Genomic DNA, 144179 nt, shown 5'->3' on the forward strand with positions numbered 1-144179 from the left:
TCATTCTATCATCAATGGAGAGTACACAGAAAACAATTGATGTTTGGTGTATGAATTCTTGAATTAAAAGAAATGTTATTGCCAGTCTTTATTTAACATTCAATAATAAAGGAGGCATAATGGGGTAATAGAGCCTGGGAGTTAAGAGTTAGGGTCCCTCACATACTAACCTCAACTTTTTGTAAATGTGCATTTTGGGCAGACTTTTAGCATCTTTGGATCTGAGGCTTAGATCAGTGCTTTTTAACCTTGGCTTCACATTAGAATCACCTAGAGAGTTTGAGAAAACTACTGATATGTGAGATTTACCCTCACCAATTCTGATAAATCTGGTCTGGGGTGGGATCTAGGCATCAGTATAATTTTAAAAGGTCCCAAGTGATTTTGTTTTTTCTTTTTTGGTCCCAAGTAATTTAAAGGGGAAGCCCGTGGATGAGAACCACTAATTCAGAGGTTTTCCGTAGTCCCTTCCAGGTCGAAAATACTAAGAACTGATGAAACCCACTATTTAGAAATGAAATAACTGTCTTAACAGACTAATAAAGGTAGTTGCAACTATAAGTGTGGTTTTTAAAAATCATCTAAAAAAGAGTAAAAATCCTGGGACTTTTATTACTAAATGATAACTCATGGAAGGTCACATGTTGTAATATGTTCACATATAATTTATCCATAAAACAATATGCTTAGGGGACAATCTTAACTCAATTTTGTTATGTGGGACATGGATGACAGAAGATAACTTGCATATGGTAAGGAATGTAATAGGATTAGGAATTGTCCATTAAAGCAGGACCTCAGAAGGTCTTCATGTGAGGGGAATTAGATATAAACTCTCAGCAGTTTACTGAGACTCTAAACTCTCAGAGGAAGGAAACAAGTCTCAAAGAAGGTATAATCATAATCTGACTCCTGTATGATTTAGTAACCCAAATTCAGCTCATTTGGTGGATCTAAAATACCCTCACAGTAGAAATTAACACAATGTTATAAGTCAACTATACTTTAACACAACAAATTAAAAAAATAAAGACCCTTCAACTATGAACTTAAAGTTGTTTTACTGTTGTTGTTATTCAATTGCTAAGTTGTGTCTGACTCTTTGAGACCCCACGCACTGCAGCATGTCAGGCTTCCCTGTCCTTCACTATCTCCCAGAGTTTGCTCAAACTCATGTCTTTTGAGTAAGTGATGTTATCTAACCATCTCATCCTCTGCTGCCCTCTTCTCCTCTTGCCATTAGTCTTTCCTAGCATCAGGTGGTCCAAGCATTGGAGCTTTAGCTTCAGTACCAGTCCTTACGATGAATATTCAGGGTTGATTTCCTTTCGGATTGATTGATTTGATCTCCTTGCTGTCCAAGTTGTTTTATACTGGTAATGATTCCAGGCATTGTCAGAACAAATGGAAAACCTTTCCCAGAAAATACTTTTTTAGGCCTCAGAAGTCACATAAATAATTTCCCAAAGAAAACAGGTAACTCCAGCTAAACTAGGCCTCAAGGAAACATGGCATTATGAGTGAGAATCAGCAGAAAACAAGTATGACAGTGGGGATCTGCTGCTGCTGCTGCTGCTAAGTCGCTTCAGTCGTGTCCGACTCTGTGCGACCCCACAGACGGAAGTCCACCAGGCTCCCCCATCCCTGAGATTCTCCAGGCAAGAACACTGGAGTGGGTTGCCATTTCCTTCTCCAGTGCATGAAAGTGAAGTTGCTCAGTCGTGTTCAACTCTTCGTGACCCCATGGACTGCAGCCCAGCAGGCTCCTCCATCCATGGGATTTTCCAGACAAGAGTACTGGAGTGGGTTGCCATTGCCTTCTCCAAGTGGGGATCTATCAAGACTTTATTCAGACCATCAAAAACAAAATATAAATCAACTATGCTTACTGTGTTTAAAGCAGTAGAAGGCAAAGTTAAAAATGTCTAGAGAAAAAGTAAGATGTGATACAGTAAATTTGAAAATCCAGCTTTTAGAAAATACATAATTTTTGAAAGAAAAACTCAACAGATAGGTAGAAAAGTAGATTAGACACAGATAAAGAAGTCAGTTGGAAATAAACACTATTTGTAAAAACAAAACAAAACAAAACACGCCATGGGTCAATGAACTCACGGAAATTATAAAACATTTTGAATTGAATGACAAAAAAACTAACATACAAGTTTGGCCTCAGGAGAAAGTCTAGATAAAAGGTAAGACTTTGAATTCAACAGCTTGTGAGTGGTAACTGTACATGAGTGGAAAAAGTCAACCAAAGAGTAGAAGGGCCAATAACAGAATACTAAGAGCCATCATCTCTTAAAAGGTAGGAAGATACGGAAGGAGTCAAGCATGATAAAAGGGGATGATCAGACAGTACCTCTAAGACCTGAGTAAGAAGGGACCCTACCCTAGTCCCTTGGGTCTGGAGTGGAACATTTCTACTGGCTGAAGCAATATTTCTTTCACACAATAGTATGAGACTGAGCTGCCAGAATAGTGCTTTTAGGTGACTCTCATATTGGACACAGGGTGAATTCAGGGCTTTGGGCTACCAAACCATCGAAAAAGAAAGGAAATATTCCAGGTGGAGGACAAAGATTGTCAAACTGGACAATAAAAGAAAACCCAACTCATTCGAAAACATAAAGATACAGGAAGATTTAAAACAAAACAAAAAAATCACCTCTCACAAATATGAACAAAGACAAAACTAATGTAGTACATTAATAATTAGATTTCAGGGAAAAAAGCATTAATAGCAATGAAACAGGAATTTAGCCTTGAAATTGAGTTATGTGGCCTGTGCTCTGGCTCCCATTGGTCTGTGTTTTCCAACTCCTGTACTGTCTCTGGTCTACAGAGCCCAGATTTGTGAGGTTGGGGACACTGTTCTTAACTCTGTCCACCTCCCTTCACTAGCACCAGGGAGATCACTCTACCCTCTCTGCAGGTTCTGTGCTGTGTGTCAGCACAGGCCATCTTACCTGAAGCCTTTCAAGATTGTTGCTCTGCTATGCCAACTGGCTCTTCCAGTCAGTGTCCTCTCATTTCTAACTGACGGTGACATTTTGCTCTCTAGGCTTGGGCTTAAGCCTTGCTGGTGGAGAAATGGACATTCCTTGCACAAATGAAACTACTCTTCTTGCTTCACCGTGTACCTCTGTATTCTTCTTCCTGGGTGTGGCTAAGAGATCACAGTTTAGGAATGTAATAACTGTAGCCTAAAAAGTTCAAGAGAAGACATGGTTAGAATACATATTCTATGTTTATGTTAGAAAAGTCCAACGGCTAAATATAACTAGGAAATGACTTATTATTCACATTTTCCTGTATTCTGTGGGTGAGACTTGCATTTTTGGTAATTATCAATGAAACAGAGTAATAATCTTTGTTACTGGAAGCTAGTATTCATAATCGGAGAAGGCAATGGCACCCCACTCTAGTACTCTTGCCTGGAAAATCCATGGACAGAGGAGCCTGGTAGGCTGCAGTCCATGGGGTCGCTAAGAGTCAGGAACGACTGAGCTACTTCACTTTCACTTTTCACTTTCATGCATTGGAGAACGAAATGGCAACCCACTCCAGTGTTCTTGCCTGGAGAATCCCAGGGACGGGGGAGCCTGGTGGGCTGCCGTCTCTGGGGTCGCACAGAGTCGGACACGACTGAAAGCGACTTAGCAGCAGCAGCAGTACTCATAATGGCACAATGGATACACCATCATGAGTAAAGATGTAACCAGCATTAAATAAATGATACTAGGGAACTGTAGAGTTAAGCTCTACATAGTTCAGTACAATAGTAACTGCATTACTACTCTAATCACAGTGGGAGATATGAAATTAGCCAGGAACGGCACACTTGATATTAAAGAACATAAAGAGACTATATCCTTGGCCTATATACTAGAAAGACCCTTCACATCACTGATTGGGCAATAAACATACTCCTTTTCCTTATCCATTATTCTAAATATGCACCAACAAACCACTCTACCTTATATGGGACCATGGATTTTATAGTACATTTAAAAATCGTTTATAAAAGCCCTGTAAAACAAAACAAAAATCCCTGCAGGCATGCCTGATTAGAGTCTAGGAGAAACCAGAAACCACAAAAATGTTATCTTGGAAATAGAGTGCAAAGAGATCAAATAGAATATGGAATGACAAATCCGTTGGATTTGAGGGTTAGAAAACTACCAACACCATAGCCACTGGGGGTGGGGAGAGAGAACAAATTTCAGTAGGTTGAATAGTGAGTGACGTGAAATTTGACAGTGACTATTTTTTTTGGTCAAGACTAGCTATAAACAATAGTAGACAGAAATGCGGGAGCAACTATTACATGGAGCATCAAAAATAATAATGAGTGAAATTGACTGCATTTGAGAAAATAAAAATTCTTGAGTAAATACTGGAGAGTGGGAAAAACAGATTCACTTAACACCACTAGTAGACAACTATAACTTTTTTTGGCCATGCTGAGGGACTTGTGGGATCTTAGTTCCCCAACCAGGGACTGAACAGCAGGTCCTCAAAGTGAAAGTGCAGAATCCTAACCACTGGACTTCCAGGGAATTCTCTAATACCGACTCTACTCTTTTTCTTTTGGCTGTGCTGAGTCTTCACAGCATGCCTGGGCTTAGTTGCCCCATGGCATGTAGGAGTTTAGTTCCCTGACCAGGGGTCAAACTTGTGTTTCCCCCACTGGAAGGCAGATTCTTAACCACTGGACCACCAGGGAAATCCCCTCTTTACTCTTAAAAAAAAAGTACCTGAACAATAGAGATCTGGTAGGCAACATCGTAAGCAAGCAATCTTATTATCTGCATTACTAATAGTGGGGCCACTTGACATTGTGTCTCCTAATGTAATACAATATGAAAGGCACAACATAAACCTATGAAATATCTCCGTTAAAACCTTCAATCTAATTATGTTCTAGAAAATGAGACGAGACATAACCGAAAACCATGGGGTCACTTTAATGAAATCCTGGTTAAACATCAACAATTACAAGACGATGTAGGGACAAGTAAAAAAACTTAAATATGGGCTAAACATTAGATTGGAGAAGGCAATGGCACCCCACTCCAGTACTCTTGCCTGGAAAATCCCATGGATGGAGGAGCTTGGTAGGCTGCAGTCCATGGGGTCGCTAAGAGTCGGACACAACTGAGCGACTTCTTTCACTTTTCACTTTCATGCATTGGAGAAGGAAATGGCAACCCACTCCAGTGTTCTTGCCTGGAGAACCCCAGGGACGGCAGAGCCTGGTGGGCTGCCGTCTATGGGGTCGCACGGAGTCGGACACGACTGAACGACTTAGCAGCAGCAAACATTAGATAATATTGAAGATGGGTATAATGGCAACAGCCCAAACAGAAAGACAGGAGGCGGTGTTCATTATTTTCGGAGATTACAGGATAGAAGTTGTGGGTGACAAGATACAGACAAGTTGCAAAGCATGGGTGTGAGAAGGCAAGGGAATACCAGGTGATCTCCATGAAGTACGAGGCAAGAAGAGTAGGTTGGTCGGTGGCATGAAGAGTGAAGATTTGGAGTAGCTACTGTGGGCAATGGCAAAGGCAGCTGACTGGAGACACATAAAATTTTTTTTATGGGGTGCATGGACTTCCCTGGTGGTACAGGGGATAAGAATTTGCCTGCCAGTGCAGAGGACGAAGTTTTGATCCCTGGTCTGGGAAGATTTCAAATACCACGGAGCAACTAAGCTCACACACCACAACTACTGAACTTGAGTGCTGCAACTACTGTGGCCTGTGCTCTGCAATGAGGAGCAGCCCCTGCTCAGCCAGTAGGGGAAACGTGCACAGAACAGATCTTTACGGGGCACAGGTGACGTGATGCTAAGGACTTGAATGTAGATTTTCCCATTTTTGCTCATTGTTAGCCCTTTGAGATTATCTTCCTTTCATAGAACTCATTGATACTAACGGCTTGTTTATTCGTCTAGACCATGAGTTTCTTGAGGTAAAGGGCCTTGACTTTCATTTTTGAGTTCCCAGCACCTGGCACAGTGCCTAGCATGTAGTAAAGTGAAGTTGCTCAGTTGAGTGTGACTTTGTAATCCCATGGGCAGTATAGCCTAGCAGGCTCCTCCGAAGGATTAAAAAAATACAGACTAAATAAAATAGTGACAGTTTCACATTTAATTCAGTCTTTATTGACCCTTCTTCTGAGTCAAAGCCCACAGATGCTGCTGGGTTAACTGATTATCTACCATGCTCCCAGAGCAACGTAAATGTAATATCCATTAAAAAAGTTCCATCATTGTGTTAACTGTATTGTATTGAAATTGTCTATTATATTTCTGTCTTACCTAGTAGACTAAAATCTTTTGAGATCAGTGATCTTGTAGCTTTGTATCATAAACCCAACAGTAGCTGGCAGGCATTTTCTGATCTAAGTTGAACAACTAAGAAAGACTACATTTTGGTCTGCAAAAGCTTTATTTCTTCATGTATGTGTGATTTAACAAATACTTTTAACAAGCAAAATTAACAATATTACTTAAGTACAATCAACAATACAAGATAAAGTGCCAAATTATCTGAAATCAGAGCATTCTGGATAAAACACTGGGAAAAACAATGGCTTCCCCTTGTTTATAGGCATTAATAGCACCTCTTTTCTATTTGCTTCAAGTCTTCAAAATGGTAAGTCTGCTTTCCATGACCCTGGAGGCAGAGTTTCCAGAGACACACCTTTAAAAGCTCAGAAATTGGGTTTAGGTGATATTTTGTGAGAAGAGTTCAGGAGACCACGCACTTTTACTTTCAGGTGCTGACGGTGACCAGTTTTCTGAAAATGGAAGGCAACATTTGACTTCCGCACAAGAACCACATCCCAAAACTGACTCTTTAGAAATCCAGCCTGACCTTATATTGTTACAGTCAGGAGTTTTCTGTTTTATAACTGCTGCTGTAAGCATAGTCTTTAAATTTAACTCCTTCTTAATTAAGCATTTACCAGTTCTTTGCTTGCCATATTTCAGTTTTTTTCTTGGTAACTCATTTTGATCAGGAGAATTATAAGCAGCGTGGCATTTCCTTAGACCCGTGGCCCGGAATCCAAGCATATCTGAAGGAAACACTTTTTGTGTGGTAGGAGGGACCCACTCATCAGCGTCAGTTTCAAGGCACTCAGTGACAGGATGGTTGTTGGAGACCTCTGGTGGTGTACCAGATACAGTAGGGCTTCTGGATTTCTGGCCAGGTGTCTTTATATTTTTTGGACAGACAGGGGTGGCCTGCAGTGCGTCATTTGCAGAAGAAATCCTTGTTTTTTTATAGTTAGCATCAAGGTCCAAATAAAAGGCAGGTAATTTTTGGAAAGCTCCTTTCATTCCATGAATCCTACTTTGGTGGAATCCAGTAACTGGAGTTGACTGTGAACACGGAACAAAGTCTTGGCTATATTCAATATCATATTCTGAATCTGACTGAAAATGAGGTGGAGAGGGACAGGTTCTTGGATAGAGAGAGGCAGATGTGTTTTGCAAGGATAATTTTTGTGATGACTGGCTGGAGTTTTCAGAAAGTGATCTCAGTGAAAAATCAGATTCTGTATGATGACTTTCTGCCAAAGACTTTCCCCACTGTAAGAAAATATTCTGTGACCTTTTGGTCATTTCTGTTACAATGTCCATCTCTTTAGGACTATCATCAAAGAGATCCACAGAAGCATTGTAACTGCCTTCATGACCAGGAGAACAGTTCTGTGTTGGGTTATTACCAGTGTGTTCATAAAGCATTTCTCTCAATATATTCATACTTCTATTTGGAGTACTGTGAAGAGCTTCTAAAGGATATGTGAGTTTCCTGCAAATTGTCAAACTGTTGCCCTGATTCTTTGGCCGCCTACAGTATTGTTTATTTTCTAAGCTGGGAAACTTGGAAACAACATTATACCTCCTAGAATGCAAAGCTGTCAACTTTTCACTCATTTCTGAAAGTGATTTTTCTCCACATCCATTATTATATTTGCTGCTGAGACAAGAATGGTCAGCCTCTGAAGTATTGTGCTTACATGAAATTTCAGTCTCACATGGTAGAATTCTCGTAGACTTAAGAGCAACTGTTGTGCCTGAGCCTTTTGAAGATGGAAACAGAGCTGACAGATGAACATTTGGTAGAGAATGTTCAGAAATATCTCTTTTATTACCACTAAAAGAGACAGCCTCTGCTCTGTTCTCTGGCTGTGATTCCTTATGAATGCTAGGACTTGGATTTGCTTCATGGTTGGAAAGGAAGTTCTCTCTGCTGGAGTTTGCTTTGACTGTTGCTGGTGGTGACCTTAAGGCTATACGTGGTATATGCAAGGCTCCAGGGGTTCTTTGTGGAGTCAATGATAACCTGCTGTGGTCCACATGCAGTTTACTGATGGCATTATCTAGACGACATTTCCTGCTGCTGGCATCTGTCTGGTTTACAGCGATTTCACTTTCGATAGCTGCCAGAAATTTGTTTAGGCTTTCAGAGAGTGGCAGGTCATCCCAGATCTCAAGGTCACAGTCCTGGGAACCACTGACTATTTCCTCAAGTCTGAGTGATGAAGATGGATAACACATACATCTCTGCTGAAAGCTAGGGAGGGTATCTACCTCCTGATTCTGGTGACATGTTATCTCATGCTGAGAATATGTAACTTCCACTGCACTGTGGAAGGATTTTGTATTCCTTGGTTCAAATCGCTCCTGTACTTTTATAGGGAATAAATTAGAGTCAGGAACTCCAATTTCATGATGATTGCTATGAACTGCACTTGGCTGATTAGCCTGTAGGCCAGGTTCTTCATCTAACTTTAGTGCTGAACTCTTTTTGTCCATATGTGAAACCAGGCTCCATGAACCCTGAATGGTATCAAGGCAGCTATTGGAACCAGTGGCCTCTGCAGAGGAGATGCACTTTCTGTTCTGGTGAAGAGTACCAATGGCCTTGCTTTGTTCCAAAGCTGAAAAACCATCATCTGTTAGTTGTGAAACAACAGAAGTGAGTTCTAGTGATAGCTGCCAGAATCCTGGAAAATAATCTTTGTCATGGGGCTCAAAACAAGAACTGCTGTCAGGGCCACATAAGCTGCTGAGATCGCTATTCGAACTTTCTAAAGCAAGAAGGTGGCTATTAGGTGTCTGGGAGCCACAGCGAAGTTTCCTGACAGCAGAAAGCTTCAAAAGCCGACGGAAATAGTCAATGACAGTGAAGCCTACAACACTTGGGTCTGGTGGAATGATCTGGCAAGCTACGAGTGCTTTAACTACTCTCTTGCGGTCTGAGCACTGCTCTGAGAAGTTACTGGAACCTGAACCTTTTCCATGCTGGTTTTCAAAATTCTGTGGAAGAAGTAAATGAATTTAAATGAGAATAAATTTTTCTTCCTTTGACTTAAACATGAAACAGGGATTTAAAAGGTTAAAACAGATGTAGCTATAACTCCCACCCCCATAATTCAATTGCTCTAGCATGATAGGGTTATATGGAATTATAATTATGGGGAAATAAACCTTGGAGTAAAGAGACTTGTCTTCAAATTCTGTTCCAAACATTTCCTAATGTGGGGACTTTGGATAAGTTATTAGGAGCCTCAGTTTTTTCATTTATAAAGTAAGGATACAAAGGCAGGATTATTATATTAGCAATAACACACAAAAAATTGTGGTGCTTAGCAAATAGTTGTTGTTCAATAAATGGTAGTTACTATTACATTTCTCACTAGCTTCCATAAACTTTGAATGTTTAAAGGAATGTTCTTATATCGCTAAAAACAAAAAAGGAAAAAAAGAGGCATCTAAGATTTTAACACAGAAAACCTCTGTAGCTCCTAGTTTCAACTTCCCTTTGGGTTTTCTCACTGTTCAGTTGTGAAGTGCTGTGTTCCCTTTTTAAAGCCCTGATCGCAATACAGGCAAAATATTCATTTGTTCCCGTTAGCATACAAGAGACAGAAAAAGATTATTCCTTAAGAGTCAGCACGTTCTTCAGACTTTTTCTACAGTCACTTTTATATAAGACCATCCTTCCTAACCTATTCTAAGAGTTATCAGTACTCAGTTACTTTGCTTTCAATGTTACTTCCCTCCTTTTTGTAGATAAGAGTTGATCAAAGTTTTACTATAGAATCTAAACCGAATTTAGAGAGCACAGTAAATACCAAATATCAAAACAAAATACCTAACGCTTATGAATTTATAATAAATTTAGATTTCTAAAACTCTGAAAGCCTTTCAACAGGGCTCTTCTAGCTTTTGAAAGAGGAACTTGTCATATACATGATGTTTTAAAGGATCACCTATAGCCTATTTTTATGTAGTTTAAAGGGTTTCTACAGGCCCTCACATTTATGACTCCTAAAAACTACTTAGAAAATTAAAAGTTTCACTACAATGGAAATATTAGCATAATACTAAGAACAAACTAGTCTCAATTACCGTCACTCCAAAAACAAAGTTTTGTCCGACAAAGCAAGTTTCCACTGCTTTAGTTAATAGGTTTTGGGTTGTATCACTGCCCAGAGTTTCTGGTATTTCACTGGGATCCTGAATGTACCTTAATTGAAAAGAAAATAAAAAATGGGAGAGCATGAAACTTTTAAGTTACATATAGAAAAAAGAAATGTGACTTTAACAGCTAGGTGTTTTGTTCCCTCTGAATTCCTATAGCCTAGAAAGACAAAAGCAGTTGATCAAGTGTGAATAAAGTAGATGCCTGTCTAGTAACCAGGCCTAGCAATTATTCTAAAAGTGGCAGTGGGAGAAGTGGTGGGATCTTTAGCCCTTCTCCTCAGTGTAGAGGGAAGTCTTTCCCCATCGCTGGCAATCCTGGCTGTGGTCTTTGGCTTTTCCTTTCTTCAAATCAGTTTGCTCACAGCTACAAGGAGATGGACAGAGATTTTCTCTCTCTATATATACATACTTACATTGTCAGGACAACATCTTAAAAGGTCCAACTATGCAGATGAAGTTGCAATGCAAATGAAATAAATGACAAAATTTCAACTTCTGATATGTAAATATTCCTTCAAATAGCTTCTTCTACCTCAAGAGACCTTAGCCACTTGATTTGAATAATCCTTCAGTTTGAAATGATTTTACTTTCTTCATCTATATTTCTCTAACTTGGATTAAAGTTTTGTAATTTAATACTCTAATTACAGTTTAGTTGGTCTGAATAAAAGGAGCATGGTTTAACATTATCACAATATGTATTCATAAAATAAACATCTTTCTCTTTCTTTCTTATCTTTTTAAATGAACTGATGATTTGAGGTCAAGGGATCATCTTTTTACTAAATGCATATTATTTTAAAAACATATATCTTCAAACTTGATGTACATGGCTAGGAAAAGAATGCTTTAAATATTCTTACCTGTGCAAACCAGTGGCTGTGAGACCAAAAAATGCATCTAAGCAGCTTCCAAATACAGTAACGCCAAATAATTTGTTTGATTCTGCAACTTTTAAGGAAAGCTTGTATCTGTAAATGGCATTTTCAGCTTCACCAGTAGAGCCACATTTTGGACAATTAGATCTGGAAAAGTGCAGGGAAAAAAGAGATGTTCACTAACTTTTTTTGTGATGTAAAATAAATCTGGCAAAGTGAAGATTAAAAATATTTTCTGTACAAAATGTACAACTTACATTGTAAAATGATTTCAGATCAACCTCTTTTAAATTTTCTCTATTTATAAGTTACTTTTACTTGTGGGGGCAAACTAAATATAGCGAAGTAAATGCCACACCAAGGGAAGACCTAAAATTTAATGTCTACCTTCTGTTCAAAGAACAATGAGTAATCTTTAAATATTTATGAAGTTCCTAGTCATACTTTTCTCACTATGATAAGGATAACTTAACTTTTTAAAAATTCATTGAAATATGTTGAGAATTTATTAGATTACAGAAACTAGGTACAAAACATCTTGTTTAACTTGTGTTGCAATTATGGTCAAAGTCTTTCTTATAAAAAAATACTGTGTGTCAAGTATAACACTACTGTAATGCACTAGCTCTCTGGTCTCGGAATATATATTAAGATCTTTAAACTTAAACTTACTCATCTGTGAAATCCAGGATTGAAGAAGGATAAAATGAGGCAAAGTATAAGAAATAAAGTTAAAGAGTCTAGTATAGATCTTGTCAAATTAATGTGTTTAGTCTGCTGCTCTCTTATGATTAAATATTGGTTTACTGCCACTTCTGCTTATGTTTCCCTCTTTTCTAGTTGTTTGTACTATTTTGGAATTCTGCTACCCATCTTTAACATTCTTAGTTTAGCAAACTGACCCCTTAAAACATCTTTGGTAATGGTTAATCCTAGAATGTTTTTTCTTCATGTTGCTAATGATTTGGCTTAAAAAAAGTGGAAAAGTGCAAACAGAAAATAATGTTAAAACATAGCGGTATAAATTTGATTGCTTCCAGATAGCCACTGCTGCTGCTGCTGCTGCTGAGTCACTTCAGTCGAGTTCGACTCTGTGCAACCCCATAGACGGCAGCCCACCAGACTTCCCCGCCCTTGGGATTCACCAGGCAAGAACACTGCAGTGGGTTGCCACTTCCTTCTCCAATGCATGAAAGTGAAAAGTGAAAGTGAAGTCGCTCAGTCGTGCCCGACTCTTAGCGACCCCATGGACTGCAGCCTACCAGGCTCCTCTGTCCGTGGATTTTCCAGGCAAGAGTACTGGACTGGGGTGCCATTGCCTTCTCCGAGATAGCCACTAGGGGGAGCCTTAATTCCATGACTCACAAGGTGACTATTTTGAACAAAGGTTAATCCTTCATGTAAATTACTGATTCGCCCACATTACATTTGTGCTAATTATTTTCTTATCCACAATGATAATGGAACTGTGACAATCCATTCATATAATCTTAACCAAATTGGCTGGAGTTTGTGTTGTATTCTGGGCATAGAATAAGTGAAGGTAATCCACTTACCAGGGTGATAAAACCTCACTAGTACCAAGCTCTAGTGAAATGAATTAGTGTTTTAAATGTTTTAAACATATATTAGAACTTGTTCAAAAATTATGTATTAATAATGCATTCAAGTCTAATGCAAAATTCTTAGCAAACCTTAGAATTAATATGCATCAGTGTTTTACAATTTATAAACGTTTTCACAACCAAGGTAAGAGAAACCCAAGTAAGACGGTAGGCGCTGAAAGAGGGCATCAGAGGGCAGACAGACTGAAACCACAATCACAGACAACTAGCCAGTCTGATCACACGGACCACAGTCTTGTCTAACTCAGTGAAACTAAGCCATGCTGGGTGGGGCCACCCAAGATGGACGGGTCATGGTAGAGAGGTCCACTGGAGAAGAGAATGGCAAACCACTTCAGTATTCTTGCCTTGAGAACCCCATGAACAGTATGAAAAGGCAGAAAGATAGGATACTGAAAGATGAACTCCCCAGATCAGTAGGTGCTCAGTATGCTACTGGAGATCAGTGGACAAATAACTCCAGAAAGAATGAAGGGATGGAGCCAAAGCAAAAACAACACCCAGTTGTGGATGAGACTGGTGATAGAACCAAGGTCCGATGCTGTAAAGAGCAAGATTGCATAGGAACCTGGAATGTTAGGTCCATGAATCAAGGCAAATTGGAAGTGGTCAGACAGGAGATGGCAAGAGTGAACATTGACATTCTAGGAATCAGTGAAGTAAGGTGGACTGGAATAGGTGAATTTAACTTAGATGACCATTATATCTACTACTGTGGGCAGGAATCCCTTAGAAGAAATGGAGTAGCCATTATAGTTAACAGGAGTCCAAAATACAGTACTTGGATGCAGTCTCAAAAATGACAGGATGATCTCTGTTCATTTCCAAGGCAAACCATTCAACATCACGGTAATCCAAGTCTATGCCCCAACCAGTAATGCTGAAGAAGCTGAAGTTGAACGGTTCTATGAAGACCTACAAGACCTTTTAGAACTAACACCCAAAAAAGATGTCCTTTTCGTCATAGGGGACTGGAATGCAAAAGTAGGAAGTCAAGAAACACCTGGAGTAACAGGCAAATTTGGCCTTGGAATACAGAATGAAGCAGGGCAAAGGCTAATAGAGTTCTGCTAAGAGAACTCACTGGTCATAGCAAACACCCTTTTCAGACAACACAAGAGAAGACTCTACACATAGACATCACCAGATGGCCAACAATGAAATCAGACTGATTATATTCTTTGCAGGCAAAGATGGAGAAGCTCTATACAGTCAGCAAAAACAAGACTGGGAGCTGACTGTGGCTCAGATCATGACTCCTTATTGCCAAATTCAGATTTAAATTGAAGGGAGTGGAGAAAACCACTAGACCATTCAGGTATGACCTAAATCAAGTCCCTTATGATTATACAGTGGAAGTGAGAAATAGATTTAAGGGATTAGATCTGATAGACAGAGTGCCTGATGAACTATGGATGGAGGTTCATGACACTGTACAGGAGACAGAGATCAAGACCATTCCCATGGAAAAGAAATGCAAAAAAGCAAAATGGCTGTCTGGGGAGGCCTTACAAATAGCTATGAAAAGAAGAGAAGCAAAAAGGAAAGATATAAGCATCTGAATGCAGAGTTCCAAAGAATAGCAAGGAGAGATAAGAAAGCCTTCCTCAGCGATCAATGCAAACAAATAGAAGAAAGCAATAGAATGGAAAAAACTAGAGATCTCTTCAAGAAAATTACAGATACCAAGGGAACATTTCACACAAAGATGGGTTCAATAAAGGAAAGAAATGGTATGGACTTAACAGAAGCAGAAGATATTAAGAAGAGATGGCAAGAATACACAGAAGACCTGTACAAAAAAGATCTTCATGACCCAGATAATCACGATGGTGTGATCACTGACCTAGAGCTAGACATCCTGGAATGTGAAGTCAAGTGGGCCTTAGAAAGCATCACTATGAACAAAGCTAGTGGAGGTGATGGAATTCCAGTTAGGCTATTTCAAATCCTGAAAGATGATGCTGTGAAAGTGCTGCACTCAATATGCCAGCAAATTTGGAAAACTCAGCAGTGGCCACAGGACTGGAAGTCAGTTTTCATTCCAATCCCAAAGAAAGGCAATGCCAAAGAATGCTCAAACTACCGCACAATTGCACTCATCTCACACGCTAGTAAAGTAATGCTCAAAATTCTCCAAGCCAGGCTTCAGTAATACATGAACCATGAACTTCCAGATGTTCAAGCTGGTTTTAGAAAAGGCAGAGGAACCAGAGATCAAATTGCCAACATCCGCTGGATCATGGAAAAAGCAAGAGAGTTCCAGAAAAACATCTATTTCTGCTTTATCGACTATGCCAAAGCCTTTGACTGTGTGGATCACAATAAACTGTGGACAATTCTTCAAGAGATGGGCATACCAGACCACCTGACCTGCCTCTTGAGAAACCTGTATGCAGGTCAGGAAGCAACAGTTAGAACTGGACATGGAACAGACTGGTTCGAAATAGGAAAAGGAGGATGTCAAGGCTGTATGTTGTTACCCTGCTTATTTAACTTATATGCAGAGTACATCGTGAGAAACACTGGGCTGGAGGAAGCACAAGCTGGAATCAAGATTGCCGGAAGAAGTACCAATAACCTCAGATATGTAGATGATACCACCCTTATGGCAGAAAGAGAAGAATTAAAGGGCTTCTTGATGAGGGTGAAAGAAGAGAGTGAAAAAATTGACTTAAAGCTCAACATATAGAAAACTAAGGTCATAGCATCTGGTCCCATCACTTCAAGGGAAATAGATGGGGAAACAGTGGCTAACTTTATTTTCGGGGGCTCCAAAATCACTGCAGATGGTGACTGCAGCCATGAAATTAAAAGACGCTTACTCCTTCGAAGGAAAGTTATGACCAACGTAGACAGCACATTGAAAAGCAGAGACATTACTTTGTCAACAAAGGTCTGTCTAGTCAAGGTTATGGTTTTTCCAGTGGTCATGTATGGATGTGAGAGTTGGACTGTGAAGAAAGCTGAGTGCCAAAGAACTGATGCTTTTGAACTGTGATGTTGGAGAAGACTCTTGAGCGTCCTTTGGACTGCAAGGAGATCCAACCAGTCCATCCCAAAGAAGATCAGTCCTGGGTGTTTATTGGAAGGACTGATGCTAAAGCTGAAACTCCAAAACTTTGGCTACCTGATGTGAAGAGTTGACTCATTTGAAAAGACCCTGCTGCTGAGAAAGATTGAGGGCAGGAGAAGCGGACAACAGAGGATGAGATGGTTGGATGGCCTCACCGACTAAATGGACATGGGTTTGGGTAAACTCCGGGAGTTGGTGATGCACAGGGAGGCCTGGCGTGCTGCGGTTCATGGGGTCGCAGAGTTGGACACGACTGAGTGACTGAACTGAACTCATATTTTATTTGTTTTGATAGGTAAACAAGGCATTTACCCCATTCACAAAACTGGGAAATTGGGGTGAATTGTTGCCCAAGGTGACAAAGTTAGTGATTTTTATGACCAAATCCAAGGCTTTGGATTCTTTGCCGGGAGTTCCATCTTGGATGATAACTATAGGAATGGTATGGTTAAGAATGAACTATCTTATAAATAGAGAATATCAATGATAGCCTAAGACTAGGATTAACACATTACTAAGTTATGACCAACCTAGATAGCATATTGAAAAGCAGAGACATTACTTTGCCAACAAAAGTCCATCTAGTCAAGGCTATGGTTTTTCCAGTGGTCATGTATGGATGTGAGAGTTGGACTGTGAAGAAAGCTGAATGCCGAAGAATTGATGCTTTTGAACTGTGGTATTGGAGAAGACTCTTGAGTCCCTTGGACTGCAAGGAGATCCAACCAGTCCATTCTAAAGGAGATCAGCCCTGGGATTTCTTTGGAAGGAATGATGCTAAAGCTGAAACTCCAGTACTTTGGCCACCTCATGTGAAGAGTTGACTCACTGGAAAAGACTGATGCTGGGAGGGATTGGGGGCAGGAGGAAAAGGGGACAACAAAGGATGAGATGGCTGGATGGCGTCACCGACTCAACGGATATGAGTTTGAGTGAACTCTGGGAGTTGGTGATGGACAGGGAGGCCTGGCATGCTGCGATTCATGGGGTCACAGAGTCGGACACGACTGAGCGACTGAACTGAACTGAAGTGAGAGTTAATGCATTATTAGCAATTATGAATATATACACTAAATGATATATTTTTATATTATATGTAAAATGAAGGTATTTATTTATTTATGCAGTTTCCTTTAATCCTTTTAGGAATAAGCTAAGCCTTAACTGAAATAAATGTTAGTGTGGAGTAGATCAGAGCTTTACAAACTTCAATATGCAAATCAATCACCTAGGGATCTTGTTAAAAACGAAGATCCTGATTCACTATGTCTGGGACAAGGCCCAAGTTTCTGCATTTCTAACAAGCTCTCAGGTGATGCCGATGCAGCTGTTCCTCAGACCACATTTTGAGAAGCAAGGGTAGAGACAACACATTCAAATCACAGTCCCTAATTTAATTTCTAAAGGCACTCCTATATCCCAAATGTCACTTTTTATGGAATAGCAGTGCACTGAATATGCCAGGAAATTTGGAAAACTCAGCAATGGCCACCAGACTGGAAAAGGTCAGTTTTCATTCCAATCCCAAAGAAGAGCAATGCCAAAGAATGCTCAAATTACTGTACAATTGCACTTATTTCACATTACCAAGATTATGCTCAAAATCCTTCAAGTTAGGCTTCACTGGTACATGAACTGAGAACCTCTAGATGTGCAAGCTGGATTTAGAAAAGGTAGAGAAACCAGAGATGAAACTGCCTACATCTGTTGGATCATAGAAAAGGCAAGACAATTCCAAAAGCACATCTACTTTAGTTTCAATGATTATGCTAAAGCCTTTGACTATGTGGATCACTACAAACTAGAAAATTCTCAAAGAGATGGGAATACCAGATCACCTTACCCGTCTCCTAAGAAACCTGTATGCAGGTCAAGCAGCAACAGTTAGAACTGGACTTTGAACAACTGACTGGTTCAAAGTTGGGAAAAGAGTACATCAATGCTATGTATTGTCACCCTGCTTATTTAACTTATATGCAGAGTATATCATGCGAAATGCCAGGCTGGATGACTCACAAGCTGGAATCAAGACTGCCAGGAAAAATATCAACCTCAGATATGCAGATGATGGTACTTTAATGACAGAAATAGAAGAGGAACTAAAGGGCTTCTTGATGAGGGTGAAAGAGGAGAGTGAAAAGGCTGGTTTAAAACTCAACATTCAAAAAACTAAGATCATGGCACCCGGTCCCATCACTTCATGGCAAATAGATGGGGAAACAATGGAAACAGTTGCAGATTTTATTTTCTTGGGCTCCAAAATCGTGGACGGTGACTGCAGCCATCAAATTAAAAGACACTTGCTCCTTGGAAGGAAAGCTATGATAAACATAGACAGCATATGAAAAAGCAAAGACCTCACTTTGCGACAAAGGTCTATATAGTAAAAGCTATGGTCTTTTCAGTAGTCATGTACAGATGTTGAGAGTTGGACCATAATGAAGGCTGAGAGCTAAAGAACTGATGCTTTCAAACTGTGGTGCTGGAGAAGATTCTTTAGAGTCCCTAGGACTGAAGAAGATCAAATCAGTCAATCCTAAGGGAAATCAATCCTGAATATTCATTGGAAGGACTGATGCTGAAGCTGAAGCTCCAAAACTTTGGCCCCCTAATGCAAAGAGATGACTTGTTGGAAAAGATTTTGATGATGAGAAAGATTGAAGGCAAAAGGAGAAAAAGGCGGCAGAGGGTGAGGTAATTAGATAGAGCGTCACCAACTCAGTGGACATGAATTTGAGTAAACTTCAGGAGATAATGAAGGACAGGGAAGCCTGGTGTGATGTAATCCAGGGTTGCCAAGAATCAGACATGACTTGGCAAGTAAACAACAATTACTAGTTTGAGCTGGGTGGATGGTTTGTATGGACAAATGAGTTGCCGTCTTTGCTCGTAATTTATGTATATGTAAGTTTGTTCCTTCATATGAAATTATCATATTCACATACACGCCCACACATATATGCATATGATAATCTTCTCAAATGAAGACCAAACTTGAAAAAAATTCTGCAGGTTCGTTTAAGTATTGATTTATTTGGCTGTGTTAGTTCTTAGCTGCAGCAAGCAGGCTTCTTTGTAGTAGTGGTGTGCGGCCTCTAGGGCATGCAGGCTCAGTAGTCATAGTGTACAGGCTTAGTTGCCCCACTGCATGTGGGATCTTACTTCCCTGACCAGGGATCAAACCCGCATCCCCTGCATTGGAGGGCAGATTCTAAACCACTGGACCATCAGGGAAGTTCCCCCCAAACTAACTTCATACAGCTGACCCTTGAACAACACAGGTTTGAACTGCAGAGGTATACTTATCCATGGATCCCCCCTCCCACCCCGCAACAGTGAATACTATGTGGTACTGTATATTCTGTGGTTGGTCGAATTCTTATATTTTCCTTCTCACACTTTCAGGGTTTATTTTTACCTTTTGGAGACCAGGATTATCCGAGAGAAGCACTTTTGACATGAAGGATATATAAAACTAGAATTCTGGAGAGCAAGAACTGAGGCAAGAAGAAATTTTCTTCTTCTATTCATGTGTTCCCACTGTGGCCTGCAAAACAAAGTAGCCGTGGGATGAATGGCAAATCTTTAACAGCATGTGAATAACTCATTTCTTAGGAAAATCACCTAACCTTCACTACAAAGTCAATAGATGGTTTTGTAGTAAGTGTCAGGATATTGGAAAACTAGTTTTCTTTTTCTACATAGTTAAGAAAGTAAGACTTAAAACAGAGTAGCTCAAGCAAATATTGGGTTTTTGAGTAAATGTTCTACCCTGGTAATTCAAGAAAGGTATCATTTAACTTCTTTCAACATCTTTAAAGAAGAGCTATACAGAACTTGTTTCTACCATTATCAGGAAAGAACGTAAATGAACTTACATGAATGTTTAAACCTGACCTGGTGGGAAACAGTTCTTGTTAGCGGGAAAATATCACTTCAGTAGATTTCGGTATTTGGGCTGGGTACATTTTTATACAACCTGAAGAGGGGAAAAAAAGACATTTTAGAGTGTACAAATAGAAAAATAAAAATCAAAGGAGAGTTCAAAGTGCTTTATGAGCCTTGTATAAAACACATCAGAGAAATAAAACAATAAAATAGCAATTCACCTCTTTTATATTTTCTTTTTAAAAATTCAAATGTTGGTTTATCAAAAATTTTTAAACTGATTAGTTTGTATATAGCATAATGTAAATGCTCTGAAATAAACATCTCCATGGATGTTCAAGGTAAAGCTATGTCAATAAATTTTCAGTTGTAAACACATGGCAAAAGCTTTCAATTTCTGAAAATTGGTGAAATGTTCTGAGACTGGCATCAGTAAATTTTGATAAAGTGAAAGTCATTAGTTTAAAAATCATAAAAATATCTTTTACATATAGCTCATCCTGAGGATGATCACAAATTTATAAGTGTGATTTTAGAATGGATATCTTAAAAGTGACACTAATCCTGTCATCAACCAGAATATTTCTGTGAAAATAAAATCTTGCCACTGAAGGCAGTAAGATGGAAACTTACAAAGATTTAGATAAATGGATTTACATAAATCACTGATTTACGTTATTAAACGGGGCATAGGAAACAAAAAAAAAGAAAAAGCAAAGACATTTCACCCTGCTTAATTCTTGTTGAAGTCCTTGCTTTTGTACCCTTAGGTATACATGACTAATAAGGTTCTACCAAAAGCAGATATATATTCCTAGATTCAGCTGTCACCTTAGGCCACATGGCAATCTCTAAGGATAAGGTAGAGGAGGTGACATAGTAGAAAGGCAGGCCAGAGAACACTGCTGTTATTAGTGCTACTGACTTCAAGTTCCTTCTTGCCAAGTGGCAAATGATGGAATGTATGTCAGTAAAGGTATCTTTTCCGAATATCTCTAAAATCCAGTTTGGGTACAGTGTTAATATGGTGGTACAGCTACCTATGTGCTTAAAAGTGAAGTGTTAATTGTTCAGTCATATCTGACTCTTTGCAAACCCATGGACTGTAGACCGCCAGGCTCCTCTGTCCATGGGATTCTTCAGTCAGGAACACTGGAGTGGGATGCCATTTTCTCCTCCAGGGAATCTTCCTGACCCAGGGATTGAACCCGTGTCTCCTGCACTGCAAGCAGATTCTTTACCATGAGCCACAACAGAAGCCCATATATGAGCTAGGGGAGATAAAACAGGGCAAAACTCCCTCCTGAAAATGTGGTCTTTTATCTGCTTAAAATCTTGTAGTTTGAAATGAAGCTTCAATTCCCCACAATGCCTGTAAGGCCTTAGCTCATCTAGTACCACCTCTTTGACCTCACTTTGTCCCACTTGCCGTCTTTAATCACAACATTTCAAGCCATGCCAGCCTTCTTTCTGCTCCTTAAATGCACAAAATAACTTCTCTTTTCAGGCTTCTGTTCTTACTTTTCTCTTTGTCTATAAAGCTTTTCCCTTAGTTCTTCAAATAGTTGGCTCTCATTCTCGTCATTAAATCTTTAATATTACCCTGTAGAGAGCCCCTTTCCATTTCAATAAATACTCTCTTCTGCTTGGTTTCCATGATATCATCCATTTTACTCCTTTATTGTACTAATCACACTTTTGATATATGCCATCATGAAAATGTATATATCAGATGATACACGCTCCCTTGTTTCTGTTAGTTCTACCCTCATTAGTCTGAAAGTTTCATGAAGATAGAGGCCTGGTCTATCAAGTCACCAGTAAATGAAAAACATATATAAGCAGAAATATTTGGAAATTAATTTCTAAATTAGTTGTGCAAGCACTAATTGCTATATTTTTAAAGGCAAGAAATTGGTTAAATTGTTATTATTTAAGGGTTTATTGCCCTCTAGTGGAGAAATTAGTATGTTCAGAAAACTATAATAATGGTAAATTTGAAAACTGAAATGAAAAAGGTCATTAAGGTATTTTTATTATTTGCGTTTCACTTGGTAAACTCAGCAAATGGCAAAAAGACTTTCCATCCATTGGCAGTGGACAAATATGAAATCAGATCCTTTAAGGCAGTCACTATTAGTCATTCCAAGTACTGCATTTTGGACTCTTTTGTTGACCATCATGGCTACTCCATTTCTTCTAAGGGATTCCTGCCCGCAATAGTAGATATAATGGTCATCGGGGTTAAATTCACCATTCCAGTCCATTTTAGTTCGCTGATTCCTAGAAGGTCAACGTTCACTCTTGCCATCTCCTGTTTGACCACTTTCAATTTGCCTTGATTCATGGACCTAACATTCCAGGTTCCTATGCAATATTGCTCTTTACAGCATGGGACCTTGCTTCCATCACCAGTCCCATCCACAACTGGGTATTGTTTTTGCTTTGGCTCCATCCCTTCATTCTTTCTGGAGTTATTTCTCTACTGATCTCCAGTAGCACATTTGGCACCTACTGACCTGGGGAGTTCCTCTTTCAGTATCCTATCTTTTTGCCTTTTCATACTGTTCATGGGGTTCTCAAGGCAAGAATACTGAAGTGGTTTGCCATTCCCTTCTCCAGTGGACCACATTCTGTGGCCCAACCACTAACGCTGAAGAAGCTGAAGCTGAATGTTTCTATGAAGACATACAAGACCTATTAAAAGTAACACCCAAAAAAGATGTCCTTTTCATTATAAGGGACTGGAATGCAAAAGTAGGAAGTTAAGAAACACCTGGAGTAAGCAAATTTGGCCTTGGACTACGGAATGAAGCAGGGCAAAGGCTAATAAGAGTTTTGCCAAGAGAACGCACTGGTCATAGCAAACACCCTTTTCAGACAACACAAGAGAAGACTCTACACATGGACATCACCAGATGGTCAACACCAAAATCAGATTGATTATATTCTTTGCAGCCACAGATGGAGAAGCTCCATACAGTCAGCAAAAACAAGACCGGGAGCTGACTGTGGCTCAGATCATGAGCTCCTTATTGCCAAATTCAGACTTAAATTGAAGAAAGTAGGGAAAACCACTAGACCATTCAGGTATAACCTAAATCAAGTCCTTTATGATTACACAGTGGAAGTGAGAAATAGATTTAAGGGCCTAGATCTGATAGACAGAGTGCGTGATGAACTATGGATGGAGGTTTCTGACACAGTACAGGAGACAGGGATCAAGACCATCCCCATGGAAAAGAAATGCAAAAAAGCAAAATGGCTGTCTGGGGGAGGCCTTACAAATAGCTGCGAAAAGCAAAGGAGAAAAGGAAAGATATAAGCATCTGAATGCAGAGTTCCAAAGAATAGCAAGGAGAGATAAGAAAGCCTTCCTCAGTGATCAATGGAAAGAAATAGAGGAAAACAACAGAATGGGAAAGACTAGAGATCTCTTCAAGAAAGTTAGAGATACCAAGGGAACATTTCATGCAAATATGGGCTCGATAAAGGAAAGAAATGGTATGGACCTAACAGAAGCAGAAGATATTAAGAGATGGCAATACACAGAAGAACTGTACAAAAAAGATCTTCACGACCCAGATAATCACGATGGTGTGATCACTGACCTAGAGCCAGACATCCTGGAATGTGAAGTCAAGTGGGCCTTAGGAAGCATCACTATGAACAAAGCTAGTGGACGTTATGGAATTCCAGTTGAGCTATTTCAAATCCTGAAAGATGATGCTGTGAAAGTGCTGCACTCAATATACCAGTGAATTTGGAAAACTCAGCAGTGGCCACAGGACTGGAAAAGGTCAGTTTTCATTCCAATCCCAAAGAAAGGCAATGCCAAAGAATGCTCAAACTACCGCACAATTGCACTCATCTCACACGCTAGTAAAGTAATGCTCAAAATTCTCCAAGCCAGGCTTCAGCAATACGTGAACCGTGAACTTCAGATGTTCAAGCTGGTTTTAGAAAAGGCAGAGGAACCAGAGATCAAATTGCCAACATCCGCTGGATCATGGAAAAAGCAAGAGAGTTCCAGAAAAACATCTATTTCTGCTTTATCGACTATGCCAAAGCCTTTGACTGTGTGGATCACAATAAACTGTGGACAATTCTTCAAGAGATGGTAATCCCAGACCACCTGACCTGCCTCTTGAGAAACCTGTATGCAGGTCAGGAAGCAACAGTTAGAACTGGACATGGAACAACAGACTGGTTCCAAATAGGAAATGGAGTACGTCAAGGCTGTTTATTGTCACCCTGCTTATTTAACTTATATGCAGAGTATATCATGAGAAACGCTGGACTGGAAGAAGCATAAGCTGGAATCAAGACTGCCGGGAGACATATCAATAACCTCAGATATGCAGATGATACCACCCTTATGGCAGAAAGTGAAGAGGAACTCAAAAGCCTCTTGATGAAAGTGGAGAGGAGAGTGAAAAAGTTGGCTTAAAGCTCAACATTCAGAAAACAAAGATCATGGCATCTGGTCCCATCACTTCATGGGAAATAGATGGGGAAACAGTGGAAACAGTGTCAGACTTTATTTTTTGGGGCTCCAAAATCACTACAGATGGTGACTGCAGACATGAAATTAAAAGACGCTTACTCCTTGGAAGAAAAGTTATGACCAACCTAGACAGCATATTGAAAAGCAGAGACATTACTTTGCCAACAAAGGTCCGTCTACTCAAGGTTATGGTTTTTCCTGTGGTCATGTATGGATGTGAGAGTTGGACTGTGAAGAAAGCTGAGCACCGAAGAATTTATGCTTTTGAACTGTGGTATTGGAGAAGACTCTTGAGAGTCCCTTGGACTGCAAGGAGATCTAACCAGTCCATTCTAAAGGAGATCAGCTTTGGGTGTTCTTTGGAAGGAATGATGCTAAAGCTGAAACTCCAGTACTTTGGCCACCTCATGCAAAGAGTTGACTCATTGGAAAAGACTCTGATGCTGGGAGGGATTGGGGGCAGGAGGAGAAGTGGACGACAGAGGATGAGATGGCTGGATGGTGTCACCGCCTCGATGGACCTGAGTTTGAGTGAACTCCGGGAGATGATGATAGACAGGGAGGCCTGGTGTGCTGCAATTCATGGGGTCGCAGAGAGTCGGACACGACTGAGCGACTAAACTGAACTGAACTGTCATTCCCTTTGTTGTTTTCATAGTATTTCGTTATGATTCTGGTCATCTAGTTTGTTTTGTTTCTCTCTGTCTCTAGTGCCTGACTTAAAGTATTGAATTCATGTTTGATGGACAACTGAATGAAGCATGAGGAATGAGTAAATACTAAAGTTAGGAAAACATGATCACAGACTTGGGAACAATTCCATATGTGGTATCTACCTGTGGTTTATCTTTCTTCTTGATTTTATTGGTGAGGATGGTGATACAGCATTACACTGCTTTCAGTTCCACCACAGTCAACAAACCATATTCCAATTTAATAAGTTCAATATGTGCTCAGTCACATCTGACTGTTTGTGGCCCCATTGACGTAGCCCAGAAGGCTCTTCTGTCCATGGAATTTTCCAGGCAAGAATACCATAGCAGGTTGTCATTTCCTATTCCAAGAGATCTACCAGACCCAGGGATTGAACCCATGACTCTTGCGTTTCCTGCACTGGCAGGCAGATTCTTTACTACTAGTATCACCTGAAAAGTCCAAGTTCAATATACTTATTTATCAATTATTTATTATGCAGCTGATAAATACCAGGTGATGGGAATAATATAAGTGATGAACAAAATAGTCAAGGTCCCTACCTGGTCACTAGATCTATAGCCTAGTAAGAGATAGGTGGAAAATTCTATACAGGAAAAGTACATTATACCATGAGAAAATATAACAGGGTGACTCATTTAGTCTAAGACTGTGGCCAAAGGATGAAATCACTCATTTAAAAAACTGGCCCACACTTCTAATGGCATATAGAAAAGGGGATGTGACTACCTCCTCTCCCTTTCTTCATTCGTCCTGAAACTGCTCTTGCTTTGCAAGAAAATCTTTCTCATTCTGTTGCTCTCAGATTTCCCATTTCATATATTATAGGACAGACTCCTCAGCTATGGAAAGGATAGTTACTTTGAGTTGCTTTATTAAAGCTGTCTAATGGTCTCCCTCCAAGGGTGCATACTTTGTCTAATCTTTCTAAAGGCAGTCATAACAAGTCCCTGAGAAATGATCTTCTGACATTAAAATGAAAATTCTGGAAAAGGGAGAGGGAGGCAGGAGATTAAAAAAAAAATCAAATAAGCAAAAAACAGACAAAACCTGTTTTGTTTGGAGAAATACTAATGAAAAGTATTTTAAAAACATTACTCAGGAAACTCATAGTGTCAAGCACAGTTTGTTCATTGTACTTATGACAGGTAAAGTTCCAGAGATGGGAAAGGGGACAGGGTTACAGATAGAAAAAAATCACCTCATGCAGCTGTCCTTTCTGCATACATTCCAGCAACACTGGCCTTTTCTTAGTTTCTTGAACATTAAGATGCTAAGTTCTTTCCTGCTTTAAGGCCTTTACATAACCTGTTCACTCTGGAATTTTCTTCCTTTCTTCTATTGCATGGCTGGATCATTCTCATCTTCTAGGCCTCAATTTAAGTGTCAACTCCTCAGAGGCGTTCCCAGACAAACCTAACTCAAATAGATTCCACTTCATTCTTTTTAAGCCCACACATAAAAAGTTTAAGTTCCATTAGGCAGGAATCTCACATCTTGTTCAGCATTGTGATCCTAGTACCTAGAAGTTCTTGGCACAGAGGGAGACACTTAAAAACTATCTGTAGAATGAGTAAGTAACTACTGGGTGCTTTGTGACCCAATTTTGCAGGATGATGAAAGCCTTCCTGATTTAGAAAGCTTCATAAATTGAGACCTAAAGAATGAGTAAGAACTAGGTGGGATGGGATTCAGACCGGGTCTGAAGGTGAGGGAGAATTGTGCATTTGAGGGACTCAAAAGGACATTCCATGTGGCTTGAGCATAGGGCTGGAGAGGTGGAAAAACAAAGCTGGAGTACTAGGCAAAGGCCAGACAAGAAAGGCCCCGTTAACCACGTTAAGGAGTTTAGACTTAAACCTGAGGGCAAACAGGAGCGACCAACGGCAAGGTTTTTAACGGGGAGTGCCCTGATCAGATTTGTACTTTATCAGCCTAGCAACGTGGAGACTGGACTGGAACGTAAGGAAATTGAAAGAACCAGCTGGGAGGCTACAGTCATACTTATGAAGCAGTTGTGCTGAACCAAAGTAAAACCGGCGAGAAGTGTATGGATTGAGATATTCTAGAGGTTGGTATGGTTTGATGTAGGAGACAAGGAAGGTACCTAGAAAACTTGTTTCTGGTTTGGACACCCTGCTCAGTGAGCACTCGTCCCTCTGAGTCATCAAAGCAGTTTGGAAAAGATCCCTTTCCAGCAGATACTACTGGGCATAGCAGACAGCGGTGTACGAGCCTCCGAGCACCTCAAAAATTGCAGTAGCACCTTTTTCCTCCCTGTATTTCGGGTTCCAGACACCCGTTTCCAGGTCGATGGCACACACAAACGCTCTCTGACTGACTGCAACAGCACCGTCTAAAATGAAAAGAAATGACCTTCTCACTCTTCTCTCTCATAACCGCCCTTTTATAGAAAAGACTGACTCCTGAAAAAACAACATAGAATGTTCTGAATGCTCACTCAGAACGACGTGCAGGGGTCTTCTTAGGAGTCTCCGGCCCTTGCTCCCCGAAAATCTCCTCCCACACCTCCTCACCTGAGGCAGAGGACCAGAAACCTGCCCGGGCGAAGCTCCTTGACGCGGACACCCAGGACTCAAGCGGCTAGAGAATGTCTTCCAATCGAATCTCCCGCTCCTCCTTCCGCCGGAAGTGACGCCATGACCGTCTGGTCTCAGAGCCAATCAGAAGAAGACGCCGCCGAGGGTGGAGATGTAGCGCGACAACCTGTGAGGTTTTGGGAACGACCATTTTTGTCGGAGAGGTTTAGGCAAGTGTCCTTTGTCAACTGATTGAGCAGTAGTACAGTCTGTACAGTTGGTTTTGAGGCAGCGTTGAGCCAGCTAGGCGTAGGGACCCCGGGAAGGGTGGTAGTGGGTGGGAGCGCCCCTCAGACCGAGGTTCACCTGGCTTACTGGAAGGAGAAGCGGAAGTTGGTGGTGGGAGAGTCGGAAGACCGAAGGGGACTCCGCCTGCTGGGGCTGGGACTGCGCCCAAGGAGAGGGGAAGGCGGGGTCCGAAGCTGGGTGCCGGAAGCTTAGAAGCAGGGACCGGGACCTAGTGGGATTCCGGGGCGACTTCCGTTGAGAAGTGGACTGTGTGGGTTTCACGCATGTGTAGGGGTGACCGACAGAGTGCCCTAGGAGGTTATCAGGCTGACATGGAGGTGGCGGTGCAAAGGAGCCAGACCTAGTGGGGATAGGTTAGTAGTATACATGGTTTTAGTGAAAAGGACAGGATATGCACACATTAACGCGGATTGGCAGATGCCGCTGCCAGTCAGGGGGAGCAGATCTGTACCCTGAGCTCCTCCTTTCAGAGTGTTTTGACTGTCAGGGCTGAGTGACTAGTGAATGATTTAGTCCTTGTAGAGCTGGTGGCGAGTACCAGTTTTTAGTTGGCAGTAGCCCTTCCCGGGGCTTCCCTGGTGGCTCAGACGCTAAAGAATCCGCCTGCAATGGGGGGAACTTGGGTTATATCCTTGGGTTGGGAAGATTCCCCTGGAGGAGGGCATGGCAACTCACTCTAGTATTCTTGCCTGGAGAATCCCATGGACAGAGGAGCCTGGCAGGCTACTGTCTATAGGGTCGCAAAGATTTGGACACGACCCAAGCGGCCTGGCACGTTTGCACGCATGCACACACTATTATTATGTAGGATTTGTGGAGGACAAAGATGTGGCGATGAAATAGAGGTGGACAGGGCAGGGTTTGGCAGTGACGATAAAGGGGAGGATATAGGATGGGAAGAAAGTGTTTGTGGGGGGTGATATAGTTAAGAATGGGGTTCAGAGGTCAGATAGGAGGGGCCCTGGGATGATAAAGGCAGGCTTTGAGTCGGAAGGTAAGGGGACGGTACAAGAGGGAAATGAAACCTGGCGGCGCCCTGTGGGACTGGGACGGGGGTCGGAATGGCTTGGGCAATTCGAATTTGAGAGGCTTTACGGAGAAGGCAATGGCACCCCACTCCAGTACTCTTGCCTGGAAGATCCCATGGACAGAAGAGCTTGGAAGGCTGCAGTCCATGGGGTCGCTGAGGGTCGGACACGACTGAGGGACTTCACTTTCACTTTTCACTTTCATGCATTGGAGAAGAAAATGGCAACCCACTCCAGTGTTCTTGCCTGGAGAATCCCAGGGACGGGGGAGCCTGGTGGGCTGCCGTCTATGGGGTCGCACAGAGTCGGACACGTCTGAAGCGACTTAGCAGCAGTAGCAACTGAGGGGCGGGGTGGCATTGGGTTTCCCCCGGGAAGGAGGGGCCTGTCTCGGGGGCAGAGCTGCGGGCTGGGCGGGGCTGCGTGCATCTGCCTGTCTCCCTCCTACCAGCTCTGCAGCCACGGTCCTGAGCCATGGGGCGCTGCTCCCTCCTGCTCCTGCTCCTGCTCCTAGCTTTCCTGACTCCTGGGGCCGCCAGCCTCGTATCGCCGTCACTGAGGGCCCCTAGCAGCCTACGCTGGTCAACCAGCTTCAGATCCCGCCCCACTATTACCCTGAAGTATTCGATTCGCTACATCCAACAGAAGGTAAGGCCAAAAAGGTTGGGGTGTCCGAGTGGGTGGCGAGGACTGGGGTTTTGTGGTTTTCGGGCACCAGAGCTCATCCGAAATTGTAGAACCCTAATGCTGAGGACTTGTCCGGGGGCCCCAAGTCCCAGTCTGTTTAAACTCACCTTCGGTCACCAGTAATTTATTGTCATTTCTGGCTCTACACTCCCTTCTGTGATTGACCATCACAGTCACTTCAACTCCTGCTTGCAGAGGATGCCTTAAAATTCCTTTGACCTCCTGCCAAATTCAAGTTATTTAATGCCAGCTCTGGAGCCTACTTCGCGGTGACAGTCGTCTTTTGTCCCAAAGCAGCACCTAAGTTCACATTTCTAATATCTTACCAGATAATATATAATATTTTTTCAATCTAAAATGCCAGTCTGTTGTCTAATGCTCAGCTCAGAGTTGTTGCTTTTGTAGCCCTTTCATTAAGAGTTTTCAACTTTCCCTGGAAGTTGTAGGAGTCTGTCAAAATTTGGAGGGGGGAGTGAAGGTGAGCATCTTTATAGTTCTGAATTTTGAGTTCAGAGGTTTAAGGTAGGCATGATGTCTTTGTGCTTGGCTGAAGCATGAGGTAGGTATTTCCTGAGAAGCCTGGATGAGGAAGTACATCTTTTGTGAAATGACAATATCACTTAAAGTTCTGGGAGCCTGTGAAAAGATAGATGACCTTCCCAGGTAGCACAGTGGTAGAGAATCTGCCTGCTAAAGCAGGAGATAAAAGAGACGGGGGTTTGATTCTTGGGTGGGGGAAGATCCCCTGGAGTAGGAAATGGCAACCCACCCCAAAATTCTTGCCTGAGAAATCCCATGGACACAGGAGCTTGATGGGCTACGTTCAGTGGGGTCTCAAAGAGTTGAACATGACTGAGCAACTGAGCACGTGTATGTGCATGCATGTGAAAAGATAGGCAAAAATTTGGGAAACATTGGGATTAGAAGTGCAAGAGTCTGAGGTTTGGCTTTAGGAGTTAGATAGATCAGAATTCCAATCTATTAATACTAGCTCTGTGACCTTGGGAAGTTTCATATATCTCTCTGAGCCCAATTTCTTGACCTCTGGGGGATTTGGTGGTGGTTAAATGAGAAGAGATGACATATCCCTAACAAAGTATTTGGTCTCGAGTAGACACTTAGTAAATTGATGGTTACTAACTTATGTGAATTTTGAGTAGGAATTTGATATAGAGGGATGACGTGAACTTCTAGTATAAGAAATCATTTTTAACCCAGAAATGTAGAGATTATGAAGAGAAAGCATTCTAGTTTTAGCAGGAGTACTAGGAAACATCTTTTTTTTAGGCAATTCTCTAGGCTTCAATTTCCTCATTTGTAAATTGAGAGGTTTGGAAAAGGACCAATGTGTTTCACATTTTACTGAAAAATTAAGGCTTTGGGGGAGCTGTCTCAGAGGGATGGTGAAGGCCCATGTGGAAACCAAGTTAGGGTACCCCAGAACCCCCACTCTCTGACTTCTTTCAGCCTGAGATTTATATTTTTATTTGTTTTATATGCTGGGATTTTGCAGAGTTCCATAACTAAAGTTAAGTTGAAGGGAATCTACTGAAATGGATATCTATAATCCTTTTAGGAATGGTGAGAGAACTATCAGCAGAAAAGAGGGGGAATGAAAAGGTAGAAGAGACTGAATGATCTCTTAGGTCCTAATTTATATTCCTTCATTGTAAATTTCTTTCTTGACCACTTCACTCTTTAGATATAAAAGGCCAGTTCTTTTTCCATTTGTGGTGATTTACAAGATCTGTTTGGCCTTATTCAGCCATGTTTTGCCCTCTGGCTTATATTTAGTTCACATTTTAGGACTCAGATTCCACAAATAGATTTATTACCATAATAATAATTTTATTTACATCAACTCCAATTGAGTTTTATTTCACTGTTTAGAGAAAGACTTTCACATATATACAAATGTTTGTATAATAATTGTTGCACAATAATGGTTTTATAGTAATTGCCAGTTTTTCTGGACCATAAATTTTTAGTTGGGATTGAAAAGTATGTGTAAACTCAACTTTAATTTTTTTAGTTGGAGCAGATGAAGTACTTTCATGCCTTTTAATGATAAACATTATTATTGTACCTAAGACTTTATTCAAGGTTTAATTTTCATTCAACTTTGTAATGATTTCTTTATCTGTTGTTATATCTGTCTAAGCTATTCCCAGTTGTCCTTATATTCATGCAAACTCCATGAATGGTCTCAGTAAAAAGGCTTAGCCCTCCTTCATAACTCTGATTACTTGCAGAATAAAGGTCAAAGTCCTTCATATTGTTTCTCATTGCATGCTGGTCTTTCAGCTTCATATCCTGCCATAGGTCCCCACCTCCTTCCACCTTCTCCACACATACACTTTTAGCAACATAGAACATAGACTCAGTTGAAGTTTACTGTGTCAGAAATTCTGTCCGGAATACCCCCCTTTTCTCCGCTAGTTAAATGCATACCTCTGTCCCAGCTGAAATATCACCTTTTCTGTGAAACTTACTTGATTCTAGTTGGACTTTTTTCACATTTACTATTTTGTGTCAGCTAGATAGCATTATCTATTACCCAGAAAATCCCATAAAAATATAAAGTACAAAATAAATATTTGTTGAGGGAGTGAATGGATGACTACCCAAAGAAAGCCCAAGCAAGGTCTACCGTCATTTAATTAATGACACAAATCATCTATTTATTTTCCTTTTTAATCTTTTCCTTCTATTTTTTTTTACCATTTATATTTCCTTTTCTTTCACAGTCTTCAAATGTTGATTTAGTAGGAATGTTTGATTTTGTTTTTAATCAAAAATAACTGAGTCAGGAGACCAGAGAAAGGATAACACATCACTTGGGCACATCAAGGGCTCTGCATGTATGTGTGATAGGGCTTCCCTGATAGCTCAGCTGGTAAAGAATCCACCTGCAATGCAGGAGACCCCAGTACAGTTCCTGGGTCAGGAAGATCTTCTGGAGAAGGGATAGGCTACCCACTCCAGTATCCTTGGACTTCCCTGGTAGCTCAGCTGGTAAAGAGTCCACATCTGGGTTCGATCCCTGGGTTGGGAAGATCCCCTGGAGAAGGGAAGGGCTACCCACTCAAGTATTCTGGCCTGGAGAATTCCATGGACTGTATTGTTCATAGGGTCGCAAAGAGTCGGACCTGATGAGTGACTTTCACTCACTCATTCACTCATATGTGTGATGCGAATGTTGTAAAGGGCTCCTTGGGATGCGTAACTTGTGTTTATTCAATTTCCATGGTTCTTATTACCCTCTTACTCCCACCCTAGTCCCTCAGATCTGAATGTGAATCCTGAAGGCATTTTGCTGTGTGATGTAATGGGGAAAGAGAATGGGTCCTTTCAGGCTGTTACTTTCCTCACTGTTGAAAATAGAAATCAGTATCTACTGTATTAGTCAGGGATTTCTAGAGAAACAGTTAGTAGGGTGTGTGTGTGTATGTGTGTGTGTATATGTATCTCTTTCTTCACAGAGAGGGATTGATTTATTTTAAGAAATTGACTCATGTTGTTGAGGAGCCTTGTAATCTGCAGGGTAGGCTGGTGGACTGGAGACCCAGGGAAGAGCTGCAGTTTGAGTCCCAAGGCAGTCAACTTGCCTAATTCCTTGCTCAAGAGTAGTCAGTCTTTTGTGCTTTTCAGGCCTCACCTAATTGGATGAGACCCACCCACATTATGGAGGGTAAAGCTGCTATACTCTAACTCTACTGTTTTAAATATTAATCTCATCTAAAAAAACTACCTTCACAGAAATATCTAGAATGTTTGAGCATTCTGGGCACCATGGCTCAGCTGAGTTAACATGTAAAATTAACTGTTACATCTCCCTAAGGCTGTTGTGAGTGTTAAACATGGTAATTCAGGAAAGCACATGCACAGTGCCTGGAACATTAGGAAATTGAGGATCTTAATGAAGTAAACGGTGGTTCCTCCCCTACTCTGTCTTTAAACCACACTCTCTGTAGTGCCATGCATTTCAGGTTGATCTATATGCTGACGCTTATGGTAATGCCTCTTCTAGAAACCTAGTGGTCAGTCATCTATACTCTACTATTCTTATTTAACTACTGACCAGTGTTTATGTGAGAACTGTGCATCCTGGCCCAGCACTGAGCTCATGGCTGCTGACTCCTGCAGGGCCTTCCTACAGCTCCTTCCTCGTCTATGGTGAGACCATCATGGTAGATGAAGCAATTTTGATTTATAGCTTACAGTTCTACTTTCTACCCTTACAGTTCTACTTTCAATTCCTATTCTGGGTTTCCCTTTCTTGTCATGGTGGTCCTAGTGAATGTCTAATAAAATGGAGCTGTGTCAGGTGCCTTGGAAGGGCCTATCGCTTTTTCTCCTCCTGTTCTTCTTTTCATTTTTCCTTTCTCCTCTTCTTACTGGTTCATCTATTGATGACCTTCCCCTTATGCCTGGAGCATACTGCCACAAATATTATATGAATTCTGAACTGATTTCTGTTTTTACTTACAGAATCATTGTCAGAAGGGGTCATGTAGTTCACCCGTAAGCTATGATGAATTGATCTTGATCAAAACTGTTGAGGATTAGGAACTTGATAGAGCTTGACAACCATACAGGTTTGAGAATGCATTCTGTTTCTAACACTACCTGAGTAATTTCAGACAAGTTACTGTGAGCTTCTGTTTTTATAATCAGCAAAATAGGGCTAATTATACTATTCATCTCACAGATTTGTTGTGAAATAAGCTGATTTGTGTAAAGTGTTTATTTAGCACAGTTTAGTGGAGAAGGAAATGGCATCCCACTCCAGTGCTCTTGCCTGAAGAATCCCATGGACGGGGGAGCCTGGTGGGCTGCAGTCCATGGGGTCGCAAAGAGTCAGACACAAATGAGCGACTTCACTTTCACTTTTCACTTTCATGCATTGGAGAAGGAAATGGCAACCCACTCCAGTATTCTTGCCTGGAGAATCCCAGGGACAGAGGAGCCTGGTGGGCTGCCATCTATGGGGCCGCACAGAGTCGGATACGATTGAAGCGACTTAGCAGCAGCAGCAGCAGCAGCTGCACAGTTTAGATCCCTTGGTAAACACTTAGTAAATGGTAAATGTTATTTTTATTTTACCTTGCAGTTTTTTCATATGGCTTTAACTTCTTCTCTGGGGGCTTCCCAGGTGGCTCAGTGGTAAAGAATCTGCCTGCCAATGCAGGAGCTGCAGAAGATGGAGGTTCGATCCCTCGGTGGGGAAGATCCTCTGGAGGAGAAAATAGCAACCCACTCTAGTATTCTTGCCGGGATCATCCCATGGACAGAGGAGCTGGGTGGGTTACAGTCCAGGGGGTCACAAAGAGTCGGACACGACCGAGCAACTGAGCATGTACCTCCTGTCCACTCAGAGTAAAATATTTAAGTCATTCCGTATCATATCTAAAATAGTTATTCTGGTAAATATGAAAGTCTTTGTGAATTCTTTTCTGTTACTTAACTAGTGCAAATGTTTCTTTTTCTTCAGTGGGATGTAGTATAGTACACTTGTAAGTAGAACATAGAAATTAACTTTTTTCCTCATTTGAAATTATTTTCTTTCACATAAGACTGATACATAAAAAAAGGCGTGTGAAGCTAATTCCACTTTTTTCCTATACTATTTTTAGTTTTGGTAAATTGTGGAGAGAAAAATGTATGATAATAATTGTATCCTTTCAGGTTTTTTCAAGTACCTCCTTGATAATACTAAATCTAACACTGTCTTTCTAATAGCTGAGTTTTAAATATTTTACCAATTAATGCTAAAATGTAGTTTCAGCAAAAGTTAATTTTAGAGGTTATACTGTCGGGTGGTACAATGGTGAAGAATTTGCCTGCAATGCAGGAGACACAAGAGACTCAGGTTTGATCCCTTGGTCAGGAATATCACTTGGAGTAGGAAATGGCAATCCGCTCAAGTATTCTTGCCTGGGAAATTCTATGGAGAAAAGAGCCTGGTGGGCTACAGTCCATGGGGTCACAAAGCATCGGACACAACTGAGTGACTAAGCATGCATGTTTATATCCATCTGCATATTACAGGGGTTTTATGCTTTAGTACATAAAACACAACACTTTCAAAATTTGGTTGCTAGTATCAGCCCTGCTACTAACTTGTACTACTATGTTGGGCAAGTTGCTTCACTCTAGATCTCAGTGTACTAATATGTAAGATGAGAAGATTAGATCTGCTGATCTCTGATGCACCTGTAATTCTGTTCATGAGTGCCTCCTATCTATAGGGAATTATATCAAGAGTGGATATATATTAATATATCAGGTAGGGATGTGGGCAGAAGTTCTGTTTTTTGCCCTACCATTAATTGCCTTTGGTAAATGCTGCGGCTGCTGCTGCTAAGTTGCTTCAATTGTGTCCGACTCTGTGTGACCCCATGGACAGCAGCCCACCAGGCTCCTCTGTCCTCTCCAGGCAAGAACACTGGAGTGGGTTGCCATTTCCTTCTCCAGTGCATGCATACATGCTAAGTCGCTTCAGTTGTGTCCGATTCTGTGCGACCCTATGGACAGATGAGACCTCAACGATTTTTCTATCTCAACTTTGAGTAAGATACAGACTGAGATCATGTAAAATGTTTTTTAAATTAAAAATTAGCTCTCCCACTGATACAATATTTATAACATAGAGCATTATATTTATGTTTATATAAACACTTCACACATATTAGCTCATTAATTCTCCCATTGACCTCATGTGATTTTGGTACTGCTATTCCCAATTTATAGATGGAGGAACTGAGGTACCAAGTGTATTCTAATCACTACCTCACTCTGCCTCCTAATATTTCTACTTAAATCTGTAGTTTTGTTTTTTTTTTTTAGGATTTTTTTGGTCACTTAATTTTTTTAATTGAAGGATAGTTGCTTTACAGAATTTTGTGGTTTCTGTCATATATCAACAAGAATCAGCCATAAGTACACCCATGTTCCTTCCCTCCTGAACCTCCCTCCCATCTCCTTCCCCATCTCACCCTTCTGAATTGTCAAAGTGCCCCTGTTTGAGTTCTCTGAGTCATATAGCAAATTATTGGTTATCTAGCTTACATATGGTATTGTAAGTTTCTATGTTACCATCTCCATAAATCTCACCCTCTCTCTCCTTCCCTTCCCCCATGTCCATAGGTCTGTTCTCTATGTCTGTTTCTCCATTGCTGCCCTGAAAATTAATTCATCAGTACCATCTTTCTAGATTCCATTTATATGCATCTGTATATGATATTTATATTCCTTTTTCTGACTTCCTTAACTCTGTATAATAGGCTCTAGGTTCATCCATCTCATTAGAACTGACTCAAATGCATTCCTTTTTATGGCTGAGTAGTATTCCATCGTATGTATGTACCAGAGCTACTTTATCCATTCATCTGTTGATGGACATCTAGGTTGCTTCAATGTCCCAGCTATTATAAATAGTGCTGCAGTGAACATTGGGGTACATGTGTCTTTTTCAGTTTTGGCACTCATGCCTAGGAGTAGGATTACTGGATCACATGATGGTTTTATTCCTAGCTTATTAAGGAATCTCCATACTTCTTCCAAAGAGGCTGTATCAACTTACATTCCCACCAGAAGTGTAGGAGAATTCCCTTTTCTCCTGGATCTATAGTTCTGACTCAGAACCAGACTCATCTGGTTAAATGATGACTTTCTCCTTGTGGCACTGTTACCATTAAAAAAAAAAAAATTACTGACAGTCTGTATATATGGCAGGCACGGTTCTTGAGACAATAGTTGGACTGCTCATGTGGAACTTATTTTCTGGTTAGGAAGTAGATAATAAGCAAATAAACATAAGATAATTATAGACTGTAATGATTGCCTTGAAGGAAATAAGCAAGGTGATGTGTGCTCAGTTTTGTCTGACTCTTTGTGACCCCATGAACTATAGCCCACCAGGTTCATTTGTTCATAGAATTTTCCAGGCAAGAATATTTGAGTGGGTTGCCATTTCTTACTCCAGAGCATCTTCATGACCCACAGATTGAATCTTTGTCTCCTGCAGCTCCTGATTGGCAGGAGGATTCTTTACCACTGTGACACCTGGAAAGCAAGGTGATCAGTTCAGTTGCTCAGTTGTGTCCTGACTCTTTGCGACCCCATGGACTGCAGCACACCAGGCTTCCCTGTCCATCACCAACTCCTGGAGCTTGTTCAAACTCCTGTCCATCAAGTCAGTGATGCCATCCAACCATCTTATCCTCTTTTGTCCCTTTCTCCTCCCGCCTTCAATCTTTCCCAGCATCAGAGCCTTTTCCAATGAGTCACTTCTTCCCATCAGGTGGCCAAAGTATTGGAGCTTCAGCTTCAGCATCAGTCATTCCAATGAATATTCAGGAAAAGAAAAAGAAAGTGAAGTTGCTCAGTCATGTCCGACTCTGCAGCCCCATAGACTGTAGCCCACCAGGCTCCTCCATCTATGGAATTTTCCAGGCAAGAGTACTGGAGTGGGTTGCAATTTCCTTCTCCAGGATAATAATCCTGAATATTCAGGATTGATTTCCTTTAGGTTGGACTGGTTCAATCCATCCCAAACTGGTTGCAGTCCACGGGACTCTCAAGAGTCTTCTCCAACACCACAGTTCAGAAGCAAAGTTCAAATTCTTTGGCACTCAGCCTTCTTTATGGTCCAACTCATATCCATACATGACTACTGGAAAAACCATAGTTTTGACTAGATGGACTTTGGTTGGCAAAGTAATGTCTCTGTTTTTTAATATGCTGTGTAGGTTGGTCATAGCTTTTCTTCCAAGGAGCAAGCGTCTTTTAATTTCATGGCTGCAGTCACCATCTGCAGTGATTTTGGAACCAAAAAAAATAGTCTTTCACTGTTTCCATTGTTTCCCCATCTATTTGCCATGAAGTGATGGGACAGGATGCCATGATCTTCCTTGAGTTTTAAGCTGACTTTTTCAGTTTCTTCCTTCACTTTCATCAAGAGGCTCTAAAGTTCCTCTTCACTTTCTGTCATAAGAGTGGTGTCATCTGCATATTTGAGGTTATTGATATTTCTTCTGGCAATCTTGATCCCAGCTTGTGCTTTGTCCAGCCTGGCATTTCGCATGATGTACTCTGCATATACGTTAAATAAGTAAGGTGGTTTGTATGTATACATATGGGTGTACAGTGGAATGGAAAGGCTTATCTCAGGAAGGTTTCCCTGAGTCTTTTTTTTTTTTTTTAAACTATTTGTTTAATAATTGTATCAGGTCTTAGTTGTGACATGCAGGTTTAATTGTTCTGTGGTATTTGGGATCCTAGTTCCCCAATCAGGGATCAAACCCATGTCCTCTGTACTGCAAGGTGAATTCTTATCTACTAGACCACCAAGGAAGTCCCTGAAAGAGTCTTAACTGGTCCTCCTTGCAACCTGTAGTTCCTCCTCCACTGCAGTCCCCATGGGCCACATTAATCACCTCCCTTCAGTCAAACCACTCTTCTTCTCAGGACCTGCAATGTTTCCTGATTTTTTGCTTTCTCAAGAAAAAAATCCTGTAGTGTTTGAGGCCTTCCACCCTTTGGCTCCAACCCACCTTTCCAGTTTGCTAATCTGTTCTCCACACATGCCCATTGCTTTCCTGTTTCTGTGTTTTAACCCACATTGTTCCCTTTGCTTGGAATGCCTCTCCCTTGCCTCTTTCCTCCTTTATCAACCCCTTCCATTTTTTAAGCCCCATCTCAGACACTCCTCCTCCAGGGGCCAGAAAGTGTGTGATTGGTCAGATCTTTCTTTGTACTTGTCTCATGGCATTTGTCTTAACTCTAGCCTTGTGTTAAAACCTTTTGTTCCCCTTTCAAAGCAGGAAGCCTGTCTTGTAAGTATCCGTACCCCTTCACAGCCCTTTGCACATTGTTTTACTTAGAATATCGTCTGCACAAATGTTTTTTGAATCAGTATCTCTCCCCTTCCCTTTTCCTGCTTCCCTGCACATTGAGGTAAGGAAGGGGTGTGTATGCATAGGGAAGGGAAGAGTATGGAAACTTGATTCCCAGCTGTTTAAGATGCTTTGAGGGAACAAGGTAGGAAGCCAGGCAAATAAGAACAGGCCTACTTGTTTTCATCCTCTTATTTTGATGATCTGGAGATGAACTGTACTGACCTTTTTCTCAGCATATCTACAGAGAAGGGTCATGGTAGGGAGTGCAGCAGTCCCTGTATGTGTATGGATGTGGGTTGAGGGAAGGGTGAAGAATGAACATTTCAGGAACAATATCTCCTTCAAAGCTACTTCTCTGGTGATTGTGAAGTGCCTTTGTTTATTAGGGAGCTAAAGTAAAGGCAGTATTTTTATGGTTTTTTTTTTTTTTTTTTTTTTTGGCTTTTCATTTGCAAACAGAGGCTAATTAACCATGTGTGTTTGTAAATCCTTGCTATCTGTTGTATATGAGTCAGTTAGTTCCAAGTTGCCTGTGGTGCTGTGAATGGAGAGAAACAGCTGCTATGTCTCTGTCAGGCTCATGATGTTCTCTTTCTTGCTATTTATATTGTGAGAACTGTCCACACGGTGTAAGGAAAAGACAGTTTTATTAAAGTCAGATTTCTTTAGGAACTTTGCCACAGCATCCCTTCAGTTTGGTTGTGTGATAGAATTTACATGTATGAAAGTATAACTATTATAGAAGTTATGATATCTAACATTTATAGAGGAAAACAACACAGTTATATATTCACTTGACACATATTTATTGAACTCTTCCTATGTGCCATATACTGTCAGTTGCTAGGGATAAGGGGAAAGCAAAGACATACCTCATGAAACTTCATTTTAATGGGAAAGAAGATAGTGATAAGTAATTACAACTATGATGTGTGTTTTAAGGAAATAATATGTTGTGGGAGCCACAGTAGGGTCCTAAGTCTTGGATATCAGGAAATCCTCCGGTCAGCAGTGGTGTTAAAGCAGAGGCAGGAAGCTGAGGAGGAATTATTGGCCAGGAGAAGGGAGGTGATTGAGATTTTTGTCCAAATAGAGGATATACTGTGTATAAGATACTAATTTAGAAACAAGTAGGAGGAATTGAAAGGAGGTCAGTAAGACTGAGACAGGGCAGAGGTGATGAGGCGAGAGGTGGGCAGTCATCATTGTGAAGTCAGTGTTACTATTTCCATTTACACACTCTTGGTGTGGATATTCCTTCTTTGAAGTTTTCATTGATTTTAAGAACATGACTTGGTGTTGAGTTGCTGTGAGACATAGCACTGCTCTGTTCACCAGGATATGACACATTCACCTTGTGACAGGTACTGCTCTTCATATGCTTATCTTTAACCCTGCACAGAGCTACTGCATCTATTTTACAGAGGAATAAAGGGCTCAGAGATGAAGTAATTTATCCATGATCACACAGCTCATAAATGATAGCATCAGGATTTAAACTGAGGTTTGGTGTCATCAAAGCCTGTATTCCACTTTGCCTCTTTACCAGCTGTATTTCTGGAATAGATAGAAGATTTTGTAATTTATGATTCAGAGATAGTTGTAAAAGTCACATCTGTAAGGAAATCCAGATTCATTTCAGTTCAGTCACTCAGTCGTGTCTGACTCTTTGCGACCCCATGAATCGCAGCATGCCAGGCCTCCCTGTCCATCACCGGGAGTTGTGAGTAAACTCCCGGAGTTCACTCAGACTAATGTCCATCGAGTCAGTGATGCCATCCAGCCATCTCATCCTCTGTCGTCCCCTTCTCCTCCTGCCCCCAATCCCTCCCAGCATCAGAGTCTTTTCCAATGAGTCAACTCTTCGCATGAGGTGGCCAAAGTACTGGAGTTTCAGCTTTAGCATCATTCCTTCCAAAGAAATCCCAGGGCTGATCTCCTTCAGAATGGACTGGTTGGATCTCCTTGCAGTCCAAGGGACTCTCAAGAGTCTTCTCCAACACCACAGTTCAAAAGCATCCATTCTTCGGCGCTCAGCCTTCTTCACAGTCCAACTCTCACATCCATACATGACCACTGGAAAAACCATAGCCTTGACTAGACGGACCTTTGTTGGCAAAGTAATGTCTCTGCTTTTGAATATGCTATCTAGGTTGGTCATAACTTTCCTTCCAAGGAGTAAGCGTCTTTTAATTTCATGGCTGCAGTCACCATCTGCAGTGATTTTGGAGCCCCCAAAAATAAAGTCTGACACTGTTTCCACTGTTTCCCCATCTATTTCCCATAAAGTGATGGGACCAGATGCCATGATCTTTGTTTTCTGAATGTTGAGCTTTAAGCCAACTTTTTCACTCTCCTCTTTCACTTTCATCAAGAAACTTTTTAGTTCCTCTTCACTTTCTGCCATAAGGGTGGTGTCATCTGCATATCTGAGGTTATGGGTATTTCTCCCGGCAGTCTTGATTACAGCTTGTGTTTTTTCCAGCCCAGCGTTTCTCATGATGTACTCTGCGTATAAGTTAAATAAGCAGGATGACAATATACAGCCTAGTTGAGGAATAAGGAGTTTCAGTTATCTTTTTTAATAGCAAGTTGGGTAATTTTGGAGAGTAAAAAAAATCATAACAGAGGTTTTAATAATACAGAACTTTCTTCTGGCCTTGGTTTTGTGTTATGGAAAGAAGAATTTAAATGAATGAGTTTGAAGGGTCATATGATAGTTATATTTTAAATGGAATTACCATATGATCCTACAATCCCATGCCTTGGCATATACCTGAAGAAAACCATAGTTCAAAAATATACATGTACTCTAAGTCACCTAAATGTCCATCAACAAAGGAACAGATAAAGATACACACACACACACACACACACACACACACACATATGTATATACAGACACACACACAGTGGAATATTATTCAGCCATAAAAAACTATGAAATAATATCATTTGCAGCAACATAAATAGACCTAGAGACTGTCATACTGAGTGATGTTAAGTCAGAGAAAAACAGATATCATATGATATCATTTTTATGTGGAATCTAAATATTGCAAGTGAACCTATTTACAAAACAGAAATAGTCACAGATGTAGAAAACAAACGTATGGTTACCAGGGGAGAAAGCGAGGTAGGGATAAATTGGGAGATAAGGGATTGACATATTCACTGTACTATATATAAAGTGGATAACTAATAAGAACCTTCTGTATAACACAGGGAATTCTCAGTATTCTATAATGACCTACATGGGAAAAGAACTGTAAAAAAGAGTGGATATATGTATATGTATAAATGATTCACTCTGCTATACAACCGAAACTAACACAACATTGTAAATCAACTATACTCCAATAAAAATTAATTTAAAAAATGAATGGGGACTATTTTAGTAGCAGAAGGGGACTATGCTACCTAGGGTAAAAATACTAGGAGATATATTTGGGTGACTGTATACATTCTAGAGCAAAATATATTAATAGACCTCCATTGATGATCACTAAAAGGCACTCTGTGGGAATAAGAGGATATCCCTGGTGTCTCAGATAGTAGAGAGTCTGCCTGCAGTGCAGGAGACTGGGTTCGATACCAGGGTTGGGAAGATTCCATGGAGAAGGAAATGGCAACCCACTCCACTATTCTTGCCTGGAAAATCCCATGGATGGAGGAGCCTGGCAGGCTAAAGTTCATGGGGTCGAAAAGAATTGGACACAACTGAGTGACTCACTCTCTCTCTCTCCATGGGAATAAAGGAATAAGGTCACTACTGTAGAATTTTGTCCCCTTAAACTTGGCACTTAATGTAGTTTACCATAAATCTATTAGCAGATCCTCCATTTTAAGCTTTTTAAGCAGTCGATGTACAAAATTTGGCTCGAAATAAGTTAATTAGAGTTCCTATAAAGGTCCCTACTCTATGCTACCTGGACTAGTCCCTAGCATATCTTTTCCACTCCACTTGCAGAGGTCCTTGAATGTCCCCCCTCATATCTAATAACTCCAAAGGATACAGGTCACTGTTTGGCACTCTGCTTTTGAAAGTCTCCCAGTCCATGGATTAGGGAGTCAAGTCCAGTTAATTCCACCTAAGTATTTTATTTTCTTTAAAAGTCTGGATATTGGTCTCATCTTTAAACATAGTATTTACAATAATAGTACTATTCTCCCATTTATTTAATAAAGTGTTATTGTTTTAAAGGATATTAGACTGAAAATTTAAGCTAATCTCTTTAATCACTTTTATGAGAAGTCCAGCTGTTTGAGCCATTGTTTTCCCACCTGGGAGGAAATAAGTAGTTCCTTGAGATATGGATTTATAATGTTTAGCATATGAAGTGATGAAAGGGATATCACAGATTATTTAATTTCATTATAAGTCAGTTCAAAAATCTAAAATTGCCATGTTTTATTGCTGCAGTATGTACCTTTCCTCAGAGCTGCATGATTTGTACAGCAATGAACGTGTACTCCTGGGTTCGACCCCTAGGTTGGGAAGATCCCCTGGAGAAGGGAATGGCTACCCACTCCAGTATTCTGGCCTGGAGAATTCCATGGACTGGATAGTCCATGGGGTCTCAAAGAGTTGGGCACGACTGAGTGACTTTCACTTTGAATGTGTACTAAAATATATTGTGCTGTAGCACTGGTTACTGGTGATTGGACAGAAAGTCAAAAGCAAAAGCATATCCCATACTAGACCACAACATATTTGGTGTTTAAGAGGCTCTTAATGTTACCAAGTCAGTACCCAAGAGAGCTGAAAAGGTTTTTTTTGTTAAATTTTACTTTGTTAGGTCATTGAAAAAAAAAATTTTTTTTAATTAGTTTTGGCTGTGCTGGAGTCTTTGTTACTTTGCATGTGGGCTTTCTCTAGTTGCTGAAAGCTTGGACTACTCTTCATTGTGATATGTGGGCTTCTCATTGCAGTGACTTTGCTTGTGGTAGAGCTCTGGGTGCTTGGGCACTTGGATTTAAGTAGTTAAACACGGGCTTAGTAGTTGTGGTGCACAGGCTTAGTTGCCCTAAGGCATGGGGGATCTTCCCAGAGCAGGGATCATAACCCCTGAATTAGCAGGCGAGTTCTTATCCACTGTACCACCAGGGCAGTTCAAGGTCATGGTTTTTTAAATGAACACTAAGAATAAATTGCTAAGGTTTCATACTACTAATTTCTTCCTCCTAAGTGGCAATATTAAACACATGACACAAATCATTGTGTATGTTTGTGTGTGTGTTTGAAAGTGGTTTCAGACTTGGGAGGTGAATGCTAATAATATACTACAAAATACATAAATATACCAAGTTCTCACTTCCTGTAGGCCCTTGGTAGGCACTTGCATGAATTTATTATCCAAGTTAATCATCACAAGACACATCTGGGTCAGGAACAAGACAAGGGTGCCCACTCTCACCACTACTAGTCAACATAATTTTGGAAGTTTTAGCCACAGCGATCAGAGAAGAAAAAGAAATAAAAGGAATCCAGATTGGAAAAGAAGAAGTAAAACTCTCACTGTTTGCAAATGACATAATCCTCTACATAGAAAACCCTAAAGATACCACCAGAAAACTAGTAGAGCTAATCAATGAATATATTGCAGAATATAAAATTAACACACAGAAATCCCTTGCATTCCTACACACTAACTATGAGATAACAGAAAGAGAAATTAAGGAAACAATTCCATTCACCATTACAACAAAAAGAATAAAATACTTAGGAATAAATCGTCAAAAGAAACAAAAGACCTATATATAGAAAACTATAAAACACTGATGAAAGAAGTCAAAGATGACACAAATAGATGGAGAAATATACCATGTTCATGGATCTGAAGAATCAATATAGTGAAAATAAGTATACTACCCAAAGCAATCTATAGATTCAATATAATCCCTATCAAGCTACCAACAGTATTTTTCACAGAGCTAAGACAAATAATTTCATAATTTGTGTGGAAATACAAAAACACCTTGAATAGCCAAAGCAATCTTGAGAAAGAAGAATGGAATTGGAGGAATCAACCTACCTGACTTCAGACTGTACTACAAAGCTACAGTCATTAAGATAGTATGGTTCTGGCACAAAGACAGAAATATAAATCAGTAGAACAAAATAGAAAGCCCAGAGATAAATCCATGCACCTATGGACACCTTATCTTTGACAAAGGAGGCAAAAATATACAATGGAGAAAAGACAATCTCTTTAATAAGTGGTGCTGGAAAAACTGATCAACCACCTGTAAAAGGATGAAATTAGAACACTTTCTAACACCATATACAAAAATAAACTCAAAATGGGTTAAAGATCTAAATGTAAGACCAGAAACTATAAAACTCCTAGAGGAAAATATAGGCAAAACACTCTCTGACATAAATCACAGCAAGATCCTCTATGACCCACCTCCCAGGGTAATGGAAATAAAAGCAAAAATAAACAAATGGGACCTAATTAAACTTAAAAGCTTTTGCACAATGAAGGAAACTATAAGCAAGGTGAAAAGGCAGCCTTCAGAATGGGAGAAAATAATAGCAAACAAAGCAACTGACAAATAATTAATCTCAAAAATATACAAACAGCTCATACAGCTCAATATCAGAAAAATAAACAATCCAATCAAAAAATGGGTCAAAGAACTAAACAGACATTTCTCCAAAGACTACATACAGATGGCTAACAAATACATGACAAAATGCTCAACATCACTCATTATCAGAGAAATGCAAATGTCAGAATGGCTGCTGTCAAAAAGTCTACAAACAATAAATGTTGGAGCGGGTGCAGAGAAAAGGGAACCCTCACAGTGTTGGTGGGCATGCAAACTAGTACAGCCACTATGGAGAACAGTGTGGAGATTCCTTAAAAAACTGGAAATAAAACTGCCATACAACCCAGAAATCCCACTGCTGGACATACACACTGAGGAAACCAGAATTGAAAGAGACATGTGTACCCCAATGTTCATTGCAGCACTGTTTACAATAGCTAGAACATGGAAGCAACCTAGATGTCCATTGGCAGACAAATGGATAAGAAAGCTGTGCTACATATACACAATGGAATATTACTCAACTATTAAAAAGAATGCATTTCTTTTTAATACTTTAATGCATTTTAAAAAATAATGCATTTCATCAGTTCTAATGAGATGGATGAAACTGGAACCTATTATACAGAGTGAAATAAGTTAGAAAGAAAAACACCAATTCAGTATATTAATGCATATATATGGAATTTAGGAAGATGGTAACGATGACCCTATATGTGAGACAGCAAAAGAGACACATAAAGAACAGACTTTTGGACTCTGTGGTATAAGGCGAGGGTGGGATGATTTGAGAGAATAGCACTGAAACATGTGTATTACCATATGTGAAATAGATGACCAATCCGGGTTCGATGCATGAAACAGGACACACAAAGATGGTGCACTGGGACAATCCAGAGGGATGGGACGGGGAGGAAGTGGGAGGGGGGTTCAGGATGGGGCACTCATGTACACCCATGGCTGATTCAGGTCAATGTATGGCAAAAACCACCACAATATTTGTAAAGTAATTAGCCTCCAATTAAAATAAATTGATTAAAAAAGGATTGAAAGGGAGGGGATGTATGTATACTTATAGCTAATTCATGTTGTATAGCAGGAACTAACAAAATATCATAAAGCAGTTATACTCTAATTTAAAAATAAATTTAAAAATTAAAAAAAAGAACATCTGGGATAGTCATTATTATTTTAAATTTTACATGTAAGAAAACAAGCCGAAAGATATGAAGTACCTTGTTGAAGTTCAGGTACTCCAATCGATGGCAGAACTGGCATTCAACTCAAATCTCTTCAAATTCCCTTCCCTTTCCACTTCCATCACAGAACATTTGTGGTTTTTAGGAGGTAAAAAAAAAAAACAAACAACCCAGATATTTGAAAGATGTCCTTGGTACTGGCTAGGTTTTATTAGTGCAAAAGCACTTATGTGCATGTTTAGGCCTTGACACACTTTGGCATTTTTTTTTTTTTCCCCACAGGTATACATGTGTTCCCCACACTTTGGCATTTTTAATAAGTTTTCCTGTTGTTATATGACTAGCATGTTTGGTCAGCATCATTGTGATATAATAACCTAATTTAAACAAGGAGCTGCAACCCAAACAATGGCTGTGATTCAACAGATAGGAAAGTGAGGAAGTACTTGTTATCATTTGTCAGTTAATTTTTATTTTTATGCAGTTTGAACCAAGGGTCACACTGCAGACACCGTGCTTTAAAACTGTCGGAAACCTCTGTCACTTCCTGAGCACTGATGGCCTCTTCCTTTGAGGGCGCCGCTCATACAACAACTTTGGAAAGCAGTGGTGATGACTCCCTTCTCCTTGGCATCGGATGCTTCCTTTCTCTCGACAATGACCGGCACAGCCAGTGAAGACCAAAGCAGGATTTTTTTTCCTTCTTATATAGTCTAGATTATCTAAATGTCCAGAAGATGACCACACTTTAGAAGAGAAGGGAATTCATATTTACTGAGCATCTCTCCATGATCTCCTCAAAGGCAACAACCTTGAATTTCGCTAATCTGTGGATCTGGGAGGCCACAGCACCAAGCTCTGTACATGTGGGACTGAGCTGACGCAATGAAACTGCATGTTATGTCCTGTTTTATTGCAAACATTAAATGCAAATATCTGACCTTAGGCAAGGTGTGGAAGGGACTATTGCTGTTACTTATATACCCCCAGTGCTTTGGTCTATCTCTGGAGAATGTGAATGTTACTGTAGTGAAATAGATGTTGGCTGAGATTCCAGGGGAATTACTTTCCAAAAAATATGGATCATGGTCTTTAAAGATTTCCAGAAAGGCTTTTTGCAGTCAAATGCTGTAACATTGCTAAACCCTTTTAGTAATTTGCATCGTTAGTCATTTATCTGTAGTCTCTCTTCTTCATGGGACCTTTCTCCACTCCATATCCAAGACATACTTACTCTTTCCTCCTGGTCTTCTTGCAAAGCTTTATTCTAGAAATACTTCTTCAATTTTGAATGTATCTGGTCTGTTTAACATTCACTTGTTCCCTTCTGTTAAAAAAATGTTCCTCTTTCAGGAAACGAATGGAAAAGTAGTGATGTCTTCTGTTGTTAATTTGCTCCTAATGCGTACAAAAAAAAAAGATCTTCACGACCCAGATAATCACGATGGTGTGATCACTGACCTAGAGCCAGACATCCTGGAATGTGAAGTCAAGTGGGCCTTAGAAAACATCACTATGAACAAAACTAGTGGAGCTGATGGAATTCCAGTTGAGCTATTTCAAATCCTGAAAGATGATGCTGTGAAAGTGCTGCACTCAGTATGCCAGCAAATTTGGAAAACTCAGCAGTGGCCACAGGACTGGAAAAGGTCAGTTTTCATTCCAATCCCAAAGAAAGGCAATGCCAAAGAATGCTCAAACTACCGCACAATTGCACTCATCTCACACGCTAGTAAAGTAATGCTCAAAATTCTCCAAGCCAGGCTTCAGCAATACGTGAACCGTGAACTTCCTGATGTTCAAGCTGGTTTTAAAAAAGGCAGAGGAACCAGAGATCAAATTGCCAACATCCTCTGGATCATAGAAAAAGCAAGAGAGTTCCAGAAAAACATCTATTTCTGCTTTATTGACTATGCCAAAGCCTTTGACTGTGTGGATCACAATAAACTGTGGACAATTCTGAAAGAGATGGGAATACCAGACCACCTGACCTGCCTCTTGAGAAACCTATATGCAGGTTAGGAAGCAACAGTTAGAACTGGACATGAAACGACAGACTGGTTCCAAATAGGAAAAGGAGTATGTCAAGGCTGTATATTGTCTCCCTGCTTATTTAACTTATATGCAGAGTACATCATGAGAAGCGCTGGGCTGGAAGAAACACAAGCTGGAATCAAGATTGCCGGGAGAAATATCAATAACCTCAGATATGCAGATGATACCACCCTTATGGCAGAAAGTGAAGAGGAACTCAAAAGCCTCTTGATGAAAGTGAAAGTGGAGAGTGAAAAAGTTGGCTTAAAGCTCAACATTCAGAAAACGAAGATCATGGCATCTGGTCCCATCACTTCATGGGAAATAGATGGGGAAACAATGGAAACAGTGTCAGACTTTATTTTTGGGGGCTCCAAAATCACTGCAGATGGTGACTGCAGCCATGAAATTAAAAGACGCTTACTCCTTGGAAGGAAAGTTATGACCAACCTAGATAACATATTGAAAAGCAGAGACATTACTTTGCCAACAAAGGTCCGTCTAGTAAGGCTGTGGTTTTTCCTGTGGTCATGTATGGATGTGAGAGTTGGACTGTGCAGAAGGCTGAGTGCCGAAGAATTGATGCTTTTGAACCGTGGTATTGGAGAAGACTCTTGAGAGTCCCTTGGACTGCAAGGAGATCCAACCAGTCCATTCTGAAGGAGATCAGCCCTGGGATTTCTTTGGAAGGAATGATGCTAAAGCTGAAACTCCAGTACTTTGGCCATCTGATGCGAAGAGTTGACTCATTGGAAAAGACTCAGATGCTGGGAGGGATTGGGGGCAGGAGGAGAAGCAGACACAGAAGATGAGATGGCTGAATGGCATCACTGACTCGATGGACGTGAGTCTGAGTGAACTCCGGGAGTTGGTGATGGACAGGGCGGCCTGGCGTGCTGCAGTCCATGGGGTCACAAAGAGTCGGACACGACTGAGAGACTGAACTGAACTGAATGCATACTCCAGTTCATTTACTGTCCTAGTCTTATCTTTGATTACACATATCTAACAAGTGCAGGTGACTCTAGTTGATGTGTGGATTCCATATTACTTCATTTTAAAATAATAAACTAACTGACCCCATGCCTCTCAGAATATCTTGACTGTCTCATTCCTTGCTTAGCTCGTGTAAGGTTAGAAAATGGAAATGTTTTTAGGATCAACCTTTAAAAACATACCAGTTCAGTTCAGTCACTCAGTCGTGTCCGACTCTTTGTGACCCCATGGACTGCAGCACGCCAGGCTTACCTGTTCATCACCAAATCCCAGAGCTTGTTCAAACTCATGTCCATTGAGTTGGTGATGCCATCCAACCATCTCATCCTCTGTCATCCCCTTCTCCTCCTGCCTTCTATCTTTCCCAGCATCAGGGTCTTTTCCAGTGAGTCAGTTCTTCACATCAGGTAGCCAAAGTATTGGAACTTCAGCTTCAGCATCAGTCCTTCCAGTGAATATTCAGGACTGGCACTTGTTATTATATTTTACCTAGTGCTACCAACATGGCATAGATACTGCCCAGTCAAAGCAGAAATGTGTCATAGAACTGGGACCTCTTGCAGTGCTGAAGGTTAATTCTTTAGGTCTGCAGATGTGAAGAAACTGGCAGCTGGGACAGAAGGCATAGAGAGGGGGACGGCGTCACTCGAGGTGCTACGGTAATTATTTTGCCAACAGGTATGGTGTTTCAGTATCTTAAGAACTGGCTGAGTGTCAAGCCTTGGTTCTTCCAGATAGTGAATGCCTAAGAATAGTATGCTGCTTATATTGCTTAGTATCCCTCATATGGCTATGGAGGTACAACTCAGGGGTATAAACATTCAGAACAAGATAAACTTTTATAACAAACATTAATGTTTTATTACAGATTGCATGACTCCCTTTTAAAATTTCTTTGACTTTTTGTTTTTTTTCACATTACTGTTAATGGCACCACTCTCTTCCTGGTCACACAGGATAGAAAACTTCTGAATTATTTGATTGCCTCAGTTTTGCCTTCATGCCCCAAATCCAGTCAATCATCAAGACTGTCCATGATTCCTTTCTAGTTTTTGCCCCTTCCTTGACACCCCCAGGGTTCTTACCTTGTATGGGTCGAAAGTAAACTACTATATTAGCCTCTTGAGTTTCTCTGTTCTTTCCGCTTCAGTCCAGGCTAGCTGGCATTGTTTTTTTCTTTTTTCCCCTCTTCTCCTCTTTTCTAATCCAGGTCTTACTGGGAGCTCTTTAAGCCTCACTTCCTCAGGAAAACCTTCCCTAATTGACTCAGCTTAACATGAGCTATCCTTCTCTGGGCTTCCCTGGTACTTAATGTCTGTAGCATTCATTTGGCTGTTAGCTATGCTCTACGTTGTGAAATGGCTCTTGTTGCCTGAATTACAGTTACATCTTGAAATATGATTTAATAGGTAATTCTCCCTCAAGTAGAAAGTCCGAGAGTTAATACACCCACAAGAGCATGACTCAGGCTATAGATTTTCAAAAATTTCTTAATAGACATAAATTCTGTAGCTGGCTTTCTGAATAATGTGCAATTTTGTTAAAGAGAAATGCTGACTGTGACCCACTAAATTGAGTTTATAATCCAGTGTTGGATCACAACCTCCATTTTATAAAACACTAAACTATATGAACCTTAAAAAGATGAATCTTTCTTCTGTAATGGAGAGATTAAGTCCTGGAAGCAAAAATCTTTACTACTGGGTGAGTTTAAAGTATTGCAGGAATGGTAGGTAGCAGGGGAGTTCAGAGGAGAGAGAACTTCAGGGTAAAAGCTGCTTCCTACTGTAGGAAGATGAGTCTCTTTGGGTTTGGTATAGGGACTTTGGTATCCCTTATAGATTTTTCCTTTGGTAGTTAAATAGTCCCTTTCAGGGTTTTTTTTTGTTTGTTTTCACAAGGGCATGCGAGAATAATACATATTCATTTACTCTTTACTTACTCATTGTCTTATTTTCCTCTTCGGCATTTATGTGCTTGTATAATAACAGGGCTTGTAATTTAAGTTTCCTGATGTGAATTGTATTTCTATTTTTTTTTTGACTTCTCATATTGTTTATTGTTTTTATCACAAGACGCAGGATATTTTGCGTTCACATCAATTGCAAAACTGTCAGAGGATATTGATGTTTCACATTTTTTTTAATATAAATTTATTTATTTTAATTGGAGGCTAATTACCCCACAATATTGTATTGGTTTTGCCATACATTGACATGAATCTGCCACGGGTGTACATGTGTTCCCCATTCTGAACCCCCCTCCCAACTCCCTCCCCGTACCATCCCTCTGGGTCATCCCAGTGCACCAGTAAGCAAAAGCAGAATACTGTAAGGGGGAAGATTTATTTCTTATTTTATACTCATCCATTTTGTGGATGAACAAAAAAAAACTTTTTAAAATGGGAAACTCTTAAGAGGTACTAGGCTCTGAGATGAAAACACCATCACTTGCAAAGAGTGTTAATTACCTTTTCACTGTAAGCTTCTTGAACTGTACTTTTAAAGGGAGGGAATGTTGTATAGTAAGTAATATTGACTTGAATTCCTACTCCTGAGTAATTTCCTTCAGAAGATGTTGTTTATTTTCCATTGATTTGTTTCCTTTTTTTTTCAGTTAATTAATTTATTTTTGCCTTTGCTGGGTGTTCATTGCTGCCAGCTTTAGTAGTTGCAGTTCAGAGGCTCAGTAGTTGTGGCTCCCAGGCTCTAGAGCCCAGGCTCAATAGTTGGGACACACTGTCATAGTTACCCCTTGGCATGTGGGATCTTCCAGAATCAAGGGTCGAACCCATGTCCCCTATATTGGCAGGCATATTCTTTATCACTGAGCCACTAGGGAAGCCCTCCCTTTTTGTTCGTTCTTTTTTTAAATCAAATGAGACTTTGAAGTGAAGCTTTTCTTGGTTATATACTTTGTGGCAGACTAGACCGTGGCCTCTTTGAGAGCAAAGATTGTACCTTTTATTCTTCTATCCAGTGTAGCCATGTACTTGCTGCTCTTCTACCCTTTCAAGGTTGAGCAGGATTTTAACTTGATAATTTTAGGATCTGTTCACAGTTCTTGAGGTTATGTGTTATGTGTGTTAGTTGCTCAGTCGTGTTCAACTCTTTGTGACCCAATGGACTGTAGCCTGCCAGACTCTTCTGTCCATGGAATTCTCCAGGCATGCATACTGGAGTGGGTTTCCATTTCCCACTCCAGGGGATTTTCCCAATCCAGGGCTTGAACCTGGGTCTCCCACATTGCAGGCAGATTCTTTACCATCTGAGCCATCAGGGTAGATCCTCTTAAGGCTAACAACAGAAAGCTAACAGAGCCTTACTGGTGGCTCCAGGGCCCAGAGCAGTGTTAACTGGTGTGGCCCACACCCAGCCTGGGTTACTTGGTCTTTTGATGTCGCATCACACTTCTCCCTTTTTCTCCTCAATTCAACTCAACAGTCATTGATGAAGCAAGTTCTGTGCCCATTGTACTTTTTGCTGTGGGGTTCAGGCATGAACAAGGAAGGGGAGGCAGTATGGCATGGTGGGAAAAATGCAGCCTCTTCATTTCCACTGATGAGCAAATGAAAGAATGTACATTTAGCCCTTAGTGCAGTCCTTACCGGAGAAGGCAATGGCACCCCACTCCAGTACTGTTGCCTGGAAAATCCCATGGATGGAGGAGCCTGGTAGGCTGCAGTCCATGGGGTCACTAGAGTCGAACACGACTGAGCAACTTCCCTTTGACTTTCCACTTTCATGCCTTGGAGAAGGAAATGGCAACTCCAGTGTTCTTGCCTGGAGAATCCCATGGACAGAGAAGCCTGGTAGGCTGCAGTCCATGGGGTCGCACAGAGTCGGACACGACTGAAGCGACTTAGCAGCAGTAGCAGCAGCAGCAGTCCTTACCCTATTCACAGGGCAGGTGGGAATAACACACATGGTTTTAATCAATAGATTCTAGCATCTTATTGGATTACTTTAGAGTTTTTAGTAGTATAGCAGGTGTACAACATGTGTAAATAAGTAACTACAGAGCAAAAGCTACACTTGAAAAGCACTATAATAGAGCTAAAAGTGCCATGGACACAAAGCAGGAAGGCAAAGGAGTGCTTCGTGTAGGAAGTGGCATTGAATAGAATCCCCTTTTTACACAGTTGACATACCTGACTGAAAGGCTGTGGAGATTAAAGGCTTCATTGACTATTGCCTGCTCTGAGACCTCTTTTCTGACCACCCTATTAAAATTAAGCTCTCTGTTATATTCTCTGCAAAACTACAGTTTCTAAGTATTTCTTTATTGTATATTTGCTCCTTTATTACTTGCCTCTTTGATTAGATTATAAGCTAGGTGAAGGCAGTAATCATATCTAGCTTGTTCACTGTTTTATCTCTAGCACTAACCACTGGTAGGCACTAGAGAAATACTTATTAAATGAATGACTGTCTTTAACCACTGACTGTCATTTATCTGTATATCCTATTAGCTCCAGGGCAGTTGCTATACAGGATGGTGGCGCAGTGACAAAAGCACCTGAAAGTAATCAAAGGAGCTACTTGGTTGTGTTTGAACTTGCTGTCATTGTTCTGAGCTTTTTGGTTTCAGCTGAGGATATCCTTTTCCTTTCCTTTATCTTTCTTACAGTGCCCTTATCATTCAGACCGGATGAATGCTGAAAACAATGAGTAGTTTATAGAGTATATTTTTAAGGTGATGATTAAGAGTCTCTAGAGCCCATTTTATAGTGACACCGGGACTGAAAATTGGATGTTGGAGTTTCCCGGAGGAAAACTGCTGCTATTTTCTTCAGTTGCTTGCTTTTGTGGAGGATCTTCATGTGGACATATTGTAAAGTTTAATTTGGAATGCTAAAAGCCTTTAAAGCCATGTATTAGTCAATATAAGAAAAACTTATTTTAAGCAATCTCTGAAGAGAGAATGCTGTAAGTTGTCTGTTTCAGCAGTTCTTACAGTGTTATTCACAGAAGATCCTTTGTGGGGCAGGAGGAGTTGTATTTTAGCATTGTGTAGTAGTATCTTCTTTGTATGTATTACTTAAAACAGTAGTTTATTGTTTTGACAGAGGTAACTAGGTAGAGATTGTGGTCCCTGATGTCTTTTGTCTCACCAGAGAGAAACAGAGACTGTCAAGTTTGAGAACAATTAGATTCTCACTTTGTATAATTTCTTGAAATAGGTTTTGGATAAAAAGGGTAGAAGTAAAATCTGCTTTGTTAATTTCCATTAAGTGCTACTGGGAGCCTGATGGCCTTGGAACTCTTTCACCATTTACTGGAGTTCTTATATTTATCATGGACAGAGTCAGTGCAGAATCAGTTATTAAAGGATAATAGTGGTGGTTACAGCTGTTCAGAAGACTTCCTTTTGTTTATTGCTGTTTTGCAAATACTGCTGATGTCATACACTGGCCTCCAAAACTATTAGAAAATAAATGTGCGTTATTTTAAACCTCCCAGTTTGTTGTACTTTGTTACAACAGCCCTAAAATACTAACAGAGATGGTCCTCCATAGAGGTGGCGTTGAGAGTAAAGCCTGAAGGAGCCAGCCAGTGGAAGAACTCCGGAAAGAAGTAACAGAAAATTGAAAGGCTCAGAGACTTGGAATGTTGACTGAAGTGACTTAGCAGCAGCAGCAGTATGCTGCTGAATGAGCCAGTATGATAGACATTTTATAGGAAGCTATCATTCAGGTTAAATAGCTGTGCACTGGCCAAGAACCACAGCTTTAAGTGCTTTACAGCCCTAGAAAATGTGACTATAACCCTGTCACACCTATTGCACAATTGCACTCATTTCCCAAGATGGCAAAGTAATGCTCAAAATTCTCCAAGCTAGGCTTCAATAGTACATAAACTGAGAACTTCCAGATGTTCAAGCTGGATTTAGAAAAGGCAGAGGAACCAGAGAACAAATTGCCAACATCTATCTGTTGAATCATAGTAAAAGCAAGAGAGTTCCAGAAAAACATCTACTTCTGCTTCATTGACTATACTGAAGCCTTTGACTGTGTGAATCACAACACATTGTGGAAAACTCTTAAGAGATGGAAATACCAGACCACCTTACCTGCCTCCTGAGAAATCTGTATGCAGGTCAGGAAGCAGCAGTTAGAACCAGACATGGAACAACGGACTGGTTCTAACCTGGGAAAGGAGTATGTCAAGTCTGTGTCTTGTCACTGTACTAATTTAACTTATATGCAGAGTACCTCATGCGAAATGCTGGATGAAGTACAAGCCAGAATCAAGTTGCCAGGAAAAACATCAATAACCTCAGATATGCAGATGACACCACCCTTATGGCAAAAAGTGAAGAGGAACTAAAGAGCCTCTTGATTAATATGAAAGAGGAAAGTGAAAAAGTTGGCTTAAAACTGAAGATTAAAAAAATGAAGATCATGACATCCAGTTCCATCCATATCTCTTGATGGCAAGTAGATGGGGAAAGAGTGGAAACATTGAGAGACTTTATTTTCTTGGCCTCCAAAATCACTGCAGATGGTGCCTGCAGCCCTGAAATTAAAAGACACTTGCTCCTTGGAAGAAGTGAACGTGAAAGTCTTTCAGTCGTGTCTGACTCTTTACAACTCCATGGACTATACAGTCCATGGAATTCTCCAGGCCAGAATACTGAAGTATGGGTAGCCTTTCCCTTCAGGGGATCTTCCCAACCCGGGGATCTTCCCAACCCAGAGATCAAACCCAGGTCTCCTGCATTGCAGGTGGATTCCTTACCAGCTGAGCCACAAGGGAAGCTCAAGAATACACGACAAACCTAGATAGCTCATTAAAAAGCAGAGACATTACTTTGCCAACAAAAGTCCATATAGTTAAAGCTATGATTTTTCCAGTGGTCATGTATGGATGTGAGAGTTGGACCATAAAGAAGGCTGAGCACCGAAGAATTGATGCTTTTGAACTGTGGTGTTGGAGAAGACTCTTGAGAGAGTCCCTTGGGCTGCAATGAGATCAAACCAGTCAATCCTAAAGGAAATCAACCCTGAACATTCACTGGAAGCTGAAGCTCCAATGCTTTGGTCACCTGATGCGAAGAGCCAACTCATTGGAAAAGAGTCTGATGCTGGGAAAGATTGAAGGCAGGAGGAGAAGGGGACAACAGAGGATGAGATTGTTGGATGGCATCACTGACTCAATAGACATGAGTTTGAGAAAGCTCCAGGAGACAGTGAAGGACAGGGAAGCCTGGTGTGCTGCAGTCCATGGGGTTGCAAAGAGTCGGACACCATGAGCGACTGAACAACAAAAACCCTGTCTCAAAGTCATCCCTGACCTTTTAGCTTATACACTTCAGCAAGATGCTGATTAGTCCTTCACCTGCCCATCTAATCAGATTTGCCTGAGTTAATTTGGACTTATTTATCTTCCTGTTTCTCCTCCCAGCAGAGGGCATACAGTTCTGGTTCCTCAGCTGCCTGGGTAAAGCTAAACTATTATGCGTCAGGTTTAGATTTTATGTTTGGGTTCTCCCTCAGACATGTGATTTGTCTGGGCAAAAGGTACATATGACTACAGCATTCTGTAACTCTTCCAAAGGCAGTAACGGACCCTTGCAATCAATCAACCTGCACAGACTTGACTCTGGGAACTTTGATTTCCATTCTCATTGCTTTGAGTCATGCTTTTCTCTGAAGCTGTGTTGGATTTGTTTTAATACCAATTGCAGAGCTAGGATGTATACATTCATTCTATGTATATTCATTGATTCCCCTCTCCCCGCCTTGGTGGCATTGTGTGGCAAGCAGGATCTTAGTTCCCTGACAATGGATTGAACTCAGGACTCCTGCAGTGGTAGCGCAGATTCTTAACCCCTGAATCACCAGGGGAATCCCTATTCATTGATCTTCTACCATGTGCCAGACCTTATTCTACTCACTGGGGACTTAGCAGTGGACAAAACAGACAAAAATCTCTGCCTCATTAAGGCTCTATTGCTCGTGTACCTATTTCACTTACTGTTGGTTTAGAGAGGCAATCTCAGATTTCAGGTTTCTCTTTACAGGGAGATTTTAGGTGTTAGCCTGATGAATCTAATATCATCATCTCTTAAATTATGTATCTTCTACAAACAACAGCAGTTCCTGAATACGCTTGTTCTGCAGAGTTCATCATGCTCTTTGCTTGACACGCTTTTCTGTACTTGAAAAAATTCTTGTTACTCTTCAGAGTTCAACTCAGGTATCACTTCCTCAGTGAAGCCTTCCATGATTCCCTTGGGTCAGACTGTAACCTCTCAGCTCCCACAATACTTTGTATGTAGAACTTACCATCTTGTGACTGTTTGTTAGTTATGCTCATCACTTTTTTAGATTAAAAACTTGAGAAATGGAATTGTATTTTAGTTCTCTTTCCTAATGCCTGTTACTTAATGAGTATTCAATACACATTTTTAAGTGAAAGAGAAATTAAATATAGATGTGATTTAGTATAATTTACGTATGACTATAGTGAAATAGGAGCTTCCCTGGTGGCTCAGACAGTAAAGAATCTGCCTGCAATGCAAGAGACCTGGGCTTAATCCCTGGATTGGGAAGATTCCCTGGAGAAGGAAATGGCAACCCATTCTTGCCAGGGAAATCCCATGGACAGAGGAGCCTGGTGGGCTGCAGTACATGTGGGTTGCAAAAGAGTGGAACACGACTTAGCGACTAAAGAACAACATAGTGAAGTAGAAATACAGGCATGTACATTATAAAATAAAAAATGTATCTTAAATGTAGTCTCAAGTGTTTACAAATCTATTTGCTAATTATCTTGCTAAGTCACTTCAGTCATGTCCAACTCTTTGTAACCCCATGGACTGTAGCCTGCCAGGCTCCTCTGTCCATGGAATTCTCCAGGCAAGAATACTGAAGTGGGTTGCCATGCCCTCCTCCAGGGTATCTTCCTGACCCAGGAATTGAACCCACGTCTCTTTTGTCTCCTGCATTGTCAGGTGGGTTCTATACCACTGAGCTACCAGGGAAGGCCTAATTATCTTACAAGTATAGAAAAAATGCACCAGCCTAACTCTAGAATCCTCTAATTCTCTTTTAGAGTCACCTTCCCCCTGCAAGAGTAATCACTATTCTGACTTCTAACAACATGCATTTTGAACCCTGATATTAAACTATGTGAATATATCTTTGTTTGAAAAGAAAGATTTAAAATAATTGACATCTCTATAACTCAGGTTTTTTTCATTTCAGACTTAGGACTTGAGATTTAAGTTCCCTTCCTGTCCTAAAATTGTTATGACTCTAATATTTAAAACTTAACAGTTCTCCCACTTTATTGCTTATACAATACTGCCCTCTGACGATGTAATATTTCCTAAAATTTAAATAGATAATTTCCAACTTGAGAGCTTAGGCTGTGGTCAGGTAATTCTAGTGGTACATAGCTCCCTGAAGCCACACTAAGTTATTGACTGTGAGGTGCTGTGATAGAGTTGTTTAGCCAATAGATGATACCGGAATCTTCCTCTGCTGGAGCACTTGACTATTCTTTGACAAAACATGTATTGATTTACTGGAATGTTTTGGGCCTTCTGAAGGGCAGGACATAAAGACAGCATATTAAAAGCACAGACATTACTTTGCCAAAAAAGGTCTGTCTAGTCAAGGCTATGATTTTTCCAGTAGTCATGTATGGATGTGAGAGTTGGACTATAAAGAAAGCTGAATATAGAAGAATTGATGCTTTTGAATTGTGTTGTTGGAGAAGACTCTTGAGAGTCCCTTGGACTGCAAGGAGATCAAACCAGTCCATCCTAAAGGAGATTAGTCCTGGGTGTTCATTGGAGGGACTGATGTTGAAGCTGAAACTCCAGTACTTTGGCCACCTAATGTGGAGAGCTGACTCATTTGAAAAGACCTTGATGCTGGGAAAGATTGAGGGCAGGAGGAGAAGGGGACGACAGACGATGAGATGGTTGGATGGCATCACTGACACATTGGACATGGGTTTGGGTGGACTCCGGGAGTTCGAGATGGACAGGGAGGCCTGGCGTGCTGTGGTTCATGGGGTCACAAAGAGTCGGACATGACTGAGCGACTGAACTGACTAAACTGAAAGGGCAGGATATCTTCACCTTTGTTTTAATATTAGAGTACAGGATATTATGATGTCATAGGATTTTGGTAATTTAGAATATGATTTTCCTTTTGGAGTCTAAAGTCCTTGGTTAGGGGAAAGGAGGCTTCCTGAGCACTGTAAAATTTTGCTGTACCCATTTTCCGACCAAGTATGTACTGTTAAAAATATAATTAGATGCCGTTGTGATATTTATTTATACCATTATTGAGTTCATAATAGCTTCTCTTATATTTTCTCAAGCACTAGCTTGATATATATATATGTCTATGAGAATTTAACATTAACAAGAGGTCCTTATACACAGAAATATGGGAAACCACATTTAGAAGATTTGAACTGCATTTGTTTAATAATTATAAAGTATCTGTCTTGTAGAGGGGCACTATGGTAGCTATTGTGTTCTTGCCTTTCTAACAATCTGTTAGTAGGTGTAGGAAGTTGGATAGCCGAACTTTTTTCCACAGTGGATTCTCGTATATCCTTTTATTCCCTTCCCAGTTTGTTATTTTACCTTTAAGTAAATAATTTATATCTAAGAGTTTCTTTTTTGAGACTAAGAGCAGGTTACAAATAATATGTAGAAGGAAAGAATACATTTCTCTTGTGTATATTAATATGCACAGAAAGATGTTTGAAAATATGCCACATCTTGTTACATAGACGGATGGTTTGATTTGAAGGGAATCTCTGAGCAAACATCTACCTTCCTTGTTAAAATAAACTAGACCTTCTATGATTGGCAATGAAAGGAGCATCCCTGTGGGGAGGGAAGGACATTCCTGTTTCTTAGACTCACCTTCCTCTTGGAGGGACTTGTGATCCTTTTCCTTGTCACCGTCTCCACTCTGTCATCAAGGGACACTGTTTCCTTTTTAATTCTTTAAGTCAGATTTACCCTCCAGTCTTTCCTGGTATCTTCAGACTAAGCAACAGTTAGAACCGGACATGGAACAATAGACTGGTTCCAAATTGGGAAAGGAGTATGTCAAGGCTATCTTGTCACCTTGCTTATTTAACTTACATGCAGAGTACATCATGAGAAGTGCCAGGCTGGATGAAACACAAGCTGGAATCAAGATTTCTGGGAGAAATATCAATAACCTCAGATACACAGATGACACCACCTTTATAGCACAAAGCAAAGAGAAACTAAAGAGCCTCTTAATGAAGGTGAAAGTGGAGAGTGAAAAAGCTGGCTTAAAACTTAACATTCAGAAAACTAAGATCATGATATCCTGTCCCATCTCTTCGTGGCAAATAGATGGGGAAACAGTGAGAGACTTTATTTTCTTGGGCTCCAAAATCACTGCAGATGGTGACTACAGCCATGAAATTAAAAGATGCTTGCTCCTTGGAAGAAAAGCTATAACCAACCTAGACAGCATATTAAGAAGCAGAGATAATACTTTGCTGACAAAGGCCCATCTAGTCAAAGCTATGGTTTTTCCAGTAATCATGTATGAGAGTTGGACCATAAGGAAGGCTGAGTGCCAAAGAATTGATGCTTTTGAACTGTGGTGTTGGAGAAGACTCTTGAGAGTCCCTTGGACTGCAAGGAGATCAAGCCAGTCCATCCTAATGGAAATCAGTCCTAAATATTCATTGGAAGGACTGATGCTGAAGCTGAAGCTCCAATACTTAGGCCACCTGATGTGAAGAGCTGACTCATTAGAAAAGACACTGATGCTGGGAAAGATTGAAGGCAGGAGGAGAAGGGGATGACAGAGGATGAGATGGTTGGATGGCATCACCAACTCAATTGACATGAGTCTGAGTAAGCTCCGGGAGTTGGTAATGGACAGGGAAGCCTGGCGTGCTGCAGTCCATGGGGTCACAAAGAGGCAGACACAACTGAGCAACTGAACAGCAAGAACTTTCCTGGTATTTTCAGAATACAGATGAATAAAGTAGTGTTGCCAAAATCTTGACTGTGCACCAATGCTGAAGAGAAATACAGAGACAGAGTTTTGGAAGGGTAAGAAAAATGGCTTTATCTTGGCCCAGCAGAGGGGAATACATAGCAGGCTAGCACCTCAAGAATTGTGCCCCTTTTTGCTTGGGAATGGGGAGTTTTATATCATTCTGAAGGTCTTGTATTTTTTTTTTTTTTTTCCTTTCTGCAAATTTTCAAAATGGCCACAGCTGGCTTTAGGTAACTCAGCAACCAGGACTGGTGTCACTGAAGTTATCTAGCCCATGGCCTTTTTGAAAATGCAGAATGCTACAAGACAGTGTAGGGGAAGAAGAATGTCAGGTGCCAAGTACAATACGTATGGAATCAGAGTAATTAGTTTTGTTTAGCTTTGTAAAGGGCAAGTCTAGCTATAAAAGTGTTTATTAGTAGTAACAGCTAAAGAATAACCAAGGTTGTTTAAATCTTGCAGGCCTGTTTGACTGGTATGTACCAAGGGCTGTTCACTCATTTCTGTTTTTGCAGCAACAGTAGAACATTCGAAGGATTCTTGAAATGTTCTGACGTAATCAAGTGAAAACAAGTCAAGAGTCACCCATGATCTGATTCATAAGCTATAGCTTGCTCTCCCGTCTAGTCCCAGCTCAGGGGCTCCTCCTGCATGAGGGACAGTTTAGGCAGGCTCTACTTTTCTCCACCCAGAGACCTGGAAGCTGGCAAAACCCCACCATCCTTTCAGATTTTGGTTCCTTCTGGAAGTTGTGTCCTTCTACCATGAAGGTGTCTACCCCTTCAGGGGAGGTCCAGCTTGCCCAGAAACAATGTTAGTCTCCATTTAGGAACTCTAACAGAATGTCATGCCATAAATCTAAGATTAATACAGGGCACACACCATCAAATGGAGGAAAGGAAGTCTTATCTCATTTCAATGTCTCTGGTCTAGAACTGGACACCAGAGAGCCCTCTTTCAAGGTACCTTAATTTGAAGTGTGAGTCTGTTTTTTGCCCTGTGTATTTTAGTAAAATTCTGTTGTTATTGTATATCTGGATATGTAAATGAAACCCAACTGTAAACCAATTTTCCTAAAACTAAAGCCTACTGAGTAAGAGTCAACATTGTTTTCTTTTTATGAGTCAGATAAGACCGAGTGACTTCACTTTCACTTTTCACTTCCATGCATTGGAGAAGGAAATGGCAACCCACTTCAGTGTTCTTGCCTGGAGAATCCCAGGGACGGGGGAGCCTGGTGGGCTGCCGTCTATGGGATCGCACAGAGTTGGACATGACTTAGCAGCAGCAGCCTAATTAAATGAGTTAAAAACAATATAGTAACAATTACTGAGTTAAGTCAGTGAAAAGACCATATTCTTCAGTAAAACTGTTCGTATATGGGTGGGAATGTGTACTTCATTTTGCAAATCTAGGAGAAAGATACCCTAGTGCCCCCTGCTAAAAGTTGAAGTTTGTATCCAGCCCTATCTGCAATAGTGTGTTACAATGAAAAAAGCAGACTGGATTTTGTGAGAGGTAGGATTGGGTAGTGAAAAACACACATGAAGAAGAATTGTATTTTATTTATTAGTTATATTACCTTAAGCAAGTTATCTGACCTCTCTGAGCTTTCGTATCCTTATTTATAGGATTGGTGTAATGAACATGCTCCCAGAGGCTGATGGGGAGGATGGTAAGGTGATCTGTGTAAAGCACCAACACAGTACCACACCCGGAATAAGTGTTCTGTGTTACCCCCCGCCCCCTTTCTCCAAGTTGCCACCAAAACTGCTTCTAATAGGTGTGATGTTCTTACAGGCTTTTCTGGATGTGGATTTTATTTTTGAGTAGTTTTAAAGTCCATGTAGTTATTGTTGCCACAATAAACTATTTAAAGGATGTTCCCTTTGTTTCTTCCTGTCTACCCATTCTCATGGATCTCTTCTATCCTCTACAAGGTGAAGGAGGGAAATATCTCTTGAAACAGGACCATATTGTAGAGAGAACTGCTGTGTGTGACTAGAGGTGTTCTCCGTTTTTGAGATCATGTTTGCATGGCTTTTATGGTGCTATTATTTTAGTTATCTCAATATACCAAATTGAAAAAATAATTAAAAATTCGAGGTTTGCCTCTGACTTGTAACCTTGACCAAGCCACTTGACCTCTTTGAGCCTGGTTTTTTTCAGTTGAACAGTGCAGATCAACTGGCTTCTAAGTCCCTTGTCTCTGTTTCTGTTGTGGTTTATAAAATTTCTATTCAGGATCCCATAGCTGAAAGTGGTATGCAGCCCTCAGCTCTCCACAGCAGAGGGCACACTGCACCTAGTGTGCCGGGCCATTAGGTATTGGGAACTGTCTACAGTTGTATAGTCTGAAGTGGGTATCCCTGATGATTAGGAAGAGTCAAGAAAATTCTGTAAATCAATGTTTTACAAAGGATATTTCACTACTTGTTTCTAGCTCTTTACTATTTAGCTGAAGCACCCAAGAAATAGGAGATTTTGACGTTCTAGTGGGATGTCCTATAATTCTGTGAAGAGCTTTGTCACTCTCCACCTCACTTACCTCATCTTGGTATCCCATTCTTGGGACCGGTGTGCAGATGGGGTGGAGTGGAGAGCTAGCATTCCTTGAGCATGCATTATACATTAGGGACTCTTCCTGGTACTTTAGTTATGTTTAATCTTTACAGTAATCCTTTGAGTTGTATGTTATTATCTTTATTTTATATAGGATGAAAATGGGGCTCAAACAGGTTAAGTGGCTTGCCTGAGGCCTCCCAGTAACAATTCAAGTTCACATCTGTTAACTCCTGAATCTGCTTTCTTTCTATCATACCAGAGTTCCACCCCCTTTCTCCCAAATTAAACAATTAGGGATTGCTAGGAGCAGGAGTGCCCTGAGAGTGGCCATATAAGGAAGTTTGGCTTTCTCTAAAGTTCTTGTGGCTCTTGTAATTCTACATATAAGCCTTTTCTCAATGCTTGGCTCTAAAGTCAGTGGGTAAATTGAAAATCACTATGGCAGAATTATCTTTGAGAATACCAGGGGGAAGTCATCTTATTAGAGAGCCATGTACTCCCTTTCTTTAACTACAGGACAGCTAGTCTTTCTTCCTTTGTTGAAACAGATCATGGTTTTTCCTGTTGAGCTTCAAATGATGCAGTTGGCGTGTATTTAGGGGCTGTGGTGGGTGGTAATTCATATCTTTGAGCATCAGAGTCTCATTCAGCATTGTGTGTGTGTGTGTGTGTGTTAGTCACTCAGTCATGTCTAACTTTTTGCAACCCCATGGACTGTAGCCTACCAGGTTCCTCTGTCCGTGGTGATTCTCTAGGCGAGAATACTGGAGTGGGCTGCCATTCCCTTCTCCAAGGGATCTTCCCTACCCAAGGATTGAACCCAGGTCTCAGCATAGTGAGAGGCTTACATATTAGAAGTATTCTGAAACTTCGATCAAGAGAAGGAAGAGCTAGGAGCTTAACTCATTTGTTCTCAGAACATTAGCTGTACTAATGAATGCACAGAATTGCTTGGTGTGCATGTGTGCTAAGTTGCTTCAGTCATGTCTGACTCTGTGTGACCCTAAGGACTGCAACCTGCCAGGCTCCTGTCCAGGGGATTCTCCAAGCAAGAATACGGGAGTGGGTTGTCCTGCGCTCCTACAGGGGATCTTCCTGACCCAGAGATCGAACCTGTGTCTCTTAAGTCTACCTGCATTGGCAGGCGGGTTCTTTACCACTAGCGCCACCTGGGAAGCCCCAGAATTACTCGGAGGCCTTGTTAAAACACAAGTTACTGGGTTCTACTCCCCGCAGTTTCTAATTCAGTAGGCCTGGGAATTTGCATTTTTAACAAGTAGGCCAGAGAATTTGTATTTTTAACAAGTTCCTAGATGAAGCTGATGTTGGTATCTAGGGACCTTACATGGAGAAACAGTATATTAATTTGAACGGAAGCAAGTGGAATCACTTGTCTATCTTTCCTTCACTGTCTGTTTCTCTTGCTCTTTTTTACTTTGAGTCTTAGTGAGCGTAGTTGAATTAGTTTGAGTTAAATTAAGGAGCTGTGGCTCAGTCACTTCTTTATCCGGTTGCTCAGTTTACTTCTTGGCCTAGAACAAGTACTTGGCCCATTCAGTTGAGGCTTGTTGGATAAGTGATTGAGTGAGTTAATGTATGTCATATGTGCTTGCTAAGTCGCTTCAGTCACGTCTGACTCTTTGCGAACCTATAGAGCCCATCAGCTGAGAAGGCAATGGCACCCCACTCCAGTACTCTTGCCTGGAAAATCCCATGGACAGAGGAGCCTGGTGGGCTGCAATCCATGGGGTTGCTAAGAGTCAGACACAACTTCACTTTTACTTTTCACTTCCATGCATTGGAGAAGGAAATGGCAACCCACTCCAGTGTTCTTGCCTGGAGAATCCCAGGGATGGGGGAGCCTGGTGGCTGCTGTCTGTGGGGTCGCACAGAGTCAGACACGACTGAAGCGATTTAGCAGCAGCAGCAGCAGCAGAGCTCATCAAGCTCCTCTGTCCAGGGGATCTCCAGGCAAGAGTACTGGAGTGGATTGCTGTGCTCTCTTCAAGATATGTCATAGGAGGGTGTTGTTTTTTTTTTAGCACATGGATATCATTATTATATACCTGCCCCATACAAACTGCTTATTTTACTTAATGGTAAATAGTCTTTATATTAGAATAGCCTGTATTTTAAGACCATATATGGTAAAGATTGTGGACATTGGGAAGTGTGTATAAGGTGTAGAGTTGAGAAACTTGCATTTTGGAACCTGTGGTACGAATGTGAAGCGTGTGTGTGTGTGTGTGTGTGTGTGTGTGTAGATGGAGTGGTTACAGGGAGTTCCATTTCTTCTGGAATGGTCTAGAGAAATCTTGCAAGGTCTGGGTTAGGTCAGAACCAACTCCTGCCCCAGGGAGGTTGGAGTAACACTGGATCAGCCTATGTGTGCCCCAGACCAGACCCTGCATTCTCACTCCTGTCCCTCCGGAGCACTGAGGAATTCAGACCTTGTGATCCTAAAGGCTTGGTGGGCTCTGTCTGTTGTAACTCTTTAAATTCAGATAGTTGAATGTGAACTTTACCATATTATAGTATTTAACAATTGCATTTTTTAAGTGGTTAGTTCATTTAGTGAAGTTCGATTTAAGCTCAAAATTGTGTCATTTTGACATGATTTGTATTGTATCTGGCAAGTCTCAGTATCCAATATCTTTTGTCTCTTTTAGTATAGATTAAATTTTTTTTTCCTTTAAATTCACTTTACTTTAACAAAAATTAAAAAAAAATTTTTTTAAGTATTTTTTGGCTGCATCTTACAGCATGCAGGATCTTAGTTCCCCAACCAGGGATTGAACCTGTGCTCCCTGCAGTGGAAGTGCGAGTCTTAACTGCTGGCTCAGTCTAGGAAGTTCCCATTTTACCTTTTCACTTTTTTTATGCTGAAGTATTTTTTTCTTCTTTTCTTAAATACTTTTATTCATTTATTTGGCTGTGCTGGGTGTTTGTTGGTGCACAGGCATTTCTGTTGTTGTGGCGAGTGGGGGCCATTCTTTAGTTGTGGTGTGTGGGCTTCTCATTGCTGAGCATAGGTTTCAGTAGTTGGAGGCATGTGGGCTCAGTATTTGTCCTGAGGCATGTGGGTTCTTCCTGAACCAGGGATCAAACCCGTGTCCCCTGCATTGGCAGATGGATTCTTCACCACTGAGCCACCAGAGAAGTCCTAAGCTGAAGTGTTTTCAAGTAAATTACAAACAGCATGATATTTTCTCTCTAAATCCTTTATATACAGCTGTAAAATAGAAAAACTTTTTCTTATGTAGCCAAAACAATATGATCACTCCTAACAAAATTAATGTTAATAAATCCTAGTTTGAACAAACAAGATGTAAATCACAATTTAGGGACAACTGGGTTAATTTAAATATTACCTAGTCCATATTTAAATTAACCCAGTTGTCCCTAAATTGTGATTTACATCTTGTTTGTTCAAACTAGGATACAGTCTGGAATCATGCATTGCATCTGACTATTATGTTCCTTAAAATTTATTGTAATCTAAAACAAACAGTCCTTTAATCAGATATTACCTTGCCTTTTTGTTATAAAATACCTTATCTTTGAACTTGTCTGATCGCTTCTTTGGAGTATGTTCAGCTTGGTTTTCTACCTTTGTATTTCCCAGAAACTGGAAATTAGATACAGAGACTGGACTGAGATACAAACTGAACATTTTTGGCAAGAATTTATCATGGATGATATGTGTTTTGTGTTGTGCAATGTGAGGAAATACATAATTCCTGTTCACACCACTGTTAGTGATGCTAACTTTGATCACTAGGTTAATAGGCTGATCTTGTGACAGGTAGTAATATGAATATTCATTTTCTTATCATCCATCCTCCTAATGCTTTTAACACTATTTAGTAATTCTTGCCTGAATCAGTAACTTCACTAGGGTTTGTCAAATACCATTTTTCTAATCCTGTCATTGCTTCTGCATTAGCTGACATTTGATAAAACAGAGCTATTTTTCATCAATTGGGACTATTTAGTACCCTGAAATACGATTCTGTTGGAAAGGCAAGTTAAATGTTGAGTTCTTTACTTTTTTATTTACAACTTCTAAATGAGGAGTTGGCTTAATAAATAAATGGTGAGGAATAAATATTTTTCTTGCTTTCTCTTTTTTGATATCCTTATGGAGTAATGGATTTTCATGAATCAATTAAAATATGGAATCAAATGTTTTAATTAGCTACAATCATTATTCTTTTTATGTTCCATTTGTTTTATGTTCAATTAATTAAAACTTCAGCCAATGATAGTCCTTTGAATAGCATGAAATACCAAGATCCTGGCCCTTGGAATGTCAATTGTTATTGGGATGATAGACCTTTTCAATGGTCTTTCTAGTCCTTGAATTTCAATATTGAAAGTTTCAATAATGAAAATTTAAGTAGTAAGGAATGTCTGTATTTTAAAAATTGCTAAGTTCATATACTATTTCCAATTCAATTTTAACATTATTGTGTTTTTAAGTGGCCACTTGATTTTACAATTGTATATTTTACACTGAAAATCTCAACCAATAACATTGCTTTATCTTAAAATATGAAGAAAATGATTTCAAAATAACATCAATATTACTACTACTAATGAAACCAAATGAGGTTTGACATTTTTTTATTTTTGTAGCATAGCTTGATTTGAATGGAAGAATAATATATGTACTTTTTAGTTTTTAATTACTTTCCTTTGAAATATGTCGTCTGTTTCTTTTTTGTCATAGGTTGATCACTTTGGATTTAATATCGATAGAACTTTTAAACAGCGGTACCTAATAGCTGATAACTACTGGAAGGAAGATGGTGGATCCATACTTTTCTACACTGGTAATGAAGGGGACATTATTTGGTTTTGCAATAACACGGTATGTGCAGATGTGCTCAATTTCTTTTTTATTATGATCAACTAGAAAAAAATCTTTTGTAGTATATATGACCAAATAATTCTGAAGTTTAAAAAAAAAAGATAAACTCACAAATAATAGAGAAACAGCAAAAGTATGTGAATAGGCAGTTTACAAAAGAATAAATACAGACATCCAATGAACCTGTTCAGCCTTAAAGAATTACATGTGAAAAGAATGAAATATGATACTATTTTTGGACAACTGAATTTTAAAAGATGAAAAAATATCCCAGCTTATTTCACAATTGAACTAGGATATGGCAGAAATGGGAGTAGGGATGTCATAACTATGTAATAAATATAGTTTATTGTTATTATTACAGTCTAGAATGAGAACACAAAGGCAGGAATTTTTGTTTGCTGTTCAGTGGTGTATCCTCAATCCAGGACTGTTTTGGCATATAGCAGCTACTCAATAAATATTTGTTAAATGAATTAATTAATAAAATCTAAACAAAGCCAGTGCAAATAAGAAAAAAAAATGCAAGTTTGATTTTCAAATAGGAATGGACGAAGGTAGATATATTTTAGCTTTCCTGTTGTACTATTTTTCTTATATTTGTGAGGAAAAAAAATACTGTAGCTGTTAGCTTGCTTCTCTTGACTATTTATTCTATCTTCTTTTATAATAATGCTTAAATTTGTTAACAAAACTTAATTAAGACACATGAAAGGAAGAAATTTTCCTTTTTAATCAGCCAGAGCTAAGACTGCTGCTGCTGCTGCTGCTGCTGCTGCTGCTGCTGCTGCTAAGTTGCTTCAGTCGTGTCTGACTCTGTGCGACCCCAGAGATGGCAGCCCACCAGGCTCCCCCATCCCTGGGATTCTCCAGGCAAGAACACTGGAGTGGGTTGCCATTTCCTTCTCAATGGATGAAAGTGAAAAGTGAAAGGGAAGTCGCTCAGTCGTGTCCAACTCCTAGCGACCCCATGGACTGCAGCCTACCAGGCTCCTCTCTCCATGGGATTTGCCAGGCAAGAGTACTGGAGTGGGTTGCCATTGCCTTCTCTGAGAACTAAGACTAGAAAATGTCAACTTTATACCAGAAAGCTAGTCTGTGAACTACCTTAGGGTGGGGACTGAATCATATTTTCTCCACTGCCAATGTCTGACATGGTGCTTGGTATTCAGAAGGTCTTAGTAAATGTTGAACTGAACTACATTAAAAGCAAAGATATGAACCCAATTATGTTGTATTATTGTATTCCATATTTCTAATTATTTCCTTGGGAATAACAATCCTTAGGATGTTATTAGTCTAAATATGTTAGTTGAAAATAAAATAATTCCCTAAGAACTGATTTCCTAGATATCTATTTCTCTTAGATGAGTGACAGATAAAATCAGAATTTATTTTCCATCAGATTCCTGCTCTGTAATTCTGTGAAACAACTGAGGCTGCCTTGTCTCCCTTTCACTTCCTTGTGCAATTGCTCTTTTATGCCAAGGCAACGGGTCTTCTCCAACATGACAATTCAAAAGCATCAATTCTTCAGCACTCAGCTTTCTTTATGGTCCAACTCTAACATCCATGCATGACTACTGGAAAAACCATAGCCTTGACTAGACAGACCTTTGTTGCAAAGTAATGTCTCTGCTTTTTAATATGCTGTCTAGGTTGGTGATAACTTTCCTTCCAAGGAGTAAGTGTCTTTTAATTTCATGGCTGCAATCACCATCTGCAGTGATTTTGGAGCCCCAAAAAATAAATTTGCCATCTATTTGCCATGAAGTGATGGGACCAGATACCATGATCTTAGTTTTCTGAGTGTTGAGCCTTAAGCCAACTTTTTCATTCTCATCTTTCACCTTCATTAAGAGGCTCTTTAGTTCCTCTTCACTTTCTGCCATAAGGGTAGTGTCATCTGCATATCTGAGGTTATTGATGTTTCTCCTGGTGATCTTGATTCCAGCTTGTGCTTCTTCCAGCCCAGTGTTTCTCATGATGTACTCTGCATATAAGTTAAATAAGCAGGGTGACAATATACAGCCCTATACGTCAGTACTCCTTTTCCTATTTCGAACCAGTCTGTTCCATGTCCAGTTCTAACTGTTGCTTCCTGACCTGCATACAGGTTTCTCAAGAGGCAGGTCAGGTGGTCTGGTATGCCCATCTCTTGAAGAATTTTCCAGAGTTTATTGTGATCCACACAGTCAAAGGCTTTGGCATAGTCAATAAAGCAGAAATAGATGTTTTTTCTGGAACTCTCTTGCTTTTTCCATGATCCAGCGGATGTTGGCAATTTGATCTCTCGTTTCTCTGCCTTTTCTAAAACCAGCTTGAACATCTGGAAGCTCATGGTTCACGTATTGCTGAAGCCTGGCTTGGAGAATTTTGAGCATTACTTTACTAGCATGTGAGATGAGTGCAATCGTGCGGTAGTTTGAGCATTCTTTGGTATTGCCTTTCTTTGGGATTGGAATGAAAACTGACCTTTTCCAGTCCTGTGGCCACTGCTGAGTTTTCCAAATTCGCTGGCATATTGAGTGCAGCACTTTCACAGCATCATCTTTCAGGATTTGAAATAGCTCAACTGGAATTCCATCACCTCCACTAGCTTTGTTCATAGTAATGCTTTCTAAGGCCCACTTGACTTCACATTCCAGGATGTCTGGCTCTAGGTCAGTGATCACACCATTGTGATTATCTGGGTCGTGAAGATCTTTTTTGTACAGTTCTTCTGTGTATTCTTGCCACCTCTTCTTAATATCTTCTGCTTCTGTTAGGTCCATACCATTTCTTTCCTTTATTGAGCCCATATTTGCACGAAATGTTCCCTTGGTATCTCTAATTTTCTTGAAGAGATCTCTAGTTTTTCCCATTCTATTGCTTTCCTCTATTTCTTTGCATTGATCGCTGAGGAAGGCTTTCTTATCTCTTCTTGCTATTCTTTGGAACTCTGCATTCAGATGCTTATATCTTTCCTTTTCTCTTTTACTTTTTTCTTCTCTTCTTTTCACAGCTATTTGTAAGGCCTCCCCAGACAGCCATTTTGCTTTTTTGCGTTTCTTTTCCATGGGAATGGTCTTGATCTCTGTCTCCTGAACAGTGTCATGAACTCCATCCATAGTTCATCAGGCACTCTGTCTATCAGATCTAGTCCCTTAAATCTATTTCTCACTTCCACTGTATAATCATAAGGGATTTGATTTAGGTCATACCTGAATGGTCTAGTGGTTTTCCCCACTTTCTTCAATTTAAGTCTGAATTTGGCAATAAGGAGTTCATGATCTGAGCCACAGTCAGCTCCTGGTCTTGTTTTTGTTGACTCTATAGAGTTCTCCATCTGTGGCTGCAAAGAATATAATCAATCTGATTTTGGTGTTGGCCATCTGGTGATGTCCATGTGTAGATTCTTCTCTTGTGTTGTTGGAAGAGGGTATTTGCTATGACCAGTGCATTCTCTTGGCAAAACTCTTATTAGTCTTTGCCCTGCTTCATTCTGTACTCCAAGGCCAAATTTGCCTGTTACTCCAAGTGTTTCTTTACTTCCTACGTTGTATTCCAGTCCTCTGTAATGAAAAGGACATCTTTTGGGGGTGTTAGTTCTAAAAGGTCTTGTAGGTCTTCATAGAACCGTTCAATTTCAGCTTTTTCAGCGTTACTGGTTGGGGCATAGGCTTGGATCACCGTGATATTGAATGGTTTGCCTTGGAAATGAACAGAGATCATTCTGTAGTTTTGGAGATTGCATCCAAATACTGGATTTCGGACTCTTTTGTTGACCATGATGGCTACTGCATTTCTTCTAAGGGATTCCTGCCCACAGTAGAAGATATAATGGTCATCTGAGTTAAATTAATCCATTCCAGTCAATTTTAGTTCACTGATTCCTAGAATGTCAACATTCACTCTTGCCATCTCCTGTTTGACCACTTCCAATTTGCCTTGATTCATGGACCCAGCATTCCAGGTTTCTATGCAGTATTGCTCTTTACAACATCAGACCTTGCTTCCATCACCAGTCACATCCACAACTGGGTGTTGTTTTTGCTTTGTCTCTGTCTCTTCATTCTTTCTGGAGTTATTTCTCCACTGATCTCCAGTAGCATATTGGGCACCTACCGACCTGAGGAGTTCATCTTTTAGTGTCCTATCTTTTTGCCTTTTCATACTGTTCATGGGGTTCTCAAGGCAAGAATACTGAAGTGGTTTGCCATTCCCTTCTCCAGTGGACCACATTCTGTCAGACCTCTCCACCATGACCCGTCCATCTTGGGTGGCCCCACATGGCATGGCTTAGTTTCATTGAGTTAGACAAGGCTGTGGCCATGTGATCAGACTGGCTAGTTGTCTGTGATTGTGGTTTCAGTCTGTCTGCCCTCTGATGCCCTCTCTGAGTGCCTACCGTCTTACTTGGGTTTCTCTTACCTTGGACGTGGGGTATCTCTTCACAGCTGCTCCAGCAAAGTGCAGCCACTGCTCCTTACCTTGGACATGGGGTAGCTCCTCATGGCTGCCGCTCCTGACCTTGGACGTGGGGTAGCTCGCATCCAGATGAATACATTTCCTTCCTCTCAAAACCTGAGGTCAACTCTTCTGATTACTTTGATGGATGATCCTTACTTTAAGAAACTCATACTCTGGTAGGGTCAGACATAGATAAGCAAATGTTGCAACAAAGTAATAGAGATCCATACCTGTTGAGAGTGGTATTATAGGAGGGTGTGATAAGCAAGTCATCAAGAGGGCAGGCAGAGGAGAGTATCTTGAGCTGGGGTACAGTGTCTGTAGATACATGGCAGGGGTAGGGAATGAGCAAGGTGTTAAGAGAGAAAATGGTCTTATTGAAACCATCACAAATAACAGGTTAAAGTCTCCGTCCTCACGTGCATACAGCTCTCTTCATTGTTCATTTATTGGTCAAGGTAAAGAAAAAATTTGTCTTAGTCTTTGTTAGGATCTTCACAGGGGGCTCAGTGGTGCAGAATCTATCTGCAATGCAGAAGACCCAGGTTTGATCCCTTGGTTGGGTAGATCGCCTGGAGAAGGGAATGGCAGCCCACTCCAGGATTCTTGCCTGGAGAATTCCATGAACAGAGGAGCCTGGTAGGCTACAGTCCATGGGATCATAAAGAGTTGGACCCAACTGGGTGACTTAACACTTTCACTCAGTCTTTGTAAAGGAATAAGAGCTCATTAAAAAGGAATAATGTGCACTAGGAATGACAAGCAGTTGTAATCTATGCTAAATCTAAATCTGGGACTTCCATGGTGGCTTAGTAGTGAAGAATCTGCCTGCCAATGCAGGAAATGTGGGTTCAATCCCTCAGTCTGGAAGATCCCCTGGAGAAGGAAATGGCAAACCTCTCCTGTGTTCTTGCCTGGGAAATCCCATGGGTAGAGGAGCTTGGTGGGCTACAGTCCATGGGGTTGGAAAAGACTAAATAACAGCAGCAAATCTAAATCTAGTTAATTGATGTTGCCCACCTAGAATGCTTTGTTAAGAAGGATTCTGAGGTCATAACTTTAGGTAAGTGAAAAAATTGCAGCCGTTGATTAGTGACCAGCATTATGTGTCGAAATAAGGAGGTTTGCACTTGATGATTGTATTCTGGAGCTAGGTGGCGTGTGCTTGAATGTTGGCTCTGCCACTTTCTTGCTCTGTGACTGTCACAGGTTTTTTAAACTGTGTCCTTGCCTGTAAAGTAGAGGTAATCAAAGTGCCTATCTTTTAGATTGTTATGATAACTAAGTGAATTAATATATGTTATGTGTTTAGAATGGTTTTTAATGAGTTGTAAGCACTCAATTAAAACAACAGAATGGGAAAGATTAGAGATCTCTTCAAGAAAATCAGAGATACCAAGGGAACATTTCATGCAAAGATGGGCTTGATAAAGGACAGAAATGATATGGACCTAACAGAAGCAGAAGATACTAAGAAGAGATGGCAAGAATATACAAAAGAACTGTACAAAAAAGATCTTCACGACCCAGATAATCACAATGGTGTGATCACTGACCTAGAGCCAGACATCCTGGAATGTGAAGTCAAGTGGGCCTTAGAAAGCATTACTATGAACAAAGCTAGTGGAGGTGATGGAATTCCAGTTGAGCTATTTCAAATCCTGAAAGATGATGCTGTGAAAGTGCTGCACTCAATATGCCAGCGAATTTGGAAAACTCAGCAGTGGCCACAGGACTGGAAAAGGTCAGTTTTCATTCCAATCCCAAAGAAAGGCAATGCCAAAGAATGCTCAAACTACCACACAATTGCACTCATCTCACACACTAGTAAAGTAATGCTCAAAATTCTCCAAGCCAGGCTTCAGCAATATGTGAACCGTGAACTTCCAGATGTTCAAGCTGGCTTTAGAAAAGGCAGAGGAACCAGAGATCAAATTGCCAACATCCACTGGATCATGGAAAAAGCAAGAGAGTTCCAGAAAAACATCTATTTCTGCTTTATTGACTATGCCAAAGCCTTTGACTGTGTGGATCACAATAAACTGTGGACAATTCTGAAAGAGATGGGAATACCAGACCACCTGATCTGCCTCTTGAAAAATTTGTATGCAGGTCAGGAAGCAACAGTTAGAACTGGACATGGAACAACAGACTGGTTCCAAATAGGAAAAGGAGTACGTCAGGGCTGTATATTGTTACCCTGCTTATTTAACTTATATGCAGAGTACATCATGAGAAACGCTGGATTGGAAAAAGCACAAGCTGGAATCAAGATTGCCAGGAGAAATATCAATAACCTCAGATATGCAGATGACACCACCCTTATGGCACAAAGTGAAGAGGAACTAAAAAGCCTCTTGATAAAAGTGAAAGTGGAGAGTGAAAAAGTTGGCTTAAAGCTCGACATTCAGAAAACGAAGATCATGGCATCCGGTTCCATCACTTCATGGGAAATAGATGGGGAAACAGTGGAAACAGTGTCAGACTTTATTTTTTTGGGCTCCAAAATCACTGCAGATGGTGACTACAGCCATGAAATTAAAAGACGCTTACTCCTTGGAAGGAAAGTTATGACCAACCTAGATAGCATATTCAAAAGCAGAGACATTACTTTGCCAACAAAGGTCCGTCTAGTCAAGGCTATGGTTTTTCCTGTGGTCATGTATGGATGTGAGAGTTGGACTGTGCAGAAGGCTGAGCGCCGAAGAATTGATGCTTTTGAACTGTGGTGTTGGAGAAGACTCTTGAGAGTCCCTTGGACTGCAAGGAGATCCAACCAGTCCATTCTGAAGGAGATCAGCCCTGGGATTTGTTTGGAAGGAATGATGCTAAAGCTGAAACTCCAGTACTTTGGCCACCTCATCACCTCTTCTGATGAGGGAGGATGGGAAGACTCTGATGCTGGGAGGGGTTGGGGGCAGGAGGAGAAGGGGATGACAGAGGATGAGATGGCTGGATGGCATCACTGACTCACTGGACATTAGTCTGAGTGAACTCCGGGAGTTGGTGATGGACAGGGAGGCCTGGCGTGCTGTGATTCATGGGGTCGCAAAGAGTCGGACATGACTGAGCGACTGAACTGAACTGAAGCACTCAATTAATACTAGCTGTTGTTAGCTACTATTTATCTTCATGTAAATAAGATTAATAATCAAAGTACCTATCTCTTAGATTGTCATGATAATTAAGTGAATTGATACATATAAAGTGCTTAGAATGGTATTTAATGAATTGTAAGCACTCAGTTAATACTAAACCCAGGGGAATCCAGTATGTTTATTTGTACTGTTGTCTTTTCTGTTATAAATAAAAGTTATTTGTGAGTAGGCAGATAGCTTAGTTATCCTGCTCTTCCCTAGATTCTTTGGGACACAGTGCAATTTGAAGGCTATTTTATACATAATGTTGATTCCCAGACTAGGGTGTCAGAATAAGGAGAGTTGGAATGATTGGTAGTTGTGCAATGTGGTCTTATTTTGAATTGTTTCATTCTGATACAGTGTGAGATAGATGTGCAACAATGAAACAGTTACATCATTTATCTGTAGCACAAATATAAATTGTCCAGATTCTCAGAGAACTCTTTTTGGTATGGTTTAACATCCATTTCTTATGAGTCGCAAAAAAAATTAAGACTTTTTCCACATCCTAATTTTACCCTGTGAATTTGTAAATGCCTTCTAGGGGTTCATGTGGGACATAGCTGAGGAAATGAAAGCCATGTTGGTGTTTGCTGAACATCGGTACTATGGAGAGTCCCTACCCTTTGGTGCTGACTCCTTCTCGGTAAGTGTGTCTTTTAAATTTAGAACATTTTCTAATTACATGTTCCACTGTAAGAAAAATGATATCTTTAACTTGAACTGCCTGAAATTTCAGTTACTTTTAAAAGGTTAACATATTAACCTTTTCATATATAATTTGAAACCTTTTCATATATAATTTCATACGTAATTTTAAAGCCTCAATTTAAAAAATCATATTATATTTAAATAATCATTATTTTAAAAAATTATTTAAAAAATCATATTATTACCATTTTTATAGTATTGATCAGTCTTTAACTCAATGTGATGAGGCTAGCCTTTGCCAGGTAAACCATAATCTAAGAATGTGGAGATTGGAGGGAACTTTTCATTGTTTAAAAATATCAGTAAATAATCCTCTTTATAAATTATATATGTAAATTATTGGGTCTATCACTGGAAAAAAATGTTAGGAGTGCACAAATACTTGTTTAGTAAGGTGTTTTTCAATAAAATAAGTTCAGATCATCTCTATGATTCAGAGAGGTCAGCTAGTCACTAGATTCCCTCCTGGCCTTTCTTTTCTCTCAAGGAACTTTGGCCTTGGCCGCAGATCTGCACTTTAATAAACCAAGGTGCTGTTTCCTCAGCTGAGTCACTTGTGTACTACCCTTGTGTTTCTGACTATATGGGTTTGCCATCTGTATTATTCACTATTTTTCTTCTAGTAACTCACTTTTCAAACTTAGTACTTTCTTAATAAAGGCTTTAAGTACTATTTTTTCTAAGTTATATCGAAATAAAACAAGTATTAAATTAAAAATGTTTGTGCACTACCTAGGATCATGATGTATACCACCTTTATACACATACCAGGCGTTTTTTAAAAAAGATTTCTTTCTTTTTTTTTTTTTTAATGTGGATCACTTTTTTTTTTTTGTCTTCAATTGAATTTCTTACAACACTACTTCTGTTTTATGTTTTGACATTTTTGGCCCTAATTCATGTGGGATCTTAGTTCCCTGACCAGGGATCGAACCTGTACACCCTACTTTGAAAGGTGAATGGACAACCAGGGAAATTCCCATACCATGATTTTGGAGAAATCTGAGTTAGAGGAACTTGGGTCAGTCATTTTCTAGGCTTCCTGTTTTGAAAGAACTTTTTATTTTCAGAAATTTTATTATCTTATATTATAAATAAATAAAAAGTTCTTGTGTTGTAAATGAAAACCAGAGTGACTTGCTGATATTTGTTAGGTTGCATAGGAAACTATTCTTTAGTTTATTATTTTGCATAATTATCTGATTAGGGAAGTTGACAGGTTTTGAAACCATTGGAAAGTAGTTTGTTGCAGATAAAAACACAACCTTCTTTCCTAGTTCCCTGTGGTCCATACTCTGCTAGGAAAAAGGAGGTGAGGGCTCTCTATGCTATGCTTCCTTCCCTTCATGTGCTCTCAGAATTTGTCAGTAGCATGGGGGAATATTGCAAATGCATAAGATTGGGAAAAAACCACACTCAACTATACGTCGTGCCATGAAAACTGAAAGTAAAGAATAGTGACAGACCATGAGAGAGAAGTTAAGAAGTCAGAGAGCATACATCTAGGATAAGAGGAAAGGTTAAAGGAGTAAGTGACATGTACAGGAGAGAGAAAAGATGGGCCTCTGTGGTTTCAAAATATACCAGGTGATGGGAGTGGTCAGAGTGGTGAGACCAAAATATGAAGGTTAAATAGGATGGTCTGATATGGATATGTGGGTGTGTTAGTTATCTGTTGGTACATGACAATTTACCTCAAATTTTAGTGGCGTAAAACAACAATAAACGTTTATTATTTTCCAGTTCCTGTGGGTAAGGAATTTGGAGTGACTCAACTAGCTGGTTCTGTTTCAGGGGATCTCATGAGGTTAAGACGTCATTTAGTGCTTCAGTCACCTGAAGGCTTGACTGAGGCTAGAGGACCCTCTCTACTTATGTGGAGGATCCACATGAGTGACAAATTGGTGCTGGGTGTTAGCAAGATGCTTTAGTTTGTCCTCTCTTGGGTTTTTCCAAAGGCCTACTTTAGTGGCTTCATGACATGACAGCTAGCTTCCCTCAAAGTTGGCCATCCAAGAGAGCAAGGTGGAAACTGCAGTGCTTTTTTTTTTTGTCTTTATTGAATTTATTATAATATTGCTTCTCTATTATGTTCTGGTGTTTCGGCCACAAGTCATGTGGGCTGCAGTTCACAGGGTCACAAAAAGTCAGACACAGCTGAAGCAACTTAGCATGCATGCACACGTGGGCTCTTAGCTCCCCAAGCAGAGATCAAACCCACACCTCCTGCTTTGGAAGGTGAAGTCTTACCCAGTGGACCACCAGGGTAGTCCACCTGCAATGCTTTTTATGACCAGACTTTGGAAGTCATATATCATTTCTGCCACATTCTATTTGTGTTAGAACCAAGTCACTAAGTCCAGACCAAGTTCAAAGGGGGAAGAATTAGGCTTCACTTTTTTTTTTTTTTTAATTTTATTTTATTTTTAAACTTTACAATATTGTATTAGTTTTGCCAAATATCGAAATGAATCTGCCACAGGTATACCTGTGTTCCCCATCCAGAACCCTCCTCCCTCCTCCCTCCCCATACCCTCCCTCTGGGTCGTCCCAGTGCACCAGCCCCAAGCATCCAGTATCGTGCATCAAACCTGGACTGGCGACTTGTTTCATACATGATATTATACATGTTTCAATGCCATTCTCCCAAATCTCCCCGCCCTCTCCCTCTCCCACAGAGTCCATAAGACTGATCTATACATCAGTGTCTCTTTTGCTGTCTCGTACACAGGGTTATTAATACCATCTTCCTAAATTCCATATATATGCGTTAGTATACTGTATTGGTGTTTTTCTTTCTGGCTTACTTCACTCTGTATAATAGGCTCCAGTTTCATCCACCTCATTAGAACTGATTCAAATGTATTCTTTTTAATGGCTGAGTAATACACCATTGTGTATATGTACCACAGCTTTCTTATCCATTCATCTGCTAATGGGCATCTAGGTTGCTTCCATGTCCTGGCTATTATAAACAGTGCTGTGATGAACATTGGGGTACATGTGTCTCTTTCCCTTCTGGTTTCCTCCGTGTGTATGCCCAGCAGTGGGATTGCTGGATCATAAGGCAGTTCTATTTTCAGTTTTTTAAGGAATCTCCACACTGTTCTCCATAGTGGCTGTACTAGTTTGCATTCCCACCAACAGTGTAAGAGGGTTCCCTTTTCTCCACACCCTCTCCAGCATTTATTGCTTGTAGACTTTTGGATCGCAGCCATTCTGACTGGCATGAAATCGTACCTCATAGTGGTTTTGATTTGCATTTCTCTGATAATGAGTGATATCTACCTAAAGAAACTAAAGACCTATATATAGAAAACTATAAAACACTGGTGAAAGAAATCAAAGAGGACACTAATAGATGGAGAAATATACCATGTTCATGGATTGGAAGAATCAATATAGTGAAAATGAGTATACTACCCAAAGCAATTTATAGATTCAATGCAATCCCTATCAAGCTACCAACGGTATTCTTCACAGAGCTAGAACAAATAATTTCATACTTTGTATGGAAATACAAAAAACCTCGAATAGCCAAAGCTATCTTGAGAAAGAAGAATGGAACTGGAGGAATCAACCTACCTGACTTCAGGCTCTATTACAAAGCCACAGTTATCAAGACAGTATGGTACTGGCACAAAGACAGAAATATAGATCAATGGAACAAAATAGAAAGCCCAGAGATAAATCCACGCACATATGGACACCTTATCTTTGACAAAGGAGGCAAGAATATACAATGGATTAAAGACAATCTCTTTAACAAGTGGTGCTGGGAAAACTGGTCAACCACTTGTAAAAGAATGAAACTAGAACACTTTCTAACACCATACACAAAAATAAACTCAAAATGGATTAAAGATCTAAATGTAAGACCAGAAACTATAAAACTCCTAGAGGAGAACATAGGCAAAACACTCTCTGACATATATCACAGCAGGATCCTCTATGACCCACCTCCCAGAATATTGGAAATAAAAGCAAAAATAAACAAATGGGACCTAATTAAACTTAAAAGCTTCTGCACAACAAAGGAAACTATTAGCAAGGTGAAAAGGCAGCCTTCAGAATGGGAGAAAATAATAGCAAATGAAGCAACTGACAAACAACTAATCTCAAAAATATACAAGCAACTCCTACAGCTCAACTCCAGAAAAATAAATGACCCAGTCAAAAAATGGGCCAAAGAACTAAACAGACATTTCTCCAAAGAAGACATACAGATGGCTAACAAACACATGAAAAGGCTTCACCTTTTAAAAGGAGACTCTTCTTTAATCTTCTCAGCTTAGCAGGACTCCATTTGAGTTCCACCTTCCTACACTGCAGTGAGGAAATTCTCCCTAGGCAGATAACTAGATGATCATGGAACTTACTTACTAAGTCAGTCACGGCTATGATGTTTCCAGTAGTCACGTACAGATGTGAGAGCTAGACTTTAAAAAAGCCAGACAATTGATGCTTTTGAACTGTGTGCTGGAGAAGACTCTTGAGAGTCCCTTGTAAAGGAAGGAGATCAAACCAATCAATCTTAAAGGATGTGAACCCTGAATACTCTTTGGAAAGACTGATGTTAAAGCTGAAACTCCAGTCCTTTGGCTACCTGATGCAAACAGCTGACTCATTGGAAAAGACCCTGATGCTGGGAAAGATTGAAGGCATAAGGAAAAGAGGGTGACAGAGGATCAGATAGTTGGATGACATCACTGATTCAATGGACATGAATTTGGGCAAACTCGGGGAGATGGTGAGGGATAGGGAGGCCTCGTGTGCTGCAGTGCATGGGGTTGTGAAGAGTCGGACACAACTTGGCGACTGAACAACATTCTTTTCTCAGGAATCAAAGTCTTGTGTTGCTTTTCCAGTGTCTGAAAAAGGCTGTTCCATATGTTGGGTTTTTTTCCTTAACTCCAATTTTATAGTTGTACAACAGACAGGCTGACTTGTTCCAGTTGCTGGTATATCAGACATAATAATCTTTCTGATGAGGAAGGATGTTTTATTTTTACTGATGATTCTTACTTCCATTTTTCACAGGATTTAGTTTACCTTTGCTTTATATGGTAGCCTTTGTAAATGTTTCAAGATTTGAAATCAAAACTATAATAGTTGTCTGTTAATATTAGTATTGTATGCTATCACATCTGTTGTTAAATGTTACTTATGGTTTGTCTCTGTTGTTTCTACTACCTCAGCAAAGTCTTTGGTAAATAGCATTTAATAGAAATTACATTTGAATGCAAAAATACATTATTTTCTTCCCACAAACTTAAAATCAGTTTTCCATGAGTTTAAATTAGCAGTGCTAATGCTTTAACTGGGTGTTTTAACTCCGTTGCCTAGAAATTCTATTTGGAGAAAAGCTTATCTGGCTTTTTTCTGGATCTATGTTATGCCTAAGCTGCTATTATGTGCACATTTATACCGATGTTCTTTGTTATTTTTCTTTAGGATTCCAGACACTTGAATTTTCTGACAACAGAACAAGCTCTGGCTGATTTTGCAAAGTTAATCAGATACTTGCAAAGAACAATCCCAGGAGCTAGAAATCAACCTGTCATTGCCCTAGGGGGCTCTTATGGTGGCATGCTTGCAGCCTGGTTCAGGATGAAGTATCCTCATTTGGTGGTTGGGTAAATGCATTTATGTTGGATGTGAGCACTTTCTTAATGATTGGCAAAGCGAACATAGAGTGTTTTTTGGTGGGGGGGTGGCAGGGGGAAGGTAAAACATATTCTGTTGTACTGAGATTTCTGATTTCTATTTCACTAAGAGTTGTAGATATTTCTCACCACTCTTGTTCAGTATCAGTTTCAATTTTAAAACTTGAATTCTGTGAGTTACATTTTTTTCTTTTCTCTTTCTTTTGGTCTTCTTACCATTTAGAGCTCTTGCATCCTCTGCCCCCATCTGGCAGTTTAATGATCTGGTGCCTTGTGACATATTTATGAAGATTGTAACTACAGATTTTAGCCAAAGTGGCCCAAATTGTTCAGAGAGTATCCGCAGGTCCTGGGATGCCATTAATCGACTTGCAAAAAAGGGTAAGCTTTAATTAAGAGAGTGGAATCATGTTTTGGTTTTTTTTATACCTTTTAAGTGCTAAATCTAACACTTTCCACTTTTTCAGTAAACTTTTTATTTAAATATAACATACATGACTGAACGACTAATACTTTCTTTTATTTCACTTTACATATTTAAGTATAACATAGAAAAGTACACAAATCAAAATATACAGCTTGGTGAATTTTTGCAAAGTGAATACATAGTATATTCAGCATGCAGATCAGGAAATCCCTCTCCACCCCCACCCCCAAATCCCCTCTGGCACTTAGCAGATACTACCTCTGTGCTTATCAAACCAGTTGCTATCCTGAATTCTAGAACCATAAATTAACTTTGCTTACTCTTGAATTTTTTAATAATCGGAATTGCATAGTATGTATTTTTTGTCTCTGCTGTCTTTTACTCAACACTGTGAGATAAATCCATTTGTTTTATTTAGGTGTAGTTTATGCATTCTCCTTGCTCTATAGTATTTCATTTGTTTATTTAGAAATGACAGTGATTGAGAATACTAACTCTGGTAAGCCCCACGAAGATAGGCAACTTATCTATCATGAGATTAACCAGTTGTTCTAAAGATATTTTGTTGCATGTTGAAAAAGCCTTTTTGGAGAAACTGCATAGGAGACTGAGTTTTCTAAAACACAGGTGAAGGATAAATGATCTGTAAAACCCTTCTGTTGAGCAGTGCTTTTTAGATTCCAACAATGTGACTCTATTCTCAGGCCCTGGCTTGCGTTGGCTTTCTGAAGCCCTTCACTTGTGCACTCCGTTAACAAAATCGCAGGATGTTCAGCGTTTGAAAGACTGGATCTCTGAAACCTGGGTGAATGTGGCGATGGTGGACTACCCTTACGAGTCCAACTTTTTACAGCCTTTGCCTGCTTGGCCTGTCAAGGTAACAGGAAGATATCCTTCATCACTTTTAATAGCATACTTCTCTCTCTTCACCGGGCCTACCCCCTCCAACCCCTCCCCCAACGCCCCTCCCCCTGCCCCCGCACCCCCTCGCCCTGCCTCTCTCTCTTTTTTTTTTTGGTGCATTCTCTGACTTTCAGCATCAGAGGAAGTCCCAGTGACAAGGGGACTCTGAAATTAGTCGAATCTCAAACCTGGGTAGGAATCCTGGCTTTACTCAAACTTGGACGTGTTACCTAGCTCTTCTGAACTTGTTTCCTCATTTTAATAATGGAGATAAAATGCAGAGATTACAGAGTTGTATGAATTACAACTCTTAGAACTAAAAACTAACTCTTAGAAATAAACCAATAGTTGCTGTTAATAGAATAGTTACTGTGTGCCCAATTCTGTGCTGTATACTTCATACATAGAATTCGTATGTGTGAGTCACATAGAGCTATATGTAATACATGGTCAGCGTTTGATGAATGGCAGCTGCTATCGTGGTGCTGTGATTCAGTCAACTGCTAAATGTATTCTAAGTACTAGAGACCTCATAAAGGCTGCATACATATAGCAAGGTGGAGCACAAAGAGTGCTGACTCTGGATCCTTATCCAGAGCTACCCTCTACCAGCTGTGTGGTCTTTGGCAAGTCTCTCCTCTTCTTAGGCTTCCGTGTCTTCCTCTGTAGAATAGGATAATGATACTTACATTCTCAGTAGGGTTGTGCTGAGGATCAAATAAAATACTGGATGTGAAAACGCTCTGGAAAATTTAAAGAAACATTACACAATAAAATTTAAAGTTCTTTTCGTGCCAGAATTCTTTATTTTATGTATTCTTGTTAAGCATTCCTTTGTAAAGAGCATTCCTCATAGTTTTAGAAACAAAGGCTGGCCAACTTGATGGTTATTAAATTCAGAGAATATAACAGATTCTACAGCTAGAACAAGTGCTGTAAATGTGTAGAGAATTGGTAATGTAAGAACCAGATTTCAAAAGCAATTTTAATTTAGCTGTTCTTTTGAATTATTAAATGCCCACCTTGCTTAAAACTTTGTAACCCAAATGAACCAAGATCATTTGCTACTAGAGATATTTTTCTTCATCTAAAAAGTAGAATGGCCCATGGGTATCTTGCACACAGTGAGCCAGAGGTAAATGTGTATTTGAATTAAATTGAATTTTGACACTACAAAATTATTTTAAAGAGTAGATCTCTCTCACATGGTAAGAAAACCTAAATCAAAATAATGAGAAAAAACTAAATCTGAAACCATTAGTCTCCATAAATGTATAGGTGCTAATAACGTCTTATCTTTCTATATTATTTTATATTTATAAAGCACTTTCATATATACTATCTCATTTAATCCCCACAGTCAAGAGTTATAATTCCAGTTTTATGGAGAGGAAATTTAAGCTCTACAAAGAGGCAGTGGAAGTGGTTTTGAATGCGAGTCTACCGTTGTTCAGAGCCCAGATCTTCTCACGTATTGCATTGAACTATTAATGGAAAACTTGAGGGAAGAGTTGGGTAGATTGCTGCCCGCAGTGTGACAACTATCAGACTTAACTTTATACTCTGTGTACAGAGTGAGAATTATACTTAGATCTTTATGCCCATTTGGAGAATGAGTTGTCAGATGATAAAAACATATGGGGACTTCCTTTGTTATTTAGAATAGGGGTTGGCAAACTTTATCTGTAAAGGACTAGATAGTAAATATTTTAGGCTTTGTGAGCTGTATAGTTTCTGTGACAGCTACTCAGCTTTGTAGCTTTGGCAAGAAAGTGACTGTAGACAATATTTAAATGAATGAGGACGGCTATGTTCCAGCAGTATTTATAAAACAGGCAGTGGCTGGCTTTGGCCTGGGGCCTGTAGTTTGCTGACCCAGCTTAGGAAAAGTTCCAGAGGAATACATCTTTTTAATGTTCATTAATGATTTGGAACAGTAAACAGCCTAACTGGTTTTGTCTGTGCATCTTTAATATTCCTTTTGAGATATTTTGCTGTTGAATCTTAACTGTAAATATATAGTCTTGTCTTTTGTCTCTCCTAAGTAATCACTCAAAAGTGGTGGAGTATATCTCAAATATTTTGTCATGTGTTTTTGATTTAGCACAGTCTTTTTTATCTTTTGTGTACATATATATATTTTAAAAGTTTATTTTTAAGGCAAAGTAACTTTGTGCCTTTGCCTCATAATCACCTTTTACTTCATTTATCTAGGACTTGTTCTTGTCATTTCCTTAAGTTTTTTTTGTTTTTGTTTTGTTACCAACTTTATCCTTTCTTTTGACTTATTAAGGAACTCTTGATTGTTTATAAATCTATTTCCTGCTTGCATCCCACCAAAAGTAACCTCTCTTTGCCTCTTGCTTGAGAAACTTCCTTTGCCTCCATCTATCTCTAATTTTATCCTATCTGATTTCAGAATTTTTCCACTACATGTCTCCCTCCCAAGCTTTTAGTTTCAGATCACTTTCTTTCACTGTTCATTCTGTTTCTCCTTTCTTGACCCCCTCTCTGTTCTCCCAACCCCCTAATCCCTGGAACACTACCCAGTTGGAGACTGTTCTTTCACTTGGATAGTTCCATTTAGCCAGAACTCCTCCTCCCTCTGATACACTTCCTCCTTTTTAAAGGACTAACAAACAGCAGTCCTTTTCTGAGTCTGTAACTCAAGCTTAGGATGGTGAGATGATATGTAATAGTTATGAAAAAATGTAGGTGATTTCCAGTGCTACCTGGACTTGCACAGTTCTGAAGTATCCATATGGAGTGTCTGAATGCCATTTTCCACGTCAACTCAAGTATCATTGTTTCTAATTTATCTTTGAGCCATGCACACTCAGACTCCATTTGCTTTTGTTTACTGTTAACAGAAGCTGCAACATTCATGCAGAAATAATCACGGCCTTGGCCGATAGAACACAAGGAAGAGGAGAAAAGGGGAATAGAAAACCCCTCTGTCATTTGACTGCTCTGTCAGCATAAAAACTGCTAGCTCTCAGTTCTCAGTTTCAAGAGCAGTGGTAAAGGATATTATAGTTTGTTTATTTTGGAATCATTTTTCAGCTGATAACTCACCAAATCTTTTGGCTTAGCCTCCTGAGCATGCAGATAGATACAGTGAAATAATAAGATGGAAAATCTCTTCTGTTTGTCTTGGTGTTTGATAATGTATTCGACCTCTCTGGGTGGTTTAAGCGGTTTAGGTGCATTCTATGAAAAGGGAGCTTTTAATGACAAAACTAATGTGATTATCTGAGTGAGTGTGAGAGGGGTATTGAAGTCTTAGAGAAAGAAAATCTGTTAGAAAAGCTGAATGTATCTGCTTAATCCTTTCTCTAATGTGGATGGGCCGTACTCTCTGAGAAGAGATAGTTTTGTGTTTTTTTTTGACCTATCTTCTTTAAAAGCATTTCTTTGCCTTCTTTTTCTTTCTGTTATTCAAATGCTTATCTTCATAGGTAGAGGGACACTTAAAGCTTTTAAACAACTCATTATCTTTACTTTCTCTGGTGTACGTGGCGTTATATTTGGGTTAAGAGCTGATCAGTTTGGAACTGACATTACAGTGTTCTACTTCTCAATGATTTCTACACTATTTAAAACAGAATTATTAAAATGGACCTCTTATGCTCTTGTCATGTTTTCTTCCTGAATGTTCACATTTGTTCTAGGAAATAGAAAGTGAATTAAATCTGTCCATTTCTTAAACCTCGTTTTACTCTACTGCTTTACAGTTTTCTTTTTACTATTTCTTAATAAAAAGTTTTTTATAATTTTATATTGCCACAGAATCCCTTCTCTAAGTTTTTACCTAAAACAAATGAACTTAGAAAACTGTAACGTAAGAATTAAAAAAATATTAAAAAAAAAAAAAGCATGAGGCTGCAGGTATGTTTAGATACCGTTTTTGTTGTTACTTGACTCTTAAACTGTGACTTCAGAGTCAAGTGTGTGTAGTGTAGTGGTTACACATGGTATCTTCAGAGTGTTCTGCATTTGAATCCCAGTTCTGTTACTTTCTGGTTGTATGACTTCGCAGAAGTTTCTTAACCTCTCTCTGCTTTGGTTTCCTCATCAGCAAAACGGGGATAAAGAACTATAATGTTTATTAGAGTCGGTATGAGGATTTAATAGGACCTGCTGTATGGTATGGAGAAGGCAATGGCACCCCACTCCAGTACTCTTGCCTGGAAAATCCCATGGATGGAGGAGCCTGGTAGGTTGCAGTCCATGGGGTCGCTAGGAGTTGGACATGACTGAGCGACTTCACTTTCACTTTTCACTTTCATGCATTGGAGAAGGAAATGGCAACCCACTCCAGTGTTCTTGCCTGGGACAAGAATCCCAGGGACAGTGGAACCTGATGGACTGCCGTCTTTGGGGTCACACAGAGTCGGACATGACTGAAGCGACTTAGCAGCAGTAGCAGCAGCAGCTGTATGGTAAGCACTACATTGATGCTAGTTATATGCATATGATTGTTACTATATAATATATATATACATATCAAGAAGACATTGATGTACCAAGGGTTTGTAGCCAGATTCTGGGTTCAGAACCCGTATTCACTGTTTTTAATTTGTGTATCTGTAGTCAGACCTCTCTGAGCTTAATTCCTTTTCTGTGAAATGGGGATGGTTATTATGTTTTTCCCTGGGTCACTGTAGGGAAAACACCTGAATTCAAGGAATAGTTAATAGTTTTACTAGCAGATTCAGCCCCAGCTTTTCCCATTTCAGTGGATTTATGGTCTAAGTAGGAATGCTATGCCATATGTAGAAATTGTTTAGAAAGCATTGTTTGTGTCTACAAAATAAATAAAGAGTATAATTAATTAATTAAGTTGTTCAGTCATGTCCAACTCTTTGCGGCCCCATGAACCACAGCATGCCAGGTCTCCCTGTCCATCACCAACTCCTGGAGTCCATCCAAACCCATGTCCATTGAGTCGGTGATGGCATCCAACCATCTCATCCTCTGTCGTCTCCTTCTCTTCCTGCCCTCAATCTTTCCAAGCATCAGGGTCTTTTCAAATGAGTCAGCTCTTCTCATCAGGTGGCCAAAATACTAGAGTTTAAGCTTCAACATCAGTTTTTCCAATGAACCCTCGGGACTGATCTCCTTTAGGATGGACTGGTTGGATCTCCTTGCAGTCCAAGGGACTCTCTCAAGAGTCTTCTCCAACACCAGAGTTTAAAAGCATCAATTTTTCTGCTTCATAATGCAGGGGCTATCTCAATGCTGAGTATTTTGAATAGAAGTGGTTGGCAGAGAATTTTTCTTTGATTAGATCACAGTCCCTAAGTAAATAATTAATAGACCAAGTCATATGGGTAATAATTGCAAATTTCAGGCTTAAGCTGAAATATTATATGAGATTGAACCAAATATGCCAATATTTGTGTTTGACTTATAAGCATGACAATTTCATATGATTCAGCTTAACATTTACATAGGTATTTTATGCATCTTATAGGAGTTTAACAAAAGTTTATGAATACTTCTTTTGAATTACTAGTTTTTGAATAAACATGGGAATGGTGCTGAGGTTTTGCTAATATACGTGTTTTGGGGAAAATTTTATTCACTTGGCTACCCCAAAATTCTTAATGGAATACAGTCTTCCCTTAGTATTCATGGTATCTTCAGGGGATTGGTACCAGGAGCCCATGTTGCTACAAAAATCCATGGATGCTCAAGTCCCTTATATAAAATGGCATAGCACAGTCAGTGGGCTTCCCTGGTAAAGAATCCACCTGCTGATGCAGGAGCCATGGGTTCAATCCCTGGGTTAGGAAGATCCTCTGGAGAAGGAAACCCACCCCAGTATTCTTGCTTGGGAAATCCCACGGACAGAGGATCCTGGTGGGCTACAGTCCATGGGGTCGCAGAAGAGTTGAACACAACTTAGCAACTAAACAACAGGAAGTAGGGTTAGTGGGCCTCTTTATCCATGGGTTTCCCATCAGTGGATTCGGCCAGCCTTAGATGGAAATTTCCATCCATGGATACCAAACTTGTGGATATGGAGGGCTGACTGTATATTTATTCAGAAAAATCTTTATAAATGGATTTAAACTGTGTTAAAAAATCCACTGTGTTAAATCCACTCAGTTTAAACCTGTGTTTTTCAAGGGTCAGCTGTACATAGAGATATGTTAGGAAGTGTGTCTTTTAAGCTAGGATGATGCTTAGACTCATAGAATCTTTGTGTTAGAAAGGAAATTTAGAAACACCCAAAATAATCAAATTATCTTATTTCAATTATTTTTTGTTTGGCCACACTGTGTGGCTTATGGGATTTTAGTTCCCTGATCCGGGATGGAACTCAGGGCCCCAGTAGTGAGAGTGCTGAGTCCTAACCCCTGGACCACCAGGGAATTTGTGGCAAACATATTTTAAGTGATATTTTTCAGGCCTTCTATCTAGCCTTGCTAAGTGCTAAGTACTTCAGTCATGTACTGTTCTTTGTGACCCTGTGGATGTAGCCCACCAGGATCCTCTGTCCATGGGATTTTCCAGGCAAGAATACTGGAGTGGGTTGCCATTTCCTTATCCAGGGTATCTTCCCTAACCAGGGATTAAACCCGTGTCAATTATGTCTCCTGCTTTGGCAGACAGATTCTTTACCACTAGCGCCATCAATCTATGGCAAACAAATTTTAAGTGGTATTTTCCAGGCCTTCTATCTAGCATACTGGTAGCATTATAAATTGATACTTCCTTTCTATAGGGTACTTTGACATGTAGCAAAAGACTTAAAAATGTTTATTTCTTTCAAGCCAGTAATTCCTCTAAGAATTTATCTCAAGAAAACAAGGGTAGATAGATAGATAGATGGATTTAGCCCCAAGAATATTTATTATAGCCTTACTTGTAATAATAAAAGATTGGGATGATACAAATTACCAATTTGTCCTCAACTCCCCATGCTGATTTCTGCCTTCTGAATTTTCTCATGTTGGTCATTGTCCTTATTAGAGTGTGGTGCTCAGAACTGGACACAGTACTCCAAGGGTGCTCTGACCTCACCGAGGACAGTGGGCCCAGGATTGCCCTTAGTCTGGACATGGAATTTCTATCAGCAGAGGCCAAGTTTCTGATCATGATGTTCTCTCTGTGTAAGTGGGGCTGCCAAAACCCAAGTATTGTCAGCTGGTGCCGGTCTCCAGCCATGCTTGTGTCTTTTAGGGAGTGACAGTAACTGCTGTTTGCAGAGATGGCTATTCATGGAGACGCCTTTTCTTTGCCTGACAGAGGCCCAGTGTTCTTGCTCTGAGAGGGGATCTGATGCCAGCATGTGAGTCACACTCACTTGTTACTGTTCTCTTCAAGAGTTTTAGGCCACTTGTTCCTGCACATCAGCACCCCCTTCTCCTTCTGCGCAGCTTGCATTGTCATCCTGCCTCATCTGCTGTGCCATGCTTGAACATAATTCTCTTCTCTGCATTCCATGGGTCTGCTCTGGAGTCTTGTGCTGCATTTTGAAAGAGCTAAGTCCACTGGGGGAATCCACATGCAGGAAAGAATGATGATCTTTGCTATGCATGATCTATAGCATGGCAGTAGATAGTTTAATAATTCTATGATTAGTTCTTAATTTTCATATATTTTTGAGAATTTCTGATTGGCTTATGTCTCAGGAACATTGAGAAAAGGGCTATACAATTAGGTATTTTTGACTTACCTTGAATGATTGAGAGTTGTCAGAATAGTAAAACACTCTTTTGCTTGTTTTTTCAGCTTTCATTTCCTTATTGCTTTAGGCTTGATAAGTTTGTGAATCTTAATTTCTGACTTTCTCACATTCAGCATTTCCAAAAACTTATTGAGAATAATCACATTCTATCTCGCTTTTGGAAGTCACGTTGCAGTTGAGCATGTTAAAGGCTCTGAGAAATCCTGTAGTTAAGAATACTGTTCACATTTGCTGCTACAACATTTCCTAAAATTATTTGACTATAAAATCTTTTTTCACAAAGTATCATTTAACATTCCATAGACATATTGTTGTGCCAAATAAATTTGGGGAGAGTATTAAAATTTCCCTGTAATTCATTTTTTCTGTCTTTTCAAGTTTCCCTTTTTCTCAGGAAGGCATTGCTGGAAGCTGGTCCTAGGCAGAACTGTGATGAGAGATCAGCTTTGCTTGCGACTCTCATCTCCTTTTCCAGTGATCACCTTTCCTGTCTGTGGGAGCATGTCCCTAGATGAGGCCTTTTTGCTCCTGCTGCCCAGAATTTCTCTCTGAAGTGGGGTAACTGGGTTCTTTTTTGCCTGGCTCCAACTTCTCTGGACCAGTCTCTTTTTTGTCAGAACTTGCCTCTTTGTATGTATCTTTTCTATATGAAATGAGAGGGGATCAGATCACTGAATACATGTCAAGATGTTAATAGAGGATACAAGCTTAATGTATTTTTTTTGCCATTGGGGTATTTGCAGTTTTACAAAGGGATGCCTTCTAAGCTGCATAATAGATAAGATGTATGTTTTACAACCAGAGAGACCTGGGGTTGAAGGAATCTAAGTTCTACCATTTACTAACTAGATGACCTTGAATAAAGTGATTTAACCTAAGAATCAGTTTGTTCATGTGAACTAGTAGACAAATATATATATCTAGTGAGGTTGTTGGAGGATTAAATGATGTAATATTTGTAAACCCAGTAATCAATAATTAGTAGCTATTGCTGTTGTTGCTATTGTCTCTATTTCAGCTGATTCTGTTGCCTATGATTTTTCCCCAACATTTTATTGTGAAAATGTAACTAACATTTTGTCCATTTTGTAATGGACATGAACTTGAGCAAACTTCAGGAGATGGTGAGGGACAGGGAGGCCTGGCGTGCTGCAGACCATGGGGTCGTGAAGAGTTGGACATGACTGGGCTACTGTACAACAACAACAACAACAATATTGTTTTTGCTATATTGTATTTGCTTATAATATATATATTCACTTATCCACCCCTCTATCTATCCTTCCTTCTATCTTATTTTTTAAATTCATTCAGAGTATGTTGTAGACATCAGTACACTTCTTCCTAAATACTGTGATGTGATTTTTCTTTAAATTTTATTTTATTTTAAACTTTACAATATTGTATTAGTTTTGCCAAATATAGAAATGAATCCACCACAGGTATACCCGCGTTCCCCATCCTGAATCCTCCTCCCTCCTCCCTCCCCTCCCCTCCCTCTGGGTCGTCCCAGTGCACCAGCCCCAAGCATCCAGTACCGTGCATTGAACCTGGACTGGCGACTCGTTTCATACATGATATTATACGTGTTTCAATGCTATTCTCCCAAATCTCCCCACCCTCTCCCTCTCCCACAGAGTCCATAAGACTGATCTATACATCAGTGTCTCTCTTGCTGTCTCGTACACAGGGTTATTGTTACCATCTTTCTAAATTCCATATATATGTGTTAGTATACTGTATTGGTGTTTTTCTTTTTTTAAATTTAATTTATTAAAACTAAACAAACAAACAAAAAACCAGTTCATTAATTTCTCTCTGCTGCTGCCCTCCTCCTGTCTCTGGCAGCCATTAATCTGTTCTCTTTATTTATTAGCATAGATTTTTAAATTAAAAGGATTTTTTTTAGATTCTACAAATGAGAGAGCTTACAATATTTGTCTTTGTTTGACTGATTGCACTTCACGTAATGCCCTTAAAGTTTATCCATGTTGTCACAAATGACAAGATTTCATTCTTTTTTAATGGCATAATAATGTTCCATTGTATATATGTACCGTATCTCCTTTATTTATTCATGCACTGATGAACTCTTAGATTGTTTCCATATCTTGGAAAATCATTGCCAAGACCTATGTCACTGTAAATAATGCTACAATGAACATGGAGATGCATATATCTTTTTAGATTAGTGTTTTTCTTTTCTTTGGGTAAATACCCGGAAGTGGGATTGCTGGATTATATGGCAATTCTAAATTTTTGAGGAACCTCCATACTGTTTTCCATAGTGATGTATCAGTTTACATTCCTACCAACAGTGCCCAAGGATTCCCTTTTCTCCACATCCTTGCCAACACTTGTTACTATTTTTCCTTTTGATAATAGCCATTCTTAAAGATGTGAGGTGATATCTCATTGTACTCTTGATTTGCATTTTCCTTTCAATTAAAGATGTGGAGCATCTTTTTATATACTTGTTGGCCATCTGTATGTCTTCTTTGGAAAAGTGTCTGTTCAGATCTTCTGCCCATTTTTTAATCGGATTTTTTTTGTTTTTTGGCTGTTGAGCTGAGTTCTTACATATTTTGGATGTTAGCCCCTTATCAGATGTATGATTTGCAGATATTTTCTCCCATTCAGTAGGTTGACTTTTCATTTGTTGATGGTTCCCTTTGCTATGCAGGAGCCTTTCAGTTTGATGTAATCCCACTTGTTTAGTTTTGCTTTTGCTGCTATTGCTTTTGGTGTCAGATTTTAAAAATCATTGCTAAGATCTATGTCAAGGAGCTTACTACCTATGGTTTTTTCCTGTGAATTTTATGGTTTCAGGTCTTACATTCAAGTCATTCAACTTGAGTTAATTTTTGTGTCTGGTATAAAATAAACATCCAGTTTCATTGTTTTGCATGTGGCTGTGCAGTGTTCCCAATACCATTTATTAAGAGACTGTTTTTCCCCCATTGTATATCTTGACTTCTTTGTCATAAGTTAATTGATCATATATGCATTGGTTTATTTCTGGTTTCTCTATGCTGTGTCTTTGTTTTTATGCCAATACCATATTGTTTTAATTAAAATAGCTTTGTAATATAGTTTGAAATCAGAGAGTGTGATGCCTCTGACATTTCTCTTTCTCAAGATTGCTTTATCCACTTGGGGTCTTTTATGGTTCCACACAAATTTTTAAATTTTATTTCTGTGAAAAAGCCATTGGAATTTTGGTAGGGATAGCATTGAATCTGTATATTGCTTTGTGTATGGATATTTTAACAATATTAATTCTTCCAGTCCATGAGCATGAAATATATTTTCATTTATCTTCATTTTTTTCATTAATGTCTTGTATATAAAAAAAATTTTGGTTGCACTCTGTGGCATGTGAGACCTTAGTTCTCTGACCGGGGATCAAACCTTTGTCCCCGCATTGGAAGGTGGAGTCTTAATCACTGGACTACCAGGGAAGTCCCTTGTATTTTTGTAATATACAGGTCTTCCATATCTAAAATACTTCCTCTCAGGTATTTTATTCTTATTAATGTAATTGTAAATGGGACTGTTTTATTAACTTCTCCTTCTAATAGTTCATTATTAGGATATAGAAATGCAACAGATTTTTGTATGTTGATTTTGTATCTTGAAACTTGATTTTGTATCTTGAAAATTCATAGATTTTTCTTAATGGATTCATTGATTTTTCTAACAGCTTTTATTTTTTTGCCACACCACAGAGCTTGCTTTATCTTAGTTCCTTGACCGGAGATTGAACCAGTGCCTGCTGCAGTGAAAGTAGAGAGTAATAACCTCTGAACCATATAATTTCATGTCACCTATAAATAGAGACAGTTTTACTTATTCCTTTCAGATTTAGATGCCTTTTATTTCTTTTTCTTGCTTATATTCTCTGGCTAGGACTTCCAGTGCTATGTTGAATAAAAGTGATGAGTGTGGACATCCTTGTCTTTTTCCTGATCTTAGAGGAAAAGCTTTCAGCCTTTCACTGTTGGGTATGGTATTTGCCCTGGGCTTGCCATGTATAACCTTTATATGTTGAAATATGTTTACTCTATGCCCACCTTGTTGAGATTTTTTATTATAAATGGCTGTTGATTTTTGTCAAATACTTCTTTGGCATCTAGTAAGATGATCATATGATTTTTATCCTTTATTTTGTTAATATGGTGGTTCACATTGACTTATTTGTGGATGTTGAACCATCCTTGAATCCCTGGATACATCCTACTCAATCATGGTGTATGATCCTTTTAATGTACCATTGAATTCAGCTTGCTAATATTTTGTTGAGGATTTTTGCATCTGTGGTCATCAGAGATATTGGCCTGTAATTTTCTTTTCTTGTGGCAGGCTTACTAGTTTTGGTATCAGGGTAATGCTGGCCTTGTAAAATGAACTTGGAAGTGTTCCCTCCTCTTCTATTTTTTGGGAAGAATTTAGGAAGGATGATATTAATTCTTTCTTGAATGTTTGGTAGAATACACCAGGGAAACCATCTGGTCCTAGACTTTTGTTTTTTTGGAGAGTTTTTGATTACCGATTCAGTCTCTTTAGTAGTATTCAACCTGTTCAGATTTTCTGTTTCATCATGATTCAGTCTTGATAGGTTGCATGTTTCTAGGAATTTATCCATTTCTTCTAGGTTGTTGAATTTGATGACATAATTATCATCAAGTTATATCAATATAAAATAACATCAATAACAAACTATAATAGTTGTTTGTTATGTTCCTTTGTATTCTTGTGGTATCAATTGTAGTATCTTCTCTTTCATTTCTTATTTTATTTATTTGAGTTCTCTCTTTTTTTCTTGGTCACTCGGGCTAAAGACTTGTTAATTTTCTTTGTCTTTTCAAGGATCCAATTTTTTTTTTTTTCCTATTGCCATGTTCCAGACTGCAAGTGTTTCCTGGAAGGGAGCTTTACATATGTCTGGTGTCCTGATTTTTATATATGATGTTCCAGTTTTTATGGCTGCCACCCTTGGGACACCCCTTGATCACCTGGCCCTGATGGCTGGGGATGGATTAGGGCTCGCATTCTTGGGTCCCGTGAGACTGTGTAATTGGAGGTATGATTCTTGACAGGTTGCCACCCTCAGGGCACTGCACAGATAGCAGGTTGGGGCACATTGCCCAGTATTTTTGTGAAGGAGACGTCTTTGCTAGTTTGGAGCTTCTGCCTGCAGGGCAGGCTTCAGGTTTGACACATATTTAGTGGCCTTCAAGGCTGCTCTTAAAGAATGTAGGTTGTGGATACCGTCTTGGTGCTTTCATTCTGCCTTGCTGTTATCACCTAGAAAAGAGCTTATACACTTACCTGGAGCCCATTTTTTGTGACTGCCCAGTGGACACTTCCAGATCATCCACCTCTGGTGGCCAACAGGGCTCATGCTTGCAGTCCCACAGGACTGTATATATTTGCATATTTTTAAAAAGTGATGCTTGAGAGTCTGGCTTCTAGTCAGCCTGAATCAAAGAGCTAAGGTTCTCCCTTTTGGGATGTTGACAGGTTGTGGCATGTCTTCAACTACTTAGAGTTATTAAGACTATAGTAGGCTGCTTGGATAAGCACAGAGATTTGAAAGACAACCAGGAGTTAAGGCAGAGTTGAACATCAAGGTTTGTCTCCTATATGAGGCCACTCCTTCAAGACTGGGAGAAGTGGTTGTTTCATCTACTGTATAGAAATTGAAACAGAGAATCAAACAGAATGAAGAAACAGGAAGAATATATTCCAAGAAAGAAGAATATAAAACTCAGAAAAATCTTAATGAGAGAAATATTAATTTACCTGATAAAGAGTTAAAAGTAATGATTATGAAGATGCTCACTGAACTGGGGAGAAGAATGAATGAACACAGAACTTCAAAAAAGACATAGAAAATATTAAAAATGTACCAAATAAGATGTTACAAAGCTCAAGAATATAATAACTGATAAAATTACACTGGAGAGGTTCAACAGCAGATTAGATGAAATAGAAGACAAGATCAGTCAACTCAAAGACAGGGCAGTAGAACTTACTGAATCAGAGCAGAAATGAAAAGAATGAAGAAAAGTGAAAATAGCTTAAGGGACTTATAGACTAACATTTACATCAAATGGTCTAACATTCACATCATAGGGTCCCCAGAAGAAAAAGAGAAAGAGGGGCAGAAATCTTATTTGAAGACAAAACAGCTGAAAGCTTCCCTAATCTTCCAGACCTAGGAATCTCAGAGAGTTCCAAATAAGAGGTATCCAAACAGACTAATACCAAGACAAATTACAATTAAAATGTCAAAAGTCTTGACTTCTCTGGTGGTACAGTGGATAAGAATCTGGCTGCCAATGCAGGGGACATGGGTTTGATTCTTGGTCCAGGAAGATTCCACATGCCATGGGGTACCTAAGCACATGTGCCACAACTACTGAAGGCCGTGCACCTAGAGCCTCTGCTGTGAACAAGAGAAGCCACCACCATGAGAAGCCTGTGCACGGCGACTAAGGGTAGCCCCCCATTACTGCAGCTAGGGAAAGCATACACGCAACAAAGACCTAGTGCAACCAGAGGAAAAAAATGTCAGACGTTAAAGACAAGAAGGAAATTTATACATATTTTTACACAGATTATATTATTATTTTTAATTGGAGTATAAAAAAACTGACAATGGAGTATAAAAACAATTTGCACTGCTTTGTCAGTTTCTGCTGTACAGCAAAATGAATCAGCAGCCATAGGTATACATCTGTCCCTTCTTTTTGGATTTCCTTCCCATTTAGGTCACCACAGAGCACTGAGTAGAGTTCCCCATGCTATACAGTAGGTTCTCATTAGTTATCTATTTTATACATAGTATATATATGTCAATCCCAGTCTCCCGATTCATCTCACCACCACCCCTTTCTCCCCCTTGGTGTCCATACATTTGTTCTCTACATCTGTGTCTCTATTTCTGCTTTGCAAGTAAGATCATCTATACAATTTTTCTAGATTCCACATATATGTGTTAATATATTATATTTATTTTTCTCTAAGTTACTTCACTCTGTATGACAGTCTCTCAGTCTATCCATGTCTCTGCAAATGGCACAATTTCATTCTATTTTAGAGCTGAGTAATATTCCATTGTGTATATGTACCACAGCTTTCTTTATCCATTCCTCTGCTGATGGACAGTTAGGTTGTTTCCATGACCTAGCTATTGTAAATAGTGCTGCAGTGAACACTGGGGTGCATGTGTCTTTTTAAATTATGATCTATGGTGTATGCCCATCAGTGGGATTGCCTGGTCATATGGTAGTTCTATTAAGGAGAAAATATTAAAAACAACAAGAGAAAGTAATTTCTTACATGCAAAGAAACTCCCATAAGACTATGAGCAGATTTTTTAGCAGAAAGTTTTCAGGCCAAAAGGGAATGGCGAGATATATTCAAAGTGTTAAAAGGAAAAAAAACCTTTAAACCAAGAACACTCTATAGAACAGATAGAGTTTACCAGATAAGGAAAACCTAAAGGTGTTCATTACCACTAAACCAGCCTTAGAGTAAATGTTAAAAGGGACTTCTTTAAGCTGAAATGAAATGGCACTAATTAGTAATGAGAATTCATATGAAAAATAAACCTCACTGGAAAGAAAAATACATACAGGAAGTCCCCTACATTCAAACAAGTTCCATTCTAAGAGCACAATTGTTAAGTTCAGCTTGTTTGCAAATCCAACAAAGTTAGCCTAGGTATACAACAAGCACAATTAGCTCCGTAGTACTGTATTGTAATAGGTTTATGATACATTTACATCTTTGAGTTCACAATCTGAAGGTTCATATATAGGGGATTTACTGTGTAGTAAAGGTAGGGAATTAATTACGTACAAAGCTAGTATGAAGGCTAAAAAAGACAAAGGTAATAAAAATAACCATGATTACAATAATTTGTTAGGTATGCACAAGATAAAAAGATGTAGAATGTGACTTCATAAAATGAGGGGGGAAATAATGTTACGCTTTTCAGTGAGATCAAGCTTAAGTGTTATCAACTCTGACTGTTGTAGATATAAACTGTTATATATAAGCCTCATGGTAACCACGAAACAAAAACTTACAGTAAATATATGAAAGATAAAGAGAGGAATATAAGCCTACCACTAAAGAAAATCTTCAACCCACAGAAAAAAGCGAGCAAGAGAAAAAGAAAGGAGCTAGAGAAACTACATAAACAGCCAGAAAACAATGAACAAAATGTCAATAAGCACATACATATCAATAATTACTTTAATGTAAATGGACTAATTCTGAAAGATGGGAATACCAGACCACCTGAGCTGCCTCTTGAGAAATCTATATGCAGGTCAGGAAGCAACAGTAAGAACTGGACATGAAATAACAGACTGGTTCCAGATAGGAAAAGGAGTACGTCAAGGCTGTATATTGTCACCCTGCTTATTTAACTTCTATGCAGAGTACATCATTAGAAACACTGGGCTGGAAGAAGCACAAGCTGGAATCAAGATTGCCGGGAGAAATATTAAGAACCTCAGATATGCAGATGACACCACCCTTATGGCAGAAAGTGAAGAGGAACTCAAAAGCCTCTTGATGAAAGAGGAGAGTGAAAAAGTTGGCTTAAAGCTCAACATTCAGAAAACGAAGATCATGGCATCCAGTCCCATCACTTCATGGGAAATAGATGGGGAAACAGTGGAAACAGTGTCAGACTTTATTTTTTGGGGCTCCAAAATCACTACAGATGGTGACTGCAGCCATGAAATTAAAAGACACTTACTCCTTGGAAGGAAAGTTATGACCAACCTAGATAGCATATTCAAAAGCAGAGACATTACTTTGTCAACAAAGGTCTGTCTAGTCAAGGCTATGGTTTTTCCAGTGGTCATGTGGTTTTTCCACATGGTTTTTCCATGTGAAAGTTGGACTGTGAAGAAAGCTGAGTGCCGAAGAGTTGATGCTTTTGAACTGTGGTGTTGGAGAAGACTCTTGAGAGTCCCTTGGACTGCAAGGAGATCCAACCAGTCCATTCTAAAGGAGATCAGCCCTGGGTGTTGTTTGGAAGGAATGATGCTAAAGCTGAAACTCCAGTACTTTGGCCACCTCATGCAAAGAGTTGACTCATTGGAAAAGACTCTGATGCTGGGAGGGATTGGGGGCAGGAGGAGAAGGGGACAGCAGAGGATGAAATGGCTGGACGGCATCACTGACTCAATGGACATGAGTTTTAGTGAACTCTGGGAGTTAGTGATGGACAGGTAGGCCTGGTGTGCTGCAATTCATGGGGTTGCAAAGAGTTGGACATGACTGAGCGACTGAACTGAAATGGGCTAAATTCTTTAATCAAATACATAAAGTTGCTGATTGAGTTAAAAAACAAGACCCATCAATATTATTGCCTAGAAGAGAGTCATTTTAAATTTAAGGACACACACAGACTGAAAGTAAAGGGATGGAAAAAGATACTCCATGCAAATGGAAACCAAAATAAAGCTGGAGTAGCTATTCTTATATTGAACAAAATAGAATTTAAAATAAAGACTTTAATAATGCACAAAGAAGTGTGTTGCATAATAATAAAGGAGTCAGTTCAACAAGAAGGTATAACATTTGTAAATATTTATGTGCCCAACATAGGAGCACCTATATAAGTAAAGCAGATATTAACAGACTTTTAGATGGAAATAGACAACAGTACATGGCCAGAAGGGGACTTTAGTATTCTACTTATATTGATAGATAGTTCATCCAGGCATAAAATCAATAAGGAAATATTGGCCTTAACACATTAGACTAGATGAACTTAATAGATATTTATAGAACATTCTCTCTGAAACAGCAGAATATACATTCTACTCAAGTACACATGGAACATTTTCTAAGATAGATCAAATGTTTGGCCACAAAACAAATCTTAATAAATTTAAGGAGATTGAAAGTATATGAAGCATCATTTCCAGCCACAGTGGTGTGAAACTAGAAATAAATTACACAAAGAAAATGGAAAAATTCACAAATATGTGGAGATTAAACAACATACTATTGAACACTCAATGGGTCAAAGAAGAAATTAAAAGAAAATTTAAAAATACATAGAGATAAATGGAAATGTAACATACCAAAATTTATGGGATGTAGTAAAAACACTTCTGGGAGGGAAGTTCATAGTGATAAATGCCTATCTCAAGAGATAAGAAAAGTCTCAAACAACCTAAATTTACACCTCAAGGAACTAGAAAAATAACAAGTGAAGCTCAAAGTCAGTAGAAGGAAAGAAAGAGCAGAAATAAATGAAATATAGACTATATACGTCAGCTTTAACAACATTATCTAGATTTCAATATTTGTTTATGATTTTTTGAAGTAAAACTTATATACAAATCATAAATGTGCTACTTGTTGTGTACTAGGCCCCTACAGATAAGAAATATTTTCATATCCTTGAAAGTTCCCTATGTCCCTGACTAGTCAGTCCTGTCTTCACTTCCAACCCCAGGTATTACCCGTGATTTTTAGCACTGACGCTGGAAGGGATTGAGGGCAGGAGGAGAAGGGGACGACAGAGGATGAGATGGCTGGATGGCATCACTGACTCTATGGACGTGAGTTTGAGTGAACTCCGGGAGTTGGTAATGGACAGGGAGGCCTGGCGTGCTGCGATTCATGGGGTCGCAAAGAGTCGGACATGACTGAGCGACTGATCTGATCTGATCTGATCTGATAGTCAAGTGTTAGGAGTATTTGGAACTGGGGAGCTGCCTGAGATGCTTCTTATAATCTACAGATATAGGAGCTTGGTGGAGTTTTTCCAAAAGAAATTTAATAAATTTTCCATATTCATAAAAAGATAGTCATTTAATCAGCAAGCACTTAGTTGCCAGATGCCTTGCTAAGTGCTGAGGGAGACATTCTGGAATCAAATGAGTATGGTATCAGCGTTACAGGGGCTCTGATAGAAATAGGCACAGGATGCAGTGGAGGCACAAGGAAGAGAGTGATTTACTTCTGCCTTGAAGGCATAGGCAAGTGGCCTCAAGGAGGAGGTGATATTTGAGCTGCATTGAGGAAGACGAGCTGGTGTTTGCCAGGCACCACTGCATTGGGAGAGTGGGAGCAGGGCATTTCAGTGTGAGTGATGGCAATGAGGAGGGAAAGAAGTTGGTGTGGTAGAAATGGTTTTGCTAGACTAGCGCAAAAGCTACAGAAGATGAAACTAGAGTGGCAGGTGGGGAGGACTTTGCATACCATGCAGATAATTTTGGTTTATTTCTATAATTTGGGGGCTAATTTTTTTTTTTTTTTGGCTGTGCCGAGTTTTACTTGTGGCATGTGGGATCTTCAGTCTTTGTTGTGGCATGTGGGTTCTTTTAATTGGGTTATGCGGAATCTTTAGTTGCAGCATACAAACTTTAGTTGCGGCTTGTGGGATTTAGTTTCCTGAACAGGGATTGAACCTGGGCGTCCTGCATTGGGAGCGTGGAGTCTTAGCCACTAGACCACCAGGGAAGTCCCATGGGGACTAATTTTAAAGGTTTATTCATTTATGAAAGTGGTTATACTCAATAAATAGAAATTGTCAAGCAGTGAAGTTAGATGCTAAAGATTGTTTATGATCAAATCAGAATCATGTTTCTTTGTTTTAATAACTGTGATTTTATATTTATATTTGATTCTTCTCCCTTTTATCTCTCTAAAATGACAGGTAGTGTGCCAGTATTTCAAATATTCCAATGTACCTGATACCGTGATGGTGCAGAATATTTTCCAAGCTCTGAATGTGTATTACAATTATTCGGGCCAGGCGAAATGTCTGAATGTCTCAGAGACAGCAACTAGCAGTCTGGGAGTCCTGGGTTGGAGCTATCAGGTAAGTGTGTATAATTTCCCCAATTGGAGCTTGCTTTTCACTGTTTTGGTTGTACTATAACAGAATCCTCAAGATCTTGTCACCTAACTTGGATCCAAATCTGGGTTCTGTTACCTTATACTTCAAGACCATGGATGAGTTTCCTCATTCATTCATTAAATACCAATTCAATTTTTAAAAAAATTTTATTGAAGTATAGTTGATTTACAATGTTGTGTTAATTTCTAATAAACAGCAAAGTGACTCAGTTATACATATGCATATTCTTTTCCATTATGGGTTATTGCTGGATATTGAATATAGTTTCCTCTTGTATATAGTAGGACCTTGTTGTTTATCTATCCTATGTATACTACTTCAGTTTGGTATTTAATCATCACCAAATATATTCTGAGTACTTACTGCATGTCAGGCACTATTCCAGGCTACAACTATACAAATTGGATATAATTTTATTTTATTGTAAATAAAATATGATCTAATTATCAAATGTAGTTTGGTGGAAAATATAGGTAGCTAAACTAATATTGTAATAGATCTTAGTAAGTCCTATAAAGGTAGCATTTTATGGACACAGGAAAGAAGAGGGAGTCTAACTTGATTCTATCTGAGCCTCCATTTTTTTCATCTGTACAATGAGAATAGTAATAATAATAGCAATATTTTCCTCCAGAGTTGTTTTGAGAACTCAATATGATAATAGATATGAAATGGAATAGTTTGCGTAGAAGGAATATATAGCCCCAACTTCTGTGACTTCTCAGCTGAGCCTTAGGAATAAAGAGACGTGGTATGGAGTAGAGAACAGGGGCTATGAAGCCAGACTGCTGAGTTCAAACCCTCACTTTTTTGCTTCTGAGCTGTATGATGTTGGACAATTTATTTCACTCTTTGTGCTTCATTTTCTCACTAGAATCTTTCCTGGTTTGCTTTTTCAGGCCTGTACAGAAATGGTCATGCCTACCTGTTCTGATGGTGTTGATGACATGTTTGAACCTCACTCGTGGAACATGAAGGAATATTCTGATGACTGTTTTAAACAGTGGGGTGTGAGACCGAGGCCCTCTTGGATCCCTACTATGTATGGAGGCAAGAACATCAGTTCACACACAAACATCATTTTCAGGTGAATTTTTGTTGATTCAAAGAAAATTCTGGTTGATGGAGACATTTGTAGAATGGATAAGAAAAGAAAACCAGGAAAATGTTGCACAGTTAAAACAATGTAGAATATAGCAGTGGTATCTATCATATTTTTCTACTCCTTGAAAGGTAAAGGATTCTGAGAGGTGATATGATTTTTTGTTCTATTGCAGTATGTTTAAAGGCTTAAAAACAATAGCAGCAAAGTTAAAATATTTCAAAAAGTGTGCTCAAAAGAAAAGGAAGCATCATCTGTTGTTCTCAATTTGTCTCATGATTGTTTCTATTGTTATCAATGATAATAAAAAATCTTCAGTATATACCTAACAAACACTTTTGAGGTGCCCACTCTGTTCTGTCCCAGGCACTGTATGAGGCACTTTAAATAAATCACTTAATTCCCACAAAAACCTTGAAAGAAGTTTTTATAGCCCCTATTTTACTGAGGAGGAACGTGAAAGTCAGTGTGTACAGTTTTGTTTTAGTTACCAAGTGATAAAGCCAGTTTTCAACCTTGGCCTATCTGACTACAAAAACTGTTTATTCTGTAACACTGTTTCTCTAGAAGAGTCATATTTGGTATTGGTTCATATCGGAGTTAATCAAGTAGACTCTAAATGTGCCTGATTGTGACTTCAAAATTTCTGTGTTTTGGCTTGAACATTAGGTTGTTACTAATTAAAATAACAACTATTTAATAAGAAAATTCCCCAAGTTTATGTGGAAATAGTAGAGAGATATCCATACATATCTCTTAACCAATTGTTTAAATTGTAAACGTTATTCTTTTACAAATTCTCCTAAACAAGAGTGACATTTGACTTTGGAGACATGAACGAAAGCTCTTAGGAAGGAGCAATGCTGTTTTAACTGAAAGATCACTCTCTGGGTTTAGGCCAGTAACTGCCCATTTTGTAAAAGAACCTTTTTCTTGTTGGATTCATGCTAGTTTCACTCAGTAGGATACCTTCCCCCCACTCAAATGTGAGACACTAAATGCAAAACTTAAAGATTCTTTTTGTTTAATTCCTAGAATTATTTACCTTGTCCTCAGTAGAATTCTTCAAAACTATACTTTTCAGCTCAGCCTTTTGAGGTGATAAGTATATTTAGGGTAGGAAACTGTACCAAATTAGGATGTTCGAAATCAGGAAAACATGAAAGGACTGTGAGGACTGAAAAGGCTTAAATGTAAGCCTTGGGTATCAGAGCTCATCTTTGTTCCCTCAGAGAAGGAAATACTTTGTCATTTTCTTGTTTTTAGAAACTTACCTCCAGGTAGTACTTATATGGATTTTTGCTTTGACCTCGGAGCCTGGTGGGCTGCAGTCCATGGGGTTGCGAAGAGTCGGACATGACTCAGCGACTTCACTTTCACTTTTCACTTTCATACATTGGAGAAGGAAGTGGCAACCCACTCCAGTGTTCTTGCCTGGAGAATCCCAGGGACGGGGGAGCCTGGTGGGCTGCCGTCTATGGGGTCGCACAGAGTTGGACACGACTGAAGCGACTTAGCAGCAGCAGCATAAAGCTGAAGTTCAAGTTGACTTGTAAAGTAGAGTCTTTGAATCTTATCTATAAAGATTTTTATATTTGACTTTTGGTTAGATACTTTGTGCTTTTTTATTGGATTCAACCATTACATGAGTATTTTAGTTGTCCATTTATCCTTTTTTACTTACTTTCCTCCGGGTATCAAAATAAGTTATTGTCATCATCATCATTGGGGAAAGGATAGATTTTGTTGAAAAAAGTTGGGAGTAGAACTGAAAGAGTAGGTAGAAAATATGGCTCAACATTAAAAAAAAACAAACTTTTGGCTAGTGTAAGAAAGGGCTTCCTAACAGAGCTATGCATAGTTAGAGTGAACTGTCTTAAATTATTTAAGCTCTTTGATCCTCAGTTTTCTCTTCTGTAAAATGAGAATAATAATGCTAGTCACCCTATAGAGTTGCTTAAAAGAGTTATGCTCTTTTATAGTGATGCTTAAAAGAGTTAACCCAGTGAAATATTTAGCCCAGACCTGGCAAATTATATGCTTAAAAAATTTCCATTGAATGAATAAGTGGAAGTATATTCACAGCCCTGTACTTTAGCTTCGAGCCAGCAGGGAACTACTTGTCCCTGAATGTCCTTTTCCTTCCATTTTTTTTTTCCTTTTCTTAAGATTCAGGCATCTTCCAGGAACCCTTCACTGACATCTCCAAGGAGGTTACATTTCCCCTACACACTTAACTCCTCTAAAGCCTGTGACTATCCCTTTAGCACTCTGTGTGGAATTTACCTGTTTGTGTTTCTCTCTGCCCCTGACTCATTTCTCAGAGAACAGAGAAATCTCATTTCTCTGTTCAAATGAGATTATGAACTTCTCAGTGACAGAGAATTTTTCTTAATCATCTCTGTGCCTTTAGCACCTGCCACAGTGACTGGCACATAGTAGATGCCCAGTTAATGTGTGTGTTGATAAGGATGAGAAAGCTCAGGAAAACTTCAGAGGCATGTGAAAGTATAAAGGCAGAACTATATAAAAATGCTGGTTTATCTTCCTGCGGTGGCAAATATACTTTTTAAAAGAAATTTTTTTCCTATGTACTGCTAGGTGTGAAGAATTCAATGTAAAACTTACCTTATTTAGAAATTCAAAATTCTATTTCTTTTCTAAAGAAAGCACATTCCAAAAATAAAAAAGCAGCATTAGGTGTTTCTGTTCTGTCTACTGAGTGGCTATCAGTTACAAAATATTTATGGTTGACTATAAGAAAATGTCCAAGGAACCGTGTGGAAAGCATATTTTATATTCATACTTCTCTCCTTGAGGCATCTCACACAAATCCAACTGTGACTATTTTTTTGGTTAGAAAATTCAGTCTGTTTTTAATTGTTGAATTAGAGATCTGCAAGTTAAGAGCTTGGGCTTTGAAGTTGGAGAGACCTAGGTGCCATTCTGCTTCTGTTAACCATGTGCCTTTGGCAAATTGCCAATTTATATTAGTTAGAAATAATAACTACCTGCCAGAGCTACTTCTGCTGCTGCTAAGTCACTTAAGTCGTGTCCAACTCAGTGCGACCCCTAAGACGGAAGCCCACCAGGCTCCCCCGTCCTTGGGATTCTCCAGGCAAGAACACTGGAGTGGGGTGCCATTTCCTTCTCCAATGAATGAAAGTGAAAAGTGAAAGGGAAGTCGCTCAGTCGTGTCCGACTCTTAGCGACCCCATGGACTACAGCCTACCAGGCTCCTCCATCCATGGGATTTTCCAGGCAAGAATACTGGAGTGGGGTGCCATTGCCTTCTTCAAGGAGTAGATAATCATAGAAGTGAGCACTATGAGGGCAGAGATTTTTGTCTGTTCACAGTTGAGTTAACTGTACCCAGTCAGTACCTGATACATAGTAGGCAGTCAGTAAACATGTTGAGCAAATAAGAATTTAATAGTAGCTATTAATAGTTCTATTTCAGCAATTTTCTTATTCTACAATGTTTTTGTTGGAAGGATTTATTTTTTCCACAAAACCCAGTTGTTGAGAAATTATCTTATCAATGGTCATTTTTGGTTATTTAAATGTAAATTCAAAAAGGAGTCCCTGAGAAGCTGGTTAATTTAACATTTTTCAGGCAAATTAATTGTTGCCAGCTATTAAGTGAGGCTCACTGTTGGGAATTTTATGCAGGCATCTAGGTTCTCTCATGAAAGCCAGTATTTTTTTCTCCTGTAAATTTCCCAGTGACTGATTTAGCTTTCTCATGTCTAGGACCAAGAAATTCAAGTCCATGTGCATTTTAGGTCTCTCAGCAACTCCAAACACTGTTGCTAAGCCACTGGGTGGATTCAGATGACCTTTTAAATCAAATGCAGTTTGCTTATTATGTAGCTGTTGGGATAGCTTTTTTGTTTTGCAAATAATGGAGAGTTTCCTATCTTGGTTGGTCCTGTCAAATTGGAATAATGATAAAGGCCACTTGTTCACTTAAGAGAATCCAACCCCTTGTGTAGTTTACTTTAAAAATTTATCTCATAGTTGAAAACTAACATCCTATTTTGCATGTGAGTTTTTCCTCTTGTTTTTAATAAAACCAAAAAAGGTAAATTTTCAGAGTAATTTCTCCCCCCAAGAATGATGTTAAGTTGCAATTGAATTAATTTCTTAAAAAACCAAAAATATGGTTAAAAGCGTGGTCAGGCTAGAACAGGGATTTTAGACTTGTATTTCAAGCACACATATATTTAATGTACCTAAATGCTTATTCCCTTTTTAACTTGAACATTTACCTAGAAAATTGATTGCATGCATTTTTCTGACCAAATTTCTGTGAGAAATTTGTGGTATCCCTTTCATGCTTCATTTACCTCTCAGAAGTATTAACACTTCTCATGCTTATAGAATATGGTAATAATTATAATACTGTACATTCATGTGGTATTTTATAGTTTATACCTTATTTCCAAATGTATTATTCAAGTTGAACCTCACAGTGTCTCTGTGATTGAAGGGCATTATCTTTAAAAGTTTTTTTTTGGTCATACACATGAGAATTAGATTCAGAGGGGTCAGGTGACTTACCCAAAGTCATGTGGCTTACTGGGGTATAAAACTTAGACCTGCTGACTTAGTTCATTATTTCTTGCCAGTATTATACCTAGCTGAATGTCACTGTCTATATATTTACATTAATCACTTATGTGAACTCTACTTTTACATGTAAAAAGTACTGTAGTGATTTACATGTTCCTGAACTCACAAGCATATATGTATAGACCTCTTTTGTGTAGGGCATCTGATATAAGGTTACAAATAACTAGATTATTCTTTTTTATTCATTCAATAAATATTTGTATAGCTCCTAGTATATGCTAGGCACTGAAGATACAGTAATAAAACAGACAAAAAAACCCTGCCGTTGGGAAGTTTTAGTTTGAGAGATGGGTAAAAACAAGATAGCACTTATAAGCATGTTAGAAGGTGCTAAGGTGGGAAAAATAAACCAAGGAAGAAGGTTATGAAATGTTAGTGGGGGTTGGGGGGGAGTTTGAATATTTGATGAGGTGGCTAAGGAAGACCTCTACTACTAGATATCTACTATATATCTATACTGTGGGCAAAAATCCCTTAGAAGAAATGGAGTAACCCTCATAGTCAACCAAGAAGTCTGAAATTCAGTACTTGGGTGCAATCTCAAAAATGACAAATAACCTTGGTTCGTTTCCAAGGCAAACCACTCAGCATCACAGTAATCCAAGTCTATGCCCCAACCACTAATGCAGAAGAAGCTGAAGTTGAGTAGTTCCATGAACACCTATGAGACCTCCTAGAACTAACACCAAAAAGATGTCCTTTTCATCATAGGGGATTGGAATGCAAAAGTAGGAAATCAAGAGATACATGGAGTAACAGGCAAATTTGGCCTTGGAGTACAAAATGAATCAGGGTAAAGGCTACACAGAGTTTTTTCAAGAGAACACACTGGTCATAGCAAACACCCTCTTCCAACAACACAAGAGACAACTCTACACATGAGCATCACCAGATGGTCAATACTGAAGTCAGATTGATTATATTCTTTGCAGCCAAAGATGGAGAAGCTCTATCAGTTCAGTTCAGTTCAATTGCTCAGTTGTGTCCAACTCTTTGTGACCCCATGGACTGCAGCACGCCAGGTCTCCCTGTCCATCACCAACTCCTGGAGTTTACTCAAACTCATGTCCATTGAGTTGGTAATGCCATGCAACCATCTCATCTTCTGTTGTCCCCTTTTCCTCCCGCCTTCAATCTTTCCCAGCATCAGGGTCTTTTCCAGTGAGTCAGTTCTTTGCATCAGGTGGCCAGAGTATTGGAGTTTTAGCTTCAGCATCAGTCCTGCCAATGAATATTCAGGACTGGCACTTGGCTTATATTTTGCCTTACCTGCCTCCTGAGAAATCTGTATGCAGGTCAAGATGTAACAATTAGAACCAGACATGGAACAGCAGACTGGTTCCAAATTGGGAAAGGAGTATGTCAAGGCTGTATATTGTCACCTTGCTTATTTAACTTATATGCAGAGTACATCAGGCAAAGTTCCAGACTAGATGAAGCACAAGCTGGAATCAAGATTGTCAGGAGAAATATCAATAACCTCAGATACGCAGATGATACCACCCTTATGGAAGAAAGTGAAGAGGAACTAAAGAGCATCTTGTTGAAAGTGAAATAAGAGAGTGAAAAAGCTGGCCTAAAACTCAGCATTCAAACATCTAAGATCATGTCCATCACTTCCTGGCAAATAGATGGAGAAATAGTGAAAACAGTGACAGAGTTAATTTTGGGGGGCTCCAAAATCACTGCAGATGGTGACTGCAGCCATGAAATTAAAAGACTCTTGCTCCTTGGAAGAAAAGCTATGATGAACCTAGAGAGCATATTAAGAAGCAGAGACAATACTTTGCCGACAGAGGTCTGTCTAATCAAAGCTATGGTTTTTCCAGTAGTCATGTATGGATGTGAGAGTTGAACTATAAAGAAGGCTGAGCCCTGAAGCATTGATGCTTTTGAACTGTGTTGTTGGAGAAGACTTTTGATAGCCCCTTGGACAACAAAGAGATCCAACCAGTCAATCCTAAAAGAAATGAGTCCTGAATATTCATTGGAATATTCAGGAAGCTGAATATACTGAAGCTGAAGCTTCAGTACTCTGGCCACCTGATGCAAAGAACTCCTTAGAAAAGACCTTGATGCTGGGAAGGATTGAAGGTAGAGGAGAAGAGGATAACAGAGGATGAGATGGTTGGATGGTATCACTGACTCGATGGACAAGAGTTTGAGCAAACTCTGGGAGTTGGTGATGGACAGGGAAGCCTGGCATGCTGCAGTCCATGGGGTTGCAAAGAGACAGACACAACTGTGTGACTGAATTGACTGAAGAAATAATTAGCATTTTAAAATATAGTTTTTTTTCTTTGTCACTAATATTTGGGTTCTAGGAAGGAAGGAAACAGGTTTTAATCGAGGGACTCCCACGTGCCTAACATTTATTCAGTATATATACATGTACTATCTGATTTAACCCTTAAGGCAACCTCCTAAGGTAGGCCTTGTTAACTCTGCTTTACATATGAAGAAAGTGAGACAGCTAACTTATGTAAGGTCAGACAACTTTTGAGTAATGAAGCCAGGATTGAAATTGAGTCTTCTAAATTCGAAGTTCCAGTATAATCTAGATTGATTCATGGGGCACCACCTTCAGTGTTCTCTGGTCCTATTTCTTGTACCTGGTTACAGAAGTATTGTCAGTCTCCAGGATGAAGCACCTCTCTATATGACAGATTAAATCCTTAGATCATATTCCCTAGCTTATAAGCTTATAATTTTAGGTGTTATGCATATAATAGGTTTCTCCTATCTTATCTTTTATGTAGATATGAAAAACTAGCAATCTGATTTTTTTTCTTTCCCTCACTTAGCAATGGTGAACTAGACCCCTGGTCAGGAGGTGGAGTAACCAAGGATATTACAGACACCTTACTTGCAATTGTCATCCCAAATGGAGCCCATCATCTAGATCTCCGAGCCAGTAATGCCTTGGATCCTGTCAGTGTGCAATTAACTCGCTCCTTGGAAGTTAAATACATGAAGCAGTGGATCAGTGATTTCTATGTCCGTCTGAGAAAAATGAACTGAGTAACTTTTGATCATTTTCAGTTTCTTCTTTTAAGTTCATTCCACCTACATTTCCATTCACTTTGGCTTTCTGTGCATAATTACTTTCCCTTGTTCATTAAATTTGGTGTGGTGAAGACTGAGATAGAGCAAATGTGATGGTGGGGATAGCAGCCATCCCACGACCCGAGCCCTCGCCACCCTTGTGCCGCCTCCGGGAAGAATCTCTTCACCACAGCTTTCCCACACCATCCACGGCCTTCATAACTGGAGCAGAGTATTGATTGCCTTTCACAAGAGGGAGAATCACTTCTTTTGTTTCTCTGAAAGCAAGGATTTCTCTTGGTTTTGAAGTTGAAGTCTCTTTGGTCCATGTGTCACTTTCCCCTTTTCTACCTTCCCAAAAGGAAAAGAAGAAGATGGATAAAAATGATGTAATTGCAGCTGGTAGGAAGGATATCCAATGCCAAACCAGGAAATGGGAGTCGTTTCTTTTGTGCTTGATTCAATGACTTTGAACTGTGCTGTAAATAAAGAATAGGACTGAACCTTATACCTGTGTGTTGCTTCTGAAGCTTGCTCCAGCTGTTAGGAATGCTGTGTGCACTGGGCTTGGCTGTTTTTAAAGGAAAGTCCTTTAATTTTCTCTCTTCTATTTGGCAGCTTTTCTTATTCTGGGATATTTGCCACTGTGGTACTGCCAGTAAGAAATCTGGCCTTTTCTGCCCCATTTATCTTTGTTTCTAAGGTAAGTTTTGTGGTAATTTGGTTACATTTTGCCAGTTTAGGAAAATGATTCTGTTTTCCTTTTCTTTTTACATCTAAGCAAGTTTTATATTCTCCAGTCGCCAATGATACTTCAGTAAGAAGCCTTTAAAAATTGATCAATCAGCTATTCAGAAGGTAAAATGTAGTAGTGTTCAGTGCTTTGTTTTTTAAATTTCATTTTCTGGTGGTTGTTATGTTGTCATTAAAGCCAGAAGTGTCAGGACACTAAGAGGCAGGTGCAGAAGAACTTTTCTGTATAGCTTCCAAAAGACAAGCTGACTAATTCATGCAGGCAGCATATTTGACATTAATAAATGGCTGAGCCGTTCCTATTTCCAAGGGGTTGGCTTCTTTTAAGCAGTTCTTACACTGAGACCTTTCTTCAGAAGAGCTTTTCTATAACAAATAGGGTTGGAGCAAAACCTTTCAGGGACAGAGAGAGACTAACAGTTTCTACTCTGTTAAAAGATTTCTTTCCCCTTGTTTCTTTTTATTTTCTCTCAATTTTTTTTCTTCATTCTGCCTTGGTAACATTTTCTGCTTTTTAAAAACTGTATCTTGAGCTTGATTATTTCTAAAGTGCTTTTTTTTTTTTTTTGATAAAATGTAGATATAGTGTTCATTCTTGGATGGGAGACCAAAATATTTCTGTTACTTCCCCTGGCATCTGGGAGATACAGAAAAATCTTTGTCTGGTTTCAGAAGCCTTCATTTCTCATTGTAATGAGTTGTCCATCAAAGCATTTGGTCACTATTTTCATTTCAGCATCAGAGAAGTCTACTGGGCTGAGAATTTAAAGGTCCAAAAAAGTACTACTTTTTATTCTTTGTCAACTAATAAGTTTTATAATGCAGCATTTATTGGCTTAATGGAGGATATTCTTACTATTTATTTTAGGATATATTAATTTTAGGATATTTTCATTGAAACCTTTTTACTTAAAATCTTTAAAAAATATGTTGCTACTTCATTAATATTGTTTCCATGAGCTGCATTTTTGTGAACAGACTAGTTGCTCCCAAATGACTTTTTCTGCAAGTATCAGTTGGTTGTGTGTACATGTTTTTTCTATGTACATTTCATGACAGATAGCAACCTTAACTAAAGTTGGCCTAATTATAATATACTAACATTTTAAAATTTAAATTGAAAAACAACTGAAGCTTCAAATAAGCCTTATTTAAAGCATCCCTTTAATTAATGATTGATGCTTTTGAAAGACCAGGAAAGAGAGAGACAGAGAGTTGGAGTGTTTTTTTATTCTCTGTATTTGTTACTCTCACTACCTAGAGTAACAGGTGGGAAGAACTAAAGAAACGAGGTCTTTCTTAGGGGATCTGTAGAATTAAGAGATTATCCAGAGGAGCCAGTGTCTAGCTGAGCATATTAGAGGGTTCTGAAGACATCTCAGGTGTCATCCAGGCCAATCACATCATTCATAGGCGATGCCATCATGACCCAGAGAAAAGGGCCTTGTCTAAGGCCTCACAGCTCATTTTTTAGCAGAACCAAGCCTCGCGTCCCGGTTTCTTTGTTGTTGCTGTTGTTTTGTTGTTTTCATTTTACTGGTGTAGCTTAAATCTTTGTTTGAATTAAAGCAACAAACCCTCATTAAACCAGCTTAAACAAAAGAAAAAGTTTACTGAATCGATGCAAGGATAGCTCTAGGACTTGGGTAACTACGAATTGTGAAAGAATGGAATTAGGATCTGGAAAGTCATTAAAAGTCAAGATTGCTACTTTCTATTTCTCTTGCTCACAGCAGAGGTCATCAGTTGTCAAATAGTGAGTAAGATTTGTTTCTCTTATTTATAATTTGGCCAGCAATCTAAAATGTACATGTGCATCAGAATTACCTGAAGGACTTGTTAAAACATTGATTGTTGAACCCGAATCCAGAGTTTATATATCTTGAGGTGGATCCTGAGAAGTTGCATTTCTAACAAATTTCCACATGATGCTGGGGGAATCACACTTCGAGAACCAATAGTTAAGAGAATTCTGAATTTTAATTTCTTCAAACAGGGAAGAAGAATTCTCCTCACTCCTGTTGAACTATATGATCCCATTTGAGTATGGGAACCCCGCCAAATTCTTCCTTCCCCATGGCTGCTTCATCTCTGCAGAGCAGATTCCTCTTTTCCGTTCACAGAAGACCTGCAATGACTTCCCAGAATGGTGTCCTCAGGCCCCTTGGGCTGCACCACCTCACAAGCTCACAACTCTCAGGTGGTTAGGGAGGGATGCAATCATAAAGGCATGACTTAAGAGAGACACACTGTTTAGGATAAGGATGGAAGAAGAAGAGCAGCTCAAGCAACTCAGTGTGTCTGCCAAACAGTGTTTCTTGGAACACAGGTGTCCCCACCCGCCCCCCAAAAAATACATGACTTATGTAATAGATTCATAGTTAAGCCAAGTTTGGAAAATGATGGGTTAAACAAAGTTAAATAGTTTTTTTTTTTTTTAATCTGTAAATAGGCATTGTGACTTTCCAAAATGGTAATCAAGAATACAACTTCTCCCTGTCTTACTTATGGAGCACCTACAAGGCATAAGATGTTGCTGTGAAACCTAGAGGATACAGTGGTGAAAAAGCAAACACAGTATCTGTCCTAAGAAGGTTTATATTCCAGTGGGAGGAAGACATGAAATGTCAAATTATACAAAAAGTGGGTACAATTGTAAATACTATGAAGAGAGGGGATTATTAGGAAATTTATCAAGGAATAATCTGAGCTGGTCTGTGGGAATAAGAGAATGCTCTTTTGAAATGTGACATTTTAGTGTTATCTAAATGATAAATGGGGCTATACTAGGAGAGGAGTGGAGAAAATGGCATGTGTAAAAACGCTGAATATAGTATATTCAAGGAACTGAAAGAAGCCCTCTCTATGGGACAGAAGATGACCATGTAACCACAGAGAAAATGACATAAGATAAATCTGGAGGCTTGGGTAGGGAGGCAGCTCATTCAAGCAGACCATGATGACGAGTCATTATAAAGAATGAAAAATCACTGACTGTCCTTATTCAGGGGAGTGACATGAACAGATTTTCGTTTAAAAAGACCACTCTGGCTATAGATTGGGGTCATCCCTGGTGGCTCAGATGGTAAAGAATCTGCCTGCAAGGCAGGAGACCCAGGTTCGATCCCTGGGTTGGGAAGATCCCCTGGAGAAGGGAATGGCAACCCATTTCAGTATTCTGGCCTGGAAAATTCCATGGACAGAGGAGCCTGGTGGGCTACAGTCCATCGAGTCGCAAAGAGTTGGAAACGACTGAGTGACTAACACACACACACACACACACACACACATACATAGATTGGAGTGTGCATTGGAGAGGGCAAGCATGTTATATAGAAGACCACTGGTGTAGTTGTCTAAGTAAGAGAAAGCTTTGACTAGGGTGGTAGAGGTGGAAATGAGACATAGATGAATTTGAGAGAGATTTGGTAAGAAATGTCAGTGGGATTTGGTGATGGATCACATTTGAGATGTGAGTTGGGCAGGTGTCGAGGTTGATGATTTCTGACTTGAGCACTTGGATAGATGATGGTGCCATACACTGGAAAGAGAGCTCCACAGGGTGACCAGGTATGGCAGGAAGATTATGAGTTCAATTTGTCATGCTGACTTTTATATAACCAAGTCGAGTTAGCTTTCAAGTTGGACTATTGAATATAAAGATCTGGAAACCAGTCTGGGCTGGGGAGCCATGGTGAATAGAAGGTAATCACAGCATGAGCTGTGAGCTCAAGGAGCTACTGTTCAGGAAATATGCTTCAGGAGCTGCTGCTGTACTGTACCTACCAAGACACATTCTTAAGAAGACTCTGAACACTCCAGTTCTACAACTGTAGTACATTTGACTCCACTGAGCCAATCCATCACTTGATCACTGATACAACCTTTGCTAAAATTGGGATCTGTCTCTGTACTCATTTCCCATTCTTACTGCTCTTTCACTTTCTTGATACCCTGCACTTCCGCCACACCAAAGTTTCTGTTACTCTAAAACTCTTCTCCTCTTCTCATCACTACCCTGCAATATGTTTTCACTGGCAAACTTCTTTTCATCCTTCAAAGATCAACTTGATTATCTGTCCTGTGAAGTTTTTCTCAGCTTCCCCAAAGGAGTAGTTCTTTTAAATCTATGCTGTCACAGAACAAGTTTCACACCTAGGTTGTCAGCTAGAATGTAAACTTCATCACAGTAGAGATTGTCTGTCTTGTTCATTTCTGCATCTTCAGTAGCTTTCAACAGTGCCTGACCACCTCTAATTTAGTACACATACCCCAAATTGTGATACATTGCAAAATGTTCTCACTCTCTTTTTAGTTTGACCAAGCTATCTGAAAGCAGGGACTAGGCCTCATTTCTTCTAGTAATCAGCTTCTAGTATGAGAAAGCAATGGCAACCCACTCCAGTACTCTTGCCTGGAGAATCCCGTGGACAGAGGAGCCTGCTGGGCTGCAGTCCATGGGGCCCACTGGATGTGACTGAGCAACTTCACTTTCACTTTTCACTTTCATGCATTGGAGAAGGAAATGGTACCCTCTCCAGTGTTCTTGCCTGGAGAATCCCAGGGATGGGGGAGCCTGGTAGGCTGCCATCTATGAGGTCACACAGAGTCGGACACAGCTGAAATGACTTAGCAGCAGCAGCAGCAGTAATGGCATGGGGCCAGGCAGCTGGTCTCAGTAGGCCCTCAGTAAATTTATATGAGAGCATACTTTCCAGGTGTAAAGGCCAAACTTTCTGTCTGTCTCTGTAGCCAAGCATCTTTCACAGCTCTGATGTTCTCATGTGACTTCCTCCTCTAGGCTTCCTTAGATTTTTGGAAAGGGGATCTCCAAGTATGCAACACATCTACAACTTGTACGCACTGATTTTCCCTCACTTCAGCTACTTGTGCCTGAGGCTCCTTTTCCCACTACATGAGCCTGGTACTTTTTGTCAAGGGAGCTGAATATAACACTGATGTTAGGTTGGAGTAAAACACTGACTAGAAACAGTTTGCTGTAGTCTATGCAGTCGCAAAGAGTCAGACATGACTTAGCAACTGAACAAGAAATAGCCATGCAAATGGCTAGATTTCTCTGGGTCCACATTTTAATGCAAGGGGGTGAAGGAACGGTCTGTTTTTAATAGATTTTGCCGCTTAATAGTGGAGATAGATACAATATTGGAACTGGAATAGATAAATACAATATTGAAAGACAAGATACAAGACTGGAAAGTAATCTTGGGATCATTTAGTTCTATATGTGTGTTTAACATAGCTTACTTCTTTAAAAAGAAACCCAGGCCTGGAATGTGAAAGTTATTCCCCAAGGTTTATAGCTAACATGTTTATTTATTACTTATTCTCTTTAAAAAAATTTTTTTGGGGGTATAATTTACATTGTGGTGTTACAACAAAGTGTATCTGTTATACATATAACCACTCTTTTTGGGCTTTTCCCATATGAGTTCAGTTCAGTCAGTCATGTCCAACTCTTTGTGACCCCATGGATTGCAGCACACCAAGGCCTCCCTGTTCATCACCAACTCCTGGAGTTTACTCAAACTCATGTCTATTGAGTCGGTGATGCCATCCAACCATCTCATCCTCTGTCGTCCCCTTCTCCTTCTGCCTTCAGTCTTTCCCAGCATCAGGGTCTTTTCAAATGAGTCAGCTCTTTGCATCTGGTGGCCAAAGTATTGGACTTTCAGCTTCAACATCAGTCCTTCCAGTGAACACCTAGGACTAATCTCCTTTAGGATGGACTGGTTGGATCTCCTTGCAATCCAAGGGACTCTCAAGAGTCTTCTCCAACACCACAGTTCAAAAGCATCAATTCTTCGGCGCTCAGCTTTCTTTATAGTCCCAACTCTCACATCCATATATGACTACTGCAGAAACCATAGCCTTGACTAGACGGACCTTTGTTGACAAAGTAATGACTCTGCTTTTTAATATGCTGTCTAGGTTGGTCATAACTCTCCTTCCAAGGAGTAAGTATCTTTTAAATTTCATGGCTGCAGTCACCATCTGCAGTGATTTTGGAGCCCAGAAAAATAAAGTCAGCCACTGTTTCCACTGTTTCCCCATCTTATTTGCCGTGAAGTGATGTGACCAGATGCCATGATCTTAGTTTTCTGAATGTTGAGTTTAAGCCAATTTTTTCACTCTCCTCTTTCACTTTCATCAAGAGGCTCTTTAGTTCTTCTTCACTTTTTGCCATAAGGGTGGTGTCATCTGCATATCTGAGGTTATTGATATGTCTCCTGGCAATCTTGATTCCAGCTTGTGCTTCATCCAGCCCAGCGTTTTCCCATATAGGCCATTGCAAAGTATTGAGTAGACTTCCCTATGCTATTTAGTAGGTTCTTATTAGTTATCAATTTTATCTATACTGGTGTATATGTGTCAATCCCAATCTTCCAATTTATCCTCCCACATTACCTCCTGATAACAATAAGCTTATTTTTTACATCTCTAATTCTGTTTCTGTTTTGTAGGTATGTTTGCTTGTAGTCTTCCTTTATATTCCACATATAAGTGATATATATTTGTCTTTCTCTGACGTACTTCCCTCAATATGGGAATCTCTAGTTCCCTCCATGTTGCTGCAAATGGCATTGTTCTGTTCTTTTTTATGACTGAGTAATATTTCACTGTATATATGTCTCCCATCATCTTTATTCATTCTTCTGTTGATGGACATTTAGATTGTTTCCATGTCCTAGCTATTGTAAATAGTGCTGCAATGAACATTGGGGCACATGTATCTTTTTGAATTATGGATTTCTCCAAATATATGCCCAGTAGTGGGGCTGTTGTATCATATGGTAGCTCTATTTTCAGTTTTTTAAGGAATCTCCATACTGTTCTCTATAGTACCAATTTATGTTTCTAGCAATAGTTAGAAGGATTCCCTTTTCTCTACACCCTCTCCAGAATTTATTGTTTGTAGATTTTTTGATGATGGCCGTTCTGACTGGTATGAGATGATACCTCATTGTAGTTTTCATTTACACTTCTCTAATAATTAGTGATGTGGAGCATCTTTTCATATTCTTTATAACCATCTATATGTCTTATTTGGAGAAATGTCTTCCACCTATTTTTTGGATTGGGTTGTTTGTTTTTTTGATATTGAGCTTCATGAACTATTTGTATATTTTGGAGATTAATCCCTTGTTGGTTCCTTCATTTTCAAATATTTTCTCCCATTCTGAGGGTTGTCTTTTTGTCTTATTTATGGTTTCCTTTGCTGTGCAAAAGCTTTTAAGTTTAATTAGGTCCCACTTGTTCATTTTTGTTTTTATTTTCATTACTGTAGGAGATAGATAGAAAAAGATCTTGCTGCAATTTGTGTCAGAGAGTGTTCTGTTTAAGTTTTTCGTCTAAAAGTTTTATAATATCTGGCCTTACATTTAGGACTTTAATCTATTTTGAGTTTATTTTTGTGTATGGTGATAGGGTGTGTTCTAATTTCATTCTTTTACATGTAGCTGTCCAGTTTTCCCCATATCACTTTTTTTTTTCCCCCGACATCACTTGTTGAAGAGACTGTATTTTCTGTATATTTTTGCCTCTTTTGTCATAATTAAGTGACCATAAATGTGTTGGTTTATCTCTGGACTTTCTATCCTGTTTTACTGATCTCTGTTTCTGATTTTGTGACAGTACCATACTGCTTTGACGACTGTAGCTTGGTAGTACAGTCTTCGGTCAGGGAGCCTGATTCCTGCAGCTCTGTTTTTCTTTCTCAGAATTGCTTTGGCTGTTCATAGTCTTTTGTGTATATATACAAATTGTAAATTATTTTTGCCTCAATTCTGTAAAAAAATGCCATTGGTAATTTGATAGGGATTGCATTGAATCTTTAGATTGCTTTGGGTAGTATAGTCACCTTCACAATATTGATTCTTCCAGTCCAAGAACAAAGTATATCTCTCCATCTGTTTGTGTCATCCTTTATTTCTTTCATCAGTATCTTATAATTTTCTCTATACAGGTCTTTTGCCTCCTTCAGTTCAGTTCAGTCGCTCAGTCGTGTCCCACTCTTTGCGACCCCCTGAATCGCAGCACACCAGGCCTCCCTGTCCATCACCAACTCCTGGAGTTCACTCAGACTCACGTCCATTGAGTCAGTGATGCCATCCAGCCATCTCATCCTCTGTCGTTCCCTTCTCCTCCTGCCCCCAATCCCTCCCAGCATCAGAGTCTTTTCCAATGAGTCAACTCTTTGCATGAGGTGGCTGGTTTATTCCTAGGCATTTTATTCTTTTTGATACAATGTTATATTGCATTTTTTTCCTTAATCTCTCTTTCTGATCTTTCATTGTTAGTGTGTAGAAATGCAAGAGATTTCTGCATATTAATTTTGTATCCTGCAGCTTTACCAAATTTATTGATGAGTTCTATAGTTTTCTGGTAGCATCTTTAGGGTTTTTTATATATAGTGTCATGTCATCTGCAAACAATGACAGTTATCCTTTTTCTTTCTCCATTTGTATTTCTTTTATTTCTTTTTCTTCTCTGATTGTGGTGGCTAGGACTTACAAAACTATGTTGAATGAAAGTGATGAGAGTGGATATCCTTATCTTGTTCCTGATCTTAGAAAAAAAATACTTTCAGGTTTTCACCGTTGAATATGATGTTAGCTGTAGGTTTGTCATATATAGCCTTTATTATGTTGAGGTAGTTCCCTCTAACCCTACTTTCTGGAGAGTTTTTATCATAAATGGATGTTGAACTTTGTCAAAAACCTTTTCTGCATATATTGAGATGATCATGTCTTTTATTCTTCAGTTTGTTAGTGTGGTGTATTACATTGATTGATTTGCATACACTGAAAAATCCTTGTATCCCTGGGATAAATTCCACTTGATCATGGTGTACAATCCTTTTAATGTGTTGTTGAATTCGTATTGCTAGTTTTTTATTGAGGGTTTTTGCTCATCACTATGGTCATCAGTGATACTGGCCTGCAATTTTGTTTTTTTGTGATATCTTTGTCTGGTTTTGGTGTCAGAGTGATGGTGGCCTTGTAGAATGAGTTTGGGAGTGTTCCTTTCTCTGCAATTTTTTGGGAATATTTTCAGAAGGATAGGTGTTAACTCTTCTCTAAATATTTGATAGAATTTGCCTGTGAAGCTATCTGATTCTGAACTTTTGTTTGTTGGAAGATGTTTAATCACAGTTTCAATTTCAGTACTTGTGACTGATCTGTTCATATTTTCTGTTTCTTCCTAGTTCAGTCTTTGAAGGTTGTATCTTCCTAAAAGTTTGTCCATTTCTTCTGGGTTGTCCATTTTATTGAAATATAGCTGTTTGTAATAATCTCTTAGGATCCTTTGTATTTCTGTGGTGTCCACTGTAACTTCTCCATTTTCATTTCTAATTTTATTGATTTGAATCCTTTCCCTTTTTTTCCTTGATGAATTTGGCTGAAGGTTTATCAATTTTGTTTATCTTCTCAAAGAACCAGCTTTTATTTAACTTTACAATATTGTATTGGTTTTGCCATACATTGATTTGAATCCACCATGAGTGTACATGTATTCCCCATCCTGAACCCCTCTCCCACCTCCCTCCCCATCCCATCCCTCTGGGTCATTATCAGAGAAATGCAAATCAAAACCACAATGAGGTACCATTTCACGCCAGTCAGAATGGCTGCTATCCAAGTCTATAAGCAATAAATGCTGGAGAAGGTGTGGAGAAAAGGGAACCCTCTTACACTGTTGGTGGGAATGCAAACTAGTACAGCCACTATGGAGAACAGTGTGGAGATTCCTTAAAAAAAATGGAAATAGAACTGCCATATGACCCAGCAATCCCACTGCTGGGCATACACACTGAGGAAACCAGAAGGGAAAGAGACACGTGTACCCCAATGTTCATCGCAGCACTGTTTATAATAGCCAGGACATGGAAGCAACCTAGATGTCCATCAGCAGATGAATGGATAAGAAAGCAGTGGTACATATACACAATGGAGTATTACTCAGCCATTAAGAAGAATACATTTGAATCAGTTCTAATGAGGTGGATGAAACTGGAGCCTATTATACAGAGTGAAGTAAGCCAGAAAGAAAAACGCCAATACAGTATACTAACACATATATATGGAATTTAGAAAGATGGTAACCATAACCCTGTATGCGAGACAGCAAAAGAGACACAGATGTATAGAACAGTCTTTTGGACTCTGTGGGAGAGGACAAGGGTGGGATGATATATTTATAATTTATTTGGCTGCTCCATGTCTTGGTGGCAGCAGGGGATCTTCAGTCTTCGTTGTGGCATAGCATACAGGATCTGTAGTTGCTACTTGCAGCATCTTTAGTTGCAGCATGCAAACTCTTAGTTGCAGCATGTGGGATCTAGTTCCCTGATCAGGGATCACAAACCTGGGCCCCCTGCATTGGGAGCTCAGAGTCTTAGCCCCTGAACCACCAGGAAGTCCCAGAACCAGCTTTTAGTTTCATTGATCTTTGTTTTTGTTTTCTTTGTCTCTATTTCATTTATTTCTGCTCTGATCTTTATAATTTCTTTCCTTCTACTAACTTTGGATTTTGTTTGTTCTTCTTTCTCTAGTTGCTTTAGGTGTAAGTATACATTGTTTATTTGAGATTTTGCTTGCTTCTTGAAGTAGCATTTTATTGCTATGAACTTCTCTTTTAGAACTGTGTTTGTTGCATCCCATAAGTTTTGGGTTGTCCTTTTATTTTTTCATTTCCTCAGTGATTCATTGATTATTTAATAACATTTTTTAGCCTCAATATGTTTGTGTTTTTTAGTTTTTTTTTTTTTCCTGTAATTGATTTCTAATCTCATAGCATTGTGGTCAGAAAAAAATGTTTGATATGATTTTAATTTTCTTAAATTTACTGAGGCTTGATTTGTGACCCAAGACGTGGTCTATCCTGGAGAATGTTCCATGTACGCTTGAGAAGAAATTGTATTCTGCTTCTTTTGGATGCAATGTCCTAAAACTATCAATTAAGTCTATCTGGTCTAATGTGTCATTTGTGTCTTGTGTTTCCTTATTAATTTTTTGTCTCGATGCTTTATCCATTAGTGTAAGTGGAGTGTTAAAGTCCTCCACTATTATTGTGTTACTGTCGATTTTCCCCTTTATGGCTGTTAGCCTTTGACTTATGCATTGAGATGTACCTATATTGGGTGCATAAATATTTACAGTTGTTATATTTTCTTGGATGGATCCCTTGACCATTATGTTGTATCCTGCCTTGTGTCTTGTAATGGTCTTTAATGTCTATTTTGTTTGATATGAGCATTGCCACTCCAGATTTTTTTTATTTCCATTTGCATGCAATATCTTTTTCCATCCCCTCACTTTTAGTATGTATGTGTCCATAGGTCTGAAGTGGGTCTCTTGTAGATAGCATATACATGGGTCTTGTTTTTTTATCCATTCAGCCAGTCTGTCTTTTTGTTGCAGCCTTTAATCCCTTTACATTTAAGGTAATTATTGACATGTATGTTCCTGTTGCCTTTTTTCTCCACTGTTTTCATTTGTTTTTGTAGTTCTTTTTCTTCTTTTGTTTCCTGCCTAGGGAAGTTCTATTAACATTTGTTGTAAAGCTGGTTTGGTGGTATTGAATTCTGTTAGCTTTTTCTTGTCTGTAAAGATATTTATTTCTCTGTTGAATCTGAATGAGAACCTTATTGGGTAGAATGAATATTCTTGGTTATAGGTTTTCCCTTTCATCACTTTAAATATATCCTGCCACTCCCTCTGGCCTGTAGAGTTTCTGCTGAGAAATCGACTGATAACCTTATGGGGATTCCACTGTATTTTATTTGTTGCTTTTCCCTTGCTGCTTTTAATATTTTTTCTTCATGTTTAATTTTTGTTAGTTTGATTAATATGTTTCTCTTGTGTGGGACTCTATACTTTGGTTACTATTTCCTTTCCTATGTTAGGGAAGTTTTTGACCATAATCTCTTCAAATATTTTCTCAGACCCTTTGTCTTACTCTTCTTCTGGGACCCCTATAATTCAAATGTTGGTATATTTAATATTGTCTCAGAGGTCTCTGAGACGGTCCTCATTTCTTTCCATTCCTTTTTCTATATTTTGCTCCCGGGAAGTTATTTCCACCATTCTGTCTTCCAGCTCACTTGTTTGTTCTTCTTTCTCAGTTATTCTGTTATTGATTCCTTCTAGTATATTTTTTGTTGCATTTATTGTGTTGTTCATCATTTGTTGGTTGTTCTTTAGTTCTTGTTGCTGTTGTTTGGTCACCAAGCTGTGTCTGATTCTTTGTAATCCCATGGACTGTAGCCTGCCAGGTTAACTCTGTCCATGAGATTTTCCAGGCAAGAATACTGGAGTGGGTTGCCGTTTCCTTCTCCAGGGGATCCTCCTGACCCAGGAATGGAACCCATGTCTCCTGCATCACAGGTGAATTCTTTATCACTGAGCCACCTGGGCTGCTAAGTCACCTCAGTCATGTCCTACTCTTTGTGACCCTACAGACTGTAGCCTGCCAGGCTCCTCTGTCCATGGGACAGATGTCCATTGGATTCTCCAGGAAAGAATACTGGAGTGGATTGCCATGCCCTCCTCCAGGAGATCTTTCTGACCCAGGGATAGAGCCTGTGTCTGCTACATCTCCTGTATCGGCAAATGGGTTGTTTACCACTAGCGCCACCTTAGGTCCTTGTTAAAGATATCTTGCGTCTTGATCCGTACTTCCGTTCTGTTTCCCAGACCTTGGACTGTGTTTACTATCACTCTGAATTCTTTTTCAGGGACACTGCCTGTTTCCTCTTCATTTATTTGGTCTTGTAGGTTTTTACCTTGCTTACCAACATGTTTCTCTTTTTCATCTCATTTTGTCTAACTTACTGTGTTTGTGATCTCTTTTCCTCAAGCTGCATACTCCCAAAGCAGCTGCTAAAGCTAGATGTGTCTCGGTTGTGGAAGCGCTTGTCCATTTAGATGCGCTGTAGACGCTTGGTTTACCGAAGTTATCATAGGGGTTTAATCCATGGCTTGTGCAGCTGCACAGAGAGATTTCAGTCTCTCTGCCTTGGTTGCACAACCCCTGGGCCTTCTGCTTTGGTTTTGACCCTACCTCTGCATGTGGGCCACCCTCAGGCATCTGTTATCTGCCCAGGCAAGAGGCAGTAGAAGCAGCACCTGACTCGGGCAGGCTTGCTCACTTATGTGGGAAAGGCAGGAGATGGTGACTGACGGGGGTGTGTGTGCTCAGCTCCAGTGGCATTCCTTGTCTAGTGCCCACGGAGGCAGGGGCTGATGTGTGGGGAGAGCGTCTACAATGACAGCCCTGCCCTTTGTGCAGCACTCAGCAATGGCCCCTTGCTTCCAAGGCAGCCTGCGCTTCCTTCAGGAGCATTCCTGGCTGCAGAGCTCCTCACGCCTATCCTTTTAGGTTGTCTTCATGCAGTTGAGCTCCTCTCTCCCATCCCCTTAGTCTGTCTTCATATAGCCAACAGCAGTCCTCTCCATGGGTCCACTCTCCTAACTCCATGCTTCAGTACCCAATCCCCATCAGCAGTGGTGGATGTACGTCTCAGGCTGGGGCATGCAGGGCTGTAGCACAGACCATCGGTGCAAGTCTCACTCTGTCCTGCCCGACACAGACCAGCTGCTGCACTTTCTTCTAGTAGCCCCCGAAACTCCCTGCTCTATTTTGGTGTACCTCACTGGTGATGAGGAGGCCTCCCTGGTGTGGTAACGTCTCCTCTCCTTCAGCTCTCCACCCACCAGGGATGCAACCCATCTTGTTTCCTTCTTTTCTTTTTCTCCCCTTTCTCTCTTTTGTTCTACCCAGTTATGTGAGGATCTTTTCCTTTTGAGGTCCTCTGCAAGTGTTCAGCAGGCACTCTGTGTGAATTGTTCCACCTGTAGATGTATTCTTGACATACTTATAGGGAAAGGTGAACCCCAGCTTCTCCTCTTCTGCCATTTTGACCTCCTATTTATTTTAAAAATTTTCCACATCTTGTTCTGAAAGGATTTCAGGTGATCTAAATATATATAGTAAGTACAGCATAAACGGGACAGAGAGATTTAAAAGGGATTGTGATTAATGTAAAATGAATCCAGGAATGCAAACCATAAAACAGCATTTATCAAACAGTTTCCACAGAATGATAGTAAGGCCAGATGTAAGTTGGTGTTACATAAAAAAGAGGTATATGATCAAACTGAACATGGCTAAAATAAATTTAAACAACTTATCTTTACTACAGAATCTCTCAGAACTATGTGCCACGTGCATTGTGAACCAACAAGAATGTGACATTTCCCATACTCATTTGATCTAGAGCCCCTTTTCCAACAACATTTGAGGAACTAATGCTCTGCCAAACACTCTCCAGGAAATGCTGCCATGGAATTCTCGACATTTTCTGTTGAACGAAGCCAAGAAATTGGCTCTATGCCTTTTTTCAACAATTTGCAAGGAGGAAAATAAAGTCAGTTAAATAGTTCACACTGTGCTTAAGATAAAACCAGATCAATCAACCTGGAGAATCCCCCACAGGGACTTACTGAAATAATAAAAACATAATGAATAAGATCTGCAGTTTCTCTATCAGTTCAGTTGCTCAGTTGTGTCCAACTCTTTGCAACCCTGTGAACTGCAGCATGCCAGGCTTCCTTTTCCATCACCAACTCCTGGAGCTTGCTCAAACTCATGTCCATCAAGTTGGTGGACTCTATACATACTGCTAAATTGTACTGAATTCATTCTATTTTTAAAACATCTTTTAAAAAATTATCTATTTTTATTTTTTGGCAGTGCAATGTGGCATGTAGGATCTTAGTTCCCAGACCAGGGATCAAACCTACACCACCTGCACTGGAAGCTCAGAGTTTTAATCACTGGACACCAGGGAATTCCCTGTATTCATTCTTATATGATCTTTCAGTATAAAGGAAAGTCATAATACCAAAGGATAATGATTATACTATAATGAAGTAATAAAATATACTACTGGTATGTATATGTATCAGGGTGTGTGTGTGTGTGTGTGTTGTGTGTGTGTGTGTGTGTGTGTTGTGTGTGTGTTTCCTGATCTGCCTTAATCTAGAAATAGATTTACTGTGTCTGGAGGAACACTCTCAGTCAGAAAGTTTTCTGAATAGTTGTTTGTTGGCCAGTTAAGTTGCTGAGTTGTGTCTGACTCTCTTTTGATGCCATGGACTGTAGTGTGCTGGGTTCCTCTGTGCATGGAATTTCCCAGGCAAGAATACTGGAATGGATTGCCATTTCCTTCTCTAGGGAATCTTTCTGATGCAGGGATCAAACCCATGTCTCCTGCATTGGCAGGCAAATTCTTTACAACTGAGCCACCCGGGAAGCCTTGTTATTCAGTTTAAATGTCATTATATATAGTTGAATAATGTCATGATGAATAGTTGAATATATTTTGTAACATAGGTGAAGTAGTTTGAAAAACTGCTGCTGACTCTACTCAGACACTTGCATCTACTACCACCTTACTTGGCTTCCTTGGTGGCTTAGACAGTAAAGTGTCTGCCTGCAATGCAGGAGACCTGGGTTCAAACCCTGGGTTGGGAAGATCTCCTGGAGAAAGAAATGGCAATCCACTCCAGTACTCTTGCCTGGAAAACTCCATGGATGGAGGAGCCTGGTAGGCTACAGTCCATGGGGTCGCAAAGAGTTGGATACGACTGAATGACGACTTCACTTTCACTTTTACTTTCCACCTTACTTGGCTCACAGATGAACTATGGGATCACTGGTAGCTCACCAGCCATGTGGTAGTAGAGCAGAGATAGGGAATCAGGTGCATCTATACAGAGATATTTGCCTCTGTTCTGTTACCAGACTTCCTCTTTAGCTTTGGGAGAATGGCTTTAGCCATTTTTTTTGTTTTGTAACTCCTGAAATCTAGATGTAAATAGCCAAAGAAGGGCATGCAGAAAACTATCAATAACTCCAAGATTAAACTCCAAGTGATTCGTTTTGCTCAGGTGATATGTAAGATGCTTTGACACTGTGGATGTATATTAAATGCCCTTGAGTAAGTGCAATACAGTGGAAAAAGCCAGGTGATTTGATAAATGGCCTCTTTTTCCATCAACAAAGGCTATCGAATTATTCTTGTTTTAGAAATCTCATGGTCGACAGGAGGCGCTTCATGTGTTATCAGTTTATTTAACTGATCTGCCTACCTTCAGAATAGAAGGTACAATGTAAACCAGTAAAGGAAACCATCTGCTTTATCTCTAAGGAACTCATGGTCAGAGCCACACCATCTCTTTTGTCTCCTTTTCTGATGCCACAAAACCCTTACCTGCAGGAATTTATGCTTTAGGTCTATGTCAGTGGTTTTCAACTAGTGTCAATTTTGCCACTCAGGGGCATTTGACAATGTCTGGAGATGTTATTAGGACTTCCCTCGTGGCTCAGATGATAAAGCATCTGTCTAAAATGCGGGAGATGTTATTGGTCATAGCAAGTAGGGGTGTGTGTTTGAGATGGGAGGGTGGGTTGTACTGACATCTAATTTAGTGGGCATCCTACAATGCAAAGGACAACCTCTCACAGCAAAGAATTATCTGACCCCAAATGAAAATAATGTTGGTGTTGAGAAACTCTAGTCTAACCTAAATCTTCTCCATTATAATTTAAGGCCCTTTCCTCAAGTTTTACCCATCAAAGGAAATGAAAAGCCAATGGTTAATTCAGTTCACTCAATATTCTTACACTCTAAACAATACAATAGCAAAGTGTATGGTACAGACTCATTTGTCTTTAAAATTTAATAACCTTTATTTTGAAATCTAATTCTTAATTTACCCCCTTGAATTTCTCTTCCCAGTGCCAAATAACTGCAATTCTTGAGATTGTTTGTTCATTTATCATTGATTCATTCAACCATGTATTGAATGGCTACTCTGTGCTGTACAGTGTTAGGTAGTAAGAATTCAAAGGCAAAACCTTATTGTTTTCAGGAATCTCACTCTTAATGGGGATAAATGGTCACAATGTCAGATGATTAAATGCTTTGGGCTAAGAATTTGTGTTGCATTCAGGATTTTGTGGAAGCATGAAAGCTGAAGTGATGAATTTATTGTGAACGTTTCAGGAAGGTTTTAAAGGAGAAGTAACATTTGAGCTGAGACTTGAAGGATGGAAGTTTGCAGGGTGGATACAGCTTGGTGAGAAAGGCAGTAAAAGCACTATTTTAAAAAATACTAAGCTCTACTCATCATATACTAAAGGTTAGACACCCATCATGTCTGAAAAGAATAGGCATAGTTACTATCATCATGGGGGTTATTAAAGGAAAGCCAAAAGAAACCTACCCTGTAATGCTGGTATCACAGTTTATATGAACTCTGCCACCTTCCTTTTCTCATTTGAGCCCCTTAACATCCCTGTGTGGAAAGTAAGGCAGATATTACCTACTTCCATTTTATAAAGAAGGACTGTGAGGCCAAGAAAAATGAAGTGACTCTTCCACCCCCAACCACTAGCCATAGATCTAGTAAATGGCAGTTGTCTGACCCCCAGTCCTGTGCATTTCTACTCTCCCTTGGTTCCAAATGCAATTTCCTGTGTCAGAGAGGCAAGCACACTTCTTTCTACCCCCTTCTTTGCCCTGCTATCTTCATCTCTGTCTTAACTTCTGTTTTTTGCTGGCCCTGTAGTTGGAAGTTTTTTAGTCTTCCCAGTTCTGATTGCCGAGGGACTGCCCAGGGAAGGAAGGAATGAGAATCGCTGTCCTGCCACTGTCCACTTGCAAAATTATTTCTACCTCAATTTCCCAGATTTTTTGAGGAATAAGAAAAACTGAGATGTGGAATAGAAAATCCCTTTTGTTTGTCCTGGTGTTTGATAATGTATGCAACCTCTCTGGGTGGTTTAAGCGGTTTAGGTACTTTCTATAAAAGGGATCTTTTAATGACAAAACTAATGTGATTATCCGAGTGAGTGTGAGAGGCCGTATTCAAAGCTTAAAGAAAATCTGTTAGAATAGCTGAATGTATCTGCTTAATCCTTTCTCTAATGTGGCTGAACAATGCTCTGGGAAGCCAGTGGTCCGTCCTTTCTTCTAGTAAATGCCTGTCTCCAGAGGTAGGGACTGTTTGCAGCTTTTGATACCCTTAGGCTTCACCTTCTCAGCTTCACAAAAGCACAGGAAAAGCCTGGAGGAGCCCAAAGCACTGGGAGAAACCAAGTGTCTCCTGAGTGCTGAGGGCAGAACATACAGCACACACATGCTTTCTCCACCAGCCTGTGGAGAAGTGGCGGCTGCAGTAACCAGCGGGAATGGCATCTTGGAGAAGGGCCCCATTCCTGGTGCCTGCTTTCCTTGGATGCTGGGTGAGGGATCACTTGGGGAAGCTTAGTATCTTATACCTGACTTTTAAGAGTGGTTGAGTTACTCCTCCTATGGGGAGGGTGTGGGGTGGGGTTGGGCAAGGGAAGCATAAGAGGGGAGAAAAGTGATAACAGTTTTGGGTTCTGCTAATTGCTCTGTGAATCTGGAGCAAAATCAAAGATCTTTCTCTCATTTGTGAGCTCAGAATAGTAATATCTGCCACATGAATTCACTGTGAGAACCAAAGTGAAAATGTGAACATGAAAGAAAATGTCACAGCCACTCTAGAGTATGATCAGATCAGATAACATGTTGTACACTTAAAAAAAAAAAAAAAATCTTACTTTATTTAAAATACCAAACCAGTCAATCCTAAAGGAAATCAACCCTGAATATTCACTGGAAGGACTAATGCTGAAGCTGAAGCTCCAGTACTTTGGCCACCTGATTCGAAGAGCTGACTCATTGAAAAAGACCCTGATGGTAGGAAAGACTGAAAACAGGAGGAGAAGGGGATGACAGAGGATGAGATGGTTGGATGGCATCACTGACTCGATGGACATGAGTTTAAGCAAACTCTGAGAGATACTGAAGGACAGAGAACACTTGTGCTGCAGTCCATGGGGTAAAGAGTTGGACATGACTTAGCGACTAAACAACAACAATTTAAAGTATTATTTTAAATTCTTGTACTTCTAAGAATACCTTTCTTTTCTAAATGTATAATTCAATTTGACATAGCAAAACACTTATGTGTAGCTTACTATGTCCTGGGCACAGTCTGGGAATACAGATATGAATATAAGTTCCTGAACTTTAAGGAGATCACAATCTTGTAGGGGAGACAGGCATGTAAAATTCAGCTTGATAAATGCATCAAAAGTGATTAATTTTAACCTGACATCAATAATGATAGCTAAATCTTATACAGCACTCAGCTGGGAACTGAGTTTTTATATGTTTTACTAAGGTTACACCTCATTCAATCTTTGTAGCTCTATGAGGTAGAAACTAGTATGTTCATTTCACAGCTGAGGAGGCTGAGGCTTGGTCAGATCATTTAAGTCATTTTTCCACAGTGGTAGGTGGTGAACCAAATCAGAGTCCCAAAAATGTCTAACTATAAACAGTTTAAACCCTTACTAGTGCTGGGTAAGAGTTTCAATTTACCAATGAATTGAAAAGAAGATTGGATGAAGTAGATAATTCCAGGGAATGGGGATAAAATCCTTAGCCAAAGCTGTAGGTTCCCCGCTGGGAAACTTCATGACAGCTCTCTTTGGAGAGTGGTGTTGAATATGAAAGTGAATGTCTTTGCTGAGCTGAAGCTGAAAAATGAGTTTGCCTGGAAAATAGACATAGAAGATATCTTCCTACATCTACTTACTAAATCTTTTTGGTTACTTTAAATGGGAGCTGAGTACAGATGTGAACTGGGTTTTGTCCTCATTGAGCTCACAGTCTGAAAAGATGGTAATCACAACCAACTTGAACTGCTCATAAAAATAAGGTATAGGATTCTATGGCAGTCTAGAAGGGGCATGAGTAACTATGTTCTGGATTGGTGAGGAAAAACTTCCTTGTAATGGTGGTGGGGGTGGAGGGCGGGCAGGTAGCATCTAAAGTAGGACCTGAAAGATGAACAAGAGTGTACTATAGGAGAGGGCAAAGAGCGCACTAGATAAAGGGAACAGTTTATGCAAATATCCCAAGTATTAATAATTTGGAAAAAGTAGTTTGACTGTACCATTCCTATTTGGTATAGCTGAAATGTAGTGTGTGAGGTGGGGGTGATGTGAATTTTTTTCTCTGACCTCCCCTTCTCCAATATGCAAGGTTACATATACAGGCAGTTTACTAGAGAGTGTCACAATTCTTGACAAAAACAAATGTGTTTGGGAGTAACACAGAGAGCAGGTGTTGATGTGCTGGGAGCCCATGAAACAATTGCACTAAACAAAAACTCCAATGTATCACCTCCCCATTTCACTATAGTCATCCCACTAACCTGAGAACCAGCCTTTCCAAAGGAACTAATTCTCATCTCTAAGTCAGAAAACAAAAGGCATGAAATCAATGCTCTGAATGTAAACTAGACAAATAAATGTCAGTGCAGCAGGAGGGGAGAGCAATAAAGTGAGCAGGACTGAGTGATGGTGGTAACCTGCTGAATTCTCAGGTCACAGAGTAATTTACTGACTGGTCCTAGGCCACTAGATAATTATCCAGACAGACCTGATTCTGGTGCGAAACCTCCTGCTGCTTAGGTTATTAATACCAGCAACAGTCAGCGGGCGTTGGTGGGAGCAGAGAAGAGCAAACCAAGTCCCCAGGCTGCTGAATGAAGGCATAGGCACCTGCCAGGGCTCTTTGAGCTGAACCTCACCAGGAAAATTGATTGACTCCAGCATTCAGCTCTTAGCCCTACAGCTGTGTGATCCCCAGGGAGAGGCTCCCCAAAGGTGCCTGAGGGCTTGGGCAAAGGAATAGTATACCCAAGTTCTGTAGTTTGACCAGTGTGCGCAAAGAACCTCTCCCTGTTCCCCCTTGAAGCTGACTGGAAAGTGATTTTGAGGCCTCCCCAGAATACCAAATTAATATCCATGGAGCAATGTCAAACACTCCTCTTTGACATGGCGTGGGAATTAGACTCCACCGCACTCATATGGGGCCAGGGAAAGTGATGGTGTCTGTTCTAGGGTTTAATCATTTGGGAGCTTGACCTCAGGTCAAGGGATTTCAGGGGGCAGTCAGTATGGGAGCGGGGCTCTCTTATTCCATATCCCTCTTTAGAATATGATAACATATGTAAAGTGCCCAGCACATAGTAGACATTTTAAATCAATGTGACTGTATTTCTCTCTTCCTTCTATGACATTACCTGGTGACTGGCCTCTGACTGATCCTTCATCTTCTTTTCCCTTTTGGACAGTGGTTCTCATCAAGGGACAATTTTGCTTCCTAGAAAACATTGCCAATGTCTGAAGAGACATTTTTGCTTTTATAATTGGGGATGAGAGCTAATAATAACGAGTAGGTAGAGGCCAGGAATGTAGGACGCCAAACATCCTACAATGCAAGGACAGACAACAAGAATTAACCAGTTCAAATACCAATAGTGCTGAGGTTAAAACCTCCAGAGATTCTGCAAAGCAGAGCCAGAGTAATCCTATTAAATACAAACCTTAAGTCGCTTTCTTGCTTAAGTTCCAAATGGTTTAATCATCATGAGTGCATAACTAATTATTGACTCAATATATACATATATGGTCCATGAATCAAGGTAAATTGGAAGTGGTCAAACAGGAGAGGGCAAGAGTGAACGCTGACATTTTAGGAATCAGTGAACTAAAGTGGACTGGAACGGGCAAATTTAACGCAGATGACGATTGTATCTACTACTGTAGAATCCCTTAGAAGAAATGGAGTAGTCATAGTCAACAAAAGAGTCTGCAATGCAATCTCAAAAATGATAGAATGATCTCTGTTCATTTCCAAGGCAAACCATTCAATATAACCAGTAATGCTGAAGAAGCTGAAGTTGAACAGTTCTATGAAGACCTACAAGACCTTCTAGAACTAGCACCAAAAAAAAAGATGTCCTTTTCATCATAGGGGACTGGAATGCAAAAGTAGGAAGTCAAAAAATACCTGGAGTAACAGGCAAATTTGGCCTTGGAGTACAGAATGAAGCAGGGCAAAGGCTAACAGAGTTTTGCCAAGAGAATGCACTGGTCATAGCAAACACCCTCTTCCAACAACACAAGAGACGACTCTACACATGGGCATCACCAGAAGGTCAACACCGAAATCAGATTGATTATATTGCTGCCAAAGATGGAGAAGCTCTATATGGTCAGCAAAAACAAGACTGGGAGCTGACTGTGGTTCAGATCATGAACTCTTTACTGCAAAATTCAGACTTAAATTGAAGAAAGTAGGGAAAACCACTAAACCATTCAGGTATAATTTAAATCAAATCCCTTACAATTTTACAGTGGAAGTTGAGAATAGTCAATTCCTAGGCAGGTTAATGAGAAGTCTGGGGTCTCTGAGAAGGAGAAAGGGGTCTGGGGCTCTTAAGAAGGAAATCAGATCATATCAGATCAGATCAGTCGCTCAGTCGTGTCCAACTCTTTGCGACCCCATGAATCGCAGCACACCAGGCCTCCCTGTCCATCACCAACTCCCGGAGTTCACGCAGACTCACGTCCATCGAGTCAGTGATGCCATCCAGCCATCTCATCCTCTGTCGTCCCCTTCTCCTCTTGCCCCCAGTCCCTCCCAGCATCAGAGTCTTTGCCAATGAGTCAACTCTTCGCATGAGGTGGCCAAAGTACTGGAGTTTCAGCTTTAGCATCATTCCTTCCAAAGAAATCCCAGGGCTGATCTCCTTCAGAATGGACTGGTTGGATCTCCTTGCAATCCAAGGGACTCTCAAGAGTCTTCTCCAACACCACAGTACAAAAGCATCAATTCTTCGGCGCTCAGCCTTCTTCACAGTCCAACTCTCACATCCATACATGACCACTGGAAAAACCATAGACTTGACTAGACGGACCTTTGTTGGCAAAGTAATGTCTTTGCTTTTGAATATTCCTTCCAAGGAGTAAGCGTCTTTTAATTTCATGGCTGCAGTCACCATCTGCAGTGATTTTGGAGCCCAGAAAAATAAAGTCTGACACTGTTTCCACTGTTTCCCCATCTATTTCCCATGAAGTGATGGGACTGGATGCCATGATCTTAGTTTTCTGAATGTTGAGCTTTAAGCCAACTTTTTCAGTCTCCACTTTCACCTTCATCAAGAGGCTTTTGAGTTCCTTTTCACTTTCTGCCATAAGGGTGGTGTCATCTGCATATCTGAGGTTATTGATATTTCTCCCGGCAATCTTGATTCCAGCTTGTGTTTCTTCCAGTACAGCGTTTCTCATTAGGTACTCTGCATATAAGTTAAATAAACAGGGTGACAATATACAGCCTTGCGAAAAGCAAAGGAGAAAAGGAAAGATATAAACATCTGAATGCAGAGTTCCAAAGAATAGCAAGAAGAGATAAGAAAGCCTTCTTCAGCGATCAATGCAAAGAAATAGAGGAAAACAACAGAATGGGAAAGACTAGAGATCTCTTCAAGAAAATCAGAGATACCAAAGGAACATTTCATGCAAAGATGAGCTCGATAAAGGACAGAAATGGTATGGACCTAACAGAAGCAGAAGATATTAAGAAGAGATGGCAAGAATACACAGAAGAACTGTACAAAAAAGATCTTCACGGCCCAGATAATCACGATGGTGTGATCACTGACCTAGAGCCAGGCATCCTGGAATGTGAAGTCACGTGGGCCTTAGAAAGCATCACTACGAACAAAGCTAGTGAAGGTGATAGAATTCCAGTTGAGCTATTCCAAATCCCGAAAGATGATGCTGTGAAAGTGCTGCACTCAATATGCCAGCATATTTGGAAAACTCAGAGGTGGCCACAGGACTGGAAAACGTCAGTTTTCATTCCAATCCCAAAGAAAGGCAATGCCAAAGAATGCTCAAACTGCCACACAATTGCACTCATCTCACATGCTGGTAAAGTAATGCTCAAAATTCTCCAAGCCAGGCTTCAGCAATACATGAACTGTGAACTTCCTGATGTTCAAGGTGGTTTTAGAAAAGGCAGAGGAACCAGAGATCAAATTGCCAACATCCGCTGGATCATGGAAAAGGCAAGAGAGTTCCAGAAAAACATCTATTTCTGCTTTATTGACTATGGCACCCCACTCCAGTACTTTTGCCTAGAAAATCCCATGGACGGAGGAGCCTGGTAGGCTGCAGTCCCTGGGGTCCCTAGGAGTTGGACACGACTGAGTGACTTCACTTTCACTTTTCACTTTCATGCAGTGGAGAAGGAAATGGCAACCCACTCCAGTGTTCTTGCCTGGAGAATCCCAGGGACAGAGGAGCCTAGTGGGCTGCCATCTATGGGGTTGCACAGAGTCGGACACGACTAAAGTGATGCAGCAGCAGCAGCAGCAAGCCTTTGACTGTGTGGATCACAATAAACTGTGGAAAATTCTGAAAGAGATGGGAATACCAGACCACCTGATCTGCCTCTTGAGAAACCTATATGCAGGTCAGGAAACAACAGTTAGAACTGGACATGGAACAACAGACTGGTTCCAAATAGGAAAAGGAGTACGTCAAGAAGGAAATAGAGGTCTGGAATTCTCAAGGAGAAGGAAAGGACAAAGGACTTTTTTTCTCTCTACATTCCGTAGTCTTAGTCACATAAAACATTTTTTTTTGTTTAAGCCTGAAACTGATGATTACACAACAACTCAGTTTAAACTCTGTAATAATTATATAACAACAATGTATCCTGCCTGAGGACAGTTTCTCCTTCTCGAAAACCTTCTGACTAATCCTGTTATCTTAAAAAGTGTATTATGGGAGTGAGTCTGGTAAGATCTTTCTATTGTTAATTCTAATCTTGTCATCTTAAAATGTAAATTATAGGAGTGGGTCTAGTAAGATCTTTACAACCTTGAGACATTCTTTTGATTTATTGTAATGACCAATTAAAAAGTATATAACTCCATTGCTAACACTAGCAAGGGAGCGCTCTCTGTCCCCCTTCTGATGTCTATGTCAGAAGTTTTCTCTGTACCTTTTCATACTTTAATAAAACTCTGCTACACAAAAGCTCTTGAGTGATCAAGCCTGGTCCCTGGTCCTGAAGCTAAATCTTCTTCTTAGATTACGAATCACCATAAAGTGAAGTTGCTCAGTCATGTCCAACTCTTTGGGACCGCATGGGCTGTAGCCTACCAGGGTCCTCCATCCATGGGATTTTCCAGGCAAGAATACTGGAGTGGGTTGCCATTTCCTTCTCCAGGAGATCTTCCCAATCCAGGGATTGAACCTGGTCTCCTGCATTGTAGGCAGACAATTTACCATGTGAGCCACTAGATAGGTGTAGTCACCACAAGCTATCATCTAAGTGACAAATAGATTCAAGGGATTAGATCTGATAGAATGCCTGAGGAAATATGGACAGATGTTTGTGAAATTGTACAGGAGGTAGTGATCAAGACCAGCCCAAGAAAAAGAAATGAAAAAAGGCAAAATGGTTGTCTGAGGAGGCCTAACAAATAACTGAGAAAAGGAGAGAAGTGAAAGGCAAAGGATAAAAGGAAAGATAAATCCATTTGAATGCAGAGTTCCAAAGAATAACACGGAGAGATAAGAAAGCCTTCCCTCAGAGATCAATGCAAAGAAATAGAGGAAAACAATAGAATGGGAAAGACTAGAGATCTCTTCAAGAAAATTAGTGATACCAAGGGAAAATTTCACACAAAGATGGGCACAATAAAGGACAAAAATGGTATGGACCTAACAGAAGCAGAAGATATTAAGAAGAAGTGGCAAGAATACACAGAAGAACTGTACAAAAAAGATCTTCATGACCAAGATAATCACGATGGTGTGATCACCAACCTAGAGCCAGACATCCTGGAATGAAAAGTCAAGTGGGCCTTAGGAAGCATCACTACAAACAAAGCTTCAGTTGGGCTATTCCAAGTCCTAAAAGATGATGCTGTGAAAGTGCTGTACTCAATATGCCAGCAAATTTGGAAAACTCAGCAGTGGCCCCAGGACTGGAAAAGGTCAGTTTTCATTCCAATCCCAAAGAAAGGCAATGCCAAAGAATGCTCAAACTGCCACACAATTGCACTCATCTCACACGCTAGTAAAGTAATGCTCAAAATTCTCCAAGCCAGGCTTCAACAGTATGTAAACTATGAACTTCCACATGTTCAAGCTGGATTTAGAAAAGACAGAGGAACCAGAGATCAAATTTCCAACATCTGTTGGATCATCAAAAAAGCAAGAGAGTTCCAGAAAAACATCTGCTTTATTGACTATGCCAAAGCCTTTGACTGTGTGGATCACAACAAACTGTGGAAAATTCTGAAAGAGATGGGAATACCGGACCACCTGACCTGTCTTCTGAGAAATCTGTATGCAGGTCAAGAAGCAACAGTTAGAACTGGACATGGAACAACAGACGGTTCCAAATCGGGAAAGGAGTACGTCAAGGTTGTGTATTGTCACCCTGCTTATTTAACTTATATGCAGAGTATATCATGCAAAATGCTGAGCTGGATGAAGCACAAGCTGGAATCAAGATTTCTGGGAGAAATATCAATAACCTCAGATAAGCATATGACACCACCCTTATGGTAGAAAGTGAAGAACTGAAAAAAGAACCTCTTGTTGAAAGTCAAAGAGGAGAGTGAAAAAGTTGGCTTAAAACTCAACATTCAGAAGACTAAGATCATGGCATTTGGTCCCATCACTTTATGGCAAATAGATGGGGAAACAGTGGAAACCAAGACAGACTTTATTTTTGGGGGCTCCAAAATCATTGCAGATGGTGACTGCAGCCATGAAATGAAAAGACACTTGCTCTTGGAAGAAACACTATGACCAACCTAGACAGCTTATTAAAAAGCAGAGATACTACTTTGCCAACAAATGTCCATCTAGTCAAAGCTATGGCTTTTTTCCAGTAGTCATGTATGAATGTGAGAATTGGACTATAAAGAAAGCTGAGCGCTGAAGAATTGGTGCTGGTGTTGGAGAAGACTCTTGAGTCCCTTGGATTGCAAGGAGATCAAACCAGTCAATCCTAAAGGAAATCAGTCCTGAATATTCATTGGAAGGACTGATGCTGAAGCTGAAATTTCAATACTTTGGCCCCCTGATGCAAAGAACTGACTCATTGGAAAAGACCCTGATGCTGGGAAAGATTGAAAGCAGGAGAAGGGGACGACAGAGGTTGAGATGGTTGGATGGCGTCACCACCTCGATGGACATGAGTTTGAGCAAGTTTCAGGAGTTGGTGATGGACAGGGAAGCCTGGTGTGCTGCAGTTCATGGGGTTGCAGAGTCGGACACGACTGAGTGACTGAACTGAATATACAGAGAGCACCTGCCCTGTGGTAGGCACTGTGAGATTGCACAGAAACATCTGCATAGACCCTGCCCTTGAAATGGTGATTACAAAACACCGAATTTTGTCATCACCAGGTCAAAGCCCAACCAACTGAGGTTAGAAAGAGGTTATAGGGAAATGGAAAATGAGAACTTGGTTTTGGGACATGAAGAGTGATTCTTCTTGTGGAACATCCAGGCAGCTTGGGCTGAAAGGGCAAGAAATATCATTCTAGATGCAGCAGAACTTTCTGCAAAGCCAGAGGACTGTGTTTCTTGTTTCAGTGAATAGAACTCTCAGCCTCTTAGGTGCCAAGCCTGAAGCTTGGTTTTCCTTCTTGACCATTCTCTCTTCCTCAGATTCTTACTTTAAGTCTTTAAAAAAATGTATTTAATGAGGGAATTATGCCCCAATACTTAAAGTATCCATTATGTGTAATAAATTAACATTTATCCATTGTAGTTAGAAATGGCCCTAGATATGCACCATCCTTAAGATAATTTAAAAGAAGGTCATTCAAATTTTTTTAATGTAAGATTTAATTTTATCAGGGGGCTCCTGTTGAGAAAGATTACCATGCATCCTGTCTCCTGTCTCTAATGGCTTGTGTTCTAGTTGAACTCTTATTATTATGATCTTTACATATTACTTCCACTGGAGAAATGTCTATCCAGGCCTTTTTGCCCCCTTTAAAATCAGGTTATCTGTATTTTCGCTACTGATTTGTAGAAGTTTCTTGTATATTTTGGATTTTAACCTATTATAAGTTGTATGGTTTGCAAATATTTTCTCCCTAATCCAGGGCTTCCCTTTACAATTTTTTGATTGTTTCTTTTGCGACTCATGGCACATACAAATTAAAAATAAGGAACTTAATTCTCCCTGTTGACAGTAAGAAGACAGACTTCTCCCCCTCCTTTTCCTTAGAGCATTTCCTTTAGAAAAATTATAAGTTGTTTCTCTACCCCTTTGAGATGTATATAAATCTTTTTAAAAAGCATTTTCCAGGCATGTCTTTCAAGGACTTGGAAAAAAAATCTCTCTTTTTAAAGTGGTGAAATATATATAACAATATAATAGTTAAAGTTTTTAAAGTGAATAGTGTTAAAGGGAGTAGTTGAGCGGCATTAAGTATATTCTTATTGCTATGTACTGGCACCACCACTCATCCTGGCAGCCTTCTCTTTAACAGGTAACCATCAAGGGAGACAGCCTCCCTACATCCCAGTTTCTGGGAGAAGGTAAGAGCCTAACCTCAGTGGGTGCCCTGCTCCAAGTTGTAAAACTACCTTCTTTCATGAAGATTTGAGAAATTTATTTTTCCTTAGGATAAAGCCAGTTAGTAAGTGTTTATAGATGGCCACCTCAATTACCAGGTGAATCTAAGATAAACTATGTGTGACAAGTCCTCTGATGTGAGGACTAGCTTTTGTTTCACCTGAGAACATGTTTGAAACGGATTGCACCTGCTTGGCTCTCGGTTTGTTAGGGCTGCCATAACAAAATACCACGGATGGGATGGCATGCTGCTGCTGCTGCTAAGTCGCTTCAGTTGTGTCCATCTCTGTGCAACCCCATGGACTGCAGCCCACCAGGCTCCTCCATCCATGGGATTTTCCAGGCAAGAGTACTGGAGTGGATTGCCATCGCCTTCTCCGACAGGATGGCATAAATGACAGAAATTGATTCCTTGGGGTTCTGTGGGCTGGGAGTCCGAGCTCGAGGCACTGGCCAGCGTGGCTTCTTCCGAGGCCTCTGGCTGATGACGGCGCCTTCTCACTATGTCCCCACGTGGTTTTCTGTTGTGTACACACGCACACCCTTGGGGCTTTTTGTGTGTTCAAATTTCCTTTTCTGTGGGACAAATTGAGGGAGTAGCATTGCAGTATAAAAATTCAGTTCAGTTCAGTCGCTCAGTCGAATCCGACTCTTTGAGATCCCATGGACTGCAGCACGCCAGGCCTCCCTGTCCGTCACCAACTCCCGGAGCTTGCTCAAACTCATGTCCATGGAGTGAGTGATGCCATCCAACCATCTCGTCCTCTGCCGCCCCCTTTTGCCTTCAATCTTGCCCAGCATCAGGGTCTTTTCCAGTGAGTCAGCTCTTCTCATCAGGTGGCCAAAGTATTGGAGCTTCAGCTTCAGCATCAGTCCTTCCAGTCAATATTTAGGACTGATTTCCTTTAGGATGGACTGGTTGGATCTTACCAGATGTTAAATAGGTAGCCAGTAAGAAGTTGCTGTATAACTTAGAGAGCTTCAGCCTGGTGCTCTGGGACAACCTAGAGAGGTGGGATGAGGGTGAGGTGGGAGGGAGGCTCAAGAGGGAGGCAATATATATGTACTTATGGCTGATTCACGTTGTATAGCAGAAACCAATACAACATTGTGAAGCAATTTTTAAAACATAAATTTCCTCTTATAAGGACATTGGTCAGATTAGATAAGGGCCCTCCTTTTAATCATCTTTTAAAAGGCCCTGTCTCCAAATATAGTTACATTCTGAAGTTCTAGGGG

General features: G+C 39.8%; 2 protein-coding genes across 3 annotated transcripts; one reads left to right on the forward strand and one right to left on the reverse strand.

Moving 5' to 3' along the window:
• Positions 1-5812: 5812 nt before the first annotated feature.
• Positions 5813-27864, reverse strand: DDIAS (DNA damage induced apoptosis suppressor). Its single transcript, XM_005894642.3, has 6 exons — positions 27736-27864; positions 19968-20068; positions 19508-19636; positions 11374-11535; positions 10436-10553; positions 5813-9340 (listed from the first exon to the last, which is right to left on the reverse strand). Coding segments are annotated over exons 2-6 (3015 nt in total). The 5' UTR covers positions 19970-20068; positions 27736-27864; the 3' UTR covers positions 5813-6736.
• A 17-nt stretch (positions 27865-27881) lies between these two features.
• Positions 27882-114101, forward strand: PRCP (prolylcarboxypeptidase). 2 transcript variants are annotated; one of them, XM_005894640.2, is made up of 10 exons: positions 27882-27927; positions 29527-29723; positions 69768-69908; positions 78045-78146; positions 83666-83847; positions 84101-84258; positions 85009-85181; positions 104608-104772; positions 105711-105898; positions 113353-114101. In XM_005894640.2, the coding sequence occupies exons 2-10, from the start codon at positions 29550-29552 to the stop codon at positions 113567-113569; spliced, it is 1500 nt and encodes a 499-aa protein (XP_005894702.2). In that variant the 5' UTR covers positions 27882-27927; positions 29527-29549; the 3' UTR covers positions 113570-114101. The 2 variants fall into 2 exon arrangements, with proteins under 2 accessions (XP_005894702.2, XP_070221283.1); XM_070365182.1 differs by lacking the exon at positions 27882-27927 and adding an exon at positions 28188-28400.
• Positions 114102-144179: the final 30078 nt, after the last annotated feature.

Source organism: Bos mutus, chromosome 29, assembly GCF_027580195.1.
Source record: "Bos mutus isolate GX-2022 chromosome 29, NWIPB_WYAK_1.1, whole genome shotgun sequence".
Lineage (NCBI taxonomy): Eukaryota > Metazoa > Chordata > Mammalia > Artiodactyla > Bovidae > Bos > Bos mutus.

Bases quoted from the DNA above. Each gene is read 5' to 3' on its own strand.
- PRCP (XM_005894640.2), top strand. From the start codon at position 29,550: ATGGGGCGCTGCTCCCTCCTGCTCCTGCTCCTGCTCCTAGCTTTCCTG. The intron at 29,724-69,767 runs GTAAGGCCAAAA...TTTTTGTCATAG, and splicing joins TTCGCTACATCCAACAGAAG to GTTGATCACTTTGGATTTAA. The intron at 85,182-104,607 runs GTAACAGGAAGA...CTAAAATGACAG, and splicing joins TGCCTGCTTGGCCTGTCAAG to GTAGTGTGCCAGTATTTCAA.
- DDIAS (XM_005894642.3), bottom strand. The intron at 10,554-11,373 runs GTAAGAATATTT...TTTTCAATTAAG, and splicing joins ACAGCCACTGGTTTGCACAG to GTACATTCAGGATCCCAGTG. The intron at 9,341-10,435 runs GTAATTGAGACT...CTTCTTCCACAG, and splicing joins ACTTTGTTTTTGGAGTGACG to AATTTTGAAAACCAGCATGG.